Source organism: Hoplias malabaricus, chromosome 17, assembly GCF_029633855.1.
Source record: "Hoplias malabaricus isolate fHopMal1 chromosome 17, fHopMal1.hap1, whole genome shotgun sequence".
Lineage (NCBI taxonomy): Eukaryota > Metazoa > Chordata > Actinopteri > Characiformes > Erythrinidae > Hoplias > Hoplias malabaricus.
In genome coordinates this window covers 2,605,152-2,749,330 of record NC_089816.1, presented here as the reverse complement: position 1 = coordinate 2,749,330, position 144,179 = coordinate 2,605,152, and the positions used below count along the sequence as shown (strand labels likewise).

The following is a 144,179-nucleotide window of genomic DNA, read 5'->3' as shown; positions in this document are numbered from 1 at the left end:
GAGAGAACATAAGAAGCAAGAGAAATAGGAACACCAGATAAGAGAGTGGAGGAATAGATGACAAGAATGAAAGACAAAGAGTGTAAGAGAGAAGCAGAGAGACGGTGAGAAATGGAAGAAAGAAGTGAGAGATAGAGAAATGTAAAGAAAAATATAGTGAGGGAGAGAAAGAAACAGAAAGAGCAAATAGAGTGGAGTATAATCTGTAAAAGTCTGTATTATCTGTACCAGTGTTGTGAGAGAAATTCATGTATAAATTTACTGAAGAAGGAGATTTGTGAACTGAATTATTGCTAATAAGGTCTCAATAAATTGCTGTTTTTTTAAAATACAGTCATTACAGGCTGATAAACAAAATAAAAGCTGTAAAATATTTCTTTTAATAATGTACAGAGTAATGTGAGGCTCCCCATTAAAGAAATAAATGGGTTTTCCACTCAGGAACATTATTCATATCAAAAGAAAAATACTAAATCCTCGAGCATCCTACACCCAACCCAAACCCTAAAACAATCAAGTACACCCAAGTAGTTAATTCGTTCATTGTCTGTAACTGCTTATCCAGTTCAGGGTCGCGGTGGGTCCAGAGCCTACCTGGAATCATTGGACGCAAGGCAGGAACACACCCTGGAGGGGGCGCCAGTCCTTCACAGGGCGACACATAGATACACCCACACACACAGATTCACTCACACACTCATGCCTACGGACACTTTTGAGTCGCCTATCAACGTGTGTTTTTGAACTGTGGGAGGAAATTGGAGCACCCGGAGGAAACACACGCAGACACAGAGAGAACACACCACACTCCTCACAGACAGTCACCCGGAGGAAACCCACGCAGACACAGAGAGAACACACCACACTCCTCACAGACAGTCACCTGGAGGAAACCCACGCAGACACAGGGAGAACACACCACACTCCTCACAGACAGTCACCCGGAGGAAACCCACGCAGACACAGAGAGAACACACCACACTCCTCACAGACAGTCACCTGGAGGAAACCCACGCAGACACAGGGAGAACACACAACACTCCTCACAGACAGTCACCTGGAGGAAACCCACGCAGACACAGGGAGAACACACCACACTCCTCACAGACAGTCACCCAGGGGAAACCCATGCAGACACAGAAAGAACACACCAAACTCCAGGTGCAGGACTTGAACTCACAAATTCCAGGTTCCTGGAGCTGTTTGACTGCGACACTACTTGCTGTGCCACCATGACACCCACTGAAGTAGTTAATTTTGTAAAATAAAACAATCAAGTACAGTGTTAAAAAAAAAAAAAAGATAAACTAGGCAAGCCTTGTTTAGCCGGACTGCCATTAGTCATATAGCCATTGTCACAGAGGTGTTTCTGGCATTTCAAAAACAGGAAAGCCCAAAACACATGTCTAGATATTTATTACTGACTTACATTTCTATAAGAGTCCGACTGATAAAACGGTGCTGTAACTAATTCCCAGCCTCGTTTATTTTGAGTAACACCTCTCTCTGCCTTTAATGATCCGGAGATTCTACCCACTTTTGTTTAAAGGTAAAAAAAGCTGTGCAGATGTAATTCACTCGTCAGAAAGTCAGTAACGGCGAGGTGTGTCCGTGTATTTGTGTCGTTATAGGGACAGACAAGACTTTCTGTTTGTTAAATATAGAGTAGAAAACAAAAGGCTGTGTCACAGAAACATTCTCCAAACATAAAGAAGAGCCTATGATAAATATCACCTCAACAACGTTCAACATGTTTCTGTTGGAGGCTCCAGTAAAACACTGAGCTGCTCCGCGGTGGACGGTGGACCTACAGCGCTGAAGCGGCGCGGATGGGTCCCAATTCAGCTCTCGACTCTCTGACCCCTTGAAAAAAAAATGCACTGTGTTTTTGAACTGATACTCTATATTTTTGCAGTTTCATTTATACAAGAAAGAAAGAGGGAGAGAGTTAAAGAGTGAAGGACTGAAAAAGGGAGGGGGTGTGTGCTTTTTAATTAAAGTTCGAGTAATATTTGTTTATCTGGACAAAAAATCTGCTTTGTTTGTTTATTTAAAGGGACATTACGTAAGATTTGTATTTTCTGACTAATAAAAAAATATGCAATTGCACATACGAAATGTGTCTTCCGCATTTAACCCATCTGTGGCTGTGAACACACACACACACACACACACACACACTCAATAGTGCACTAGGGGCTTAAAACCTAGACCAGATTAGTAGTTGATTTACATTGTTGATTTTAAGCATCTAGGTTGAATGAAATAAGTTAAATTGTTGGTTACTGCAAAATAAAGTATCTTTTTCCTTTGAAGAGCTTGAGTAGAAATACAATAGTATCTCCTCAAAATGCTCTTTACGTCCTGAGTAAGCTGTACTGTGGGCAGTGGAAACATTTGAACAGCACATGAACTGTTTACCACTATTTTTCTCTTTGTGAAGAATTCTTCATCTATTATAAAGCATTAAACTCTAAAATATCAACAAAATAACCCATCACAAAGCAGCAAATCCCACCCATTACTGATCCACTAATGCTACCCAAACATCCATCCATCCATCCATTATCTGTAACCGCTTATCCAATTTAGGGTCGCGGGCTACCCAAACATATTAAAGAAAAGTAGGAATCACTAACTAAATATAATTTAAGAAGTAGATCTCTTTTTTCACTAATATACTTCAGCTGCAGTAAAGGCACCAATATAAAATGCCCAGGAAAGGACAAATCCCTTAAAATTTTATTTAAGTACACATACTCAAGTAAATGTAACTAGTCCTGACCCACCTTTGATGATGTAGATTGTCTCTCATCTCAAATGTAAAGCAGTAAAAAAAAGCAGAGGCAGTAACAGGAGAAACAGGCACAGGTCCAGACTGCAAGGAGGCCATAAACCAAGCGCTTAAGAGCTTTGTTTTCACAGGAAGCACTTGCCTAAGATGTTTTAAAATCTGCCACTGGCCCTGTCACCACATTACAGCCAGACCTTCACCTTAACAAGACAACCTCACAATCTACACCACAGTGCAAGTACACATTCTCCTGACTCGGCCAAGAGAGATCAGACGACAAAGCAGCAACAAATAGAGAATCTAATAACTCAATAGAAACACCACTGCTTTATTTTAAGAATGGGATTTTTAAATCTATTGTCAAAAATCAGTGTTAGGTGTTGGTTTACTCGGCTTATGTACCGAGACAGAAATGCATTAATAGCTAGTTTTTCTTGCTGTTTCTACTCTTCTGGGGGATTACACTATGTGTTTGAACATTGCTATAAGGACTTAATGTAATTCAACCATGAAATCAAGTGAGATCAGGTACTGCTGTTGGATGATTAGTTCTAGATCCCAGCACATCCCAAAGGTATTGGAGTTTCCTCCCTCCAGAGAACACATACAGTGCAGGAGGGCTTTATATCCCCACTTGTGTTCAGTTGCTCTAGAGCGTCCCACTCGTGCCTTTTTATGGAAATAATTAAAGTGTGTGTGATTTCAGCGTCTCTGCTGACAATGAGTGCACTTCAAAGTAGCTGAATTTTCTAATTATAAAGAGTGTCAGTAAGCCTTTGGACACACGGTGTGTGTTTGCTGGTTGAGTGTCTGTGTGTAGATTATTGTCTTTGCATGCAGGGGGTTACGTTTTTTTGGGGGTTTTTTTTTTACAGTGTTAGAAGGACAGCTGGGTTGAGGCGTGGCATGATGACATCGGCAGCCAGATCTAAAGTGCAGAGACCTCTGGGTAATGTCTTTGTCAGACCAGTTCATTCAGCACTTGCTCATAGTTTGTCAGTAGCAGGCGGACACATGTGGCCGGAGTATTCCAAACAAAGTTTTAAAAAGAGCACGGACACGGCACTCCGGAGCTGCTCAAGGTGACGAGCGCTAATGGAGAGAGAGAGAGAGAGAGTGTGTGTGTGTGTGTGTGTGTGTGTGTGTGTGCTTAAGTGACAGGTGAAGGGTGTGAACCACACTGAAAGCCTGTACCAGGGGCATCTGCTGGTAGAGACACAACTGTAAAGAAACACAACTGTAGAACAGATATGCCTCAATTATCGTGATAGAGCCATTAGGAGAACATGCATTAGTTGACTTATCAGCCCTGACTAGTCACCCCTTTAAAAAAGCCATTAATATCATTCTGGGCTTTAAGACGTCAGTATTAGACCTGTTTGCAGAAGTTATAATGAAGGTAACTAAAAGTTTTCTGAGTGACATAAAAGGAAAAATGAACAACTTTACACCTGTTTTAAACTACAGACAAATAAAGATGTCAAGAAGGGTTTATTGGTGCAACCGTATAAGCAGCATATTAGAGCCATTTTGAAAAGTCGGCCTGCGTTTAACTTTGTGGTTTCTCCTTAGTGCCTTGTTAACTCATGTCCTAGATTGTACTAAAGAACACTAGGTAAGATTTGTTTGTTTTTTTCCTTCTGGGGCTCCCCCTAGTGTAAGTCATATTATGCACTGAAATCATTGGAGGGGTGTAGGTGGTTGCCTACCATCCAACAAAATCTACATAGTGCAGTTTCTGCATTGCTGAGCTCAAAAACAGATGCACTCTTCTCCCTATTTCTGCTCAGTGGAGCATCACAATAATATTATTACATTATTATTATATATTATTATATTACGTAGCGTTCCTTTAAATATGAAGGATAGATAAATGTATGGATGGAAACTATTTATAATAGAATGCACTAAGTGCTGTGAAGGTAGTGTCGCAGTCACACAGCTCCAGGGGCCTGGAGGTTGTGGGTTCGATTCCCGCTCCGGGTGACTGTCTGTGAGGAGTGTGGTGTGTTCTCCCTGTGTCCGCGTGGATTTCCTCCGGGTGACTGTCTGTGAGGAGTGTGGTGTGTTCTCCCTGTGTCTGCGTGGGTTTCCTCCGGGTGACTGTCTGTGAGGAGTGTGGTGTGTTCTCCCTGTGTCTGCGTGGGTTTCCTCCGGGTGACTGTCTGTGAGGAGTGTGGTGTGTTCTCCCTGTGTCTGCGTGGGTTTCCTCCGGGTGACTGTCTGTGAGGAGTGTGGTGTGGTGTGTTCTCCCTGTGTCTGCGTGGGTTTCCTCCCACAGTCCAAAAACACACGTTGGTAGGTGGATTGGCGACTCAAAAGTGTCCGTAGGTGTGAGTGTGTGAGTGAATGTGTATGTGTGTCTGTGTTGCCCTGTGAAGGACTGGCGCCCCCTCCAGGGTGTATTCCCGCCTTGTGCCAAATGATTCCAGGTAGGCTCTGGACCCACAGTGACCCTGAACTGGATAAGGGTTACTGATGATGAATGAATGAATGAATAAGTGCTGTGATATAATGTTTATAATGTCTGGCATTGACTTCTAACAATAAAGAGCCACTACATTTCCACACCTTTTTACCAAGAGCCATATAACGCTATAGATATATAACAATAACTCATAGGATCACCTTATCCTGCAGTTGTAGAAAAAATATATATAATTTACTCTCGCACTATATTATTTTTTTTTTTTCTACATTTTTATACAAACCAACATTGCAGACGATCGGCTACAAGTGCTATCATCTCACCGACTCCACGCTGGTTAGAGGCCTGCGATGGTGTGTCCAGAATGGCTTTACACATTGTTACTGTACAACTAAATGCAGGTGGGCTTTGGGGAGAGACTTGTGAAAGCATATCAAATGAATTACTAAGCATTAATACATTATGAGTGCTCCTGTGACTGGCCGCAGCGTGTTGGGGCAAGAGAGCTAATGGCTGTAAATTATTTCCATGAGCGTCTCCTCCGTGTCGACTGGGAGCGATTTTGTAACCCACACTGTGTTACAGCCATAATGGAAGAGGCCTGGGCCCAAACCTGGGGGTCTACATTAACCTTTAAAGCTCTGTTTGGGGCGTGGAGAGAGGGAGGGGGCGTCCTGCTGAAAGACCGCCAGAGCCAGCTGCCCCTCGGCTATTTTTAAAGAAGCATTTGTCCCTCTGCTCTCCCCTGGTGACTGACTCGGCTGAATAACAGCTCTGTAACTCTGCCGGAGCATCTTCCCTCAAGCTGGAGGTAGCTCCACTGACTCTAAACTCTGTTAGTCACAGGTTCACCCAGTGAACCCCAATATTTTTTACAACCTCCAGCCTCCTCATTCCTCACACTTTCACAGAAACAGGGCCTAAAATGTACTTTTCAAGATGTACTGGAGTGATACCTTCAGTGGTTCTTCTGCAGTACATTTCGTTTCGTTATAGAGCAAAACAGTGCCATTACGCCATTTTGTATCTCTGTTTTTTTGCCATTTTTAGCTTTAAAATTGCTCCAAAATTGATGGAACTCTAATCATTAATTATCATAACAGCATTATAGAATGTTCTTAATTCTGTTCATTTTTACAGTTTTTTTTCTGTAAATTGCTGATTTGAATTTGGGGGGTTTTTCTTTTGCAAAAAAGAGGTTCAAACATTCACCTTTCCTCTAATGTACAGTTACCACTCCTTTAAGACAGATCAATACTCAGTGTGCCACAAGAGAACAGTGCTCACTGAAATCAAACTTTGAGCAGAGCACAAACCTGGAGCAATGAGGAATTCATTTTACCACCTCTTTCTGTTTGTCCAGTTGGTAAAAGAACCATCAGGTATATACACAACTCCAGTAACTGCATTATGGTCAGAGTGTTGCATTGTTCTGACGACTGGCTCGCAAGATATACATTATATTTGTATCATATGTCACTTTTGTATTAACACGTATTGGTTTGATTATAAAGTTGTCAGTGTGAATGTTAAGCAAAAAAGGACTAAAATGTAACAATGTGTAATTTTATTTTGGGTCCGGACCAAGGAAACTGAACGGCAAGTTTAAACACGCCCTAAGATCATACAGAAACAAAACCACTTACTTTGCTTTGTCAGGATGGATGCAGTATTTAGAGAAGACATTGCTTTGTGTTGCATCAGATTTTCCTTACACATATATCACAAAATCAGCATTGCCTAATGGCAGTTTTGAATTATGCATCTTTGTGAATTAGTGGTGAATTTCACAGCAGCGTTGTCCTACATTGTCTTTGGTCTGTATTCCGGCAGTGTATAGAATCAGCATTTAATATCAGGAAGTGGAAGGGAAAAGCACTGCTTATTTTTGCTTTTAGTTATTTATCGGCGTGTGCGTACATGTGTTTGTGTGACTTTAGGCTCTGTAGTTCTTATAAAACACAGTACTTAAAATGCTGCTGCCATCATTGTTGCCATCAGTGCATCACACCATTTTTACCACAATGATTTGGCAATGTTGTGTATAAGCATAAATGGGCCACAGGGGTACAGCTTATGCTTTGTTAGAGCAAATTACCAAGGTTTTTCTCAGAATATTGTGAACTATTCCAAAGCGAGAGGCCTACGTTGACCATACAACACGGGCTGAAGCAAGCAGATCATCCAGAACTCAAAACTCAAACACAGCTCTCGAAGTAAACATGAGTTACAGCTCAAATATCAGCTCGGGATCTGTAAACAACGGCGCCTATAACCTCATTAAAAAATTATTTATTTTCCTCACTGCAGCAGGGCGAGCGGGCACTTAAAATCTGTCAGCGTTCTGAAATGCCAGCGATTGTGCCACGGCATGATTGCGCCATTTCTCAACAAAAATATGGCCTGTTTGTGCATAAATAAATACCAGGGCCCTGGTATGGAATTATAAAAATGTCACCACAGACCAACAAGTGCCGCCATTGCATATTAACACGCTGCAGCACAAGAAGAATGGGGAAGAAAAATGTGACGCTTAAGAGTCATTAAAATTGTATGATGTTGTGCTGCATGCAAGTCAAATATGACTTCTCCTCTGTTCATAGTGGAGGGTGTGTGTGTGTGTGAAGGGGGGGGATAAACAATGCAAACTGGTCCATAAATGTCTCCAGAATAATGTTTACATTCGAACTGATCTGTCATCAAGCAAGAACCACAGCTTTTCCTGCTCCTAGCACAGAGAGAGAGAGAGAGAGAGAGAGAGAGAGAGAGAGAGAGAGAGAGAGAGAGAGAGAGAGAGAGAGATGAGAAAGAAAATAAGAGGGAGAATGCAAGAGAGAGAGAAACACAAGGGGAAAAAAAACATTCCATTCCAGTCCTTCCTGGAATCAAATGACTTGTTTTTATGTCAGTTAAGAGCTAGAAGTCTAGATTTATGTCTGCACTAGAATAATATTTGATTTTGATATTGTTTCTCTCCTTTTCTATTTGTTGATGATTCCATAGTTATTTTTCCTTAACCCTAAATGATTTCATATTTTGTCTTCACACGGCTTGATTAAAAACCATTTAAACAGTTGAAATAATGAAATGAAGTTTGTTTGATGTGTGTGTAACAAACAACCGAAGGAAAATCAGCCAAGACAAATTGTCCATTGTTAGTTTTGGAAAATGCTGTGTTGCTAACAAACAGTGGAAGTCAGCAGTTACCCAAATGGCTCAAATTGTCTCTAAAAACACTTCACCAAATCTCCTTTTCAAAACGCGTCCATGTCTTTGCAACCTTTAGTGGTTTCAGAGGCTAGTTGATGTGTTTAAGGACAGAGTCGTACGTACTACAAACTTTAAAAGTCAATAAAAAATTATATGACTGTATGCTTTGTTCAAACCACCTCAGGAGTCAAATACTGTAGGCCACCTCTTACACAACACATTCAATGTATCACTTCTGGAGCAGGAGTGCTGATAAAATAATAATAATAATAATAATAATAATAATAATAATAATAATAATATTTTTAATCGATTTTTGATGTGAGATCAGTTCCCTAGTACACAACAGCTTTGTGAATAACAGCACTGATTTAGTTCGAAATCTATAGCTGTGGAGTTAAAACTTCAATTGTACAGTTCACAGTGAAATATACTGTGCACTAAAACACATCCACTACTCTGTAGACCTTTAATAGGATCTGGAAAAGTTTTTCCAAATTAAAAAAGAAATGTTTTGGTGTGTCAGGGTTTGTTAGCAACAGTCTCCCAACTTCAGTTGTAAATTAACAGTAAAATCTTCACTCCAAATATGTCTTATTTTTTTTCAGAACGAATACAGAATTTGTTTTTTGTCGTATCTTTGATGTGTTTATTGGTTACAAAGTAAAAAATGCTGGTGAACATCCTCTAAGTGTGGTGATTCCATATTTTTTGCCAGGGGTAATATAACAAGGAACTGGAGACCAGCCACTGTAATTGAATCCAGCCCAACACGAGGAGAGAAATTCTCTATCAGATCCACAGAGAGTGAACTCTGTGAGTCTCATATCAGTGGCTCTATGCTGCCCTCTTTTGGCTAGTAGAGATCACATCAACTCGGGTCGGAGGTCACTGGGAGAACAAGTGGGAGGAATCCAGGGTGGTGAGGGACAAAGGTAGACGGGGCTCTATATGGAAAGGGTCAGTCTACTATCCTTTTCACATTTGCATAAGATACTGGGTTTATATTTGTGAAGACTCTGAGCCCACCACATTTGGCTGCAGGCTCTCTGAAATGATGGAGCGCCGTCCAATACCTTGTGTCCCAGAGCTAATAATCTAGCATCAGTACCTGGTTTCATTAATGTTAATGTGACTGAATGCAGTTAAATCCAACATCTGTTTAAAAACAGCTGATTCACAAACATTTTTAAAAGCTGGGTTTTCTGATTTCTGATCATCTGATTGGCTGTATATAAAATCACATTAACACAGTTTCTTTTCCAAATGCAATGTTTCCCTTTGCTCTAAACTAAGTCAATCCTAAACCAAGACATGTTTAGTGTCTGTACTTTTGCTCAAAAGTTACAAGGTGATTTTGTGACACCCAAGATTTTCCACTCATCCACAATAGCCTCACAGCTTCAGTGCCAAACTATAGGAGATTTTTCTATGAACCATTCTTTTAATCTGATTGCTCTAGCCGGCCATTCAAAGTACCATTCTTACAAACCCGTTGCCCTCCGTGGTCCTGGGTATCTTTGCCATTTCTATTGAGCTTTTTAGAGTGTCAGTGTCCCCTCATCGACAAGGCTAATCTGGGCTGCCCTGTAGCACAGTGGGAAAGCATATGCTCTGGAGGCTCTGGAGCCTAGCCCAGTCACCTCCTTGTTTGAGCGCTGAGATCGACCCCTCATCCACCCCACCAGCTGCCGTGAAAGACGCCTGCCACCGGGGACGACTCTCTCTGGGAGGCCTCCTGAGCGGGCGAGAGAACAGAGAAGGAGAGGGAGAGAGTGGGAGAGAGTTGCTGATCCTGTTTTGCACTTGTATGCTTATCAGCGGCCTTTCTCTTCCTCGCTAATGCGTCCAGACAAAAGTGGTATTAGCAGAGCTGCTGCTGGGCTGGGAGCGAGCGGTAGAAAAGCCGTTCCTGGATCAGGATCTCACTGTGTGTCCTGCCGAGGAGCGTCCGGCCTCCTGTGCCATCAGCAGAACAATTGCTGCCGTCCTGCGAGCATATGGGTGCAACGGGTGAATTATGTAAATGTGTGGAGAGCAGCTTGTGGGGCAGCCCTTACAGACGCCTGTGTGCGGCAGGTCACCACCCTCTTCCTCACACGCTCAAAGCCCTCTGTCAGCCACACAACAAAAGCCTGACACATTTTACACCGTGCATTTACAGCTCTCTGACATCTATATCCACCACCAGTCACAGGGACGAAGAAGGAGAATTTTTGTGATGGTACAGTGGGTCCTCAATTCTCTGTTTGTGCATATTACTCAAGAAAATGAAAAACTAGCTTTAAACTAGCATTACATTGAGAGGTACTTTATAATTAAAATATGGTAGTGGACAATCTACTAAAGGATCTTTAGGGAACGAAAAGTAGGTGTTTTTAGGTGCGTTTACGGTTTACTAGTTTATCTTAGAGAAAGCAAACTAAATGTGAAAAAGTAATTAAATATCGGAACACTGGGAAAGGTTATAAGAACAAGACATATGAAAAGTTTTAACCAAACATTTTGAAACGTAAATGTTTCACCCAAAAATTATATAAACGTCACAAATTTTAAATCTAAACACACATCTAAGTATTAAATGTATATGACGTGGTGGTGGTGTGTTAGTGTGTGATGTGCTGATATGAGTGGATCAGACACAGCAGTGCCTCTAGAGTTTTTAAACACTGTCCACTCGCTGTCCACGCTACCAGACACTCCCTTCCTCATTGGTCCACTTTGCAGATGACAGTAGCTCTTCTGTTGCTGCAGTTTGTGATGGTTGTCCTCTAGTCCTTTTTTGACTGGATTATTTCTGGTTGGTGGACTACATTCAGTCCAACAGTGACACTGGGGGCTTTAAAACCTCCAGCAGCACTGCTGTGTCTGATCCACTTGTACCAGCACAACATGCAATAACACACCACCAATACACCAGTGTCACTGCAGCACTGAGAATGATCTACCACCCAAATCATACCTGCTCTGGGTCGTGTTTGTTGAAGAGCAGGGTGAAATGGGGATACGTATACAGAGAAACAGAGGGGCTACAGTCTGTAATTGTGACCTATATATTGTCAGTGGAATTGATAAAATGAGTGTAGACACAAGGTAGGTTTTCCTAATCTAATGATTGTTCAGTGTGTGTGTGTGTGTGTGTGTGTGTGTGTGTGTACACACATATACAGTCTGTTTTGTAAGTCTCAGGAGCTACACAAGTTTGACTTGTTTCTCATTTGTCCCCACTTCAATCCTGAAAATAGAAGATTTGTGTTTGTTTCCCTCCAGCCTTTGGGGCTTTCTGTAATAATTACAATAGGGAGGAAACTACAGTCACGTCATTAAATATTCACGTTCAGCGGTCACCCAAGCATGGCGTGTCTCTCTAAGGTCGTTTTGCATGCTAAGTGTTAATAAACTCCCAGAAGAAAGCTGACTTGATTGAATTTCTCATGGACGGCCCTGGTTGGGGCCTGTCGAGGCGCCACTCGTCTAAATTGTTCCTGATGCATTTCGTACTAATTACCACCACCGCCAGAAATCTCCGTAGATTACGGCAAGCTGTCACAGACAACGTGAGAGGGGCTCAGCGCCACCAAGGGACCAAGGTTTTGTCACATTTTATTGTTGCTCTGCTAGCTCTGACAGTGACGAGCCAGTGAATGCAGGGTTAATTTGCCCCTCCTGCCCCTTGTGCACTGTGTTATCTCCCCACAGATCCCACCACTGTGAAGCTGTTAGAAGTGGAGCTTTAAATGTATTTTCCTTAGTGCATGGCTTCATCTCCATTTTCACACGGTGTGATCCATGGCAGATTGTCCTTGACGTTCTTTCTGAGAAGTTGAAGCTAGAGTTGCTTTAAAGGTGATGTTCACAATTTTAATCATAACATTCAGAGGGTGTTTCTCACCATTTGCTCGTGTTTTGGTCCAGTACGCTAGGCTTTTTCTTTCTGCTCAAAGCAGAAAACTCTAAACATTGAAAAGCATGAACCAAGCTGAGGATATTGTTCTGTACCTACTCCGTAATTGGGTAATATTGATGTATTTGACTCTAAAATGTGAGCGAGTGATAACTGCTTGTGAGTAAACACAGAATGAAAGTGTTACAAAACTAAGCAACTCGAGGAGCAAATGAGATTCTGTGGCATTTCAAACAGTGATTAAATATTTACAGACAAGTTAAACTTAAAAAAGTCACATAAAAACAACAGCCTTTTCCCCCCTCCTTAAAAGACACATGGCTTCTGAATATAAACAAACCTGAGAACAGCATTTCCCCACAGTCATACATGTTCCCTTTACGGAGCTCTAGAACTTGAAGATAAAAATGTTTCTTTGGACCATTCTCAAAGTATTTAAAATTTACCAACTAATGAGAAAATAACAAAAAGGTCCAAAATACACTCTCCCTCTTCGGGGGAGGCATGTCCGTTACGAGAGAGTCGCAGACACCAGTCGAGTGAAGTTCAAAGCAAATCAAAGTATTTATTTACCAAAATACTGGATCCAGGAGAATTTACACATTGAGAACAGTCTAATACCCCTCCCAAGTGAAAATTCTGACCTCCCATCATCTGACTCAAAAAGTTATACCCATGATGACGTATAGCCTGGTGGTGAGGCGTTTCTGGCTGATTAGCGTATATTAATATGCATAATTTCACGTGTTAGTACTCAGCTCTTCACGTGCAATATTCAGGTGCCTGTTGTGACCCTGAAGACATTCATTATCTGGTCAGGCTGACAATGGGCCTCTCTTCTCAGCACCTTTTTTTCCCTAGAGACTAAAATTTAGGGAGTTAGAAATACACTTCAAGGCCACAAGAAGAAGCTACAGATCAGCGCCTATGATGTCAGTGTGTTACAATTCTGGAGTGCACATCCGTTCAAGGTTAGACGTTAAGAATTAAAACTGTGTGTAAATATCAAGTTATCATGCCATATAGTGAAGTTAGCTTATAATATGTTTTGAGGAGTAATTATCATATGAGTTAGTAGTGCAGAATCAAGCAAAAATGCTTAACTACATGTGTAAGTAATTAATAATGTAAATACTGGTTAGTCATTCATATACATGCATATAGGGTACAGGATTTCACACCATGAGTATGCTAATTTAACTAATCATCATTTAAGGATATTTGTCAACAAACACAAAGTAATAAAATTATTTTTCACAACAATTCCCCCTTTTGACCTGTCCAACTGACAGGTCAATACATTTAGATAAATGGTAAACAATTAATGTTAGATTGGTCTGCCTAGGTCACCCCCGGCTTGGCGAGTGACTTAGGTAGAGCGTGATGGCAGATTGTGGTGGTAGCGGGCAATTACACCACTCCTGTTGGGAGTGGACACCTCTGTCCTACCACTCACTCTCTGGACTAAGAGATTACAATGAGCCCTATATGTGTATGTGTTAAAGTGTGTTCTTCATCCGTTGGTAGGGATCTGCGCTGGGGGCAAGGATAGACTTTCCTTGTCGTGCCCCTGCCTCAGGGGATTATTCTGCCCCTATGTTGGTTGAGGCTGCTTGATCAGCCTCTTCTGAGGTGTTGTTTTTCCTTCAGTGAATGTTTGATGTTAGGTGTCGGTGCGGCTCTGCACTGTGTGAGGTGGTACCACTATAAGCCTTTACCCTTCAGCCGGACTGCACAACTGGTTCTCTCTGTCACCTGGTAGGGTCCTGTCCAGCGAGGTTCGTACCACTTCCGCTTGATAACCTTCAGGAGGACCCAGGGTGAGACTGTCACTTCTGGATCCTTCTCCTCCGTTTCTTCTCTTTCTCTCCTTTCCTGCACCTGTATAGAGAAATCTTAACAAACAGCTTTTAGTTCTTCATATAGCTGTCGGTACTCTGCTTGAGGTAGTTTCTGGGGGGACGCAAGTGCGCTGGAGGGGCCTTGAAAAGGTATGCCCCTCCCTAATTCAAAAGGAGTGAACCCTGTATTTCTGTTCACTTAACTACGGACACTAATTAAAACAATTGGAAGGGCATCAAGCCAATTCATGCCCGTGGCCAGTTTGATCTTTGCTAATTTGGATTTCAAATTTTGATTCATCCTCTCCACCTGACCTTGTGAGGCAGGATGATACACACAACCATAGCTATGGCGCAGCCCCAATGACTGCTCCACCCACTGCAGTGTTTTGCTCGTGAAATGACTCCCGTTATCTGAAAAAAAAAATAAATAAAATTTTCTAGGAAACCCATGGTTAGAAATCCAACAATTAATCAGAAACTTACAGACTGATTTTACATCTTCCCTCAGAGTGGGGAATGCCTCCACCCACCCCGAGAATCTATCTACAACGACCAGGAGATATCTATATCTCCTAATGGGGTCAATCATATCTGTGTAATCCATTTGAATCTCATGTCCATGATAATCTGGCAATGGAAACCTTCCTGGAGCTAATTTAAATGCTTTTGCTATGTTCTGAGTGTTACAAATCTGACATTTAGTGATGTAATCAGCCACTAATGCTGACATGTATGGGTGCCACCATTGTTTTAGATTTTCCAGTGTCTGTTGTTTTCCTATATGTGCCACTTCTAATGCTGAAATTACTGCTAGCAGTTCTGCGTTCCCCCTTTTTCTGAAACAGTACACCATTAATCACAGTGTCTGTTTCAGAAACATCCATGTAAAAACGTAGTGAATAGTCATGTCTGGCTAAGTCAACTGCAACTGATAAGGTTTGTTTAACATCTATAAACGCCTGTTCAGACTCCACCGTCCAATTCAGCTTACCAGACAAATTTCTCATCCCTATAGATTTCACCATGTCCCTAAAAGGTTATGTTCGTCCGACAAAGTCAGTAATGTATTTTCTGCTGTAACCAGTCAGTTCTAAAAATGCTAACATGTCTTACACAGTCTCTGGTTTTGTGGTTATATTGGGGAATCTAAATTGGTTGTGTAATATTCATACAAAAAGATACAGGTGACTGATTAGTGTATCCTACATCATCTGGTCCTGTGGACCACAATGTGTCAGGTAGTGATACTAATAATACCTCCATCTGTAGATAATCACAGTCCTCACAACCATGGTGTCTAGGCAGCAATTGATGGTGCAATGTGACTAAGATTGGTGAGTTATCAGTGATGTGATATGTCTATGTTGACTTTGAAAACATGACACCAGGCAGCTGGGTCCAGACCCAATCCGTGGCCTCATTTGCTCTTTTTACCATAGGGCCCAACTGCTTGGCCTCTTGTCTCTGATGGAGAGCTAGTGAAATGTGTGGTGCCGCCTTGTCAGACAGTTTTTACCAATAATGTTGTTGTGGTGTTAGTGAAACAGGAGATGCCACCCCTTCAAGACCCACATAAATCCCTGTGGTGTCAACCGACCACACTGTACCCTCTAATTCTGTTTGAAAAGCTTCATAGTAAGTTAAATCTCCCCCTACATCATAAAACAGGGTGACATGGAATGGGTCGGCGGAGGAACATAAAGTGCCATGGCTGTAATCCAAGGCGACCACTGTTGTAACAAGTCAATTAGTGGTGGTGACTAGACCGTCTGTCCAGTCACTAAACCCCAGTAAATGTCTACCGACTCATCCTGCTGAGGTCTCATCAGGTGTGCGGGTAATACTGTGTTGATGGCTGACCATGTGGCTCCCGTGTCTGCCAGAAAAGTGATTTTGGAGGCCCCCACAGTTAATGACAGCATGGGTTCTGCCCTGGCCCTGCTGTCCTGGTGCTCCTCTGGGCCCCGTCAATGTCCACCCCACGGCTCCATGCTGTATTGGCCAGCAGGAAGATGTGATGGCTCCGGTTTTGGTGCCGCCTGTGGGTGTAGTGCCTGGTGTGGATAGCTGGTGTCAGTAAAGAGTGGTGCCTTCCATTGTGCTGCCCAGTGATCCAAAGCTCCACATCTTAGGCACGCCCTGGTCTGGTGGTGGACCCTGCCCCTCCACCTACCATTACCCCGCCACCTGCCCCATGAGTAGGGCTGATATGGGAAATATGAAATTAGTCCATAATTATACGGTGGGTTTTGTGGTGGCCCTGTTTGGGTTGGCATATATGTTTGTGTGTTCATGTATGTTTGTGGTGGTTGATTGAATGTTTAGTTGTGGTACTGCAGTCATAGGCATCATGGTGTCAGACTTTGTTTGCTTTTTATTGTCATTAATAAATTTCCTGGCTTCTGCTAGTTGAGCAGTTAGTAGGTCCCTTTGTAACTTAACTGTCTCCTTGTCTTTATTATCTAATTTTTAATGGTACATATTAATATGTTCCTGTACTAGTGGCCACTAATGGAAGCATAGTGCCGACCTTAATGTCAGTCCTATACCTGTCAGGCGAGTGTCTGTGTCTAGTGCTTCTTCTCAAAATGTCTGTTTTGTCAGAGGTGTGCATGTGCGTTCTAAAGTCTGTTGTTTTAATTCCAATTGTCTCTTTTCTTCTAATATGAGGTTTTCCATGATACGCAATGTATTGTTCAAATCAGTAATCCGTCTATCACCACATCGTCCGTTTGCACTGTCCTCATCATCTGCTATATGTCTGTCATCATGGTCAGAGTCATCATCAGTTGTGACATGGCCCTCTAAACCTGCTTTAATCCTAATGTTTTGTTTAGTTTTTTGTGGCATCTGGTTCTTAAATGGTGTTTTCAGTGTTTGTTTATGGTGAAGGCGCGGTTTATCCTTTTCTATATAATTTCCCGTGGTATCTATAATGTCAGAACAGTCGGTGTTAATATTTGTGTGTGCAATTAAAATTGACTCTCGTGGCCTCCGCAATTCAAAAAGATTTTCTGTGTATGCGTTTGTGTGTGCTGCCTGCTCACAAGCACAGCCCCTCCCTTCTGTGTGTGCGTTTGTGTATGTGTCCCTGTGTGCTGCCTGCTGAGAAGCAAAGCCCCTCCCTTCTGTGTCCATCTGTAAACTCACTGTGCCCGAATCCACACTGAAGACAGGCAGGATGTTGCCAGCTGGTGGGACGTGGCCTAAGTTGTATGGCGGAGGCGGGGCAGTAGCCCCCTCCCCCTTGTGTTTTGTATACGGACCTGGTGTTTTCAATGTAACAATCTGTGTTGTTAGCGCTTTCCGGCTCAGTTTACATAAAAAAGAAAAGAAAAGTTTTAAAGTCAAGTTTTCAAGCTCAGCCAAGAAAAGCAGGACCACCTCAGCCCTGTGAAGAATTTCACAGGCTGATAAGAAACGTAGTGCGTGTCTTCAAACACAGTATTGATTTAGAAGCAAGCTAAGCCTAATGTACATTAAGTATCAAACCGGCCCACGAACCGAAAAAGCTCTTTAGTCAGACGCAAATAACACCAATGTATGAAATAGAATTTGTAATAAACAGAAAAAACCAAAGACTATAGTTTAGATAACCGAACACACTTATCAGTCAACAAGCCACCATCGTGCCTATTATGTAGAGTATCAATTTCCAACCGAACAAAACAAACATCAGCACACCATCAATAAGCAGTCAAATTACAAGATATATTATAAAAAGTTAAAACAAAATTTTGAGAACTACAGAAATAGCAAGTGACAAAATATCTTATGATGAACAAAAAGTTCAAACCGAGGCAGAAAATAAATTTTTAGACAAACTACCATAGGATAAACATTTGTTTACAATAGGCAGTAAACAAAATACCAAATATATTTTATCTACCACAAATCTAAATTAACAATATCAAAGAAACCAGATTCAAAATTAGAGCAAGTGTTCAATTAACAATTTTCCCTTTAATTCCCATATTTAAACCTTACAGTTTCCCCAATTTATCATATTAATTACTCAGCTTTACACCTTGCTCTTCTATTCACCTATTCTCAACCTCTAAAAACGTCTTTCTGGAGCTCATTGTCTATATTTTCTTAATGTATAGTCTCCAAGAAAGCTCATTTATTTTTACTTTATATATTTTACTTTAAAAACGTCTTCCGTTCAGGCTCATTGTCATAAATAAACAAACCCCTCATTTTATTGAGGTTCATATTCTTTAAATAACTGTCCTTGAACGAAGCTCATAATTTATACCATTACAAATATCTTTCCCTATTAATTTCTAAATCACTCATTCTTTATCACCTTTCCCCACTTTCTTTAAACACACCCACAAAAAAAATTCATGGCTTTTTACAGCCCATGGAGAAACTAGTTCTCCCCACACACAAGCAACCACAGAAGAAAGGGGGTTGATCAGTCCCCCACTTTCTCCCTTTTTTTCCAAAAAAAATTCTTTCAGCTAACACACACACATAGTTACAGAAGATGGGAAAAGGGAGGGGGAGAAAGACACACACTCAGCTGACACATACACATACACACAGACAGCAAAACACTCCTCTATCTAGCAGAGACGTACACAACAATCATGCTAACAGCCTCTAATAATGGCACAGCCTCTTAAAACAGATAAAACACAAAATACACAATCAAATATCTTTAAAATACATAACCAACCCCTGGTGGGAACAGCATCCACCAAATTGCGGGAACAGCATCCGCTACCGATATACCATAAATTTTATTTAAATCCACAATGACCCCTGGTGGGAACAGCATCCACCAAATTGCGGGAACAGCATCCGCTTGCGGGAACAACATCCGCTTCGAATATACTTCTGAGGAGACGAACTCTCACGGCCTACCCTTAGACCAGGCAATTAACACGAAACCTCGTCAGGTTCCGAGCTGAGGACGCCACCACTCTGTCTCAGATGGGCACAACATCCATCTATACCATTTTTTTTTTTTTTTTTTTTTTTATTATTATCATTTTTTTATTTTGTATTTTTTAACAAACAACCCCAAATTTTTAAACAAATTGATTCGCTCTATACCTCACTCCGGACCACCCTCGGGGCTCCACACCACTCCAATTTAAAAAATCCAATATGCAGAATTTGAATAAAACAGGGTCTGCACACCCACCTTAGTATGTTGCGGCCGCGAGTGGAAAGCAGTCCCAAGATGTCCAGTCTGGACCTCCCGCACGTCGGGGTCACCAATTTGAAGATAAAAATGTTTCTTTGGACCATTCTCAAAGTATTTAAAATTTACCAACTAATGAGAAAATAACAAAAAGGTCCAAAATACACTCTCCCTCTTCGGGGGAGGCATGTCCGTTACGAGAGAGTCGCAGACACCAGTCGAGTGAAGTTCAAAGCAAATCAAAGTATTTATTTACCAAAATACTGGATCCAGGAGAATTTACACATTGAGAACAGTCTAATACCCCTCCCAAGTGAAAATTCTGACCTCCCATCATCTGACTCAAAAAGTTATACCCATGATGACGTATAGCCTGGTGGTGAGGCGTTTCTGGCTGATTAGCGTATATTAATATGCATAATTTCACGTGTTAGTACTCAGCTCTTCACGTGCAATATTCAGGTGCCTGTTGTGACCCTGAAGACATTCATTATCTGGTCAGGCTGACAATGGGCCTCTCTTCTCAGCACCTTTTTTTCCCTAGAGACTAAAATTTAGGGAGTTAGAAATACACTTCAAGGCCACAAGAAGAAGCTACAGATCAGCGCCTCCATGCCCAACACTATGATGTCAGTGTGTTACAATTCTGGAGTGCACATCCGTTCAAGGTTAGACGTTAAGAATTAAAACTGTGTGTAAATATCAAGTTATCATGCCATATAGTGAAGTTAGCTTATAATATGTTTTGAGGAGTAATTATCATATGAGTTAGTAGTGCAGAATCAAGCAAAAATGCTTAACTACATGTGTAAGTAATTAATAATGTAAATACTGGTTAGTCATTCATATACATGCATATAGGGTACAGGATTTCACACCATGAGTATGCTAATTTAACTAATTAATCATCATTTAAGGATATTTGTCAACAAACACAAAGTAATAAAATTATTTTTCACAACAAACTCCAAATATAACCTCTGTTTGAAAAGTATACAAACTAAACCATGAAGTTAAAATGAAAACATTCTCTACACTATTTACCAAGTCTAGCTAGCTTGATTGAGCCAAGCTTTTTTTCAGCAGTGATGAGCTTTGAAGCATCTACACACACACTATGTCCAGTGATCCAGTGTAAAATAACCCATTAAGACATTGTTTCTGAGAAGCTCATGGAACTGCACCTGTAACTTCTGCTTGAGGAGAGAAAAAAAATATATAAAAAGCGAATTGCTCTAATCACGAAGGTCAGAGTCTCAGCGCTGCTTTTGATCTGAAGCAGGGTCCTAGTATGAATTGTAATACAGAGGATGCAGCACGTACTGGAATCTATCATTTTGGCCTAAACGATAAAATCAGTGGTCCATAAACACACATCCCCAGCATCCCTGTCTTTGATAGTAATTGGAGTGCTGCTGTCTTACTATCAAAAGATGGGAGACAGAGAGAGAGAGAGAGTAGGGAGAGAATGAAGAAAACAAACAAACAAGGTGAGGGACAGAAGCTGTGGGTGTATGTTCTGTAAGCTCATCTTCAAACAGACGAGAAAGCGAACGAGAGGGTGCGTTAGACCTGACAGATACCTCGTTGACTCGTTCTCTAATGGGAAGTGAACACAAGTCAGCTTGTCCAAAGCTTTGCAGAGTCTTGAAACATCAAATGCAAGAAAAAAACTGTTATTCTTATTTAAAATTTACGCCTTCATAAAACAGAGGCAAAGATGAAAGGCTGTTTACAGTGTTTAATTTCATTCAAGCAGCGACAGGCTACAATAAGTGTGGTTTGCAGAGTTCTTGCATTGATCAACCATATGTTTATGAGATATCTGATCAACCATAGTAGGATATAGGATATGTATAGAATAGAGCCAATGGCAGTTTTCATTTATTCAGCTCATTTGTCGGACAATCTTATGAGAGAAATCATTAATGTTATGTTCTTCTCAAAAAGGACATAGTGACATTGTGGCAAAGCACTGAGAAGCTCCCCTTCTGAAGCATATCCTAAATGAGATAAATGTTTGTATGTGAGTGAACAGCTTACAAACAAGTTCCATGAGGTGCTTCAAGTCTAAAAATCCAGCTAGGACAAGCTAATATGCTGCATGTCTTGCTTATAAGTTCTTCTTCATATGCATGTGTACAACCACTATTCAAAATGGTCCTGGATGCAGCGCTGCCTTCAAGGCAGAAGTAACATAAATGGTTATTAGCCAACAGACAGGGATGAATGTAATTGGTTAAAAAACATTGGGGAGATTTTCAAATATAGTGCCATTAACCAGTAAAGCTTTGCCTAGACACTCCTGTTTGCCGGCTCTGTCTGACATTCTGGAAGAATAAATGTGCAACATAGCTTTCTTTTATGTTACATTAAGTCCTGTTTCATAATCTGAATCCGAAGTGCTGCAAAAATCTCAGTATTTGGTTTTAATTGAATGGAGAATAATGTAACTGCCGCAGAGCAAGTTGCAGAATGCTTTAAGGCTCCGCTGCCTCTAAGGCACTGGCTAAGACAAAGTGGAGTAGGACATGTTTGCTGTCTCTGAGGAAGCAGAGCGTTATTGTACATCAAGTGTCGCAAAATGTACTTCTTTAGGCAGCTGGATTTTATTGTATAACGTTCTTCAGCTTCCTCTGAGGCAGCAGATATAACACTAATGTACAGGAAAGTACTTCTTCAGAATCTGCCTCAAAGGCAGCAGAGCATTATTACATTCTGGCTTCCTCTGAGGCAGTTTCATTATCCCTGATTCAAACAAAACAAAATACTGACATTCTTTTCATCGCTTCTAACAAATTATGAAACGGATCTAAGTCTACAGTGTATTTCACATTTTTTTCTTCCAAAATCATTTCTGGCACTCACAGCAGGCAGAGCAAAGGAGTCTAGGCAGAACTGCACTGGTTTATGGTGTGGTATTTGAAAATCTCTGCCTATTATATGCTAATCTTTCACATCCATCCCTGCCTGTTGACTGGTGATCATTTACATTTCTGCCTCAGCGCTGCCTTCAGAAACAGGTATACAGGTAATCCAGCAAACTCCAAACAAAAATTCCTATGTTATGCTTAATTTCATTTATTTTATAATGAAGTGTCAATGCAAATGTATATATATATAAACAGTACTGTGCAAAAGTTTTAAGCACCAGAGATTTATTTGAGATTTATTTGAGCAGTAAGTGTTTATTTGCTACAAAAACAAAGAGACAAACAACAGATAATGCCCAACATTAGAATAAAACTAAATAACACTATTCCAATGAGTGTGATATTGTGTGTGTGAATGTGTTGGTTTAACGTTTTCCAAATCTCTCCTCATGGCAGTCCATATTATTCGAAGTTATCATCCAATACTAAATAATGTTCGCCTACTGCCATAACCGCTCCACAGATGGTGCCATCTCACACGTGCTTCACTCTACTCTGTCTTACCTGGACACTGGGAGGAATAATTATGTCACAATGCTGTACGTTGACTATAAGTCAGCATTTAACAAGATTACTCCCTCACTACTCACCACCAAGCTGGAAGATCTGGGACTTCATCCATCCCTCCGTAACTGGATCTCCAGCTTCCTGACAGACAGACCACAAGTAGTGTGAGTGGGCAATCATCTCTAATCATCTCTCACCCTCAGCATTGGTGCTCCTCAAGGGTGTGTTTTAAGTCCTCTACTGTACTCATTATACACTTACGACTGTGTGGCCGCTTCCAGCTCCACATCCATCATCAGGTTTGCTGATGATACTGTTGTAGTAGGCCCGATCTCCAACAACGATGAGAGGGCCTAACTGGTGGAGATAACATGTCTGAAGATCTGGTGCCAGGATAATAATCTCCTACTCAACGTCAGCAAGACTAAGGAGCTGATAGTGGACTACAGCAGGAAACAGTCGAGGAGCTGTGAGGATTAACGGTGCTGCCATGGAAAGTGTGGACAGCTTCAGGTACCTTGGAGTTCACATCTCTCAGGACCTGTCATGGCCCTGCCACATCAACAACCCCGCAAAGAAGGCCCGACAGCGTCTCTTCCCCCTCCGACGCCTAAGGGACTTCAGACATCCCTCTAAGATGCTTCAGAACCTCTACTCGTGCACCATCAGACTCCGCTGAGGGTAGTGCTCTCGGCTGAGTCGTGATTCCCTACCTCCAGAACCATCTATCAGAAGCAGTGTTGGTCCAAAGCCAAGAAGATTGTGAAGGACCTCAGTCATCCGAACAACACACTCTGTTGAAATCAGGAAAGCAGGAAGAGGAAGAGCTTCTTTCCAATAGCTTTTCTGACTCTGAATCAAGTCTAAACCCAGACTTCACACTTCCAGCTCACACTTTACACCACATACAGACTGTTAATTGCTCTTACTGCACAGATTTTTCAATTGTAACTTCATCTTTTGCACTGCATTAATTTGCACATTCAGATGCACATTATGCATTTTAATCCACGTCTCTATGCCATACGCACAGCTCACTTTTTAAACTTTTTATAATTTCTAATTTGGTTTATATCATTTATTGATGTGTTTTTTTGTATTTAATGTGATTTTATATAACTTTATAACTAATTATCTTAGATGCATAAGACTTCTGCACATTACTGTATATATACTAATATTTTTTATACTATTATTATGATTATTATACAGATATAGAAGCCTATTTGCCAATGTAGGATCAGTTCATTCCAATAACAATTAAAAGTCTCTCATCTAAAGAGCTGGTGAGTTTTTTATTGTGTCTTTACTGATAGTGTTTACAGTGTCACTGATTGCCATCCACAGAAGAGCAGGTTTGGACTGGTACTGACGTCTACCTGAATAAACCTGCTGCTTCATTGCCCAAAAATTGTCAGTAGGGTTTAAGTGAGGAACCAGGCCAATCCATAGAGATGAAGCATTATCTTACATGAACAGTTTCTTTTAATATCCAGAGAGCCCACCACAGTGCCAGAGCTCTGGGAAAGAAGCTAGATTTCTGTGTGTTGCCAGCTCAGATTCTACATCTGAACTTGTGTCCCCTGACGTAACATTTTGTCTCCAGTTTCTACAGGATGCCATTCATTTTTACTAAAGAGGCAAAGTGCTGTGATTAAAATAAGAGCATTTAACATCCCCCGTGTCCCTGGTGACTCTGTGGCTCTTCACTCCTGACCTTGGCTTTGACTGGTGACTGACTCATGGCTACGTTGTGGCTGCAAGAATGCAATCAGAGCACTGAGACAATTCAGAAATCCTTCTTCCCCTGTGTAGCCTACCCTCTTCACAGAGAAGCCCTGTTTACCACCTCTCCAATAGGCCCTTAATTCCTCTTTTGTGAAGGGAAATGGGAAATGGGAAAGATCCCCCTTGTGAGAGCAGCAGCGATGGATGAAAACTAATGGAATCCATTCAGAGACTGGTGTCTCCTGTGAAACACATGCAAACGCGCTCAGCCTTCAGCTCGTCTCTCTCTCTCAGAAACAAAAAGCAATTATGAGCCCAAGCCTCCAGATGATGGCTCTCCCTAAGCTTCTGTCCCACAGGCCACCAAGGCATGAAGAGTACTTCATTTCCCAGATCTCCCTGCTTTCTCAGATTACAAGTAATGAAGAGCTCATTTTGGCTGTGTGGAATTAACAGGTAAACTAAGTGTATTGTGTTTGCATGGAACAAATTCCCATGGATATTTTTTTTTTTTCCTCAAAGTTTTGAGCTCATTTTTTATGGAATTTTGACACAGCCTGAAAGGCAGCTGGAGATTTTGAGTTATGTAAAAATAAATTAATTATCGTTCATTCATTCATTGTCTGTAACTGCTTACCCAGTTCAGGGTTGCAGTGGGTTCAGAGCCTTGGAGGACACCCTGGAGGGCTCACACATTCACTCACACACTCACACCTAAGTCACCAATCCACCTGTGAACGTGTGTTTTTGGATCGTTGGAGGAAACCAGAGCACCTGGACTCCTCACAGACAGTCACAAAACTACAACCCCTGGAGCTGTGTGACACAGACACTGCCTGCAGCGTCACCATGCTGCCCCATGAAAAAAAAAAACAATACATACATATATATATATATATAGACAGCAACAATAGGCTAACTTATGAAAGCCTATTTTCTGTTATTAAGACATTTAAATGTCAAAAAAAAGAAAGAATTCAAGCACAATATTCAATAGAATTGGAAACATTAGTGTAAATGCTAAATGTATTCCCATATTACACACACAACATGATACATAGCTGAAGTTCAGGGTCCTGAACCTACCCAGAATCACTGGGTACAAGGCAAGAACACACACTAGACAGGGTGCCAGTCCATAACAGTGCATTGCACACTCACATTTATGGATGATTTAACATGGCCAGTCAACCTAAATCCTAAATTCTAATTATAAAAAGAAGTATTTTTCTTTGCAAAAGACTGTATGCATCTTTACTGTACGTATGTGTGTACGTGATGTTGTCCTTGAGTGTGTCATGCATCAGTGTGCTTCTGTAAGCCAGGGGACAGTGAAGGTCAGTGTTGATGAGTGTGAGAGTGTGTGAAAGTGTCTGTCACTACGAATGTGTACGCTTTACTCCATCACAACTCCCATGTGACTTTACAGAACAACTTCAGAGCATCCAACACCTGCTCATATCTCGCTACTTACTCTTTTTCTGTAGAGGAGAGGACAGAGTCAGGGTCAATACCAGGGCCTTAGACCAGGAGAGGTGTGTGTATGAGACAGAGAGAGAGAGAGAGAAAGAGAGAGAGAGAGAGAGAGACTACTTTGCTATAGGACATTGTTCATGACAATTCCATAAATATCTATCAAGGCTTAGTCCAACAAATGTAAATTGTCATAAAGTCTGCTTTAGTCAGATTCACCATAGAAAGTACTAGGATGAAACGATTGAACTTCAGAGTATGTACACCCCACTGCAGAGGGTGCTTAATACCCCTAGAAGCGCTTCACATTAGGCATGTTGACCTTAGCTACTTTTTTTCAGCACCAGAGCATCCCGTTCCTTAGCAACACTTTAGCTGGAGAATATACAAGCTTTGACTTCCAGTATCAGCAATGGGTTCAGGTTAAAGTTACATCTATCACCGTAAGAAGAGAGCTCTACAAAATTATGGATTTAAAGCGTATGCATTACATGTGCAATTCTATGTGAGTGTGTATATGCACAGATAAAAAGTTTAAATAGGACAGAAAGTGACATGTTTTACGAGTAATATCAATGTTATGACTAATTACAATGTGCGTAGCATTTACTCATAATATCTGAGACTTTTCTTGAACAACAAATATTGTTAGCGAATATGTGGAAACGTATGTAGGTATGGGTGTATGTATGTGAAGTAAGTGTGTGTGTGTGTGTGTTTGTGTGGGTGTACAGCTGCCACTCCTCCATGCTCCTCGGCTCTATTAAGAGGGGCAATTAAACAGAGAATATCTTTCTGTGAGCAGTTAATGAGGTTTGGTCCCAGGAGGAGACGACTGATTGGCTGAGAGTACAGACTGGGGGAAGTCAAGGGCACAGGGTGAAGCAGTGCATTGTGGGAGATGATGGCATTGTGCACCAGGAGACTAGCAGATTTCTACAAGCACAGCCTCAAGGCCTGTTTGTCTCTCAAGAAACAAGTGTCTTGTAATAGGAAACAGCAGTGTGTATTTACGACAAGCTGGTTGATGGAGCACGTCTTCCTGTTCTGTGGTGCATTTATGTAACCACTAGAAAAATAAATTTATTATACTTTAAAATTGCTCGGGCTTTGCTTGCACTTACTATAGTTATATGTACTGTTCCCCAGAATCTCATTTGCAAATCAAGCTTCTATATTTTAGCTACAGTCTCGCAAAATTAGACTTCATTCCCCATAAAAAAATGTAACTTGCTGCATCTGTGAAACAACAAATGTGAGTCAGTGTTACACACATATGGAGCAGGAATAGAGCAACCTCCTCATCACTTTTAATGTCTTCCAACATTCAGAGGACTGTCCACCATCCAGATGCTATTTAATAGTTGTCTCCAAGTGACAGAGGTAGAGAGCAAAAGAGGGAGGGCACTGGAGCCAGACCCACTGTTACAGACTGGTTCGAGTAGTGTGTTGGAGTCCATTCCGAGTTACATTCTTGGTTTCCCATTAACTGAGCTGAGGTTGTGAACAAACACTGAAGTTTTTTTTTTTTCCAATGCGAAACAGACTTCGGAGCTAGAGAATGGTCAGGAAATGTTGTCTGTATTTTACAAAACGAGAATTGGACTGAAATTGTATAAAGCACAATTAAAACTGCACTATAGAACATTCGGGATTTGTTTTTTGTTTTGTTTTTTCTGGTGGAAATGTGTAATTGCACACAAAATGCAGAATAAGGTTTTGTAATGTGGGTTGTGGTTTCACCCTTTCCTCAATTGGGTGAGTCTTATGATTGTGTATGAATCTTAATGCAGACTAGACTCTGAAGACTGTGGATGAATCTGAAAATTTTAGATTAACCTGATGATCGTGAGTGCATTGGAAGAGTTTCCCAGAGTGCAGTAAGTTAAGACTTCTGAGGATGAAAGGGAATGATCGACTATTTTCTTCAAATCTTTATCAGTATAATGTAGATTTTGTGCTTGAGAGTTTTTCAGCTCCTCTAACATTCAGCCAACTGACTTGGAATGTATTTTAAAGCTGTGTGTGTGTGTGTGTGTGATATTAATATGTAGGTCATGCCCACATATGCAATTTTAGTGTGTATTTTTTTCCTTCATGGCCCAATAATCCATTTCTATTCATCCTGAATAGGAATGCAGCTTCAGTAAATGAATAAATGATATGTAGTACACCAAATTTGTTCTTACATTGGTGGGATTTGTCTTTCATAGGAGGTTGGGATTAGGGTCACTATCTATCAAAATACATTTCTTCAAAACATGGAGACATCTGCTATTGTGTCCCTGATGGCAAACCGTAGGAAATGCACTAGTAATATGTGCAGGACATGAAGAATATGGAATTGGCAGTATAAGTCAAATTTAATATTATAGATATTTAGTGTATCCACTGAACTAGTGCATTAGGAATGACACAATTCTCTGCGGAGGCATAACATGGGTCATTTTCCAGTGTGATTTAACACTAAAACACAGCCCAATTAAAATCACAAAGCCACTTTGTTTAGGGCCCAGTTAAAATGTGAATGATTTTGCATAATATTATGCCTATGAAATATTAACAAATCCTGGGGGAATAAATCTGTTCTTTTAAACATATGCAAATTATTAGATTTTTGGTGTTTGGTTCCTGGTGAGACTCTGAGCTGTGTTTGTATAATTAAATGAATATGTGTGGACTTGGCAATACCAACCGAAAACATCATAGATGTCCATCATGAGCGCTTAGAAATTTTGCTTAGTGCAAATCATTGTGAATTAGTTTCTTCATCGTGCTCCAAATCTGTGTTCCAATCCTTTACATACAGCTTAGCAGCATTAGAGCTAATATATCATTCTTCAGTTTCATTTAAAGGAAAACATGTTCGAACATTGCTGTGTGGATTTGATGGCATTCGGCCATAAGGAAATTATTGAGATCTGGGGCTGATTTGGGAATTTTGGATCACTTACCATACTCCAACTCATACCAAAGGTACTGAAAAGAGCGCCATCATTCTAGAAAGCACAGTTCCACTGTTCTACTGTTCTACTCTATAACCCAGTGCTGGGGTTCTTTATAGCCCTCTCACACAGCTTAGGCTGATTTGCAGCTACTGGAGAGCATCCCATTTACATTTTTTGTATTTTTCTTATTGTGGAGGGTATTTTGTCCCCACAAATACTTAAATACACCACCACTTTCTTTGATTTAATATGACAGATGCACCTAACCCCCTTTCCATTTCTATTTTTTTCCCCACACAGGATGCATGCAGGGTTTTGGGGTCTCCTCCAATTTGATATCCCCGCATTTGAGTTTAATTGCCCCTGAAATTGGCCTGTTCTTTGGCTGAGGCTGCAGAGGATCTGGAATTTTGGCAGTCTGGCGGCTGGAGTTTGAATCAGTGCCGTCTTAACGCCTCCAAAACTGGACCACAGTGTGAAGAATGCTGCTTTATCTGTGGAATACAGTGACAAGGACATGTACAGTAGGACTGGTTTATACATGTGACTTCTGAAGTGGTCCATAAGCAGTTTAACTGCTCTGAATCCAACCAAATGTCTCAAAACTCTCTTGGAGATGCTTGCAGCAGAAAGACTCAAACATATTTCCACAGCAACTGCAAAGTTTTTCAGGGCCAGAAAATGAGCAATGAACAGAATGAGCAAATAAATCACCAAATTTTAAACATACTGAGCATTTATTAAAGAGCATGAACAGTAATTTGCAACGTAATATATGCACAACTTTTTCACCCAGAGCAATTAGCCAAACATTTCTACAGCCATAATTTTGTTAATTCTGTTAATTGTGAAAAAACTGTCAATCTAAGTATTTACCAACAATGACCACACCTAGTCTGAGCGGAAATTGATGACAATATGATTTTTCTTGAAACCCCTTATAATAATTTATAGTGTGTTTGCCTGAAGTGGGGCAAACTGCACAGAAATGTTGTATATGCGCTGTGTATTCACCCATGTAGATGAAAATATCTTCAAACTTAAGCTGACATTCTTCTCTTTAACCTCACAGTCAGTGTTTCATTTAATGCACGTGTGCTCCTAGTGATGAAGTACAGAGCCAAAAGAAACAAATACACTGAAAGTGTCTAATTCCTTATGGACTGCACTATATGTAATTTCCAGAACCAACTCACAAAATTTGTCTTCATTTTCTAATACTATGGCATTGCCCAACACACAAATTCAATGATTTGCTTGCTACTATCATCTCATTCCAACATAAAGGGCTAAACAAATTTGCCCAAGCTGAGAAACGACTACCACGGCTTTGCTGCTCAATTCCCACTTTTTCAATCCACTTGGAATTCCCAAATCTCATGCTTCCCTAATTACCATATCAGCCCCCACCTTTTCATCCCAGCTACTTCTCTTTCCTGCTTTCTGTCAGTAAAGCTGCCCCATTAGCCCCAGTGCAGGAGTGTTAAGAGTAATGGCCCTGCCAGTGTGAGAGCCAACACAGGGGAAATAACGCTTCCCTCGCTTGGCCTGGAAACCTCAGTGCAGGGTAATGAATCCTTATGAGAGCCAGGCAGGGGGATATTTTTCCCTCGTTTTGGGGGTGGGGGTGCATTGGGAGGAGTAGGGTATTGAGGGTGAACAAGCGAAGGCGAATGAAGGAAATTCACGAGCCAACATTGTTTTTGCAAGTCATTAAGTCCACGTTAATCATCTTAGAGCATTTTCATACGTTTGCAGGGGAAATGAAGAAGGATGAAGGGATGTTGTGAGGGAAAGAAGAGAGCAGAGAAGTCAGAGGGAGAGGAAGAAGGAAAGGTAGGTCGTGCTTGAAGCTGATTTGGGTTTAGCATCAGGATATTTGTTGTAACAACTCTTCTCTGACGATAAGCCCAAATTGTTCATAATGGAGGTCAGCTCTGAGAATTTTATGTATCCACAATGTCTTTGCTGAGGTCTGGAACATTACCAAGCAAAGCACTCCAACACCTACACGGAGAACTCTGTAAAACTCAGTGCCAACTTGTAAGATTGATGGCCTGCGGTTTAATGATTTGGAGACTTGCTGGACCTTTGGCTCAATTCTCGAATCTCAAAAAAATGTATAATATACAAAATAAAAACAATAAATAAATAAAAAAAGAAGCACTGCCTCAAAATTAGTGTGTGCTGATTGATTATTTACTCTTCATTCTTCTTAACTCTAGCCTGGCTATGTTTAAAAGATAATCCAGTAATAATCCAACCTCTAGTTTAGTCGGGATCGACTATGTCCATATATTTACACTTTAACGTAGGCTATTGCAAATGGGGCAATTCTTAACCTTATTTCTATTAGATTGAACAAATATAGTAAATCTGTAAATTATGTCATTTACTTTCTCTTAATCTGGGTGAGGTTGTGAGGTCATCAGCAGTGGGGCAGACATCCAGCTGAAATATCACGTGTCTTGCGGTCATCTCTTCTTTAATCAGCATATGTGAGGTTTTTTTTCGACAAGTACCAACTGAAAGCTCAACTCACTGGACACGTGAAGCTTGTTGCCTTTACATTACAATGTGCAGTGAATCTCATAATGGATAGTATAGAGACAACACTTCAAAATCGCAACTATTCTGTGCATGTGAAGGACTTATTTATGTTAGTGTAAAGAATCTGTGTATGCTAGCTATCTGAGGGAGAAGGCTAGTAGTATCAGCAGAGAATCAACAAACAGGACACTACCTCTGTCCTGTTGCTGTCTGGCAAATGATACAAAGCTATCCAAGCACTTACAAAGAGACTAAGAAGCAGTTTCTTCCCAAAAGCTGTGTCCTCCACTACACCTCATTGGCCAACAGGAACTCACATTATTCAGAGGGTCATGCCGCACTGTCAGCTTTATAACTTGTTTAATGTACATTATCACTTTTATTTAGTTCTTTATTGCACATTGTGGGTGGCACGGTGGCGCAGCAGGTAGGTGTCGCAGTCTCACAGCTCCAGGGACCTGGAGGTTGTGGGTTCGAGTCCCACTTCGGGTGACTGTCTGTGAGGCGTGTGGTGTGTTCTCTCTGTGTCTGTGTGGGTTTCCTCCGGGTGACTGTCTGTGAGGAGTGTGGTGTGTTCTCCCCGTGTTTGTGTGGGTTTCCTCCGGGTGACTGTCTGTGAGGAATGTGGTGTGTTCTCCCTGTGTCTGTGTGGGTTTCCTTCGGGTGACTGTCTGTGAGGAGTGTGGTGTGTTCTCCCTGTGTCTGTGTGGGTTTCCTCCAGGTGCTCCGGTGTCCTCCCACAGTCCAAAAACACACGTTGGTAGGTTGATTGGCGACTCAAAAAGTGTCCGTAGGTGTGAATGTGTGAGTGTGTGTGTGTTGCCCTGTGAAGGACTGGCGCCCCTTCCAGGGTGTATTCCCGCCTTGCGCCCAATGATTCCAGGTAGGCTCTGGACCCACCGTGACCCTGAACTGGATAAGGGTTACAGATAATGAATGAATGAATTGCACATTGTCACTTTATAGCTTGTATGATGCACATGTTTCACATGATATTTTTACACTGTGAAACTCTGTAATTTGGCTACTACCAGGCTAATTTTTATATTTAACTCACTTACTAGACATATTTATCGTTTGTAATTTTGTTAAATGTGAGCATAATGACATTAAAAGGCTTTATCTTCTCTTATCTTGCTTAAGGAGTCTCAGTGGTATACCGTGGTGTTCCTGCCCAAGCTTGGAATCAAACCTTAGTTTGCAGTGTGGAAGACAATGTTGTTACCAGCAATGTCTTATCAACTATTGTGTTTCAGCAGCAACCATATGGAACCCATTTTTGCATGTTATGGGCATGTACCACTGTCCTATAATAACAGTGCCATTTTCCTTATAATCACTATGTGGCGTTCTTTGCAGAGAGCCATATGATGAAGCTGAGATCATGAAGAATATGTACAAGGCCAATGAGTTCAGCCCTCTGCTTGTTCAGGTGTCATCTGTTTATTCAGGCACAACACGTCACACGCAAAACAATGTTACACATTGTTTTCAGTTGGGAGGTCAGTTTGTATGAAATCGCTCACAAAAAGCAGAATTCTTCTTCAGGCATCATTTTTTATGTTCTCACTAACTTCATGGTAACAATTTGTGCTCCAAATTTATAGTGCCAATAATGACACAAGTACATTTGTTATTAACATTTAATGCAGTCTTCCAACAAAACATTTTATATGCGAATTCATACTACATAAACCTAATGTATTAATGAATAAAGCCCCCCACGTACCTCATATTTGCTTTAAAAATATTTTCCATGTAGAGAACATTTCTAATTGCAGCCTGGCACAGGAGCTCCTATAAACCTCACTCCGTGAACCCTGCTTCCCCAACTGTGGGAGCTGACCATCTTTATTTTTCTGGCTCAATAAATCTTAGTTATTTATATAAAACCTCCGCTATTCAAATGACATCATTCACAGTTTGGCTGAGGGCTTTACAAACACACAGTTTACCAACACACAGCTTGTAAAATCTCTATCGAGTTTATCAATAGACCTGGATGCTCTGGAGCAGCCATACGTGACCTTAAGGTCATAATGCCCAATGCCAAGCATGGGATAGAGGTATAAACCTCCCCTGGACAGTTGAGCAGTGGAAAGTTTATGTAGAGAAATGGAGCTCCAATAAGTTTAGAATTTAATAAGAGTAAAAACAAGTTGGCCTTTCACAAACCCAAGGATGCTTGATTATTTAGATTATTTGTGATTCAGAAATTATTATTCTACATCATTGCCTGGTCTCACTAATATGCTTGTGGCTCAAATCCTCGTGCTCCTGTCATAGACTATAACCTTCAAAGTATATGTTGCTGCTTTAATCTGCAAGAAACATTGGACAGAAGAGTTGATCATATGGTGTATTTCCATCTAATGATTCCAATCAAGCTTTTGGTACTTTTTTTTGTATTTACTTTAAGAGTTTAATTGAGAGTGTAGGAAAACTTTACAATAGGCTGAATGCACTATGATTTTTTGCTATATTTGTATAGCCATTACACCCCCTTGTGGCCTAGCTAATTATAAACCTCTCTCTCTCTCTCTCTCTCTCTCTCTCTCACAGTGTCACCACAGCTGGATCACATTTACTTGTCTTACTTCCTCATTTTTTTTGTTTCAAGGAATAATTTTCTCCTCAAGTCAGCGATATTTTAGTTCTGTTGTATTTTGTTTCACTCACAGAGAGTGTGTGGGGGTGTGAGAAGACAGAAGATAGAAGAGTAATCATTCATTTTGGGTTGTTTTAACAAGCAGTGCTATTGTACAACAACAGTGTATATAGAACATTTCAGCATTTTATGACACTGCAGGTGTTTTACTGTTTGTGAAAACTGCTACAGCTGAAATTACTTTAGACTTGGATTACAGCATTTTTCAAATGGACAGCTTTGTGTTTCTTGTTTATGCACGTCATAGCCAAATGTATATGGACAACTGTTCCTTCAACATTTCTTCTCAACAGGTTATATGTCACATATCTGGGAAGGTTTTACCTCAGAGAATCTGATGGTATTTAATCGCATGCATATATTGAGGTCAGTTACTGATTTTAGTTGATTCATTTTGGATCACAAACATCAATTCACCTCCCATCACACAGGTTGGAGCTTCATCACTAGTGGCGTATAAAATAGTGAGGAGGGGCGGTGTTTCAAACAGGCCTCACATTATGTATGGCAAAAGCACATAATGCAGCTTCTACAAAACCTAAATATTGGTGATTTTCCACTGCATGGTACTTATTCTACTCAAGCTCTTCTTGTTTTTTTTTTGCTTTTCCAATAGGCAAATTTGGTACCTGGTACATGGAACAGGGTATTTTTTTAATACCCGCTTGCTTGTGACTCCAAGCAAGCTGAATATGTACTAAACTGTCATATGTAAACATTGCAAGAGCACTGATTGGTCAGAGATACTTGTCAATCACTAAAAACAGTAGCATTTGTTTTTATCCAACTCACAGTAAAATTACACTGAATTCATGCACTGAACCAAGTTCAGTCCCAAAACGCAAAAACAACATGCAAGTATATGATAAGTATACAACATTTACCACTGCCGTTGTAGTGGTTTCCAAAACCTGTGTTACCCTTTAGAGACAGTGCGATGCCATAGGCTACATGTCACGTAGGAGCTGTGCTAGTGGAAAACCAACCAGGTACCAAGGACCAAAAAGCAAGAGTCGAGTAGAGAAGGTGTCATGCAGTGGAAAGTGCCATATGAGAGTCTGTCAGAGCAATATGGGCAGTTTTTAACAATACTAAAATCACCCAAAAAGAGGTAGTACAGTACAGAACTAAACTTGATGCTGAATGGACAATGATATATAGAGGCTAGTTAAATCTTCTAGAGGAGGCACAACTAAGGTAATACTGTGGTAGAATGTGATTGAAAAACGTCTTCCCTTTTGGAGGTGCCTTAATAAAAACTGCCCATGTTCATCACGCAAGAAAACACACCCTTCTAGCCCTGTCATTAGGCACGGTGAGCTAAAGCTCATGTACAGCTGCTTCGGAGCATCTAACTGTTATTTAGCGCAACTCTATATAGATTATGTGTGTTCAGATGAAAGGTGTCTGCAAACATTTGGACATATACTGTGTGTTTAGTGTTGGTCTGGGGAACATATTAAGCATGTACAGCGCACTCTCGGAGTCTATGTCCTTGAAAAATCACACACTGGCATATTTTCTCATCTTCTCCTTTCCCTCAATTTATCACATTAACAAGTAACGACTCCAGATGTTTTCTCCTCTTTTTTATTCCACTAAATTGCTAATTGAATCTAGCCATAAAAGAGCAGATGCTTTCAGGCCTCCAACACACAGTTTCAAGGCAGCAATATGACAGGAAGATGCTGCAAACTACCTTAGATTTAACCCTGTGTTTGCTAAGTTGGTCTGGTATCTTACTGTGATGGGGTTTATTTGTCATTTATTAGGACTACTCAATCACTCAACTTGTTTATACGTGTTCATTAAAAAATGACAGGTGCATTGTTCAGATTTATACTGAAAATAAACACAGATCTATGGTACCCTTAACGTATTTATCTTTGATTTTCTTTCAGATATCTATAGACAAGTGCTGAATATTCCCATCAGTCTGGTGTTTAACCCAAACTAATCTCATATTTGATAGAGAATGTAAAAAGGACACAAAAAAAGAATGAATCTTAATGTATTTTAAATTAAACAAATCATACACATCTGAGTCGTCATGTGTGCACCTGATGCAGACATACAATAAACATTTTTCAGGCAGAGTTTAGACACGTGTATCACAGCCTCACCCTAAGAGACCAGAGCATTCTGGATTGAATTAAAGGGGATTAGAGGACAATGAGTGCTTGTCAGTTTCCATAACTGTTAAAAAAATAAAGAGGAAAAAAGGCGCCATTTAAACTGAATTTCCCATGACAAATGTGGTCAGAGCAGGGAATGTTCTTCTTTTTCTCTTCTTTCACAACAAAAAATGCATGCTTTTTTTTTTGGCCTCTGTGCATTTGTTTCCAATTTGCAGAAACACAGCATGACTAGGGATTTTTTTTCCTTTTGTTTTACAATGCCATTACAGAACAATGTTCTTTGTTTGTGGCATTTGTTGTAATGTTACAGTGCTGATGCCTAGTGCTGCCCACTGCTTACTTCTCAGCTTCACCATCATTGCGCTGGCGGTGGAATAGGGGGCTCTTTCCGTGCTGTTTTATTTAAGGATGTTATTGCTGGCCTCCACACAGCCCACAGCCAGCCCCCGGGTCTTTTTCCCAAGCGAGAGAACCACCCACATGTCATCCATCATATGACCCCTGTCTGCATGACAGGTCACTTCTGCTTTTCCACCAGGATGCTCTCCCTCTCTCTCTCTCTCTCTCTCTCTCTCTCTCTCTCTCTCTCTCTCTCTCTCTCTCTCTCTCTCTCTTCTCTCTCCTTGTGATCTGGAGTAAAAAGTAGACAAATTTGTACTTTCCTGATTATTTTCATTTTTTAATATATCTATGCTAATGAGTTAAGCTACTTTTACTCAGTTACATATTTTTTCTTTCATATTTAGTCATTAATACTTTGTTTTGTGCTCAAAATTATTCTTATATATTTATATATTCTTAAATACTACATAAAGTATTGGTCATCCCTTAAGCCAAGAAACAGTGCTTTTACTTGAGTCTGGATTTACGCTACTCTGCCCGGATATAAGCCTATGGGGATCCATTACTTGTATAAGCATCTCTCCTCAGATACTACACATTCTTTGTGGCTTATACTATGCCACATAACTACATCTATCCCAAACACTCATTTACATTAATTATGCATCACACACACTGTTAAAAAATTTAGAACACTGAATTAGAAGATTATCAACCGTGCAACTCCACCCCTTCAAATAAAGCCCCTGATGTTCACAAGAAATAGCTGTAAATACATGTGAATGTCAAAAGCTTGAGTACCAAAAAATAAAAAATAAAATACTTCTGAATTGCAGTAGCACAATCATTTCTGATGTGATGTGACACTGCCCCCTGCTGAACTACTGTATTTCAACCACATCTCCATATGTTCAGTCTTTCAAGAATTTTATACACAACTCTGTTTTTGTACTTTAACTATTTATAATAACAAAATAACAAAAAAAGAATCCTACGTTCACTATTTTACGCATCGACTAAGAGCTTTTATGAATCCAAAGCTTTTTTTTTCACTCTCTTTAATCTGAATGTTGATTCAGGCACATTCCTTCAAGATCAAATAACAAAGTGAGGAAAGCTGCTTTGTAGTGGCGGACATTTTACACAGTGAGGCCTTGGAAGTAGCTGAAAGATCTCCAATGCACATCCTACAGGAATTTGCACACATTTATAAGCAATTTATGTTTCGAAGCTTTATTGTTTTCCCTGTTGTCAGCTTATCTCCTCATATCTTCTCATATATGAAGTAGAAACATGGCATGTCTGTCCAAATAAATCTGTCATCAGTCACACCTGCACTACATTGTGTAATATGGTACATAGTATTTAAGGTGTATTGCAAGTTTCTAAAGAAACTGTCCTTTTGTAATCAGGAGCGCATATAGCCTTTAAATTCCTTATTACAAATGTGGTTATAACAAATACTACCAGTGTACATGTATATTCGTGTCTGCGTGGGTTTCCTCCGGGTGACTGTCTGTGAGGAGTGTGGTGTGTTCTCCCTGTGTCTGCGTGGGTTTCCTCCGGGTGACTGTCTGTGAGGAGTGTGGTGTGTTCTCTCTGTGTCTGTTTGGGTTTCCTCCGGGTGACTGTCTATGAGGAGTGTGGTGTGTTCTCTCTGTGTCTGCGTGGGTTTCCTCCGGGTGCTCCAGTTTCCTCCCACAGTCCAAAAAACACACGTTGGTAGGTGGATTGGCGACTCAAAAGTGTCCATAGGTGTGAGTGTGTGAGTGAATGTGTGTGTGTGTGTGTCTGTGTCGCCCTGTGAAGGACTGGCGCCCCCTCCAGGGTGTATTCCCGCCTTGCGCCCAATGATTCCAGGTAGGCTCTGGACCCACCGTGACCCTGAACTGGATGAGAGTTACAGATAAAGAATGAATGAATGTTGTATATTCCCCAGTCCTTGTAATAAGTAAGTTCAACTTAATTCTAAAAATATGAGCAAGATTAAATTAATGTAAATAAATTTAGTCTGAGAAAGACAAAAGACTATCTTTCATGGACAAAAATGTTGGCGCACCACAGCACTTCTTTCAGAAAATACATCACTTCTTCCATAAAACTGTTGCAGTTACATATGCTTCAGCATAATTACATATTTTTATAATTTATTTTGTTTACATTGGAACAACACAACAAACCTGAAGATAAAAAGTCTTGATCTCATTCCACACTGAATGCCAGCAATTGACTGGACAAAATAATTGGGACATTCATATTTATGGAATAATTGCCAGCACAGAGTTTGGAAACAATAACTGAAATTTCTGAATCTGGGCCCTACATTGCTCTCCATAAATTCTTTGGTAGTCTTCAGATTTCATAATACCATACACCCAGGGCCAGACCCAGGAACGCAACCTCAAAACATCAGTGATTCTCCATCGTGTTTGACCATAAGGCCCATGCTATTTTCTTTGATGACCTCATTATAATGAAGTGTTTTATCAGTAATCTCTAGTTTTGTCCCATCTGTCCACACGATGTTTTCCTACCAGGTCTGTGGGCTCCTTGGGCAGTTCTGGCATTCTGGCTTTTTAGGTCTCTTTGTCAGCAGGGGTTCCCATATCATACAGATGGCAATGGATAGTTTTGTTGTACACTGTGTCTGCAAATCTGCTTAAATTTGGAAGTGGATTGATATTTTTTTCCATCATTCAAACTAATATTCACCACAACCTTTCATCTATTTTTCTTGTGCATCTATGTCCAGGGAGGTTGGCTGCAGTGCCATAGGCTGGCACTTCATAATAATGTTGAGCGCAATGCACACAGGATCATTAAGATCTCTGGAGATGCACTTGAATCCTTGGTAGTGTCAATGCTTTTCCACAAGTTCGGCTCTCACAGCCTTGGGCATTTCTGTGCTCTTCTGCCGTTCCTGCCTGCCTGGTGTGGTATAAACATAATCAAAGTCTGAGCTGACTGGTTTTTATTTTGCCTGCATCTGTTACTTGCTGCACGTAAGTCTGAATACAAATTAAAGGAGCATCACATAATTAAATTCCAATTATATTTTACAGTTTTGAAATAGTGCCAATAATTGTGTTCAGTTCTTTTCTGGACTTCTGTGTGGAATGATCTTGTTTTTTTTTCCTCAGCATTTTTGTGTTTTTCCAATTCAAACAATCTGAATTATTCAAATTAATCTGATTAACAATGCATTTGTAATTGTACAGTTTTCTTGGAGAAGTGGAGTCTTTCAGAAAATGCATGCAGGAGTAGCAATATTTTTGGCCATGGCCATTTATGTGTGTAAACATTCTATTCAGCCGTAACATTAAAATGATCCCCTTGTTTCTACACTTGATCAAATAGGTCCATTTTGTAGTTCTGCATTTACTGTCATCAGTCTGTTTGTTGCTTTGCATACTTTGTCACTTTATTTGCAATTCAGAGTATGAGCCATCTCCTAAATATTACCCTCTCTATGGTGGCTCTGACCTGTTGTGATCAGGGTTGAAATGGGATTTTAAAAAAGGATGCAGAGCAACATAGGGACTACAGTTACAATGTGCACCTATATGGAAGTGGAACAGACAAAATGGGTAATGAGTTTAGAAACAACAAGATGGCCTTAATTTTATGGCTGATCAATGTATGTTTATTGGATACCACATGTACTCATACACACATACATATCTACCTTTGCTGGAAAAACAGAAATTAGTGTTTTTCCAAAACTTGATACGTTTGAAGAACACAGAGAGAATAAGGAATCTGAGAATATACCTCAGTTTAGATCCTCCAGAATTCTTCTTTTTATCTTTTAGACTCTCCTTCATATTTTCAGTGAGTTTAAGTCAAAGAACTGGGAAGATTATGTCAAGTGCTCCACTCTGTAGTCACTGAACAATGTATGTGTGAATCTGGATGTATATTTTGGATCAACATTCTACTGTAAGGTCCAACCTCATGAATCATGTTTCTGTTTGGTTTGAGTGATTGAGGTTTAGTCATTGCACCACTGGTGGTAATAACAGTATTGTTATACGCATATCTAAACATACTGCATTTTATACTAAAAATAGACTGCTGCAACAAACCGATTAGAAATGCCATGGTCAAATGCCCTGTGCTCACCAAGAATGCAACTGGACAGAAAAAAACTGTCCCATGCTTGAATGGTTTGGGTAGTATTTTTTGGACCTGCACACATTGGAAAGACATATTTTACTCCCCCATGGCCTCACAATTATAAGAGCTTTATTGAGAATTCGCAGCAGTTGATGGAGATGGCACCGTCAATCAATGACACACCCCAGTGTCTACAATGAAAATTGTTTCTGAAAGATTCTGTCACTTGGATGCATTTTTTCTGTCTCAGGCTCTATCTCTGAAGTCACTCTGTCCCTGGTTTTCTTCATTGGATGTGCTACAGTAATTGAGGCAGTTCCCTTGGGTGTAGAGCATTTGGGAACGTTAAGTGCTGTCTCTTGTCACATGGTATTTTTTGTAAAATGGGGCTTTTTTTTTGTTAGTTGTGCATGCTTTTTTCTTCATTGTTCTTTTTTCGACCTTTATTTATTTATTTATCTTGTTAATGTGTGCAAGAAGCCCCTAATGGTTGTTTTCCATAAGAGCTTCTCCTCTGTCCCAGGGGCATACGGGCCTGGAAGGGCCTCCATTTTCACTTGTCTTTCCACCAGAACACACAGAGCTGTGGTGGTTCAGCTCCTGAGAAATGGACTGTCTATTGAAGTTGACACAAAGAAACCACAGCTATTCTTTGTCCCACTGCTGATGTCTTCAAATTGTCCTAAAGCAAGTGATTGATAAACCATTGCACAGACACATGGTGCCTAAAGCTTGGGCCAATGTGTATGTGGAGAGACTATATTGATGATATAAGGTAGATTGCAGCCAGTGTTCAAATGGAAAAAAGCACATGAAATAAACACTACCTACACTATATGTCTGCAGGTTTGTAGACACCACTAATGACAGTTTTTGTTCCTAAAGGTGTATCAATTGCTGGCATAAAACTGCTCACAGGTTGGAACTGTTTTATAGAATTTTAAAGCAGCCCCACTGGTCACAATGCCCAATGCCAAGGGTGGGTACACATCAGCTTAAATTCAGTCTCAAATGTGATCTATCTCCATCAAATAAGTACCTTACATAATTAGCAAACCAATCTTAACAACAACGTTACAATATCAGTTGTAATTTCCTGAAGAGTAAGAGGCTGTTACCTCCAAGGTTATTACACGTTTTTAAAAGTGAAAGTAGTACAAATTCAGACTACTGCCGTGACGTCAAACAAGCAGACAACAATAAACTTGCTCTGCCACCTTACGCAATGTACGTAAGTGACGTTTACTGGCTGATATCCGTAGTAACCTGTCTGCCCGGCCCTCAGCGAGAAAGGGAGATTCCACCGTAAACTGGAGGACTTTTTCACAGAGTTAGCTGCTTCGTGGAGTTTTTTTTTTTTACTGGTTTTACTTTGGTGACAGTTCGGCTCGACTCGGTTCGACTCGGTTTAGTTCGGCTCGTCTCGTCTTAACTGCTGGAGTTAAAGTGCTCTGGAGGACGGAAAGCCTCGGCACTAGCGACAAAGATGTTGAACATGTGGAAAGTTCGAGAGTTGGTTGATAAAGCGTAAGTAAAAAAGCTGTGTTTTTGTCATAGTTTCGGTGATTTTTTTTTCACTTGTTCTAAACCTGTTCCTGTTCGAAGAGAGAGACACGTCCTCACTTTCTCCGACGTCATCGCCTCACTCTTTTCACGTTAGCTGAAGCTAGCTAATCTCTACAAGTTTACTGGCTAATCTAGCCACTCAGTCCACAGACTCGATAGAAATTTGTCAGTTTACCACGGGTTTAAAAAGTGACTTGGGTTATTTTATGGCTTCGTGTACCATTTATTTGCGTGTTTTACAAAATCAGTCACTGTTTATTAAATAAAAAGTGGTTCACGCAACATTGTTCACTTGACATTAGCTAAACAGCTAGCAGATAGTTTGCTAGCAAGTAACCTGTCGTTGCTGTCTGGATTCATTGATATATAACTTCTGAAAAGTTACCTCAAGAGCTTTGAGGATACTTTTGAGCTAACTTTATAGACCGAAACTAGTGTCCATACAGCGAAACGTCAAGTTTGGTAGATGTATAATGCTTTTAAAAGGGATTTTATGACGAAATGGCAATTTTTTATATGGATGTGCCCTGAACTGTTATAAAGTTAGTGAAACCACCTGCAATTTCGACTTGAGGCTCACACTTTCATCTTATTCATACATTTGTCGATCAGATTTTCCATTCCACCTCATATGTCAATGTTAAGCCGTTGGCATTCAGTTCTGGCGCCTGCCACCTTTAAACGTGTCGATTGCTACCATCACACACTGCTAATGTTTCTCAAACGGGGGGTAATTCATTACTTGTGTCTCATCGTGAATGTTAAGAAGTCAGATCTAAGTTAAATGTTGTGTAGGCCGTATTTACGAAGTCATTATTAAGTTTTTAAACAAAAACCACCTGTTCAACGTCATGGGGAGTTATACCCATTAAGCTACTAATGTTATCTATTCATTATATTAGTTTTATTCATAAAACTAATTTCAGAGTGGTGTTTTTGTCACTTAATCACTAATGTCACAAGTTGTGCCTCTAATTTGGTGACACCTAAAGTGTCCTTTCAGAGCATAACAAAACTTGAAGAGGCCTGTGGACATGGCCATTTATTTATTCAGTCTACACTCTCACCTACAACTACAGTAAAGCAAATCTTATTTTGATCTAAATTAAGTGGAAAAAAGGAAGAATAACAAAAGAAAAACACTTTTTACTTTTAATTCTAGGTAAATTTAGACTCTGGATTGAAACTCTAGGCCTGTTTCTGAGAAGCTGTTTTTTTTTCTCTGGAATTTCCAGTCCTTGTTAAAGTACTTGATTTCACTTGGACATTGTTTTATTCACCAGTTGTTCATCAGATTAATTACATAAATATTTGCCTGAAAACACTAAAACATTTGTGACTGTAGTTGTCCATTGAAGGTAAAATTCTAGAAAAGCTTGTAAAATGCTTATGAAAAGTATGTTACATTTTTGACAGATGCTTAATTAAAATGTATACCCTTAAATTGATATAAAAAATCTTTAATTGGGAAGTTTATGCCAGAGACCACAGATTTGTAATTTATAGCTGTTGTAACACTTGTTTTATTTGCTTATCAAAATCATAGGAATCTATTTACCACTAATTACTAGTTTTACACGCCCTGTAGACATGGATTTTAATTCACATTTACAGACCATTGCAACATCTGATACAAATGCCTAAATTATGCAGGTCACAAACATGAGGATATTGCAAAATGCTGAGGCCAGCTAAGCAGGTTACACGGAAGTCACCTGTGGCTTTACTGGGTTAGAGTAATACTTCTTGGTAATGACAATAACATGTAGTGAAACCTAATATATGTATGTATTTATGTGTGTGTATAATATAATCCCTGATGATCACTTGCTTTGTTCACCTTCTACGCACAGCTTATGTTTGACTGTGTCAGCAGTGTCAGTTTAAAAAGGTGAAGGAATTTAATTTTGTTTTCCATCCTCTCCTGACCTATTCCCTGGTGTTTGACCTTTTATAACTCAGTAGTCTCTGCTTGCCAAGAAAGACTTTGTGTGTCTGGTCGTCTTGTTGGAAAAATGCCTTGTGCTAAATATATTAAAAGTAAATGAAAATGACTGATACAGAAAGGCTTTTAAATGTTATACAATGCTTGTTGGAACAAAGGTTTGTATCTTGTTTTTCATTTTTGTCATAATTTAAATAAATAAAACAAGTGATGTCCTTTTCGATTGTGTCAACAGTTCATGACAAAAGGATCAAAGTAGATAGTTCAAAATGACCTTTGTATGTTAATTCAATACAATTATTGAAAGTTAAAGTTTTTAACTTCTCCTGTAAAGTTACTTTTAAGTGATACAAGTTTTTTTTCCAAAAGCAGTGGATAAGAGTATACATGTGTATATGTTTTGTAAAAGTATATAGCAGTTAGCTTATCTGATGAGTCATGACTTTTGAAGACCTTCAAAGTTTTGAGAGAAAACCTGTAGCAGAGCGCAGGAAGTGCAGAAAGTACAACATATATCTGTAACTCATCTATTGTTTGCTTGAGAAATCAAGCAAAAATTTACAAAATATTTGGTGGGTGCATTTGGAAAGATATAATAGTGACAAGGTATATTTGTAAATAAATGAAATATATTTTTTTTACCATTTTTTTACCTTTTAAAATACATAGTTTCTTAGTAAAGTTTCTGTTTGTGTTTGTCGATGTGATTATTCATTTGCGGATTCTGTTATTTATTTGTGGTTGATTTGAAAAGAGAGTTTTTTTTTTTTTTTTACTGTATGGTGTAGCAGATATCACAGGATTTGTAGTAATGAGCAGTTTGATATTACAGAAAAAATTCTGAAGGGGAATTATTTGGTTATTTATGTAACATAATCTATGGTACAATCTGGAGAATTCTGTGTGCAAGGGACAAGTCTGAAAGCCTATATTGCTGGATTGCTGTGATATTGTAGCCTTCATGTGGTGTTAAAAAGATTTACTAGTGGAAATCACCGTTGGAGGATGGGGATAACTTCCAAAAACTTTTGCCTGTTAACAGTTTGTCGTTGCATACAGAATTGCCGGTAACAACTCTTCAATTCACAGAAATAATGTATATACAACATTACAGAAACAAACCCCCCCTTTTTTTTTGAGCCTGGGCTATGCCTGGACAATAATCCAGTGTGTATGTATATATATACACACACACAGGGTGGGCCATTTATATGGATACACCTTAATAAAATGGGAATGGTGTGTGGTTTTAACGTAACTTTATTCTTTTATGAGTTATTTTCAAGTTTCTGACCACTTATAAAATGTGTTCAAAGTGCTGCCCATTGTGTTGGATTGTCAATGCAACCCTCTTCTCCCACTCTTCACACACTGATAGCAACACCGCAGGAGAAATGCTAGCACAGGCTTCCAGTATCTGTAGTTTCAGGTGCTGCACGTCTTGATGGTATGGTATATGGGGTACAAAGATAGTGGGGCCATAGATCGGGAGACCCGTGGGCCAAGGTCTCCCAATCTGGACCCCTTAGACTTTTATCTTTGGGGTTATCTGAAGGCCATTGTCTATGCTGTGAAGATACGAGATGTGCAGCACCTGAAACTACGGATACTGGAAGACTGTGCTAGCATTTCTCCTGCGGTGTTGCTATCAGTGTGTGAAGATTGGGAGAGGAGGGTTGCATTGACAATCAACACAATGGGCAGCACTTTGGATCCAAAATGGTCGCCATGGTCGCCACCCATCTTGAAAAGTTTCCCCCTCCCATATACTAATGTGCCACAAACAGGAAGTTAATGTCACCAACCATTCCCATTTTTTAAGGTGTATCCATGTGTGTGTGTGTGTGTGTTGTTTCAATAACCATGATATAATTTCTAAACTAATTTTAAATATTTTAATATACATTATACATGTAATGTTTTAGATACGTAATCTGTCACTGACTGATGCTCATCACAGGGTACCAGCATCAATTAAATATTTAATTAAAATTTTTTTTTTCAAATAACTTTCAAATTAATATTGATAAAGCCAAGAGTGTTATGTTGGACAGTGCTGTCATGATTCTTGTTTTTTCTTGGGAGTTATTCTGTGGCTTTTATTTTGTTCATATCAATAATCAAATATCAATAATGATATCATTTTTGACCATATCATATAACCAAAGCCTGACTTTTTTAAGATGTGTTGCGTTGAAGTTTTAAAATGTCCTGTTGTCCAAAGAATCAAAATGTGAAATTATATTATTTTTGTAAATCATGGGCACAGTGGCGCAACCGGTAGGATTTCATGAAACGCCTCTTTGATCCTTCCTTCACACTGAGAATGTCGGTTCAGAATATTTGTGCGCCCCACCCAGTTATTGAGCAGTTCTCCCCCCCCCCTTTGCTCAACAAGTCTAAATTGGGTGTGTTTTTTTTCCTGTAGTAATAAACAGGTTTTACATCTCAAACTTAACAAGCCTTTTATAATCTGCTTTCTGTGTTATTTGATTTAAGGCTTGACTGTACTGATAATGTTATTACTTTGAATATCACCCTGCCATAAGCTGAAGTAAGGCCTGTCTCAATTATTCTGGCATTTTCAGCCTTACAGCAGTCATTTTCTGCTATTAGATTTTCATATCATATGTTTAAATCTTAAAATGATGTGAACTACTTTTTTAATTGTTGTGTTGAGGCAAGAGAAATAAAAACTAATATAATTGCAGAGTAACATCATTAACATTTGAAAACAATAAAGGAATATTGTAAGGACTGAGGGATGCTTGTTTACCTGATGTTTGCTAATAACCCCTTAAGCAGGGCTGGGCTGGACGGCACAGGCAGCATAGGGTATATACCATGGTTTTTCTTTCTTTCATAGTTGTGCTTCTTAAAGTCTTAATTTCAGTGTAATTCCTTTTTTGAGGTGGCAAAGCAGATAATGTTGCAGCTGTGTAAGTCATTGTGCTCTTATCTGTATTACTAGGACATATTTCATGAAGACCAGAGCATTTTTATGAACACATATTCAAAACTACAAAAAGAAATTCAAGAAAATCTTGAGGAAAAACACATTTTTGACGAAAACAATTAATTCAAGATGCACAAATAATGTCAGAATAAATTGTAATTTCAAGTACAGCAGGACAGGAGGTTTCTTAATCCCAGCTGTGTCAGGCAGTGAAACTCTCAATGGCATATAAGTTAACAATAAGTGACTTCTTTAGTTACAGTGTATCACAAATTGTCTTCTTTTACAGGAATTGTATATTGCACCCTTATATCATCAGAATGTAATCAAATTGAAAATTAGATTCAAGTATAGCAGGACAGGATTCTCTCTCTCTCTCTCTCTCTCTCTCTCTCTCTCACTCATATCCCCCCCCCCCTTCAACCAGCATGATGCAACTTTCTAACAAAATCACAAAATAATGCTCTTTTGTTGCAGTATTGTTGGAATAGGCCTGAATAGTGCCTGCAAAAACATTCTGCTTGCAGCAATACAGTGTAATACTTTACCTGGACCTGTTGCCTTTACTCAAAATACAACAATACAAACGTGATTTATAGCCTTAAAGCCATTTTCTAATGGTTAGAGCTTATAGACTGTAAGGTCTTCTGTTTAATCCCCACAACCATAGAAAAAAGTGGAGGCTGAAGTAAAGGAACAGTGCTGTCTTTCCCCTCAACATCCATGTCTGAGATGCCCTTGAGCACAAAGGCATCATGACTCCAAACTTCTCCCAGGGCACAGGGATGGCTACCTGCTGCTCTGGGGATGTGTAGGTGTGTCGCTACCCCTAATATATGTGTGTATGTGCAGGCGTGTCTTCACTGCAATGGATTTGTTAAATGTGGAAGATATGTTGGTACAATGACAAATAAGGCAAAGTTATGTTTACTGTAAACGTTCTGATCAGTGTTAGTGTTGGATCACCATTGCTTTGGAGAATATCAAAAGTGGCGTTTGATTTTAAGAGACAGCATTTTTTTTTTCTTCACTGCTGCTCTAAAGTTCACTTGATGTTTGTGTAGTACACTTTAATTTACTTGACTCATATGCCAGAACTTATACTTACAAATAGTGCACACCATTTTGTATAGTTGTACAAAGCCACTGGACATTTGACCATGGTTTACTGCTCGCAAGAGCTTGTTTGCACTCAGAAGTCTATTCATAAATATATGAAAGGCTTCAGTAATGTGTGTTACTGCAATGAAGGATGATAAGGTGGCACTGTTACAAAGCCACTTGTTTTTGATTTTATTATATGGCTTGAAGTTTATGGACGTTTAATTAGACAACAGTTCTTTTGAAATGAACGATATCGATAGGGAGCTTTGTTTCACTTTAGCTACAATAGCATCATTATCTATTCTTTGAAGGTTTAACATTCAGTGAGGATCTGATGGCAGTCATGTATACATTGCTGAAGTCAGGTACTGCTGTTGGATGATTTGTTTTGGATCAAAAACATTGAGAAAAATATCAGGCTTTATACATCATTAACAAACACTTGTTATTGGACATGGTGCAGAGTGTCCCATTTCATGTTGTTCTTATATGGAGACTGCCATATAAGAGCTGTATGTGCATAAACGTGAGCTTATGTCCACAGTGGGTGCACCTTTTACGAAGCTGAATTCACTCATACTAGGGGGTGTCAACATACTCACCTAATGTTGTTTTATCCTCTTTTACAGAACCAATGTTGTCATGAACTACTCAGAAATGGAATCTAAGGTTAGAGAAGCCACAAATGATGATCCATGGGGACCCTCAGGACAATTAATGGGAGAGATTGCTAAGTAAGTTGGTGGGATATTTGTGATGTCAAATTTCCTAAATCAGACATTTTCTCAGCTTCTCACCAGATAAATGTATAACCAGCATCATGCTTGACCAAATCAAAAATGGTGATTTTGTTCCTGTTTTGCGGGTAGTTCTTTAGTCTTCAGTTCCCCAGCCAACTGAGAAATCTTTTGTTTTATATTGTACAGAAAGCGTTTTCTACAATATTTCTTTTGTTTGTTTTACTGCATAGAGCTACTTTCATGTATGAGCAGTTTCCAGAAGTAATGAACATGCTGTGGTTCAGAATGCTGAAGGACAATAAAAAAAACTGGAGGAGAGTTTACAAGGTAAATATTGTGATTTTTTTTTCAGCAAAGTAATTGATATTTGGAATTGCTGTAGTAACTAAATAAATTACATATGTACACTTCCCCTTTTCCCCTATTTTGGATGTATGTCTTTTTTAATGTAGTTTGCCTTTCTACAGTAATGTTGCAATTTCCTGTTAGTCTAAATAATATCAATATCTGCCTGCAGATCTCTGTTTAAGAAATACTGACTTCCTGAAAACTATTGTACTACCACAGGGGGAAAATGTATATCAAAAAATATTTTGTTTTGTTTAATAGCTCAATGTTCTGGCTTCATGAAGCATACCTTGAAAATTGAATTAAATTAAAATGAATAGCATTATGAATAGCAAATTATGAAAGTGCATAATATGGAGTGGTTCTCAAACTTTTTACACCACGTACCACCCATTAGCAACCCAAAACCTCTGAGTCATACCACAGACACGTGTGCTCTGGCTCCTTCCTGTGTTCCGGGAGCATAAGGCAAAACCTTGCTTGAATTTTTGCATGTATGTGTTGGGTGTATTTTGTTTTTTTCTCTCCATGCTTTACACAAAATTAACTGAAATAATGAATATTAAAGAGGGAATTCAAATAACTAGGCCTACACTGAATGATTTAAATCACAATTATACATTTATAATAACATAAAATATACAGGAAATAAGTGTTAATGAAGAAATAAAAACAAGAAGAAATCTGTAATATCAGTTATGTGCTTTAATTGCCTATATATGTGATAACAGTGCAGTGCTTGGAGCAAGTGCATGATTCTTTTTTTCTCGTTTCCACTTTGTCTTTTTTGTAATAAAGTCTGAAAACTGAAACTGGGCTTTCTTTACGTGGATTTCTCAAATAAAAATGGGGGATCGCATTCCCTTCCTCGTCCCTTACAGACGTAGTCAACTACGGAACTACTGTGTATGTGTATAGCATGTTGTATTTTTTATTTCTTTAACACACACAACAATTTTATTGGGGCATAATTATGAAAACTGTGAAACATTATTAAAAATTTTTAGATTTTCAGTTTAGAAATTCCTTAAATAAGCAGTCATTTTTCGAGGTCATTTGCCATACCACTTTTTGCTGTCTTGTGTACCACAGTTTAAGAACCACTGGTCTACTGAGAAAATAAACAAGATTATAAAGCTCCTCAGAAATCCTACATACATGTGTTACTGGATGTTGATTGTCCCCAGTCAGGCCAGCCCAAAAATTGGTGCAAGTCTAAATCAAATTAATACATTGAAGTTTTAAATATAGAAAATATGTAGGTTTAAAATGTCAAATAAAAAAACAAAACAACAAAAATGGTAATTGCCACCGCGACCTTGAAATGGAAAAGCGGAAAAGATGATGGTCACGATGATGAAATAGAAATTGCACAATAAAAGAAAATAGCTGAATGACATGGGACATTTCATTTTTTTACATGAAAGAAAAGCCTAAAGAAGTTACAGTGGACTAAAGGAACAAAAAATAGAGGCTTGTGAATGATTGAATGAGTGTGATGTTCTGTGATGAATCATAAATCCTCACCTTCTATTGTTTAGTTCTGTTCTAATGAAACACATAATGTTTAATAAATGATTTACTGATGATTTAATTTTCTAAACAAATTTCCCCTTAATTTTAGAATGTGATTCCATGTCAAATAAAAGACCAGGGGAAATTACAGTCATTACACCAGTAGTTCAGTGCAAAGGTGTATGTTTGAACCTTTTGTACACTTTCTCATAACTTTAGAAAATGGGTTTGGTGATGATGTCATTTTTCTGGATAATATTTAATCTTGTCACAAAGCAGAGTGTTAAATCTTCAGGAAAATTTGGTCCACAACAAGGCACCATCCTGCAAAGCTGATCTGTCAATTGCTATTTGAAAAAGTTGGAGACCGTTTGATGTAGAATATTGTTTTGTAGTGGTGAAGTCCATGGGTGAATGAATTCATATCTGTGGAACAACACTTTTTTAATAAAAGCCTCCATATGTTCATTACTATTGAGTGTTCACATATTTTTCCTCTGTTTGATCTGAAACAATGTACCATTTATTCAAATATTTTAATTTAATGTAAATAGTTTGAAGTATGCTTCATAGCCTTCAACTTTTAAACAAAAATGTTTTGTCATTTCTGATTTATTTGCTACAAAGTTATTATCACCTGTGGCAGTAGATGCTGTGCTAAAAGAAAACACAGTCGCTGTGACTTTCTTTTTGGCTTAAATGTATTTTTTTTTCCTCTTTCTTTATGTTTTTAGTCTTTGCTGCTGCTGGCTTACCTGGTCAGAAATGGATCAGAGCGAGTGGTCACGAGTGCGAGAGAACATCTGTATGACCTACGCTCCATTGAGAGCTATCACTGCATAGGTAATTTGAAGTAGTGAAGTAGTACATAGTTCACTATACTTAATACTGTAATAAGCATTACCAAATGGTTGGGTAATATCAAAAATAATCATTATGTACTGAAAAGAAACAAGAACTAGCATTGACTTGCATTCTTTTAGGATTTTATAAAATGTTCTTGTTTCTATCGTTACATAAATATTGTGACATTACTTAATTGTTTAGTAATGCGTATTACTGTCCTATTACTAAATACTGTCTTTAGTACCGTTAATTAATGCACACTTACCACTTAATTTATTCAGGCTGTAGATAATTGGGATTCCCTTCTGTGCATTTTCTTGAAGCATACAGTACACATTACCTTTAGGCTTTGTAGTCCCAGCTCTTAGTCGTAATAAATCATCAGACGTATTAGTTTTCCTGTGGTGCGGTGATGTATCAAGTCTATTTAGAACTAGTTACATTAGTCTCTGTGATGTAGTACTGATAAAGAGTTGAAGGCCTACTCATGAGCCCAAAGCTGTTATTCAGCTGGATATCTCTGATGAAGCGAATAACAGTAAACTTATATGTTGGTGTTATACAGTGATTAACACTAGGGCTGCACCATCTATATTGGTTTTTTTTTTTTTTGTATTGTCATCGCAATGTCACATGGAGCATACTGTGGATGAAACTGGTGCTGCATATCTCTGTCAATTTTTGTCTTACTGAGAAATGGGAAGGACAGACTCAGACTTGAGTGGGGGAAATGCAGAGGAAAGCACAGAGAGAGAGATGCACACAGTGTGTGTGACGGAGAGAGAGAGAGAGAGAGAGAGAAATGCACATAGTGCATCTGACTTTGTAAACAGTTTGGAAGCTGCACTGTTAAGACCAAACTTGCTTTTCAGTTTAAATAGTTGTACTAAGCTTCATTTACAACTTTTTTTAGCTGCTTGACACCAAAGGAAAAGTCAAACTATTCTCATTTTCCACAATGGAGCAGATTTATCTCTGCTCAGTGTCATGTTTTTTTTTGTTTGTTTTTTTAACTCCAGTTTTGGATACACAGAGTTGGTTGCTGACACAGCTGTGCAGTGTGTAGCTGCCTTTGTATAGATTTGATTTAAAGAGGTTAAAACAAATAGAGGTTTCAATTGTGAAAGGTTTTAAATGACCCATTTTGATATTCATGCCACGTAATGTGATATGGAAACTTTCTTACATTAATGCTCTGTTTTAACCATGAGTAGAGAGATGTCCTGTAATCTCCTGTATCCCTTCTAGACACCCCTTCATAAATAATGTGCTGTGTCATTGACTTCTGAAAGCTAATATATATTAGCGCAGAACAAACAAATACTCCAATGTGTTTTTTTTTTATTACTCCCCCCGTCCCCATTATCGTGCAGCCCTAGTTGGTACCTACCAAATGTGGTCCAAAAACTGGTTAATCTGTGAGAGGGTCATGGGTGCCCAAGGCCCATACATAAGCAAGGATGAGGGTTAATGCTTTTGGTTTGGTCCAACAGAAGAACCATTGAAGCACACATTGTTGAAAAAAGTCAATTCTGGCTATGATAAGAGGTTAAGATGCACACTATTTACCTGTTGTTCCTTGGACCACCATTTGTAGATACTAACCACTGCATACTGTGAACACCCTACAAGAGGTCCTGTTCTTGAGATGCTGTGAAAACAAAGTCCACTTTAAGATCTGACTGTTTATTTGCTGCCTAATATATCCCATCACTCGACAGATGCCTTATACACAAGAATAAAAGTACTAACATGCGAATTGAATGTTATTTTGTTTCTGTGCCTAGCTGTTTGTCTTACACTACAACGTCTATGAGGAGTAATGTTGCTTTGTGTTGCTACTTGACAGATGAGAATGGGAAAGACCAAGGTGTCAATGTGCGGCAGAAGGTGAAGGAGATGGTGGAGTTTGTACAGGATGACGATAGGTTGAGAGAGGAGAGGAAGAAGGCCAAGAAAAACAGGGACAAATACATTGGAGTGTCCTCTGATAGCATGGGGGGCTTCAGATATGGTGAGAAATGCCATTGCCTCCTTCCCTCGTGCTTGCATTCTCCCTAGCTCCTATCCTAATGCTCAGCAGTCACTGTCATCCCATCTATAGCTGCACGAAGTTAGATGTGCTGAGATTGGGAGTTGTTTATCATCTCTGTTTTCATGGGGTTTCTTCTACTCCTTTCTTCTTCTATTCCAATTTCCTTCCCTGGAGGTTTGCATTGCCAGATAAAGGATCTTTCAGGTTTATTTAGATATCCAGTAGGACTGTTTTTTTTCTCACCACATGACAGCATATATTAGCTATTTGATATTTTTGATTGAAACAAAAATCACCTTCTTACTTTGGTCATGTTTTGAGAAGCTTAAGTATCAAGGGTTTGTGATTCATCATCCTTCACTGATTTGATCTTTGAAAGAAATGTTGTACTTTAATTTATTTCTATGATATCTTAGTACAACTATCAAACATCTTCTTTTTAGTTTTATTGCATCAGTCATTCCAATAAATCATTAAAATATCTTATTGTGAAAAAACTGAATTTTTTAGCTCTAAAATGAATGTCCCAGTAATTCAAGTTCAAACTTATAAAACAATTGTCTGCTTGTGCAAATTTTTGCAAATGCGTATGATGTTTGCCAGTAGAACTAGCTGATTGCATAAATCTTTTTCTTTCTGCTCCACCAGGAGACAAATATGAATCACGTTCCAAGTGGGACGATGACTGGGAAGGCAATAAAGGGGCCTTCCCCTTCAGTGAGAAACTGGGAGAGATCAGTGACAAGATCAGCAGTACCATCGACGACACCGTGAACAAGTTCCGCAAGAAAGACAGAGATGACTCTCCAGACAGATTCAGGTCAGGGCCCTAGGCTCTTTCACCCCCCTCCCTTCTCTCCACTCAGGTCAAAGAGTCCTGAACTAAACAAACTATTTCTTCACCTTCTGTTAAATATAAAGCAGAATACAATGAGACAGCTAATGTGGGCCATTGAGGGATGAATTTCAGCTTCTGTTCTGCAATTTTCTGTCTTCTGTATGCCTGAATGTATAAGGTGGGGTTCACAAACTAGAGCTGGAGTGCCTAGTCAGGTGCTAGATTTATAGTCATAGTCAGGTATTTTATAAATATAAATCTTTTTTCTTGATTTGTTGAATAACTTCATATTTAACTTTGAAATAACTTGTATGTTATTAACTGAGGGTATTTGGTGTGTTCATCATGATATTTTAACACAAGGCCAAGGGTAACAGGAGTTTCAAGAAAAAGTAAAAATATAAAAATAAAATAAAAGTGTAAACTTCATAGAACATTTACTTTTATTTGGGGTCATTTGCCCAAAAAGTTTTGGAACCTCTGGCATAAGCTATTTGACCTTCTTGTGAGTTTAATCTGATGTGAACAACCATATAAAGCCTGAAATTTTGTAGATCAGGGGGGCCATAGTGACCATTTTCATGAAAGATTGTCCGGCTGACCTGCTAATTGTTGTCTCGATATTAAATAAATTAGGTTTACAGGAAACGTAGGTTTCTAGAGAAACACTCACCCTCACACGTTTTTCTTTTTAGTGAGGCCGAGGAGGAGAGACATCAACGAGGCAGGAACGGTCAACCTAACAGATCTGAGTTCAAAGACGATGAGGAGACGGTGACGACCAAAAGTGTTCAAATCGTTCAGGCTACAGAGACCACTGCCACTCGAAAAAGAGGAGGCACCCCCTCAAAAACCATAGACCTGGGGGCAGCCGCACATTATACAGGAGATAAGGCTTCCGAAAATGTGAATACCAACAAGGTAATGAAGCCAGAGCCGTTAGAATGTCTTTCTGATGCATTAGAACATTTGGTAAAATGCTATTTAAAAACAAGTATGTGATTCATTGGTTTATTTTTAAAAAATTGTACAAAGAAAGGATTTCCAGTGTTTTTACCGACCAAATTGCTTGTGTTTTGTAAATTTAAACCAGTTTTTAATGTGAGGCCTGCAACACACTCCAGAAAGTTGGGATGGGTAACGTAGTAGTCAAGAGTTTTATAGAATATTTAAGTTGTGCCGATGATATGCGTTTTTGCTGATGAGTTATCCCAAGCTCATCTTGGATGGTCTGAAATACAGTGTAAACGTGTGCTGTGGTCAGATCTGTGTCTGCGTACCTTTGTGCCACTGGCTTTTTGTTTTAAAATGGGAAAGCAATTTATCTGAACTTTGGTTCAAGATAAGAAAATGGGAAAACAAGAAAGTAACTTTTATCCAATTTCTACATATTCATTCATTCATTCATTCATTCATTCATTGTCTGGTTGATGATTTTCCGCTGCTCTCAGTACTCCAGTTCTGAAACCATACCCTACATTTTTTTTTAGACATGTGGAAAAGACTCCAGCAGTGTCTGCCACTGTGGAAAGATTATGGGGAGGAAGGTTTTTCCTGTAGGAGATTTTTGGTTTAAAATGGGCTGATTCATCTGTCTATTTCTGTCTTTAAAACCTCTTTCTTCCTGCCATGTTTAGAGCAGGCTTCTGAACCCTGCTGACCAGCATCTCTATACACAGTGAGAGCTGATGAAATTATGTCAAAGTAAATGTATATAATGACGCAGTGTTGACACAAAGGATTGATTATTTGGCATCAAAGCATCTGCCATTCAGCATTGTCTCTTGGCTGATGATTCTTAGAGGCGAACTCCCAGAGTCAACTCTGCCTCCCTTTAAAACTTTAGACTTGAACAGAACTTATCATAATACAACATGTAAATAATGGAAAGTTTTGCTGATTTAATGTATGTTCCTTTTTAAAAATGAAATTTGCATGGACTAGTGAGCTGCTTTTATTATTTTATGATAAAGTTCCCTGTGCCAAAGATGAAACAGATCCATTCAGACTGTTAATCATTGACAGTTACAAAGACAACATTTAGTCTTAGTTGGGTGTGCATCAGTGCCGCTACATGGATGATTTGCCTATATGAGAATGTACCATTCATGTGAAGGTGTATATTGGGACTTTAGAGTGACATATGGTGCCATTTAGGCAACATATTTTCCTGAGAAGTCCATGTTTATTTCAGCAAGACCATGCCAGACATCATTCTGTGTGGCTTCATAGACACAGTATGTGTGCTTGACAGGCCTACCTGCAGCCCAGATCTGTCTCCCAACAGCACATCATGAAGAGGGGAATCAGATAATGGTGACCGCAGACTGCTAAGAAGCTGAAATCAAACTAAAATGGGGGGAAAAAAATATCCCCTTGCAAAACTTTAGCCATTTGTTATCCTCAGATTCCAAACAATTAATTGGTGTAAATATAAAAAGAAAATTGATGTAATACATTATTAAATGTGCCTCATTTGCAGTTAAAATGGTGTAAGAAAGAATGCATCACAGTTCTTTGTTTATTTGTGTTTTTAAAAAAAAGTATTAAAAAAAAGCACTTAAAATTCCAGAACATTTGTTAAATATTGAACTTGAAACACTGAGCGAGAAAGAAGCGTTTATTTATGGGCTGGGCATGCTCATATTTTGGCAATTATTATTTTAACAAACGTAGAGTAACGTGTGGAATTTATGTAAAATATGTAAAAGGAAGTTGAGTCGTGTAATTTTGCTGTGAAAATATGAATGTTTTACTGCCATCTTGTGGTCTCTAAAGTAAATGCATTTCATTTTGCACTCTTACCCTTTGCCACAGACAATTGATTCAGGGTCAAGCCAGTCGAGTGGTGGCCTGGTAGACTTGTTTATGGCCGATCCTTTACCCACACAGCCAGCTTCCACAGGTGATTACAGCCACATTTAATCTTTTTTCAGTGTAGTTCTGTTAGCAGTGGTACATATTCTTAAGTAAGTAATCAAATAGGTTATCTTGCAGGTGGATAATTTAAGCCAGAATAAATGTCAAGTTCCATATTCAGTACAATTCCATGTGACTCAAATAAATGTGTTTTATGGTCCTTCTCCACATACTTGTGTTTCCTCATTTAGAAATTCTGTGTTGGTGATCTGGTTAAGTCAAAGTTTTGTTTAGTAGAAAGAAAAGGGATGGGAGGGCTGATGGAGAGCGAGAAGATAAATGAAGGTGGCAGAAAGGTTTAGGAGCCCCTTGCCATTAGCATTGCCTTGTGGTTTTTTTGGGGGGCCTTGTGTGAGGAGGGGCTTAGCATGCTGTGGTAAAGTGCAGCAGATGGGCTCTCCTGGATCTCCTGTCTGCTGCTGGAGCATTTAGTTGCTGGGGCCAGATGTTAAAGTGGTCCCTAGTGGCGGCAGAGTGCTGAGCAGATGTGTGGCTCCATCTCTCTCTCTGTGTTTTTGTCTCCCTCCCTTGACTCTTTTCTTCACCTTCACCAGTCAGACATCAGCTTCTGCCCCCAACTATTGGTCTATTTTGCCCCAAGCCAGTGGTACTCAGCATGACCAAAGTGTGTTTCTAGAGTTGCTACAGACTAAAATGTGTTTGAGGGCTGTCTGCCTTTGTACCTAAACATAATAATCAGTTTTGTTTTTTCTTGTATGCAGGTTTAAGCTCAAACTTAACTGGAGGCTTTGCTGATTTCTCATCAGTTGCAGCTACAGCCAGCCTTCCTTCGGCAGCTAGTGTGTGTATGTATTCACAGTGTCAAAACACATTCATGTCAATAGATGGGTATGTCGTGTTGTAAAGACATGATGTAAAAGTGTACTAGAAAAAAAAAAAGGATAAAAATCAATTTTATCAATGAGTTAAATATGGAGATTTTTTTCTTTTACATACCTTTTAAAATCTATCCCTTTTACTTCACTTCCCACTTTTGCTGTAGACAAAGTACACAAAAGAAAATCAGCAGACTGGAGTTTTCTGTCCTTTTTTCCACTGCCCTTATTTCTGATGCCGGCTATTTTGAGCGAGTGACGTGAATGTAACAGAAGGCTGTTAGCATTTGCAGCGGAGCCCAGAGTCTGTTGTCCTCATCTGCCTGTTTATGAAAACCAGAGAGCATAAAGCTCTTAAATATTGAAAAGGAAAGTGAGGGCAAGCCATATGGTTGAGCTCTGTGCTAAAGCTAATGAGGACAGACATATTTCATCTTGCGTTGGGCATAACACATCTCCCTCTGTCTGTTTGGGAGAAAGGGAAGTGAAATGGACTTAGAGGGTGCTTATCCTCCATTTGGTAGTTCCAGATTTTTCTTACCATCTCTGTTGTTTTTCTGAGGCTCAGTTTGCACTTGGCATTAATCCGATCTCCATGATCTGATCATCTAATCAACACACAATGCATTTACGCTAACTGATCTGATCATGGTTTTCTTGCACCAATGAAAAATTAATCTGGTGCTCAATGGCCTGCCGTGTCCTCAATGAAAGGGACAGAAACCATAAAAAGATGAGCACAGAGATACACGTCCTTAGACTGAACGTGGACAAGCATCATTGTGTATACATACATGCACATATCCAATCAGAATGGTTTTGTATACGCGTGCAGATCTAATCAAAATGTGTGCTCAACTACCAGGAGGGTCAGGAGCAATATCCCAGCACAATCCTATCACAGACATGGTTACACAATCAAATTAGATGTTAGATGTCATGTTAATTAACAGTTTGATGCCTTATTAGAAGCTTAAAGCAGGATTAGCTTTAGTGGTCTGTCTGCAACCTTATATTCATCTTTTTTTTGTTTGTTTTAAATGTGCTTAATCTCAGCACCCAGTGGTAACGGGGACTTTGGAGACTGGAGCGCTTTCTCAGGATCTCAGCCAGCGGCACCTGCCCCTCAGCCTACAAACACAAACCTGTTTGCAGGCCTGCAGACTGCCCCTGTTGCTGCTTCCACTGCACCATCTGCTGACCTCTTTGACCTCATGGGTCCCTCTGTCACCACAAACATCAGCGCTTCCCAAAGCATGAACTACTCCTTGAGCAGCACACAGAGCATGGGATTGCCTATGTCCAAATCTCAGGTGAGGTTCGTTATTGCCCGTTGTCCTGATCTTATAGAAAGGGGGCTCAGTCTTGTGTTTTTGTTTTTTAAATGCAACCTTTACCTACAGCTGACTTCTTAAATCTTAAAGCCACTGTGGAAAATGTAAGTATATATAAATATACGTTAAAATACGCCATGGGGGTGGGCACTGTTGAATGACATGTAGTTAGGATGCGTGTTTCGGTAGCTCTTGCACACTATTAATAGTTAATGCTATCGTAATGTGACATAACTATTCTTAAATATAGCAAACCTTGCAGTAAGCCATTTGGTCATGAACTGAGCTTCATGAATTTGAAGCTTCAAATGCCTGCAAAGAGAAGGAATGCAAAGACAGGGACATCTGAGTCAACTGGCCTTTCTTCAGCCAGCAACTAGCATGAAAATATTGGATCACTACAGGAGGCTGAAGGTATGAGAATGAATGGAGATTTGCAGCAAGATTGAGGACAAGGTCTCCGAGGCAATGTCTGTACTACGTTCTGAACCTAAAGCTCTAAATGCTGACAAAAGGGCGAGAAAAATTATGTCTCCAATTGAACTTCAAGTTGATGGAAGGGACTATGGTTGGTGTAAAGGAGGCATCTTCTTGAGCCTCAGACTCTTTTACAGAGCTGTAGCTCAAGTAGGTGTTCTCATGGAGAAATGTACAGGTTTAGAAGGTCAATTTAAAAGGCAGAATCTATGGATTGTGGGACTAAAAGAATGTACCAAACATGGGACGAAAACAATAGACAAAAGCTAGAAGAGATGCCGCTTGTAGATCATGTTCATAGAGCTTTTCGCTCAGGCCCTGAACCGGAGGCATATTATTGCAAGGCTACACTACTGTCATGTTGTAGTTAAACCTCCAAGACAAGAGAGCTGCTGTTTCATGGTCAGAAAACTAGAATCTTCAGAGATCTTCTGAATGCGGTGGTGTAGAAGAGAGCTGCATTCAGCCCTGCGGAGTCTACTCCGTGATATGCCCACATTTTGTAAACATACACAGGATAAGATGTAAAATATCCTATGCCAATCCATGAGAGCTTCACATATGGCCCGTCTTATTCTCTTCCAACCTACAACCACTACATTGCCGTAATCATCTACCTATGGCCATTTTAAATCCTATCCCAAAGCAATAGGGATGCTGTGGCCGTTTGATCCGATCAGCAACCAACTACACCAAACGTTGAAGCCTAATCATTGGGCCCAGCCCGTGTGTACCCATGGCGCCTCCAGAAGGTTTAACAGTGAAATCTGGCATCCCAGACCCACTCCCCTACAAGCTAGCTTAACCACCAACAACCATAAATCCACCCTGGCCTCCCTGGTGGCACTATTAAAGCATGCTGAGTGCCACCAGTTCTATGTGGACTTCACATTCTATCAACTACCTGCACTGTTGCAAACAGTAAATCCACACTGGCCTCCCTGGTGACCAAGCTCAACTTGGCAAAGTTAATGCATGCTCAGTTTCACCAGTTCCTTATGAACTTTACATAATACATTAACGGCAGCCGTTGATAACACAATAACACAACTTTAAAGCTGATCATCTAAGATGTAATTTTTTGCTAAATGTAACAAAATTTTATGCTAATTACAGTAAAGACCAGACTAGTCATGGCATGATCAAATTGTTATACAAATTATTTGAAATTCTTTTAAGAATTTGTTTAAGATGTAAAAATATACATCAAACACATCTAACTTTTTATTTAGGTGATTTAATAAGAAAAATTGATCTATACAGCAGAGGTTAATCAGCTCAAGTAACTTTTATGATAAGCGGCACATCGTGTGGGCTGACGTGCTCCAAGGCTACTTGTTGACCAACACAGTATTCCACTGTAGATGTGCAGCAACTACACACTGCTTTGTAACACTTTTGACAGGTGTCTGGTGAAAGATACATCTTTTCTGTGATCAGCCCTTGCTGCTGTTTGAATTCATGGAACACTGGTTGCATAGCCTTACCTTTCAGTTTAAGATATAAGCAATAGGTTTGTAGCAGACGCATCATTAGACACCATTAGAAGACACAGTTTGCATGCATGTGCCTGCAAATTTTTCCATAAAGCCTCTTTACGGAATTGTTTGCTTTAAATAAATATTGACATCAGACGTTAGATTTGACACCTGTATTTTAAACTAATATCTGAATATACTGTTGATATCTTTTGTTGTTTGTTTATTTCACTGCAATTATTAACCTATAGATATAAGGATTGTTTGAAGCCCAGTCTGTGAGTGAAAGTAGTACATGGAAATCGCTGAGATTTCGAGCTAGTGGTTTAGAGAGCAGGAGAACATGAAAGTGAGACAAGCGAGGGTTAAAATGTAGCATTGCCACAAATTCACTCACCCCCCTCCACATTACCCATCAACCCTGTCCCCGTGGGACACCCATCACAGAGGATGGCAGAATGAGGGGGAACAAGTTTGAGTCAGAAAACCATTAAATTAAAACAAAAGCCTTGTGCACAGATAATATTTTCATGCTAAAAAAGCTGACCTACTTTTAAAATGGCAAGATTTGTTTGGGCTGAAGGAAGGAAGTTCTGTTCAGACTTAATTAAAGTGTATAAAGTTTAATTTTAAGATGCAATAATAAGGTTTAGGGAGGACAAACACTGAGATTTGGAATTCGGTTTAGTGAAACGTCCATTTTTATCATTCTTCACTTGGAGAAATCATTTTTTTTGCAGATGTTTATGGCATCAACATATAAAACCTGCAGTGTTATCTGTGAATTCCCCTTAATATCTAATTTATCGGTATCAAGTCAAACCTCATTTTCAAAAGCAATTCTGTTCTGGGAAAAATATATATATATTTCTGACACCTAATCAGCTGTAAAAAGAGCCTTTTTTTATTATTTTTAAACGGTATCTGACAACTCTCAACTATGACCATTTTTATCACATTTATGATGCACATACACCATCATTAATAAGGGGTGCCTGTGTCTGTGTTCATTGCTGGATTTTCTTTGCTTTACCTTTCTTTGCTTTTTTCAGCCTTTGCAGAGTATGGGGGTGCCATTGATGCCCCAGCAGCCTGACATCCAGAAGCAAGAAGCCAAGCCCTCTATTCCCTCCACCTGGTCGGATTCCAGCGTCAATATTAGTCTGGACTACCTGGGTCCTGGCATGCAGCCTCCCAAACCGCAGCAGCCCACACTCAATATGATGCAGCAGCAAGGTGTGCAGAGAACACACAGTTTTAATGAAAGCTTATATGTTGCACTACTGACCTGGTATAGTCACAGCAGATATATACTGGTTTTTATCAGATTATTTCTGTCAGTGTATCACAACTACTAATTTTTACTCATCGCTTACATTCCTCTCAGTAGCTTGTCCAACATTTCTTCTGAAATAAAGGGTACTAATGGCAATTTGGGCCCTTTTTCTTCGGGTTGGGCGTCTACTCTTGAATATTGGAACATGTTCTATGAGGATTTGTTAGTTATTAGCCACAAGAATTATAATATTAAGATATATTGATAGGTTCATGTCTGAATGCTTCTGAGCATCCCATTTGTGTCATTATTTTCTATAGAGATTATACAAATTGTGCTCAATTGTCTTGTCCACAAAGGTAGACATTTTAAGCAGCTGAATTCACTAGTTCAAGGTTGTAGACCATCATTCTTTTTTTTGTGTTCTACACTTTGGGCGTTAGTTCATTTCCTTTCTTGTGTTTTAGGTGTTCCAGTCAATATGATGATGCAGGGTTTTGCTGGCATGAACCTCGGCATGCAGCCCACTTCACCCATTCGACCCCCAGCCAGCAACGTGATGGGAAACATGGGCATGCAGCCTGGCGTCACAGGGGGATCCATGGGAATGGGAGGCATGCATTTCGGTCAGGGCATGATGGGAATGAACATGGGCATGGGAATGCAGGGCAACATGGGGATGGGGAACATGGGAATGTCAGTGCCAGTCATGGGCATGAGTTCCACCGTGGCGTCGCCCAAGCAAGATGCCTTTGCTGATTTTGCCAACTTTGGGAAGTGAACAGAGGTCTGGAGGTTGCGCGAGAGTACAATCGTTTTCCGTAAGGTGTGACCATGAAGGATTTCTAATGAGCTACAAACAAAGAGTACTTGAAAGATGTCAATAACAGCCACCCACACTTCCTTCTTCCTCAAACGATAGACATTTAAATGTGTGACATGTAGAAACGTGAATGTGCGTACATTCTTATCAGTCTGGCTAAGGAGCCACAGCGAACGTGGCAGGTGTGTGTGAAGTTTGCAAGAGAGAATAATTAGTGATTGCACAAGTTTCTTCCACTTGCTTTAAATGTCAAAATGACATGAAAGAATGTGATGACAATGAATAGCCTCAGTCAACTGTACACGTAGCTGATTTCCTGTGTTTAACGTAAGCCCAGTCTGTTATATTTAGGTTTATGAGGTTTGTGTGAATCTTATCCATCTTCTCTAGACTTGTACCTTGTAAATATTGTCGTGGACAGACAAGAAGTTATTTAATTGTGAGATTATTAATGAATTCTATTAATATTAATAATGAGGCCTTTTGATTAGTCTGAATCAGTGCCGACCGGTGACGTTTCATCTTTATGATTGTCAAAATATCCACAACGATGTGCATTGGTATGTAGAAGTATGTCAGTCAAATGCAGAAAGCTGCGGTCATTGTCTTTACACAAGGTGCCTATCGACTTGCCCATAATCTTTCTCTTATAAACATTTCTTACTTAAGACGATATGAGAATACAGTATTTATTACAGGTACTGTAGAGAATCCAGTGGTGTATGTGTGCACACTTTTTTTATTTAATGTAAATGTTCGTATCCCCATCTTCAGTGCATGGCTAATCTATAAGGTGGTGATTATACATTCTTCATAGATTCTCTTGTTTTGTTATTTTCTTTTGTAAACCAGGTCATGGTGAGTGAGCTGTATGAGGTTTGCCATGCCACACATATCTGCTCCGAGAGTGGAATGACATATCATTAGGACCATCACTGTATTGTCAGAGCATCTGTTTCTTCTCCAGTTTGCACTGACTTTAGTAAATAAAGCCTTCCATGAATTGTAGAAGCAATACACATACATGTGCGCACAGACAAATGACCAAATTCTGCCTCTTCTGCTCTTTATATGGTAAGGGATTTGTTTTCTGTTTGTTTCTGTCTAGTCAGTGTGTGTGTGTATGTGCACATATACACATGCATACATATGGGGATATGCATTGTTACTGAGAAACACTATATTTTTATGCAAATCTAAAGCAACCAACAAAAAGTCTGTCTTTTCTAAGTGTATGTCTCAGACTCGTACACTGGCTTGATTGTACCCATCATGATCTTTTTATGTAATGTATTAAAAAAGATGATTTTCATACGGGCATTGGAGCTTGTTTTCTGTAGTCTTGTTTAATTAATTCATTCATTCATTCATTATCTGTAACCCTTATCCATTTCAGGGTCACGGTGGGTCCAGAGCCTACCTGGAATCACTGGGCGCAAGGCGGGAATACACCCTGGAGGGGGCACCAGTCCTTCACAGGGCAACACACACACACACACACATTCACTCACACCTACGGTCACTTTTGAGTCGCCAATCCACCTTTCTGTTTAATTGTAACTAATAAAGTTTTAGCTGAAAAGAAACCTAGGAAAAGCTTCAGACGTTATTTCAGAATAGTTCTAAGTTCTCAGCTTCAATCTAATTTTTTTCAAAAATAATACACAGAAAAACCTTCTTTTTTTTTTCAGATGACATTTAGAGTCTCTCTCACGAAAACCACTCGTATTAAACAATAATTGATTTGAAATACTGCCTTGCGCCCAATGATTCCAGGTAGGCTCTGGACCCACCGTGACCCTGAACTGGTTAAGGGTTACAGACAACGAATGAATGTTTTGAAATTCTGTTTCCCTTTTAGGATCATTACCTTTGTGTGTAGAACTGATGACCTTTGCCCCTGACTTTATTTAAAATATCACTGCGCGAAGAAAAATGCATCTCCATTTTTGTTGCTTTTTTTTATAACTACATCATTGAACACAGCAGCTGTCCCTCACATTTTAATTCAAATGTCATGATGAATGGACCAATAGAAATGCTCCAAAATGACTGGGGAATTAAATCTTTAAACACTGACTCCTATTGAAAGCTCATTCACAATACATTAAATACTTAATAATTTATCTACATTGTTTATTGTATGAGAACACAGGCCTTGGTCGTTATTGACCTGTGTCAGTGGTTTGTGCTGAGAATGCTATGCACGACTTGTTTGCACTGGGCTGCAGTGGAAGGAGAGTCAGTGCCAGTTCAGGAGAGTCTCCATCTGGACACATGTGCTTTGCCTTAGCCAGGGCCAGCTGGTCAGCTCATGAATATTCAGAGCACAGAGACGCTCTTGAATAAAGAGCAGTTGTAAAGAGGCAGAGCACTGCGCTGAGCTTAGGACGACTGCAGATTGAATGGTGTCAAGGTTTATTTCATAAAATCCTTCAACGTTTTATATCTAACTGGTGCTGAGACATTTCTAAAACACTGATAAATGATGTATTAATGGTACATCCACAACTTTCATTAATGGGGGTAAAATGGGGAGCAAAAGCTTTCAAGCCAAGTTAAGAAAGGAAATAGTTTCTAATGGAAACTAGGCCTTTTGAGTGTGGCTACAGATGAGTAAAGTCTGTAACCGACACTAATACTGCAGCCCCAAACAGGATTCAAAATATGGAATGTTATAGTGGTCAAAATATTTAAATCATAATAACAAACCGATAACATCCATAATTTCTTTCTTTATATTTATATATAGATATATTTCTTTAATTTATTGTGTAAATTGGAAACTGGGAGAAAAGGGCATTGCAAAAATTCCATGAGCCGTAGAGTATCATGTGTATGGCTAATGTACGCATTAAAGAATAATCACACACTTCAGGACAATAACAGTCTCTGAGCGCAATGTGCAATTTCCAACTCCAAAAGCTCAATTATTCATGCTGTGTTTTATGAAATCCACTGAGACTTAATTGTCATCGTTAAGAAAAAAAAGGCAGAACCCTAACGGAGCACAAATATTTCCTCTCCTTTCAATCTGAGAAGTCTGAAATGAAAATAGGAAAAGAAAAGCAACTATGTACATCACTGTCAGAAGAAAAGAATAAAACTGACGTTAATGTTCAAAAAGTGTAAGAATTAAAACTCAATACCAGAGGACTGGACTTCTTTCTTAATCATGAGCTTAAAAGGAAAAGTCTGTTTTAAGGCAGTCAATAGTTATTTGAGTCGATACGGAACAAGCAAAGACAGAAGAGAAAGCCTCAGTGACGTTTCAGTACCATATCGCCACCTAGTGGACACTCTTGGAAGTTGCTTTAAATCCAAACGCTTGAGGAGACTTGTCTGTAAATCTAATTAATTCTAATTAAGGCTCCAAGGTGCACGCACTGCAGACACACGGGGGTGGTTTCCCAGACAGGGATTAAGCCTAGTCCTGAGGGTGTAGTCTAGGGCTAGGCTTAATCCCTGTCTGGGAAACCACTCCCAACTCTATCATTCCTGCCATCAACCATGAAAAGAACGAAATCCAAAAAGAAAGCTCTGGAACATCTGCACATAAACTTAAAATAACCATGCCCAAAAACCGAACCAAGAAGGACAGACAAGGCTTTAACAGAGGGTCTGAAAATGTAGGCCATACATTTCAACTTTAAAATGACAGTTTGAACATATCATTCATAATATTTTGTGTTTATGATCGTCACATTTCATTAGTTATGTAAGACAATGCAAAAATGTCTCAGAAATATTCAATCCAACAGTTCTTCTTAATCAACCCAAGGCAATGCAAACATTTCTCATTTATTCATTCATTCATTATCTGTAACCCTTATCCAGTTCAGGGTCACGGTGGGTCCAGAGCGTACCTGGAATCATTGGGCGCAAGGCGGGGAATACACCCTGGAGGGGGCGCCAGTCCTTCACAGGGCAACACACACACACGCACACATTCACACCTACAGACACTTTTGAGTCACCAATTCACCTACCAACGTGTGTTTTTGGACTGTGGGAGGAAACCGGAGCACCCGGAGGAAACCCACGCAGACACAGGGAGAACACACCACACTCCTCACAGACAGTCACCCGGAGGAAACCTACGCAGACACAGGGAGAACACACCACACTCCTCACACACAGTCACCCAGAGTAAACCTATGCAGACACACTCCTCACAGACAGTCACCCGGAGGAAACCCACGCAGACACGGGGAGAACACACCACACTCCTCACACACAGTCACCTGGAGGAAACCCACGCAGACACAGGGAGAACAGACCACACTCCTCACAGACAGTCACCCGGAGGGGGACATGAACCCACAACCCCTGGAGCTCTGAAGGAGAGTGACAAAGAAAATTTCTATATATAGTTGTAAAGTAAGAGTGGTGTGAAGTTGCTGACACATTGCACTGGGCCCATTCCACAGAATAATGTGATTAAGGGTGTTTTCACACCTGTAGTTTGCTGTGGTCTAAAACATTTAAGAAGTTCAATAATCGCTTGGTCCAATTCACAAGTGACCACATGATAAATAAAACAACCGACCACATGATAAAAACTCACGTGGGATGCTCTGTAAACTATCGCTGTGTGATTGTTCTCAAACGCTTACATCCCACATCCACTGGCCTTGTCTATCCAGAGCGGCAAAAATGAAAGACTTCACAGAATGCAACAAAGGGTGGAAAGCTCCTAATTAATAACATTCATTTAAGAAAATATATATATATATATATATATATATATATAATGAGCAAGTAATATTTAGAATTTTTTTATAGCACAACAATGCAGAGCAGAAAATAAATGATTGATCACAAAGTGCTCCAAGTTTGATTCATCTTTAATTTTTCCAGCTCTAAAAACAGTATTTAGAGTTCATACATATCAATATGATACAACAGGGCACACGAACATGTTTCCTTCCAGCCCTTAAACATGGTGTTCGATTCAGAAACCGTGATCATTCCATAAAAGGCACAATCTGTCGTGTGAATGTCCAAAACACAGCAAATAATCTCTAAAAACTGATTATTGCATGAGAAAGTGTATGTGAAATAGAGCGAGTTCTCCACAAGGGAGGGGCCTGGTTTAAATCAGGTTTAGCAAAGAATCTCTTGTACATCCAGGCCACTAGGTGTCAAAACAATGGCTATTACAAAGTGGGACAACAAACCATTAGAGAGAATTATCAACAGTTATTTATTTTTTTAATAAAAGAACTGGATTGCTATTCTTTCTGAACATTCACAAGAAGGACATTTTCTCCTCGGATAAAGAGCTGATTGACATGACGTGTCCGAACTTTTCCATACTGAACCTTTGTTTTGGGAAGTTTAGTCCTCTGTTCTGAGCTGCTGTTCGGTGCCTGCTCAGCTGCAGGGCTCTTCCCAGTCTGTGTCCGTTTAGGCCCCGTGCTGGTTCCTTTTCCGCATTGATGCTCCTGGGTCCGGTTGGCTGATGGTGAAGTGTCTTCTGCAGATTTCCCAGAGTCTTTTAGATCAAAACTCAGCTTTTGGAACAGCTGTGGGTAAAACAATATTCACAGATAATGTGCGTTCATATTTCAGCATGTACTTAAATCCACAAACATTCATTCATTCATTATCTGTAACTGCTTTATCCAAGTCAGGGTGGCAGTGGGTCCAGAGCCTACCTGGAATCATTGGGCACAAGGCAGGAATACACCCTGGAGGGGGCGCCAGTCCTTCACAGGGCAACACAGACACACACACACTCACACCTACGGACACTTTTGAGTCGCCAATCCACCTACCAACGTGTGTTTTTAGACTGTGGGAGGAAACCGGAGCACCCAGAGGAAACCCACGCAGACACAGGGAGAACACACCACACTCCTCACAGACAGTCACCCGGAGGAAACCCACGCAGACACAGAGAGAACACACCACACTCATCACAGACAGTCACCCGGAGGAAACCCACGCAGACACAGGGAGAACACACCACACCCCTCACAGACAGTCACCCGGAGGAAACCCACGCAGACACAGAGAGAACACACCACACTCCTCACAGACAGTCACCCAGAGGAAACCCACGCAGACACAGAGAGAACACACCACACTCCTCACAGACAGTCACCCAGAGGAAACCCACGCAGACACAATCGGGAATCGAACCCACAACCCACAACCGGTGAATAGCCCCTTTTCATTCGGATATTCGAAACTTAAGAGAAAATACGTTGTGAAATCTGTTATAACTTGCCGTTTTATATATAGCTGTAAAGTGAGTGGTGTGAAGTGGCCTTATATATTTGTCCCCCCCATTGTTGAAGCTTGTGATCCAGAGCTAATCATCCAACATCAGAACCTCACTTCAATAATGATCTGGGTTGAGGTTCTGATGTTGAATGATTAGCTCTGAATCACAAAGACCACACCAGCTCATTTACAAAGCTATCTGAGTGGAGCTTCAACACTGAACAGAATCACAATCTTTGGGAGATTAATGTCCCCCAGTTCATGCTTGGCACTGGGTATGGTGACTCTGATCTGCATGTGCTCTGGGATCTAATCTCATCTCATGTTTTATGACAATTACACAAGTTGTTTACGTGCCTGTGGTCTGGTGCTTTTTGATTTGGGTGGATTTACTCATTAGAAGAGAGGACTACAAATGATGGACATACTGTGCGTTGTATTTTCAGTGATACGGAATGTGCAGAGAAGCATCTGAAAGCTTAATACAAAGATCTTTATTAAAATCAATGAAATACTGATCATTTCATTGATGTCTAGTCTTACAAAAGATTCTCTATACGCAGCTGTTGAATTGTAGACTTAGTTTTATAAACTAAGCACCTAGTAATTCATTAAGTGGCTTGTTTGTATGTTCATCAAAGTGTTTCATATTAATACGTGTTGCAGAGGGGAGAATTTTACAGTTCTAAAGAAACATACCCTTGTAACAGTCAATGCTTTCTCATGATAGAAAGCTTCTCCAAGTAAAGGCTCCCTGTATGTTTCGTCAACATCCACCATTGCCTAGAAACAAGGGAAAAGGACAGCAAACGAAGACATAATTAGGGGATGTATTGCTACACAAAGATAAGAAGGACATGTTTTTCAACATTGCAGGGCAAAGCTAATTTTTTTTTATTGGATTTTGATTTTGTGCATATTTTGCAAGGTAAACGTATCATTTCCACTGCATACCCATGCTGATTATCATAACAACAATGCAGGTACCCGGGCATGAAGGCAAGCAGCATTCCCCAAATGTTTAAAAAAAAAGAAACACGAAATCTGACCCAAGTCACATGTTCAGATAACAGATATGAATGCACCAAATAAAGTAACTTAAATGTAAGTGGTTATAGTCAGATTTCATTGGCATTTAACCATTCAAACAGCAGAACATCTGTTCTGTTCAATTTGGATTTGAGCTGCCTCTGAATACCTATACCATCAAATAGCTCCCCTTGTGGAGAAATTTGGTAAACATGAGTGTTTAAGTAAGAGATGAGTGATTTGAATTACAAACCAGGTTCATGAGGTACGTTCATATCTGAGACAATGTAATAGTTTGACATGTAATATGTAACACTACTGCTCTTCACTTGACAGACTAGTGTTTAATGCACAGGCTGAGCAGGATAAACCACACTACACCAAAAGGAACACTCGAACAAGCAGCATGCGACATTTGATATTGTAAGTCGCTCTGGGTAAGTGCATCGGCAAAATCTGGCATAAATGAGACGTTTACCAGGTTCCAGAACTTGTCAAATGCCACAACGAAGCCAGTGCATACTCCACGAAGACCCTTGAAAGATCGAATGTGAACTTTGACTCTGATCCTCTCCTGGACACAGCGGTTCAGCTCTCCCAGAGGACTGCCTTCATGCACTACAACACACACAAACACACACAGACAGTATGTATCTGTAGCCTTGAGTACAGACAGACTTACACAAAAGTAAAGCATGGTGTACCACAGAGTTCTGTTTTAGGACCTCTACAATATACGCTTTCATTAGGAGAATATCATCTGAAAACTTGGCTTTAACTTTCACTGCGATGTTGATAAAACAGCTGTAATTAAAGTTGGAGAACTGTGTTAAAGATATTAAAGATAGGACATCAAGTAATTCATCTTCATCTTAGACATATTGCTAAGAAATGTGCAGATGGAGAGGTTTGTGGATAGAGAGTTGTAGTAAGTAAAGAGAGACTGATATCACATGGGTCCTTCACATCTACTTTTCTGACTGTCTTTATAGTCATGCTGTTCTAATGGTGCCTGCCTGGGAAACGGACAAGTTTCAGTGCACTCAGACAATCTCATAATGCACTGCAAAAATAGTCTACAATCCATGGGCACTAGCAAATAGCAGAGTACCCATAATACACTGCGTTATTTGGCAAAACCTGCATGAGCGATTGCCTATAATAGTACATGTAGTGAATAATAAAGGGAATAGTGCCATTTCAGACACAGGTTATATATCTCTGCTGAGCTGAACAACTGCCCATTCTAACTGGCCTGATGCTGGAGAAAGGTATCCACGTTTACCTGATCTCTGACCAGCTTTATTGTTCAGACAGCTGCTGTGTGACACCAGGTGCCAAAAGCATTCTACAAACACATTTTAACTGAATGATTTCAAGTCTCAGTTTAGAAACCCCCATAAGGAACCCCCTTACAGCAGATACTAGAGCTGAAATACTCGGGGGAATATTTAGACTAAGTGCAATCTGTTTGTCATATATTCCCACTGCCATTTTAATTCTGTACCATTATTTTAAAGAAGTAAATACCCTCTCATATTGTTTGCCTAATTAATGTGTTTGTGTTTGTGTTGTAACGTCTGCGGCAATTTCTTCGGGATCAATAAAGTCTTTTCTTACATGGCATCCTTGTAAGAACATTTTTCCGAGCTTTTTGTTTTCTTCGACTTCTACCCTTCTCTCCCTCTTCTTCCACTGGGTTCTTTACCATGAGTCTTTTCAGTCTCTCTATCCTCTCGGGGTCTGCTACACCTCTCTGCGACTTGCGAAGCCTTTTCTGAACATTTTCGGGTTTTGCTCGGCCTCGTCCTCCTTTAATAAAACTCTCGTATTCCGCGATGTTGTTGAAGCACTTGATATTGGGGAATGGCAGAGGAACCTTGGGCGAATACAGCGCCAAAAGCGGGTCAAACTGCTCCGAACTAATGTCGAGTTTTTTATCGATGTCCTCGTCGCTGTTCTCGCCGGTTCCTCGCGGCTCAGACGGAGTTAAAACTGCGGAGTCCTCGCAGAGACCAGAACTGCTTACTCCTTTCGACTCAGACTCTCTCTCCCTCTCCCTCTCCCTCTCCTCCATGTTTGAAAGAACCGCAGACAGCGAGTGTGACGTCAGCACACTTCAGCCCTGCGCTTCAAATTAAAAGCACAGGTGTCAATTAATTAAAGGCAAGTTATAACAGAGTTCGTAACGTATTCTCCCTTAAGTTTCGAATATCCGAATGAAAAGGGGCTATTCACCAGGCCCGGGATGGGTCTTATTTTACTGCACACAACTGTGCACCTAATTCATAACCGCGTTACAGGGACACGTTACAAGGAAACAGTTGAAATTACTAATTTTATATATATATATATATTATAATAATTAGTAATTTGGGTTAATTATCAGACCCAGAATGTCCTTAAAATAGTTCATATTAAGGAATTTGTTTTGTTTTTGTATCCCTCTTCCCTGTTTTACGCATTTAAAAAAATACGCTTGAAGAAAATCAAGCAGAGATTATATTCTATCAAACACAGAGCCTGCGGACTCAGATGAGCCCTGTCCGTGCGTGCAATATGCTGTTTAAATTAGGTTAATTATTGCATATGTGTAATATACGTTTGTACTCTCTTGTTTAATCGTTAGGACCACAACAGAGCATGTCAGTGTATGTCACTTTCAATGTTTTTATATTCTACTACTGACGTGCAGACTGACCAATTAAATGTTTACAGAGAAGGTTATCGACCAATAACGGTAGCTCTACAGTCAGACCGTCCAATCAGAAGATTCTAGGCTACTTCACCACGCCCCCTTCTCACTCAAGAGAACCAATCGGAGTAGGGGAGGGCGGGACTAGTTTGTGAACGAAACTTCTCGAAGTTCTATGTAAGCGCTAGAAAAACAAAATCCCAGACGTTTGTGAAATTCCGCCCGGACATTTTCTTAAGTCTAAAAAAGAGGACATGTCCGGGTAAAAGAGGACGTCTTGTCATCCTAAAATAACAAAAGAAAAGTTTATACATGTAACAGTTGATGGGGTGTGGGTGTAAGTACAAATAAGCACATTGAGTCTTGAGGTTGTTTTTCTGCCAGTGAGGCCTCACAAGGGCTAATTGATTTTGTGTCTCTTTACAGAGTAAGACAAATGAAAAGAAGTTTATTTAAAGGCCATTATGGACCATTGATTTTGGGAGCTGGTCTTAACTGTGATAAATATGATGCCTATCTCTTGAGCTATGAAGATTATGATAAAGATTTGTGTGATCATGATAAAGATAGTTGTCCTGACCGCTAAATAACATCAGAACAACAGAGCTGAGAGAACGAACAGTGTGTGTAGAAAAGGAGGTTGTCATAATATTCTGGGTACACCACTTGCACCATTCCTTCCCATGATTCTCACCTTGTAGAGATGAGGAGCGTCATTCACTGCAATGACCTCAAGCTAATTTGGTGTTCTTGTTGATTGAAAGGTGTGGCGTTCTGTTTCAGGATCAAAGGGGCGAGCCCAGAAGCCCATGCATCTCTGACTCATGCAACTTCTTCTAGCTCCTCCTGGAGGATCCACAGGTCTTCACAGGCCAGCTGGGGGATATATTGCCTCCAACTGCTCCTCGGTCTAGCCCCAGGCCTCCTTCCAGTCGCCCTGGCCCGGTATATCTGAGGGCATCCATCCATCCATTATCTGTAACCCTTATCCAATTTAGCGTCGCGGTGGGTCCAGAGCCTACCTGGAATCATTGGGCGCAAGGCGGGAATACACCCTGGAGGGGGCGCCAGTCCTTCACAGGGCAACAGAGACACACACATTCACTCACACCTACGGACACTTTTGAGTCGCCAATCCACCTGCAACGTGTGTTTTTGGAGGAAACCCACGCGGACACGGGGAGAACACACCAACTCCTCACAGACAGTCACCCGGAGCGGGAATCGAACCCACAATCTCCAGGTTCCTGGAGCTGTGTGACTGCGACACCTACCTGCTGCACCACCGTGCCGCCCATATCTGACGCAGGAGATGTCAAATGGGCATCAGATGCTAAAACCAACTCATTTCAACTATCTCCTCCTTCATTGTTGAGTTCCTCACCCAATCACAGAGAATATACCCTGCAATTCACCAATCTCATTGTTTGAGTCCTTACCCAAAGCTCATGACCATTGAGGGTGGGCATGTTGAAAGAGCGGTAAACTGAGAGTTTTGCTTTATGGCTCAGCTTCCTGTTTACCACCATAGTCCAGTACAGTGACCGCATTACTGCAGATGCTGCTCCTCATATACAATCAATCTCACAATCCCTTTTCCCATCACTCATGAACATGTCCCTGACATACTTGAACTTCTTCTCTTCAAGTCGGTCAACATGACATGGACAGAAAAAAATCACAGCAATCTTTTCATTAATAACTAAACATCTATTGTGGAAGACTCAAGAAAGGCACCCAGCCAGGTCGCAGGTATTAGAGCATTTTTATTTAGATAGCCCAAATCAAATGAGATGTATATGTTCCACCAATCAGTTTCAAATGACTTTTCAGAAAATATGAAAATTTCCCAAGTTTGCATCACAGGCAAATATGTTCTTTTTATTGGTCCATGATGACTGGGTATTTGTCCATAATTATTTTTTGATCATAGTTGACATAAGATGGAGAGACACGCCAGTATATTAACGTTAAAAAATCAAACCGTGTGTATAAGCTTCAATGGAAACATGAGTTTGAAAGTTATTGTAGGAATATAAACTGGACACTAGATGGCAGCATGGTGCTAGGTGTCATATGCTTTCAAACAGTAAACCATTTTCCGTTAGTTGGTTTAACTGTATTAATGCTTCATATTAAAAACGTCATAATGGCCATCGCTATCCATATATAATCCACTATACTGTTATGACTGGACGATATATATATATATATATATGTAATGGAAAACAACACTAGGAACGTTATAATGTACGATTTTTTTGTTGCTACACGGTCGTTTACGGCAACGTACCAGTTTGGTGGGGTGGGGGGTCTTTCCTTTGCGGCGTTGTGTGGTTGTATCTCAAATGGCTCCCTACATCCTCCCGAGTGCCGTACGTAGGTATGAAAAATAATGAATATTTGTAGTAAAAACTATTTTGTTGGCCCCCTATAGTATGTGGCAACGTCGTACAATTCCACCATTAGTGTATACAGTAATATTTGGCGGTTTAAGCACAATGTTTATAACTCAGGAAGTGCACTACGTATGGAGCTCGGAGATAATTGAAACAAAGCCGGGGAATACGAAACCACAAACAGTGGCTGCGTGCTTTGAGCTTTTTATAGAAAGGGCACTCCGTTTTACAGCTTTTATATTAAATTAAAGCTTTGCGGGCTTGTTTTTATTGCAGTTGTTGTACTTACAGAGGGCGAAATGAGTAAAAGTATTTTGTAATTTAGCTTCTGGATCCTTTTCAGTGAACTGGTACGGCCTTTGTGTGTTTTTAATTAGTTTGTTGTTGCTTGTCAACATGTTGTGTGTGTTATTGGACGTTCTGCGGCTTAATTGTGTATTTTATTTACAACCACTCGACCACCTTCCGGTTTTTTATTTTGATAAGAAACTCTAGATTGATTCCGTAACAAATTGTATTTGACTGTTTAACAGTGAGATTCTCACTTGCAATGATGTTATTCCTTTTCCTTTCGGGGAATAAGGAAGTTTTGTGCTGTAATCAGCCATGGAGAGGTGATTATAAATACATGTTTAGAAAATACTGATCGATTTGTAGGGCTTAGAGAAAATTAATGCCAAACCTACTTTGTTAGATATGTACACATCTGTGTAATAATATTCACTGGCATTGCAAATATTAAAGATTCACAGAGGAAAGAGCACACATTTTAGAGACCCAAACACAAAGCTGGTGTGTTTTTAACCTGGATGTGCTCTTCAGGATAACGATAATAGTTATATTTTTTAGTTAAAGTAGTTTACCACAGCATATATCAACATACACTGTATATCTAGAGGTGTGTAGTCACCCTTTATGATTACAGAATGCATGAACTTTAAGGCATATATTCTAGTTACATTGCTGTTCAGTTTGTATTATTTCTAGGAATGTCCCGATCAAGCTTTTTTTGTCCCTGATCCGAGTCTTTTAATATTGAGCCGATTCTGAGTCCCGATCCGACTTAGATTTTCCTAAACAATACTGTTACACAGTGTACACTTAAAGTACAGTATAGTTATTAAAATCAGCCCTGTGTATCTGCATGACACTAAATATCTCGCATTAAGAAATTGTCTGCATCCCAGCTGCTGTGGTGTTGTCACAAATATATTTATATTTTTTTAATAGTACATTAAATCATCTAATGTTATAAATAAATACTTTGATTCTAAAAGTCATTCAACTTTGTCATCACAGATGTACTGAAATGTAGTGTCTTCAAGACACCGTGCTAAAATAAGCTAGCTCTCGCTATATTTTTTCAGAAGTTACTCGTTTCTCTCAGCATCTGCAAAACAAACCCGTGGGCGGGACTGTGACTCCATTGGCTGCAGCATTAAATGATGGCCCGTTAACTCTGGCTGGTGATTGGCTGAATAAAAGTGAAGACCAATAGGAAGCGTTGAGGGAGCAGAGTGTCTCAAACAAATCATGGTCTTAACGGTCGCTTCAAAATACGTCCTGTATGTGTCCACAACACAACACGGCATTTGCTCCAGCTCTAAATGCGACTAGCGGGAATGTGGATTTGTGCGGGAACAGTTAGAAAGAAGTGTCTGCTACGGTGGCCAGTGTCTGATCAGAACATTTACAAATCGTGCTACATCGTGATCTAATAATGCTGTGATCGCCCCGATACCGATTATTGGAATAGGATCGGGACATACCTAATTATTTCTATATAAAACTTGAAATATAAATGGAAATGCACTGGAGCTACTGCACATGAGCCTCAGGTCACAGCACTCAATTTTAAGTGTAGACTAAAAGGTCATAAAGCATGTGTGTCCTTTTAACTGATGGTCCTCCTTCCAGTATAATTTGGGACAAATTTGTTGTCTGTGGTCCGGAGCTAATTATCATAGTTTACACTTTCTGATGTTTATACGGCTAAATGTAATTCAAATCTCAAAACAAAGTACTAACATATTTTAAAATGCCTTCACAGAAGAGTAGAAAAAAACATAACGCCTACATAAGGTTTTGTCACTGTTTTTCCTGTACCCTAATATTTTACCCTGTGCCTTAAGGTAACCAAAAGTGATGGAGTTCCCCGGACACAGTCAGCAACTCCTGGCAAGTCTCCGCTCCCAGCGACTGCAGGGATTTCTGTGTGACTGCACCGTAAAGGTCGGCCCCAACCGCTTTCTGGCTCACCGCGCTGTTCTGGCTTCTTGTTCCCCGTTTTTCCACATGTTTTACTCAGAACACCCAGTGGGCAACACATCTACAATTAACGGAGGTCCAGACCAGGACACCGTCACCATTAATGGAGACATAGTGACGCCTTCGGCATTTGGGCTGCTCCTTGATTTTATGTATGAAGGAGTTTTACGATTGGCTGCACATCCACCTCCAGAGGATGTCCTAGCCGCAGCGAGTTTCCTGCACATGAACGATGTGGTACGAGTTTGTAAGAAAAGACTGCAGGGCCGTGGATTGGCGGAGGCAGACAGCACCAGGGCAGAAGAAGTTGGGAGCGAAGCCTCTGGAAATAGGCAGGTTTTTGGGGTATCGTCTCAAGAAGGAAGGTCAAATGAAGCAGGAGCAAGAAATGCAGAAAGTGGACAGGTTGCAGAAAGTGAAAAGAGAACTCTTTCAATATCAGATCCTTCCTTATTACCCTCAAAAACACAGACAAGCCAGCAAACATCATCTCATATTGACCCTAAATCTGAAACAAGGCTAGTATCTCACAAGATGCAAAGCTGTATCTCACACAGTGCTAATTTGGGTAGTCCAGACATGGCAGACACTACTCAACCAGGTATGGATTCTCTTCCAGCAGCAAGTGACTCTGCACCGGGCTTGTACATCTCTTCTCCTGGCCCTATTAGACCTGGAACCTCAACAACATCTGGAAGTCTTGAATCTGCTCTTTCCAGCCCTTGCAGCACAACAGAATCACTACAGACGGGTACAGAAACTCAGGCTACTGTTATGGCTCTGACATACGTGGACAACAGAGCTGGCGACTCTTCTCAAAATATGTCCATATCAAAAGAAACATCTGTTTTTGCAGAGGGCAACACTTCACATGGTGAAACTTTAAAGCCTAAGCAAATTCAGCGCAGAAAACAGAGTCATCTACCGTCACAGACTATTCACATTCAGTCTGAAGCCAGACAGGTTTTAAGAAGCTTGGATGAAAATACACATTCTCCCATTACCTTGTCTTTAGAAGATAACTGTGCTGAACAAGCAAAGGATGAAAAAGGGGTTAAAGTAAAAGTGGAAGCCATTGTCATCTCTGATGAAGAACCGGAAGAGACGGAGGAAACAATTGTAAGGGTCAGAGCACCAAGGAGAGACGCAGATTTACAGGAAAGAGACGGTTATGACAACAGCCGTGACATAGAGGAAATCACTAATGCTCACTTCATGCCTCATCATACATTAATACAACTTCCTCACGATCACCAAGAGCCTCTTTCTTTCCCGCTTTCCCCACACGGACCTAGTACTTCATCTTCGGATGCCACTAGCTTTCCATCTGCCATTTTCCCAGCAGCCTCCCAGCAGTCAGAGCAGCAGCCCATCTACTTTGAGGAATTTCAGGATTCTCTCGGGAACTATGTAGAAGATGTACCCACATGCAACACTTGTGGAAAGACATTTTCTTGCGCATACACGCTGAGGAGACACGCCATAGTACACACTAGGGAGCGTCCCTATGAGTGCAGTTACTGTTACCGTAGTTACACACAGTCTGGGGACTTGTACAGACACATAAGAAAAGCACACGATCACGATCTCCCAGTCAAACGCAGCAGAACGGACACAGACCTTCCACCTTCTCCACCTGTTCCACAGCCTCCACAGACATAATCAGGTACATCAGTCCTGTCCAGGCACCATCCCTCAGACTGCTGGAAGAGTTAAGGCTTTTACACACTTTTGAACACTATTTGAGGAATCATTTTGGATAATTCTTTATCTGACCACTTGTGGTATCTCGTACACAACATAGGATTTTGCAGATGGCAAAAAAAAAATGACATTTTATTCACCCATTTAGGTTAGCTTTTTTTGCAAACGTTAACTGGAACAACCAGGCAGTACCCAATATATTTTGACAAAACCATGCAGAAACACTGAACAAAACCTTGGTGTGTGACTGAATAAACGCCTATATTATGTATGGGTTTGAGGCAGGGTTGCCATTTTTAGGGCTCCAAAGTTATGTTCTGTGACATTCATTAACTAGCCTTGCTTCTGAGTTGGTCAAACTCAAGCTACAAAACTAAAAAAACAAAATGGTGGCATTTTTAAAAAAAAAAAAAAGAGATGCCGTATTGTTAGGCTTTTTAATGTCATTTGTACAAGGATTTTAATGTTGAAGTGTCTGAATACAGGTGGAGTGTGGATTTCCATATGTAAAACAGAGGGCTGTGTTTTTAGCTGTTAGTGCTGGAGAAGATATTGTTTCTTCTTACTGTGTTTGACTCTGTTTTCAGCAAATTAACTATTCGTCTCAGTTTCTCTTGGGAACCATGAACATTACAAAATTTTGCAGTTCACATTTATCCATAGCCCATATGTTAAATGAACGAATGAGTCAATCTGAATCTCAAAATAGAAAACTACCCCACAGCTGAATATCTAAATACACGAATATACACATTTGAAATTTTGCTTGAAAACTCAAGCTTCAGCTCTTTACGAGATGATGAAACTGTGTCATACATCGGTGCAGAGACTGGAGGGAATTGATGATAGATTTAATGAACATGTTTCCAAGTGTGAAGAAAAGGGCAAACAATCACATCAGAGGCCAAGACAGGCTCAAAAATCCAATAACGGGTCAAAAACCACAAACTACTTAATTAATCGGGTTTAATATTCAAAGAGCAGAGGTAATGTGCTTGTGTCTTGTCCCCCACCAACAGTCTTTTTACTTGATTTTGAAGGACAACAATGCAAAGAATATTTTGTTAAATATATCTAATATTTCTCCTTGTGATATGGTCGTAGGAATATTATAAGAATTTACAGGTTTTATTAAAACATGGCGTATTCTTTTACTAAGATTTTCAATTTTCAAACCAGTTGAGCGGTTTGTTCCTGAAAGCTCTCGTCATGCTTGTTTCCACCCTGTTTAAGTAACGTGGCTCAGAACAGCTGGTTTGGATGCGTTTCTATTAATGAAAAGGTGCCACTGCTCCCCCCACTCCTGACTGCAGTGAGAAACATACACAACGATTAATTTTTGTTGCGCTAATATGGGCCCATTTTTTATTTCTGCCCTAGAAATCAGTTTTTAAGAAGTTATAAAAAGGCAGTGTTACATTCAAGTGACTGGCAGCTTTGAGATCCAAAGTATCAGGTCTGGAGATGTCCCAGAGTGGTCCTTTTACATAGGCAGGGCACAACAGGATGTTATGTGTTCTGACAGCAGGAAATGTGCTGCATGCTTGAGGTGTGGAGCAGCGGTTGTGCAACAAAAGCAGGAGCCTTTGCAGCAGAGTTGTATTGCTAAGCTTTTACCAAAAAAAAAAAAAAAAAAAAGTGTTCCCGGTTGTTTGGACCAACTTTGTAAATTACTTTTATTATTGATATACTGCCACACAACATTCAGTATGTTATTACCCATAACGTATATCATATACACATGAAGATGACATCTGTTCGCCTCAACAAATGCCTTTTTGTATCGTCTCAAAATGTGAAACAAATGTATAGACTGAATGGTGTAGCTGTCCCAATAAATTTCAGTTGGTTAAACATCCAGTGACTGCAAATACTGAGTGCTTACCGTAAACACGGAGCTGTACTCGACATGATCTTACAGCCTGACCTTGCAGGAATTATGAAGTATGAATTTCACAAATTATTTAAATTGTTACCTATGTACTATGTATCTAACGTATAGGGAATATGATGTTAATATAAATGCTAAACCAAATTTGAGTAAAAAAAAATAATATGTCACTGATCTTCTATTAAGTGCCTCTGACAACCTGAAAAAAGTGAAGTGAAATATGACCCATCTTTCACACAGTGTTTATGTTTACAGGATTCCCTGCTTTGTATTTTCTGATCAGCTTTCACTACTTCCTTGCTTTACAACACTTATTACAGTTAATGAACATCATCTTTATTAATCAATCAAGTGATCTCTTTATTTTTCATGTGTCCACCAAGTCCTCCATATCAGAGTAAGCTAAGCTTTCAATAAGGTTTCCAAATATTTGAAGACACCCCTTATATCTAGCCATCTTTTGTACCCAGACCACCATTTTAAAAATGATGTTTACTCAAAGCTATCAAAAATAAGGCTGATGTTTCAGTTCATTTAAAAGTCTTTCAATAAGAATTTCTTTTTTTATTATTAAAACTATAGTAGCCTAGCTCTGAAAATAACGTAAAAATGTTTAGGAAGAATCCTGTCTTTAATTTAATCAGCAGGATCTGATCTTTACACAACTGAAACATACATCACAGTACTTGGATTAAGCTTGTATTACTCGCCATACAGAGAATTCCATGGTGTGCAGAAATGTAACAGCAAAATATCCTTCGTGAAATGTAATAGACTTTCAGTCATCCACTGGTGCATGTATCTGAAGAAAGAGAGAATGAAATTCAGTGGAAGGAAGACATTAGTCACTCCTTAGTGTAAATTAACTGTAACACATTTTGGTGTAACTTTACTGTAGGCTACTGATGATAAAGCTACACGAAACCTACACAAGCCTTTCATATCTAACAAATATCTTGAAGTCTTATTGCAACAATCGTCAGTAATAGGTTCTAGGATGTAACTGACTAAAGTAGCTCTTATTTTTTGTAGGACACACAGGTGTAGGTTTGTTACTTGTTGTGAAGAGTACTTATGAACGTCATGCAGACCTATAAACAAAGATCTACAATAGCTTTTAGTAGTCTCATCGATCCAAGCTCACCATTTCCGCCAATTTAGGCCACGCCATTGCCATGACAACTCCATCATCAGGTGTGGGAGAGGTCTCCAAGTTCCAATATACAAAGTTATGAAAAACCGAGGAAACTTTCACAGTTCTGTCCTGTAAAATAATAAAAAATGAAAACAAATAATTTAAAATATATTCAGTACATCTTTGATAACACCAAGTGCATGGGTAGGTGAATTGACTTCTGTAATAACTGTCCTGGTTTGTGAGTTAATGAGTGTGTATGTGTGAGTGAATGTGTGTGTGCCCAGATATGGATTGGCGCTCTGTCCTGGGTGAAATCCTAGTGCCCGATGCAGTCCTCCAGGTGGACGGTCGTTTCTGGTCGAGAGTACGCTGTGCGCGTTTGGCTGCCGCTTCTCGCCAGTGTGTGTGTGTGAATTGAGCGTTCTGAGCAGTGTAGATTGTAAAGCGTCCTTGGGTATCTAGAAAGGCGCTATATAAGTGTAAGGATAAAATGTGTACAGTGTACATCTGCAAACCACACACAGTTCTATTTATTTAATTTTTACGAAGTGATACCTCGCACCAAGATAGCATTAGCTGCAGATTCCTTAGGTGCTATAAGTTGCAAGGTGGGGCTTCCATGGATTATAGTTGTTTTTCCATCAAATCCCACAGATACTTATTCAGACTGATATCTGTGTATTTTGGAGGCCACATTGACACCTTGAACTCTTGGTCATGTTCTCAAACAATTTTTGCTATGTGGGAGGGCACATGATCATGCTCAAAGACACCACTGCCAGCAGGGAATACAGGTTCCATGTAGGGGTGTACTTGGTGTGCAGTCGTGGACAAGGGTCAGCATGGGGACTCAATTGCCTGCAGGTACCGCTGGACTTAACTGTTCTGAAGACCAGCATTTAACATGTAGATTATTGTTCAGCAATTTACGCTACACTAGCGTGTTGGTAGGATCAGATCAAACAGGCTAGCCATTGCTCCCCATGTGCATCGATGAGCTTTGGGCACCCATGTCCATTGCCTGTGCACTGGTTGTCCTTGTTAGGACCTCTTTTGGCAGATACTACCATAGGAGGAAACCTATGTGGACAAGGGGAGAACACGCCAAATTTCCCGATCCAATGTTAAAGATTTTTAATAAAGTTTTCGGAGCAGATCTATGTGGAGTTTACTGTGTTATTTTTTGTAAAAATACAAATTAAATATTAAATCAGCATCTTGAATGTAAGCAATTTTTTAAAGCACTGCAGAGATATTCAGTTGTCGAGCTGTTTTTAATAAATATAAATGTACTTCAAGTATGCACTTGCAAAAGTACTATCTAGGAAAATAAAAGTATCAGATCTGCACTCAATATTTAAATACCTGGAGGTGGGGGGGGGGGGTGTATTAATTAACCTTAAGTGTTAAACCTCTAGACTTTTATTGTTCTACTTTAAAAAAAGGCCTACTTCTTGATCAGAGGATGGTTTTTGAACTTCCTTCAGTACGAGTCCAGTGTATCCCTGTGGACAGTTCACCTTCGCACCCTTCAGCCCTCTGCCTCGAAACGACACGCTCCGCTCTACAGCAGCAAACAGAGACAGCACAAGAAGAGTTAGGGGTCTTTGCTGTCTTTTTGCAATTTAACTTCTATAAACTGGAACAAAATTTGGTTCTTCATGCCGAACAAACAACAGGAATTCATTACACACACACACACACACACACACACACACATTACACAGAATCTACATAAGACACTAGATATAACATCATCAATCAAGTTCAACATCACAATAAATACATTACACTCACAGAACAATAACACAAGTCAGACAATGTACATGACAAAAGGTGAAGGACTTCACATAACACTACCTCCAGGGTTTATTCCCCAATTTTAAATAAATCAACAGCCCTGATTAATATCCATAATAAATGTCCATATGCAACTATAAATGGACCATTGATGGAAGGTAATTACATAAGCTTCCAACCACATGAGGTTAACTAAGAAAATGTTACTGCTGTGATGGCTAGTTTACAAAATACCAAAGCAACATTTTTAGAATGTTTTTGGGGTAGTGATGGTTAAGGCATGTGTAGTCAGTTAAGATGTTGGTAAGGATTTTAATCTAGTCCAGGTAGAATCTGCGGATGCAAAATGTAAAATCTGAGAATTTCGAGTAGAATCTTTTTGTTGTTGTTGTGGTAGTGAATTGGATGATGCTCCGAACCCTAACACCATTACAACACACAATTAAAATGCACTGCTGGAAACATACCACATTTCTCTTCTTTCACGGTGGAGGTGAAGAATTTGGAGACCTCCGCCGGTCCGTCATGTTCAATCTCGCAGGGTAAAAGATGGAGTTGTGGTTTTTCTGCCTGCTGCAGTGAGCTGAGCTGGACTGTGGTTACACAGCTGTTCACAGACATCTACCAGGGAAACACAATAAATATGAATCAGATTTACAATCATACTCAGCTCCATAGGTGTGAATTTCTACAAACAGTAACACATATGGACTCATTTAAAGTGTTCTACAGAGATAAAAAGTGACACAAACAAAATAAAAAGCCTGAAAAAGAATGAACATGAGACATGTGCGTCTCTTAAAGATATAGGCAAGTTGGTTGACACTTTCAGTAGCTATTCAAGTTCAAATTTGATAAATGTCTTTCTAAAATAAAGCTCAAATAGAGCTAACTGCAGATCGATTAAACGAAAACATATGAATCTCTGACTAGCTACAAGTCATTTTACCCGTGTTCCCACTGTAAGGGTCAGTCTCTGTAGAACAGTTTATTTTAACGTGGTCCTGGTTAAGTCAGGGCCACATAAATACAAAATTTAGTTTTTAGTTAACAAATGCAATATGGCGGTTATAATAACCATTTACAACTGATAAAAATGAACAGATAACACTGTTACCGTTGTGTTGTCTGGATCAGTGTTGTTTTGGGGAAAGCCTCGCCCTGATTGGACACTTTTCTCTTCGCCGCAGCGTTTCGATTTTTGGCGGGAAAACTTCACACACACTGCCACGTACAGACCGGGGGCGGTACTACACCAACTCAGCCTCTGTGGGGTTACCGACCTTATTCTACAGCTGTGGACAGGAGTCGTTCGCGGGCGCCCTCTAGTGTTAGCGTCTTCTGTCTCTTTCTTATACGTAAAAACAAGATGTGACCATTATTCTCCGCTGCGTTTGTTTGTTTGTTAGAGCTGATTTTTTAATTCTTATTGTTAATATAAATAATAGAACTTCCTGTACGCGTGCCTTGAATTTGCGTACATTTATGTTAATGATTTGATTAATCTGTAGATCATACACTATCAAAACAAAATCAACAATTCATTAAGGTCATTAAGGTCATAGAACGGAATAAATCTATTGATGTTCAGATAAATTCTACAAGACTAACGTTTAGAGCACCGTTAATGTGAAAACACTAGTATGTGCAGTGTACTATGTAGGGGACACTAAATGATTTGGGACACATCCGATAGCGAGCAACACTAAAATGTGTCCGGCTAACAACAAAGCACACAAATAGGTCACTCTGATTGACTACAAAAATGGACAGAATTCCTGCTTTAAAGGTGCCTCAACGCCACGCACAGCTTTACAAGTGAGTGACATTAGATAAATAACTGTGGTAAACAACAGAAAACATGTTTCATTAATAATAATATCAACCTTGAAATCTCGAAAACCTGTACACTGGAAAATCTTATACGGTGTTTAATGAGGGAGATTCCTGTTGGATAGTCATCAGCTTTGGGTTTATGTTGTAAAATGAAACCAAACATGACATACTGGTAATACCACAATTCAATTTTGTGTTTCAGAAAACATCTGTTGGCACTGGCTGTTTTAGACAAACAGTACTGTGTACAGAAACATTCAGATGGGACAGTGACTCTCCCCATCCTTCCAACTTCTGTAAAACATCTGAATCTGCTCTCACTTCAGAGTTCTGTTGATCCCAATGGTTCCTGTGAGATAATTAATATACAGGTATTTATAACACATACGTTCTGTACAGCTGTCTGTCTAAATATTTATCCTTGAATCATTTTGCCTGTTTTTTTATCTATAGACTCCTCAGTTTTCAAGAAAAGGAAAAGTGAAATCCTGCCGGGAGAGAATTATAGACGCTGTGCAGCCACTAGTGGTTTCCAGAGGAGAAAAATGGAAACAAGAACTAGAGGACGATATTCCCAGAGGATGGCAAAGGCATGAGGATCTGGTCCTGTTTGGAGAAGGATATTTTTCACAGAAAATCTGGACAGAGCTGGGTGAGTCCCACTTAGCCTCATGAGTATCATTCTTTCATTGTCTGTAACCGCTTATCCAGTTCCGGGTTGCGGTGGGTCCGGAGCCTACATGGAATCACTGGGCGCAAGGCTAAATGGTTCACAAAGAGATGGGTTTTCAGTCTGCGTTTAAAGATAGTAAGACAGTTCGCTGTTTGGACAGACAGTGGAGTGACGTGGGTGAACTTTAGAAGTTTGAAGACAGGCCGTGCCGCTGCATTCTGGATCACCTGAAGGAGCCTGATGGCCCGCAGAGGAAGACTAGCCAGGAGTGAGTTGTGGTAGTCAAGCCTTGAAATAACTAAAGACTATAGACAAGCACCTGGGCAACCTCCTGAGAAAGAAAGGATCGGATCCAGAGAATGTTGTACAGTAGGACACTGCATGACCAAGTCAGGTTCGTGATATGGGTTGCGAATGATAGCTGGCGATCCAGAATCACACCAAGGCTCAAGGAGCATCTCCAGATGGAACAACCGAGGAGTTCTCAAATGAGATAGCAAGATCTTGATGAGGGCTGGCCGTTCCAGGGATGAAAAGCAGCCCAGTGTTGCTAGGATTGAGCTTCAAGTGGTGAGACGTAATGTTAGTCAGACATGACGAGATTCGTCTGGAAACCTGAGTGTCGGATGGTGGGAAGGAAAGCATTAGTCGAGTGTTATCAGTGTAATAGTGGTAAGAGAAACCATTAGGGGTAAATATATCACAAAGTGAACGGGTATACAATGAAAAGAAAAGAGGACCCAGCACAGAGCTTTGAGGGACACCAGTGGATAGCCTGCATGGAGCAGAAGTAGATTAGTTCCATGTTACCTGGTGTCCTCCAGATAAAGACTCAAACCATTTGCTTAAGGGATAATTGATTGTAGACTGCATGTTCAAGAATTTTAGAGAGCAGAGGAAGGAGTGGATCTGGTCTGTAGTTACTGGAGTCTGAGGAGTCCTAAAGGACAAAGGAGCTTGACCAGAAGACAAGGACCTGTTTATGATGAATGTGATGAAGTGCAGTAGGTCCACTGAGATTGACTGTAGCAGTGTTGATGGGATGGGGTCCAGTAGGCAGGTGAATGGCTTGCTGGACTTGAGTAGCTGTAGTACGTCATCTCTGGAAAGGGAGGAAAAGCATGTTAAAGGTTTACGATATGACGACTACTAGTGCTTGGATCAGATGCTGATGCTTCCAGTCTCCCTTGTAGAAAGACAACTTCACAGTAGCTACTTCATTAGAGAACCTAGATAGGAGAGATTGGTAGGAATGAAGATTCAAGTCAAGCTGGGATTTCCTCCACCTTCTCTCTGCCTTACTTTATTTCTCTCCGGTTGCTGCGGAGAATATCTGTCCACCAGGGGGCACGTGGTGAGGATCTTGGAGGCCTGGAGGATATGTGAGATAGAATTCTAGAAGAAAAGAGAATCTGAGGAAATGCAGTAAAATAAAATGCACATGCAGCAAGTTGAAATGTAAACAATAGCTTGACTGTGCGCATCTAACACTGACACACACACCTTTTTAAAGAAAGTGTTGAACATTTCTGGAACATTAAGGTTTATTTGATTCTGATCATTCTGTAGGATGTGAGCTGTGGTTGGCTGTGTCTCATGCACTGGGAGTGAAGCGTATAGCCCAAATAACACGTGTCTCCCAGGACGGCTATCGAACACCTGTAGTTACGATGCTGTTAGGGGATAGCAGCTGTGTCGCACACATCGATAACCACATCAGGTAAAAACTCATTTCAAAAAATTATTAAGCATAAATAATGTATAAACCCATGTCTATTAGTAGATTATTTATGAGTTATCTCTATTGCTGTCATATCCATCTGTAACTGGGAGTACAAGAAAGCCTCAATTTTTTTTGTGCCATTGCGTAGGCAGGACAATTCTCCCTTGCCAACAGAAGCATCTATTAGCTGACATTATATATTTATGTATATACTATGCTGAAAAGATGCAGAGAAAGCAAGTAATCCCTCCCAGCTTAGTAACATCGTGTGAATGAAGGAGATCTACTTAATGTGTGGATTTGGGAAGGATTAAGAATGAAATGCCTGTTATATCAGTCCTCTAAAAACTCTTGAACTTACAGGTATGAGTTTGATGTCACAAAGTGCATGTTCTCCTTTGGAAACATCACTGAGAAACTGAGGATCGCCTCGTTTAACTGCAGCGGTGAGACAGTGGTTGATCTGTATGCAGGTATGTTATCATTAGTGAACATCATTAGTGATCACTGTGCCTTGATTTTGTATCTGGAAATGTCTACCACCTGGGGAACTGTGACTAAAATATTTGTGCTCATTGCTTTCTTTGTTGTAGCACATTATGTTAATTTTGGGAGAATGTACATGGCTTAAATAATACGCTGAAGATTATAAAATGTGTGAAGAATCTACAAGCCATAAGTGATCAATATAAAACATTATCCTCTAAGAAAAATAATCCTTTGTAATGTTTAATATTATATACAGTATAAATAAACCAGTTACAGTAACAGTACACTCTTCAGCTAACACAGAGCAAGTCCTAAGCCTAAATACACCAAGGCCTAAAATGAGTTGTCTCTCTTTTGATTGTCGGTTTCAATCCAAGCCCTTCTCCTCTATCAGGTATTGGATACTTCACGCTTCCTTACCTGGTTCATGCGCGTGCGCGTCACGTTCATGCATGTGAATGGAACCCAGACGCAGCAGCGGCTCTGCAGAGAAACCTGCAGCTGAATAAAGTCAGAGAACGCTGTACAGTGCATCAGGGAGACAACAGACTTGTAAGGACCACTTAAGATCAAATATATTTGCATCAGTTCAAAATAATTGGGTATTTTTTTGTAATAATTATTTTCACTTGAAGAGGCCTGTCTCTGGTGTAACATGGTGGTGTTTGAAAGGTTGTAAACCCTTTAGAAGATTCTACCTTTCTGCAGAAACATGACAATAAAAGTCCTAAAAGTGAATCAAGAGAACCCCTTAGCTCATGAGGAAGAAACCTTGAGAGGAACCAAGACTGGGAACCCATCAGAAAAATAAAAAACAAATAACAATAAACAGCAGTAAACTGATAGAAATAATGAGTTATAAGTAAAATGAAGGTAAAATATAAGTTATGAAGGCACACGAGGGAGCGAGACATGTCGTCAGTGATCCTGTGGGAGAGTAAAAACGGGTAAATCCATTTGGGCTAAGAGAGTTCCTTGCATGCCCTGTAGGAGAGACAATAAAAAAATCAATATCACGATTAATTGTACATTTTACCTTGATTATGATTAATGAACGATTATTTTGTTCTTGTATTTCTGACCCTCATATTTCAGTGACGAGGCCTGTGCTGTGAATATGCTCAAGCATTAAACATTTCTAATGTTGCTAGGGGCTTGTTCTTCTCTTGATTTTTTGAGCACTGTTCATATTTGCTGTGTGATTGTGCTTTGGCCGCTGAAATTGTTTTTTTTTTCTCAGCGTTTACATTTGACTTTTTGTTCAGTGTTGTATTAATTACAGTCAAAACCAGACCTTAATGACTTTGAACTGCTGGGCAATAGGCCAAATTCTTTCTCCTTAGCCCAGGTACGATGCATTGACTGTGTCTCTGCTTCAGGTGTAGTTTGGTATTAGGAGCAGTTGTTGAAGCCTCTTTCCTGGACACTTGATGCACTGACACCAGCCTCAGTCCACTCCTTTGTCAGGAAAAGTAGATTCAAAAACCTGACAGAGATTCACAATCATGGGTGTGGTTTTCTTACTTATCAGACCTGTCCACTTTCCATTAATATTCTCGATTCAGCCATGATCAGCAATGATCTTCTGTGGCCTACCCTTGTGGTTGCTGATGACCATTTTCTGTGGTGGTGTGTGTGCTGAACCAGACAGAGAGGTGTTTATACCTTTTGAATAGTAATTTACTCGAACTGGAAATAAAATGCTCTATTAATTAGAGACACTGACATATATACCACACCAATTGAAATAAAATAAAGTAATACAGATAAAGGTTAATAATATGGCACCTAATGTGTGTTGAATACAAAGTATTTACATTTTTAAATTATTCATTCATTCATTATCTGTAAATTTTATCCAGTTCAGGGTCGCGGTGGTTCCAGAACCTACCTGGAATCATTGGGCGCAAGGCAGGAATACACCCTGGAGGGGGCGCCAGTCCTTCACAGGGCAACACACACTCACACATTCACTCACACCTACAGACACTTTTTTGATCTGTGGGAGGAAACCGGAGCACCTGGAGGAAACCCACGCAGACACAGGGAGAACACACCACACTCCTCAGAGACAGTCACCCGGAGGAAACCCATGCAGACACAGGGAGAACACACCACACTCCTCAGAGACAGTCACCCGGAGGGAACCCACGCAGACACAGGGAGAACACACCACACTCCTCAGAGACAGTCACCCGGAGGAAACCCACACAGACACAGGGAGAAAACACCACACTCCTCACAGACAGTCACCCGGAGGAAACCCACGCAGACACAGGGAGAACACACCACACTCCTCACAGACAGTCACCCGGAGGAAACCCATGCAGACACAGGGAGAACACACCACACTCCTCAGAGACAGTCACCCGGAGGAAACCCACGCAGACACAGGGAGAACACACCACACTCTTCACAGACAGTCACCCGGAGGAAACCCACGCAGACACAGGGAGAACACACCACACTCCTCACAGACAGTCACCCGGAGGAAACCCATGCAGACACAGGGAGAACACACCACACTCCTCAGAGACAGTCACCCGGAGGAAACCCACGCAGACACAGGGAGAACACACCACACTCCTCACAGACAGTCACCCGGAGGAAACCCATGCAGACACAGGGAGAACACACCACACTCCTCAGAGACAGTCACCCGGAGGAAACCCACGCAGACACAGGGAGAACACACCACACTCTTCACAGACAGTCACCCGGAGGAAACCCACACAGACACAGGGAGAACACACCACACTCCTCACAGACAGTCACCCGGAGGAAACCCACGCAGACACAGGGAGAACACACCACACTCCTCACAGACAGTCACCCGGAGGAAACCCACGCAGACACAGGGAGAACACACCACACTCCTCACAGACAGTCACCCGGAGGAAACCCACGCAGACACAGGGAGAACACACCACACTCCTCACAGACAGTCACCCGGAGGAAACCCACGCAGACACAGGGAGAACACACCACACTCCTCACAGACAGTCACCCGGAGGAAACCCACGCAGACACAGGGAGAACACACCACACTCCTCACAGACAGTCACCCGGAGGAAACCCACGCAGACACAGGGAGAACACACCACACTCCTCACAGACAGTCACCCGGAGGAAACCCACGCAGACACAGGGAGAACACACCACACTCCTCACAGACAGTCACCCGGAGGATCTGTCCTGAATGGCTCCCCTGTATTGTGTATTCAGAAATAGAGCTAAAAATAGGAATGTATATGTAAATTATATGGACGTGTGGAGGCTATGGGTTGGACAATGGAAGGAAAATCTTGTGTTGCAAATGAATGTCAGGGAGATTTAATTACACTCCATTATAGACCCTTTTTATGGGTTCAGTCATTGTGTTTATTTGATACAATGTAAAGGACAGCTGATTTTTCAATTTATGCACTTTTCTGTGTTCTTTTCAGCTCTCCCTGAGTGATATAGCTGACAGAGTGAATCTGGGCCTGATTCCCAGCTCTGAAGAAGGATGGCCTGTGGCATGTCGCCTCCTTAAGAGAGAAACTGGAGGAATATTGCACATCCATCAAAATATCACCACACCAGTCCCCCATCAGGAGCTGCACAAGTTTTCAGACTCACAGAGCACAGACGTAGTGGATAGCAAGGAGGCTGAGAAGGCATCGCTGAAGAACCCGAGAGACAGAGTAGTGTGGTACTGCTGGGCGAAAAACACAGCCAAAAGTATAGAATCGCTTTTACAAGAAATAACCAAGAAAACCTGGGCAACCAACATTAAACACATAGAACACGTGAAATCCTACGCACCACATATCAACCACATAGTATTGGACTTAGAGTGTAAACCAATTAAATACATTTGTAGACAAGAAATTGACTTTGCTTTGCCTGGCACATTGAACATGTTTTCTGACATTCACAAATAACAGTAAACAAATGTTGCAGCAGGGAACCACCCCAAAGCGCTCATTTGAATTTTATAGGGAGTAACAAAATAACAGGCTGCCTGTGTGTGTGTGTGAGCATATTGTATGTGTGTTTTCATTGCAGCATGTTGCTCTCTGAAAAACACCTCGTAACTACAAAGCAGTGAAGTTATAGGAGAAGGAAAAACATTCTTAACTTTCAGTAGAAATTAATGCAGCAAATAATTTAAAAATTACAATGGCAATATCTGTTGGTCCGTTCATCATGAATTTTTTTCCTCAATGTAAAAATATGCAAATAAAGCAAGACATTTCTGTTTAATTACACTGTATAATGGTTTGTGAAGTGAAATTAGAAGTGGATTTTTTCCTTTCTTACTTGGAACAAGACTTAGTCAGATTCTTCTTTTAATGAAATTTTCCAATTTCATCTCCTGGACTCTCCCTGTGTCTGCGTGGGTTTCCTCCGGGTGACTGTCTGTGAGGAGTGTGATGTGTTCCCCCTGTGTCTGCGTGGGTTTCCTCCGGGTGCTTCGGTTTCCTCAACCACAATCAAAAAACACATGTTGGTAGGTGGATTGGCGACTCAAAAGTGTCCGTAGGTGTGAGTGTGTGAGTGAATGTGTGTGTCTGTGTTGCCCTGTGAAGGACTGGCGCCCCCTCCAGGGTGTATTCCCGCCTTGCGCCCAATGATTCCAGGTAGACTCTGGACCCACCGCGACCCTGAACTGGATAAGGGTTACAGATAATGAATGGATGAATGAATCTCCTGGACTTATACAATGTTCTTTTATTTAACACAGATATTACCTCTCCTTCTGGACAAGAGAATGAAATACAACTTTAGGGAAAACAACTGCACTTTAAAACCACTATTGTGCCTTTTAAATGTACACTGTCTGTACCTTTAGTGGCTAATAATGTACCTCTAATATTCTCTTTTCTAAGACTAGAGGAGACAGATCTGGGCTGCAGGCAGGCCACTCCAGTCTGTTAAGCCATGCAGAATGAGGCCAGACATTGTCTTGCAGAAATAACCATGAACTTCCAAGGAAAGTCATCTCCATCATAGTGGGACATAAGCTTTTTCAAAATCCCACTATATGCCTCAACATCAACGATACATTCAGACATAGGCAAGTCACCTCAATACCTTTACAGACGTTGTCTTTTGAGCCTGTTGCTGATAGGTTTCAGTGGTCCTTTTTTATCTTTGGGGGAAAAAAAGCAAGAAACTAAAACATGACTTACTTAACCACAACAATTTTTTGGTCTTTTTGGCCAAAAAATGTGAGCTTGGGCAAAGAGAACTCAACAGCAAGATTATGCCGTTTGCTCCTTTAACTTATAACAGTCTGGATGGATGGAGACAAGGACCAATCTCAAGTCTGCCCTTTTGGTATGAGGTTTAGGAGGCGGCAGATAGACAATCAAATACTGACAGTGAGGCCAATTTATGGGCGGAGTGTCTGAGAGTGGCACTGGACACAAGCCATCTCAATTTACAAAGAGAACATTTGATGCGTGCTACTTTAATACATTTTTGTTCTCCTGATTATTGAGAAATTCATTCATTCATTCATTGTCTGTAACCCTTATCCAGTTCAGGGTCGCAGTGGGTCCAGAGCCTACCTGGAATCATTGGGCGCAAGGTGGGAATACACCCTGGAGGTTGCGCCAGTTCTTCACAGGGCAACACACACACACACACATTCACTCACACCTACGGACACTTACGAGTCACCAATCCACCTACCAACGTGTGTTTTTGGACTGTGGGAGGAAACCGGAGCACCCGGAGGAAACCCACACAGACACAGAGAGAACACACCAAACTCCTCACAGACAGTCACCCGGAGCGGGAATGGAACCCACAACCTCCATGCCCCTGGAGCTGTGTGACTGTGACACCTACCTGCTGCGCCACCATCTTGTTTTGCCCATTGTACAATGTTTTAAAATGTTGCAGCTCTCACATTCTACTCTTTTATTTAAACAATAAATAAAGGTTCAAAATGATTTGTAACTCACATGAAGGTTGTCCTGTTTGCACTCTGGGGAAGACTAATCATTTTCAGTACTTATTTATAGCCAAAAGTTCAGAACCTCCTACTCATCCAACATATCTTTTTATGGTTTTACAATGAATACTGTTTCATTGCTGTGAGGATTTGATTGCATTCAGACATTACTGAGGTAAGACACTGATGTTTGCTGGCTAGTTCTAGATCACAAACATGCCTCCAATTCATCCCAGAACCCAGAGGGACTGAGCCCCGTTATTCCAGAGGACACATAGCCCAATGCCAGGGGCTTAATGCTTCTGTAGTCCACACTTGGAACAGGGCATGAAGACTTACTCATTGGCAGCTGCTCCAGAGCGTCATATTTCGTATCAAGATTTTTGTAGAAATTTAACAAACTGTGCAAGTAGTGGGAACTTAAATTATCTGTGATCTTTTGACTTACTGTAACTAAAAAAAAAACCTCGACCGCGCTAATCAGTTTATCTCTCTCTCTTTCTCTCTCTCTCTGTGTCTCTCTCTCTGTCTCTGTGTGTGTGTGTGTGTGTGTGTGTGTCTGTCTCTCTCTCTCTGCGTCGGTCCCTCTCTATGTCTCTCACTCTCTCTCTCTTTCTGTGTATGTCTCTTTCTCTCTCTCTATCTACCTATCTCTCTCTCTCTATCTGTGTGTGTTTAGGTGGGAGTTCCCTTCGAGAGGAAACTGACGTGTTCAGTTCAGCTGTCGCTGAATACCCAGGCTGCACATTTAAGACCTGATTAACACGAGCTGTGCTATTTCTTCCTTCAAATGTTGCCAGTAAAATAGATTTTTTTCTTTTTCTTTTTACTCATTCCTGGATCAAACTGACGGTTTACAGGAACAAACTCGAAAGGACGGAAGACGGGAATGAAAAACGGGAAAACGCGAAGACTAGCCTCGGTGAGTTACGGAGATATACGAAGATTGGGATGGCGTGGGATTCATTAGTTTAGAGAAAGTTAAAGTCAGGTTTGTTTCCTTTATGAACGGCCTGGTGTGGACGTGTGTTACTCGCAGGTGTAAATCAGGCATCACATGTAACAGGAGCTCTGTGACCACTCTATAGATTATAATGCTGCATTACACAATCTTCAAATCAAAAGGTATAAAACCTACATTTATTTATTTACCTCAGTAAGAATTGAACTCCTAAATATTTACACCATAGCTGTAATAAAGTGAAAATACTTTTTCTTAATTATTGTCCTAATTTCTTCACAATAAATTTAATTTTAAAAAGTATAATACCCACTGACACTACATTTTCCAACATTTGCAGTCACCTCTTACAATTATTGAATTTAGCAGCTTTAATTGGTGCTAGGTGTTTAGTTTTGTATACACAGGAGCTGGTCATAAATGAGAATATCATGAAAAAGTTGATTTATTTCAGTAATTTCATTCAGAAAGAGAAACTTGTGTATTACACTCATTCATTACACACAGACTGATATTTTTCAAGTGTTTATTTCTTTTAATTTGATGATTATAACTGACACCTAATGAAAACCCCAAAGTCAGTGTCTCAGAAAATTAGAATATTGTGAAAAGGTTCAATATTGAAGACACCTGGTGCCAAACTATAATCAGCTCATAATTAACTCAAAACACCTGCAAAGGCCTTTAAATGGTCTCTCAGTCTAGTTCTGTAGGCTCCACAATCATGGGGAAGACTGCTGACTGACAGTTGTCCAAAAGACGACCATTGACACCTTACACAAGCAGAGCAAGACACAAAAGGTCATTGTAAAGAGGCTGTTCACAGAGCTGTGTCCAAACTCATTAATAGAGAAAGGAAGGGAAAAATGTGGTAGAAAAGTGTACAAGCGATAACCGCACCCTGGAGAGGATTGTGAAACTAAACCCATTCAAAAATGTGGGGGAGAGTCACAAAGACTGGACTGCAGCTGGAGCCAGGGCTTCAAGAACCACCACCACACAGACGTATGTAAGACATGGGTTTCAGTGTCGCATTCCTTGTGTGGAGCCACTCCTGAACAAGAGACAGTGTCAGAAGCGTCTCGCCCCTGGGCTAAAGACTAAAAGGACTGGACTGCTGCTGAGTGGTCCACAGTTATGTCTCTGATGAAAGTAAATTTTACATTTCCTTTGGAAATCAAGGTCCCAGAGTCTGGAGGAAGAGAGGAGAGGCACAGAATCCACGTTGGTTAAGGTCCAGTGTAAAGTCAGTGATGGTTTAGGGTGCCATCTCATTTGCTGGTGTTGGTCCACTGGTCTCCCTGTTCTTAACTGGCCAGAAAACTCACCTGACCTTAACCCCATAGACATTCTATGGGGTATTGTGAAGAGGTAGATGCAATACACCAGACCCAACACTGCAGAAGAGCTGAAGGCCACTGTGCCACAGACCGATCCACTCCATGCCACACCGCATTTTTGCAGTAATTCAGGCAAAAGGAGCCCAACTAAGTACTGAGTGCTGTACATGCTCATATTTTTCAGTCGGACAGCGTTTTTAAAAATCATTAGTGATCATTAATTTTCGTTAGGTGTCAGTTATAATCATAAAAGTAAAAGAAATAAACACTTGAAATATATCAGTCTGTGTGTGATGAATGAGCGTAATACACAAGTTTCACTTTTTGAATGGAATTACTGAAATAAATCAACTTTCATGATATTCTAATTTTATGACCAGCTCCTGTACAGTGGGAACAATCTCTGTAGAAAAGCCTGGAATAAAATGACATGAGCGTAAAATCATAATTTTCCATGCTGATAATGGGTTTGAAGTGTTTTAAAGTCTCCCACCATTGGGCTGCAGGTTCTCTTGGGTGCGTGATATAGACCCTAAACTTTGGGAGGAGTTGGAGTTTTGTTTGGGATCCAGAATGAATCCCCAACATCTTGACATCTCAAATGATCAAGGACATCCTCAAAAAACTGTTTCATGTAGTGTAACACTGGTTACTGCAGAAATGGAAGTAACAAACTACCCTAAGTTCTTTTCAAATAATTTTTTTAAATATTAATTATTATTATTTTTAAAAAGTAGATGCTTGAAATCCACGATTTTAAGGGGAAACTCTACTTCAGGAGTCAAATGACCTTATAATATTTTACTTCTGTAAAAATTTTGTTTATTTTGGTGGTAGTTACATTTTTATTTGCCGTTAAATAATTTGAATGAAGTAAATTATTTGAATTATTTCCAAGTATGACTGGGCGTACCTGCATATATCAATCAACCTTATCTGAGACCTCAGGCAGCAGTTTGGTCTCACTTGGCCTTCTGAATTCATTCAGTGTTTAAAGAATGAGGAAAAAGCCTCCAACTCAAGGCTAATGTTTATGTTATCGGATATGCTCTTTCCCTAAACCAGCATAATTGAAACGTTTTAATGCCCAGAGACTTGTTTTCTTCACTCTCTCACACTTGTTAACCCAGCCTCTGACGGTATGGTTCTCTAAAACTGGTGATTATTAACAGCCCAGAGCAGCATCATTAAATAAATGTTAACTAAAGAGCCCCACCCATTTCTTTGTGGCCTTAGAGGGTGGGAAGGCTGTGTTATGCTCCTTCGTGTTTTGTTTTGTTTTTTTTTTTTCTTTTTTCTGTTTCCTTTTCTGCCAGGCCCTTTTCCCATGGCTCCTATGAACCTTTGGGAAACTCTATACTGAAACAGCACAAATCTTAAATATTTAAAGCAGGACTGAGCTACAAATCAAGGTGACAGTTCTCATGCTCCTAAAACTTGTGGTGAATGAGGTGGATGTTCAGTCCTATTTGTTTGGGCTAGGAAACATACAAAATGTAAATGGCAAACAAATTTAGTTTCGCAGATGGTAAAAGGGGCCCAAAAGTGGTGCAAATGCAAAACACTTGGGGTAATGTTTTAAAAAATTGTTGTAATCTAGATATGAAACAGTGTATTAAAATATAAACTTTTTTTTTAAAACACAGAATTAACACAAAAATATCGAAAAATATGTGAAAGGTCCTAACCTCAGTCTTGAATGTTGTGGCATTTTTTTATATTCTTGTGTGAAATATCCATATTTTATTGAATTAAATTTGAAACTGTTTTGCATCATTACACCTATAAGTATAACATGAAAATTGGTTTGGATGGTAACCACATAAAGAGATGAATTCAATTCCAAATATCCCAAAAATAAATAAATATATATATATATATAGGCTGAAACATATATCAAAATGGCTCAATCATTTCTGCATCTCTGATCTGCATGTTGTGTTACTAAATTACATAGCTCCTACACTAAGCTACTGCTTGGCTGGAAGCACCCAAAAAAATAATAATAATAATTAATAAATAATAATTAAAAAAAGGAACACAATACACTGTATTTTCTATTTGTCACTAAAGATTAGTATAAAAGTCTCCGCCCATTTTCTTAACACTTCACCACTGTTTGCACAACAACTAGTTCACAAATACACTCTCGAGAGCTAAAGCTAAAAAGCACAAGGGCTGTGTTGACTTGTGTTGACTTAAGATATCATTGCAACTCTGACAGCTCAAAATTGCAACTCATCCCTGAAAGTAAACCCTAAACCTTGCTCTAATTTTTTTATTTACATCCTTCTAGGACACTGCAAAAAACTTTCTTAACAAGGTCATCTTAAGTCTAATTGATATATCTAATATATCTTCTGGCTGTAAAAATAAAATTAAAATTTTTTAGACAATTTCTATGATATATATATATATTTTGCCCAAGTCTTTCTATGCAGTAAAGGTCTCTTATTCCAGATTATCTTTACTATGTCTTGATGTTAAAATTATTTTACTTGTTTTTTATAATGTTCTTAATCATAATTTGGTAATGAGAAAAATGAGATTTTGAATAGATTTCAGATCTTTATGCCTAAATTTTTTTTTGCAGTGAAGGTGCATTTGAACTTTGATTACAACTGCACTAATGTTAAAGTCCTCAGAGTAACACACAGGCACAATTCTAATGGGTTTTATTTTTTTCTGAATATTATTTATATTAATTGTATACTGTATTTAATTTGTGCAGTACTGTAGGTCTGATGTGCTCTGTTATTAAAATTAATCCACAGAAATTGTGAGACCAATCAAGAAATTTTTCATCTGACCAATCAGAGCATGGAGACAATTAACATGTCCTTCCTGAGTGACTCAGAGAGAGAGCTGATCTTAAAAGTATTGCAGAGAGATGAGGAGCTGCGACGGCAGGAGGAACAGAGGGTCAAGTGAGTGCAAATTATATCAATATTCATTCATTCATTATCTGTAAGCTCTTATCCGGTTCAGGGTCACGGTGGGTACAGAGCCTTGGAATCATTGGGCACAAGGCGGGAATACACCCTGGAGGGGGCACCAGTCCCACAGACAGTCACCCGGAGGAAACCCACACGGACACAGGGAGAACACACCACATTCCACACAGACAGTCACCCAGAGGAAACCCATGCAGACACAGGGAGAACACTCCACACAGACAGTCACCCGGAGGAAACCCACGCGGACACAGAGAGAACACACCACACTCCTCACAGACAGTCACCCGGAGCGGGACCCAAATCCACAACCTCCATTTAGCTCGCAAAAAAAATCTTATTTATCATTAAACCAACATAATACATAACTGGAGTTATTTTTACTGTTACTTTTTTGCCATTTGATGCTGCATGGTATTAGCATTTTAAAATGTAAACGGAAAACAAATGTAGCTTCAAGGTGGCCAAATTAATCCCAAACACACACAGTATATTTAGAAATATATGAATTAGTATAGCCCGGTGAAGGACTGGCGCCCCCTCCAGGGTGTATTCCTGCCTTGCGCCCAGTGATTCCAGGTAGGCTCTGGACCCACCGCGACCCTGAACTAGATAAGCACTTTCAGACAATAAATAAATAAATGAATGAATGAATTAGTATATTTTCATAGTTAGTGTATCATTACAAATTAATATTTCAATATGTACGGTCCACTTCCAAGATCACAAAATGACACTTTTTGAATTCTGTAATGATAATATAAATACTAGCACATTTGCACTTCTGTAGCCTATAGGCCTAAAAGTTTGTAGGCACAAGTTAATTAAAATTTTGGATAAAACTAAGGTGTATTAAATAGTTTGGCTTCTTTGCAGCAGTACCCCCCTCTAATCTTCTCGGTAGGATCATACTTTTGTTAGTATTTTATTCAAATTCAGGCACATAAACACCAGTGAGTTAAAGTACTGATCTTAGGTGGTTAGTTCAGGGTCATAAACACTATCCCAGCTCATCCCAAATATATTGGATGGAATTTCATCACTCGCGGGAACACAGTTCAACTGCTCCACACAGCTGTGACCATATAGTTTTCTGCTCTTGATGCTCACAGGAGATTGAAGGTAGAGTTGTTGGACATCAAGAGAAAGGGAGCAAAACGCAGCAGTGGGAATTACAGTGAAAACAGCTGCGGACGCTGCCAGGAGCCACTTGGACGTCTGGGCTCCAGAACCAACCAGTGTCGAGCTTGTAAACACAAGGTGTGCCGAAAATGTCAGACTGTCCGGCCGAATGGCTTGTGGATGTGCAGTGTGTGCACCAAGGAGGCGTAAGTATTCTCAAACGCTTCGCAATATGGCTGTGTCCAATAATTTTCCTACTGTTTTGGTCCTCCTCTTCCCACTATTCCACTCCTGCTGCTCTTTGTGAGGTGAAATCTCACCAAAGAAGCTTTCAACATGAGATAAATCTCCAGTTTAGATTGACATTAATGTGTACTTCCTTGGGGAGTACTTACAACATGAGGAATCCAACTCTATCTGTAAATTCTTTGTTTTGATTTATTTATTTAATCATATTTCATGTGTTTTAAAGAGGACAAAGCCAAGGAAATGAGAAAATAAGACCACCATTTTAAATAAATCACATCTCCTGCAGCCATTCAGTTGCTGCACAGGACCTGCTTATATTGTGCATTAACTTCTGCTGCAAGTTAGCATTTCATTTTAAATAAAGTGCAAAATACTTAGCATATTGTGTAACTAATAGCATTAGTTATCATTACTACGTAAGTGCCGTCTCTTGTCTCCTTAAGTATATGGACACCGTGTCACCAAAGATGTTTCCCAGTCACAGAATAAAGCTGTTGGAGAATTTCTAGTTCTCACCATTCAGGGTCACGGTGCATTGGAAAATGAGGTAAATGATTAACTTAAGGAAGAACTGTTTTGATGTTTCTTTCTTCTAGAGACTTAAAGAAGAACACGGGCGACTGGTTCTATGACCAGAGGGTTAATCGCTTTTCCAAAACCCCTGGACATGACATCGTTCGAAACTCTCTCAGGAAGAGGCCACAGAGTGAGTTCAGGAAACAGATGCCAGCCAGTGTGATAGAGACATCCGACTTTCACTTTAAGGGATTGAAATGTGTTTTATGTTAAAATATTATTGTGTTGTGCAGGGTTCGCCATTCCATTCCGGGCAAATCCACAACAGACACATATCTAGTTCTGACACAGTATTTTTGTGCTTTTTCACATCTAACGCACCCAGTTTCATTCATTTACTCCTTGTGATCTATGTAAAGTCTGTAAAGTTTGGAAACCAAATAATATTCAGAGCATGAGATCACCAGGATTGGGGTTTGGAACTCCTGTTTTAATCTGAAACATGAAGCAGCCAATTAGTATTCACTCATTATTATTATTAATCATTAAATATGGTGTGACTTCATGAACTTCCTCTTTCTGAAATTTGCATGGCTCTCTGTTCCAGCAAGGAAACGTGAAACTGCAGGAGAAATGCTGCTGAACAGTTCAGAGTTAAACTCCAGCCAGACTTTACCTGTACCTCGACCCAGACTTAAGGACCTTGCTCAAGCCAACAACTTGACGTAAGTTGCTGACAGATGTAAGCAATATATACCACTATGAATGTAACATTTAAAGTTTGATTACTTTATGCATAAACCCTGTTGTTGTTTGCAATAGAAACGTGTTTTGTTTTTTTGTTTTTTTTTCCTTTTTTTGAAACCTAGCTTTTTTTAGCTGAAAAATGTCATAGGCAACGTTTTCATTGTCCGAGTGGATTGTATTTGTTAAATATGAAAAAAAACTGGAACAAAAAAAAAACGTGGACAATTAAAATAAGACTGAAAAGTACGTAGAATATTCAAGTTAAACTCTTTTGAAACAAACTGTTTATAAATATCAACAAAAATCCAGCAAAGATAAGTTGTTGCTCATAGATTTCATAAGACAACTGTCAGACAGTTAAAACAGAATATTTCTCATTGTAAGGTTGCAAATAATTTGGGTACTTCAGAATTTGCGGTAAATATTATTGTGAAAATCCAGAAAAATCTCAGTCCGTCTAGGATAAGCTGAAACCACTGCTGAACTTGTGCTTGGACTTTGAGCCCTCAGATGGCATTTTATGCACAACTATCCCAACACTCTAGTAAATACATTGGGATAACTGCTAAGGTGACTTGTTCACTGGACAAATTAAAAGCTAGCGATCTAGACAATTTGCACATTGCACTGTACAAATTAATCAGGAATATAACTTGACAGTGTCATCTAATGTTGAGTTTTATTTCTGTGGTCAACTCGTGTAGAAATTCCACCAGTAACCACAGGATTCATAAAGCTTTCTCTTTATCTACACACTGTAGAGTATTTGTGGGTGAGTTACTCATATTTTGTCTCATATTTTGGAGAGAGACCAGCTTTATCACGACTCATATAAAATTCTCTATATTTTTCACTCTTCAGATACTTTATTTTAGGTCCAGTGAAGTTTATAGAAGTCATACTGACCAGATCACTAGCTGCTCTCTCTACACATCTCTGGCTGCTCTGAGTATCCGTACAGGGTTGTGCCCAAAATTAATCAGTGCCCTATTCACTATATACTTCACTACATGGTGAGCAATGTAGGGAATAGAGTAGGGGACCATTTGGAACAGGCCTCACCTTCTATATGACGAAGGTATGTTGGGGCGAGCCCTCCTGGAACCCACTGAGAATCTACTCAAGACTCCGGAGCTCAAAAGATAAACAGCCTTAATATGACAGTTTAAGAGGAGCCTGGTGCAATTTTCCACCATCTTGAAATTGCCCAAAAAAGAAGTGGGATTGTACGAAACAAAACCTATCGCTGATTGGGCTGTGACACAGTGAAGGGACAAAACATCTGGCAGCTTGGTTAATAGAGTCATGGGTTTTTACTGTAGTAGAAATCAAAGGGGGGAGGGATGTCCTCCCTTTTGGTGGGGCATCGCCACATCTCACTAATGAACAAACCTCTCCTGCTGGAGTCCATGGTGTCATGAGGTCCTTGCCACACACATACACTATCATCTAGGGATGTCCTGCTCTGATCTCAAAGGACGTGTTTTATCCCATTATTTTAAGGCGAGAATTGAGACAATCTGATCTCCCTCAGCCGGAGGTCCATGGCTCCTAAATGGAGAGCTCGCTTCTCATTAGTTATCAGGTTTATTAAGCCAATCAGCAGCCAGAGTTAGCTATCCATTTAGTGCTGCTGCCAATGGAGTCACAGTCCCACCTTCAGGGGTTTGTTTAGCCGCTGTGCTGAGAGAATCAGGTCAGTGCTGAATAAATATAGTAATAATAGTAACAGTACTATTTAGTTAAATCTAAGTATTGGATTGGGACTTTGGAGTTACTTTATATTAAAAGACTCTGATCTGGATCAAGGGCAAAAAACTTCCCTGCTGTCATCGGCCCAAATTTATTGGTACCGTGATTCATTAATTCATTGGACCACGCTGCATGTTGCCATTTATCTAGGGTCTTTTAGGCAGCCTCACAAGTCCAGTTGCATTAAGAAAGGCAACCTGAAATTCCAAGGGTAAAGCCATGCATCAGTTCTATTAAGAAACACTGCTGAGTTCTCTGGGCTCAAGCTAATCTCTTATGATTTTAAAGACAGTGGAACTATGCTGTGGTCTGATGAATCCCATGTAGGGTTTTTTTTTATTTCTCTTTTTTCCTCAGTGTCAAAGGACCCTTGCCTTTTGTCATCGAAAAACATAGCAATATCTAGGCCCACACCTATCTTACTGACCTATTTCACCATCACATTCCTTCCAAAACCTTTGCTCCTCTGATGCCAAACTCGTGTCTATACTTCCTAAGACTAATCACTGGACCTGGGAGGACAGGGCCTTATCTGTAGCTGCTCCCTCCCTTTGAAACTCTTTCCTCAAACATGGGCGAGACTGCACTGACCTGGCTGTGTTTAAACCACTTTTCAAAACTCATTTCTTCAGATCTGCTTTTAATACAGGAGCTAATGTTGTTCATTTCCAAAGCTTAGCTTTTGAGTTTTGTTATTTATGTGTTGTATTTTATTTGAATTGCATTTTATATCCTTTAATGTTCTTATGCATTTTTGTTTCTGATTGTTTTTATGTAAAATTTTAAACTACAAACTATTATTATTGATATATTCTTAACATAAAAATGTTTACTGCACTAAATCCAGATGAACAGTGCTAATTCTGCACTAAATCAGGGTGAGGGGTAAATCTGCTTTAACTGCAGTAGTGGCTAATTTTGCTCCCTTTACTTTAATATTCACAATATTTTTTCATTACAATAAACATTTATCACAATGTTCATCATATTGTCCACTTTAGTGTATTTTATATAATTAATCTTGAATGGACGTTTGAGTTTGCATGTAATCAGTTAATATATTCATGTGTATGTACTCTGCATTGTTGTGTCCCTCAGCTCGTCCTATGATACAGACTCAGAGAGAGCCAGTCTCAGCAGCAGCCGCGCAGATACTGACTCTTTACAAAGCACTCCATCACTGCAGAGGTGAGGTCTCCTCTTTCAGTTATAGAGCAAAGAAAAACATCCAGTTGTAATTCTCATATTTTGGCCTGGTTTGCTAATTTTATTGTACAAGTTAGCAGGGATAGATTTCTAAGTAAGTTTTGTTTTGGTGTTTTGCATGGTGGTGCAGCAGGTAGGTGTCGCAGTCACACAGCTCCAGGGGAACTGGAGGTTGTTGGTTTGATTCACGCTCCGGGTGACTGACTGTGAGGAGTGTGGTGTGTTCTCTCTGTGTCTGTGTGGGTTTCCTCCGGGTGACTGACTGTGAGGAGTGTGGTGTGTTCTCTCTGTGTCTGTGTGGGTTTCCTCCGGGTGACTGACTGTGAGGAGTGTGGTGTGTTCTCCCTGTGTCTGCGTGGGTTTCTTCCGGGTGACTGACTGTGAGGAGTGTGGTGTGTTCTCCCTGTGTCTGTGTGGGTTTCCTCTGGGTGACTGTCTGTGAGGATTGTGGTGTGTTCTCTCTGTGTCTGCGTGGGTTTCCTCCGGGTGACTGACTGTGAGGAGTGTGGTGTGTTCTCTCTGTGTCTGCGTGGGTTTCCTCCGGGTGACTGACTGTGAGGATTGTGGTGTGTTCTCTCTGTGTCTGCGTGGGTTTCCTCCGGGTGGCTGTCTGTGAGGAGTGTGGTGTGTTCTCCCTGTGTCTGTGTGGGTTTCTTCCGGGTGTTCCGGTTTCCTCCCACAGTCCAAAAACACATGCTGGTATGTGGATTGGTGACTCAAGTGTCCGAGGGAGGGAGGGAGGGAGGGAGTGAGTGAGTTAGTTAGTTGCCCTGTGAAGGATTGGCGCCCCCTCCAGGGTGTATTCCAGCCTTGTGCCCAGCGATTCTGTGTAGGCTTCGCACCCACCGTGACCCTAAGAGTATAAGAGATTACAGATCAGGAATGAATGAAGTTTTGTTTTGAAGAGAAAATGAATAATCTTGTCTCTCAGGAAAGGAGAGGTTTTGGCAAAATCTAGTCCAGAAGGCTCCACAGTCAGTGTGAGGGCTCCTCCACCTGCTTCTGCACCTTCACCTTCACCCACACCCACTCCCACAAAAACCTCAAGTCCATCAGGATCCACCTCTGGCACTGAGACTGTGAGTGTACAGCCATTTGTCAGTAAATCCATCCATCAAAGTCTCTTCTACATATACTGCCTAGCTATGGAGGTTCTAGACTTGTTAATGAGTGAAATAATCCTGTAATATAGAAATATTGTTAAGGACAGCCATGCAACATTCCCATGTCATTGCTGTAATCTCTGATCATAGTTGTGTATTACAGTAGGAGAAATGTTTCAGACACTGAATTTGTCTCTTTCTCTCTCTCTCTCAATATTAAAGTCTTCTTTAATTCATCACATTAACCCCTGCTCAGAGAACTTCAACGATGTCGATGGACTTTTCAAAAAGAGTGTTCGAAGAGTGCACAAAATATCAGGTAGCTTACATTTGACTGATAAACGATGGAAACCAGCCATAACTATGAAGACAAATGTGTTAAAGTTATTGTATTTTTATGTTTAATGTATTTTTTATTTTGGCCCTGTTTTACATCCCTTTCCTAATAATAAAATTTCCTCTACTCAGTCAAAGTTAATCAAAACGTCCAAAAGTTTGTAGACACAACGAATGAATCAAAATGTACTCACTGTGGGCAGAGATTTAAAGCAAGAAATCTTTTTATTTATTTTGTAAATTCTTACGGTATGAGTTGTGTTGGGTGGGGTTTGTGATCCATAATTAATCTTTCAACATCAGTACCTGACCTTACTGGGTTTTTTTTTATGTGGCTGAATGCCAACAAATATTCAGAAATATCCCAAAATTTTGTACACTCTGTTTAGAACAGTAAAATTTGCTGCAAAGGTTACTACTGTTTATAATCAAAATTACAATCACAAACCCCTGCCTTTCAGAAGAACTAGTAGATGAGCAGTGTGTCTGCAAAGTTTTGGCCATAAAACATAGCTGTAATATTTGCAGAAGTTGACACAGTGTACACGGTGGCATTAATTTACTTTCAATGGCGGTTTCGAAACACTCCTCTTGGATAAACACAAGCACCTCTCCTCCTACGTACAGTAATTTTGCTTGGCTTTAGAAACCTGAATTCACTACAAATAAAACCAGTTCATGGGGTTTTTTTCTACTGCTACATACCACTCCAGAAGGGTATTCAGAGTGCAAAGTTGTTACATGAAATATCAATGAATACACTGCTGAAGTGTGAGAACATTTTATTATAATTTCCAAGTCAGATTTTAGCCTAAAACCATTAAAAACCCTGTTCATTGTGGAAGTTTTTTTGTTGGTTTCCCACTATCAATAACTTTTCAAATAAAACTTTACTCTGGTGTTTTTAGCTGATGATTCTGTAAACTTAATAAAATACTGTGTTGGAGAGATGTCAGTGCAAAGTTATTCGAACTGCTCTGAATAACTCTTAAAAACAATAATGCCTTTTATAAAATGTAAGATGTAGGATATAGGAATTAAGGGTCAGCTGATATTTAATTGTATGCTTAATGTTTTTTTAACTACTGTTTGTTGATTTAGCTTTTAAGCCGACCTCCGTGACAGACTTGCGCAAAGGTGGAGCTGAGGATTCTCCAGCTTCAATGGGAGACAGGAGCAAGTCAGTCCCAGGCCTCAATGTAGTGAGTCTCCTCTGTTTCACTTATAAATGATTAGGTTATACATCCTTGAATACATTCGAAAACTCTATTAGAAATGGTGCAGATACCAATGCTGTATATAAAGGGGACGGGATATTTCTCCTTTGTCCAACACAGTTAATGAAACATCAGTGACCTGTTTTGGTCAAAATATGAGAATCACACCACTATTTTCCCAGTGTCTGAGCGGCCCATTTCAGTGCCTGGGGTTTTTTTTTTTGAAGGTGATGTGAGATCCCGAGGGTGAGGAGCAGAATCTCTAGTTCTCTCCATTATTTAAATTTTTTTTAATGTGACTTTTAATCAGTGCACTTATTTCTCCACACGCATTATTGGTTTTGTTCTGTCTAACCTCGTATACTGCCATGCTCAGACAATGAGGCAGGACCACCGTAATGACTAAAACCAGAATGACTGATTTTATCCATTTTTTTACTTCACTTTTTGTGAGTTAGTGCCACTTCACGCCCTCAAATGAATGTGCCATTGCACAGAAAGTGTTTTTATTATTATTATTTTTTTAAAGCTGTCTATGAGCATCAGTTGATATTAATCTGTAGCCTGTTTTAAGTTAGATTCCTGTTTTCTCCAGGATGAAGAGGAGGACGAAGAGGAGGATATTGATAATTTGGTCAACATGCACAAAAAGACTGTAGGGGCTAGTACAGCTAGTCTCCAGAGCTCAAGGGTACGACATTGAGTTATATGTTTTATTTCTGTAAATTTGACTCCTGCTGTAAACATGATTCTGACTGAAAATGTCCGCTTCGCTGCAGAGCACACTGGGTAGCATGATGAGTGTGTACAGTGAGGCCGGGGACTATGACACTGTGGATGTAATAACCGGAGAGATCGTGTTCTTTCTCCACTATGATGAAGTGGCTCAGAATTTGTCTGTTCTGGTGAAAGAGTGTCGAGGACTGTCTTATGCTGATGCTGCAAAAAAGAAGTGCAACCCGTGAGTGTTTGAGATGCATCAGTTCTTTTTTTTCTTCAAATATCTCGACAATAATCTAATATTTGCCATTATGAGTAAGAAAGTGTTAACATTATTATATATATAATATAGTATTGTTTCTTTTTCTGCTACTTCTTTGTATTGCTTTGTGCCTATGCTGCTGTAACACTGTAAATGTCTTAGTTAGTTAGTGATGGGAGGCACGGTGGTGCAGCAGGTAGGTGTCGCAGTCACACAGCTCCAGGGGCCTGGAGGTTGTGGGTTCGATTCCCGCTCCGGGTGACTGTCTGTGAGGAGTGTGGGGTGTTCTCCCTGTGTCTGCGTGGGTTTCCTCCAGGTGACTGTCTGTGAGGAGTGTGGTGTGTTCTCCCTGTGTCTGCGTGGGTTTCCTCCGGATGACTGTCTGTGAGGAGTGTGGTGTGTTCTCCCTGTGTCTGTGTGGGTTTCCTCCGGGTGACTGTCTGTGAGGAGTGTGGTGTGTTCTCCCTGTGTCTGCGTGGGTTTCCTCCAGGGTGACTGTCTGTGAGGAGTGTGATGTGTTCTCCCTGTGTCTGCGTGGGTTTCCTCCGGGTGACTGTCTGTGAGGAGTGTGATGTGTTCTCCCCGTGTCTGCGTGGGTTTCCTCCGGGTGCTCCGGTTTCCTCCCACAGTCCAAAAACACACGTTGGTAGGTGGATTGGCGACTCAAAATTGTCCGTAGGTGTGAGTGAATGTGTGTCTGTGTTGCCCTGTGAAGGACTGGCGCCCCCTCCAGGGTGTGTTCCCGCCTTGCGCCCAATGATTCCAGGTAGGCTCTGGACCCACCGCGACCCTGAACTGGATAAGGGTTACAGATAATGAATGAATGAATTAATGAGTTAGTGATGTGCTACCAAAGCATTCTACTTCTTTCAAACAATGTATTTCCCCACTGTTGTCATGTGTTATGCATCTCATCATGAATACGGCAAATAGGAAAACTAAACTCTCAGCCAAGCGCTGTTACTCAATCAGCCAGCTGTGTAACCTACTTTACGAAGCTTTGTTTCCAGAGGGAAAACCATTGATTTTGTGGCTGGAGGTCTGAGCCCTGTTTTTATCCCATAGATATGTGAAGAGCTACCTCCTGCCTGACAAGTCTCGCCAAAGCAAGAAGAAGACTGCCATCAAAAGCAAGACCATCAACCCTAGCTACAATGAGACTTTGAAGGTACTGCCACAATTGTATACTGCCCTTTTTGCTGGACAACCTAACGAGCCAGTCTAGACAAGGACTTCTGTGTATATTTAACAATCTACATACACAAAATACAAAAATAAACTACATTTAAGACAGTACCTCCTGACTCAATGGTTAACAGGTGTTTCCTAATTTTCAAGCCATGTTATAAATATTATAACACCATGGAGAACAAGGCCAAGATAATGGGACACACACACACACCCTTGGTAACTAGGTGTGATCTGTAATATGCACAGTGCAAGGTGACCTCTGGCAACTAGTAATGTTATTAACACCAACGATAAGTGCGCTGTTATATTTGCACATGACTGAGATACAAATATTGATTCTTGTGACTGCTTACTCATTAATTTCCTTAAGTAAACATTGCATGTTACGTCCATAAGGCATTTGATGTAAACGTGGAAAATCAAGCCACAGTCATTACACTGTAGAAAGATTCACTTGAGAAGTGAAATATAATTTATCCAAGTGGTGAAAGGTGGGTGTTTCATATAATGGACAAATATTGTTAGAAATGTTAATGCCAAGAAACTTCTCTCTTTTGTGCTAGTACTCCATTACTCGTTCCCAGCTGATGACCCGAACCCTGCAGCTGTCAGTTTGGCACTATGACCGTTTCGGACGTAATGCTTTCCTTGGTGAGGTGGAGATTCCTCTGGACTGCCATGACATTGACTCGGCCCACGAACAGTGTGTGGCACTAAGGGGAAAGGTACAGGAATGCAACATTGTTGCCCAAGGATTTCTGATACGAAACCTGATTGGGTTTTTTTTAATCTGGAACACAATTTTAGAATCCGTAATCTTTTTCTTTTAACAATCATCATTGGCTAGCAGTGAGTACATATTATCACAAAGAAGCACACAACACAGCTCACCCACACACACACACACACACTCCCTGCTGCCATTCCATGAAGTCCATCCTCATTAAGGGAAAAGCACATGTTTTTATAAAGTAGGGAAGACACATTGCTGAAACATTAGGCATTGCAAACTCTGTATATTGCACTTGATTTCATTACCAATGCTAATCTGGACATATCTATACTAAACGTACATTTTAGAGAGTCCTGACCTTTTAATAGTGTCTGTGAGTTCAAGATGCAGAGTTTAGTCTCCAGTCATTGTGTATCTTAAATGTGTGTATAGTGCAAAGTAGCAAAACGTGATTATCTTAATTATTAAGAATTTACATTTTTACAAAGGTTAAAACTTTCTCAAACAGGTGTCTGATGTACAGAGGATGGTGAAACTGACATAAGATTCAACTGAATTTTTCAGTCTATACATTATCAAAATGTTAAGATGTGTCCAGAAACCCAGAAATAATTAAAAAATGTATATATAAAGTCCCCAATTTTGTACAGCATTTAAAACACAGAATTAGTCGATAAAACGACAGAATAAAATACATGACTGACCTAGATTCCTGTATTTATTTATACGTCAATCACTGCATTTAAGAATAAACTTGCAGAAGTAAATCCAGTTCTTTAGCGAAGTAAGCAGCTGACAGTTTGATATTTCTGTCATTATTATTCATTTTGACTAAAATTATCATGTAACAAATTGGGCTCTTTTTCCACCCTATTTCTGACGAGGAAAATCCTTCCCACGCTCAGTCTTTTGGTACTTTACAGATGTGGTTTTAATTAAACTTTCTCTCTTAACATTTTATGTATGATATAAGTCTTCATTTCTCTCAGCAGGTGGGCACCTCTCTAGCGACGTCTTCGTTTTCTCAGTATAAAGGCGAACTGGTGATTTCCCTGAAGTACATCTCAGAGAAAAAGACAGTGGCGGAAAAAACACGAGGTGAATGACCTAAAACCTTAAGTAGCCGACCTCATGGTCTAATCTTCACAGAAATTGATAAATAATCTTTGTTCTTCTGTCTCTTCAGGCAAGAAGTCTAAAGCAGAGGATGGTGGAGAGCTGCATGTGTTTATTAAAGAGGCCAAGAATCTTTCTGCAGTGAAAGCAGGAGGAACTTCTGATTCCTTCGTCAAAGGGTGGATATAAGTTTCTTCTCTAATGTCTATATACGCGTGTCTGTCTGTCTATAGATAGAGCTCCATTATTATTGGCACCCCTGGTTAAGAAGTGTTCTTTGGCTTCTAATAAATTCTTTTTTTATGCAAAAAAAGAGAAAAATCTAAGCTTTAATTCAAGAGCCTTTATTTGGTGGGAAAAGAAATATCACATTAAGAAATTAATCTTTTGAATTAAATTATGTGAGTCACAATTATTGGCGCCCCTGGTGTTAGCACTTTGCACACCCTCCTTTTGCCAACAAGACGGCACTTAATCTTCTCCTATAACTCTTCAAGAGATTGGAGAATACAGAAAGAGGCATCTTCGACCATTCCTCTTTACACAACCTCTCTAAATCGTCCAGAGTCCTGGGTCGTCTCCTACGCTCTCTCCTCTTCAGCGCACCACAGGGTTTCTATTGGGTTGAGGTCTGGGGACTGAGGAGGCCATGAGAGGAGTTTGATTTTGTGCCTTGTGAGCCGTTTTTGAGTAGATTTGGCCACATGTTTAGGGTCATTATCTTGCTGAAAGACCCAGTGACGACCCCATCTTCAGCTTTCGGGCAGAGGCCACAAGATTCTGATTAAAAAATGTCCTGATATTTCAAAGAGTTCATGATCCCATGTGTCCTTACAAGGTTCCTAGGTCCTTTGGAGGAGAAACACAGCATCACCGATCCTCCCCCAAACTTAACAGTGGGCATGAGGCGTCCCCAAGATGCTACCACTTCATTCAATTCTCATACAGTGAGCTTTGGAGAGATTTTTCCTTCTCTGACCATCCTTCTCACTGTGTGTGGTGGCGAGATACACTTGTGCCCTCTTCCAGGCTTTGTCATAGTTCCAGATGTTTGTCATAGTTCCAAATGTTTAGAACTTTTTGGTGATTTCTCTGACTGTAGAGGAGGGCATCTACAGGTGAGTGGCTATTTTCTTGTAGCCATTGCCTGATTTATGAAGGCCGACACACATCTGCTTTACTTGAATAGTGTGTTCTCTTGTCTTTCCCATGTTTAAGAGTGAGTAAGAGAAATAGCACTCTGTGTAACACCATATTTATACCCCAGGGAAACAGGAAGTGACGAGTTACTAATTACAGGTTCCTGGATGCTTTGATCCACTTTATACACTGCAGTAGAAACTACATGAATGGTTCAAATAAATTTATTTCCAAGAAATCAAGGGTGCCAATAATTATGGAACAGGTCGTTTTATGGGAAATAATTATTTTATCTTTATGATTTTTTTTTTTTTTTTTACTTGAGTTGACAGTTGCTTTTTTTCATTTTTTTTTTCAGAGTGAGGTTATGCTTCTGAAAAAAAAATATTTTAAGGCTTTTAACATATATATAAAAAAAATGTGTGTTAGTGATTTCTGCAATGATCTCTGTGGTGTTTCTGTAAATAGATTTGATTCTTCACCTTATTAGAATCATATGTATAAAAATATTATAATATGAAATAAACTATAAATGTAAATAATTAAAATGCTATATATTTAGGCATCATTTTAAAAATGACTGGTGCTTCTTTATAGACCATAATCATGGCCTAATGTTTTCTTCTTATTTTGTTTTATTGTATTATCCTCCAGATATCTGTTGCCATCTAAGGGAAAGTCAAACAAGAAGAAGACTCAGGTGGTGAAGAAAACAGTTAATCCACAATATGAACACACGTTTATTTACAAAGGGCTGAGTCTGGAGGAGCTGAAAGGAATGTGTCTGGAGCTTACTGTCTGGGACCGAGAGGCCTTGTCCAGCAACGATTTTTTAGGAGGAGTCCGTCTGAGCTCGGGGGCAGGTGAATTTACAGCATGTAACAAAGTTAACTACACCCCATTAAATGTCATACCAGTTTTAATTAAAATATTATTGCTAACGTTTTATACTATATCACATATGAAAATAGTATTTTTAAAGCACTGACCGATTTTGAACATGTAAAATTAACTACAAAACCTAACAGTGAAGGCTAATTATTTACGTTAAGCTAAAATACAAGGCTGCTAAATTGGCTACTTGTTTGCGAGACACTGACTAAGGTATTGGGGGGTGGGGGGGACCTGGAGATTGATCCCCCCCCCCCCTCTTTGTAATCCATTATGGATTAATAATCTTTGACAATCTTTACAAAGATGTACACACACTGGGGTTATTTTTGTTGTAATTAATATATAATATTTATCTCAATTATCATTTTAATGGTTGTACATCTTTAGTTGTCTGCAGAGGTTGGTAGCAATTGTCTAAATCCTTATCCAGGATTTAAAAAGTATGTTCCAGTAGTGAGCCACTTCTAAGGTGCAGTGAAACATCTTACAGGCACTTCAGTAAATTGCTGTTGTTGTTTTTTTTTTTTTTTAAGAAATTACCTCAAAAAATGGTGTCTCTTTCCCATAGAAGAAAGAGACAAAGAGATTTTATTCAAAGTAGTTTTGGATCATTATATTATGCCATATATTGTGGCTTATCGGCTTACCTGGTAAAAAATACAATGATATTTAAGCTGATCTCTGCTCACAGTTCAACTGAAGGAAGGAAAGGAGGAGCGGGTGGCTGACTCTTCAAGTGAGGAAGTGTCTCTGTGGCAGAAAATGATGCAGTTCCCCGACTCTTGGGCAGAGGGCACTCTTAATTTGCGGTCTTCTATGGGCTGGAGCAAGTAAGAAGACTCCACGTACCAGCAGGACACATTATATGCTAGTCAAAGGATAACAGGAGTATAAATCACTAAACAGAAAACCTTTGACACAAATTACGCATATCATATTTGTATATTCATAAAGCATATATTTGTATTAGTATTTTTAAGGACTCACAAACTGGGTGGAATTTTTACAGTATTTTTATTGTTGTCTAATATATTTTTATGTAAATACTTATACATTTTATTTACTCCATGATGATGGCCCAGACATCTTCATTTTTAATTTTTTTTATTGATAATCTTCCCTAATGCCTGCTCTACGGCTGCATAAAAACATCCTGTATGTGTAAATGCTATTTATCACGTAATGGCACAATCCATGGAACTGGAAGAAATTTTTATGTTAACTGCTATGTACAAAGCACTTAATAAATATAACATTTCTACTGTCCCTGTTGTCTGTTAGTTCAAAAATACTGGGGGTTATGAGTTGCCTTAAATGACTATGAAGGCAATAGGAGTAATGTAGTTTGTCTACAAAGCACAGCTTTGCTTTTCACCAACTCTCTCCTTTGTTGGTCGATAAAGGATCAATTGAGACTCATTCACAGAGATCTCGGTTTATCTCCAGTCTTTCTCTTTCCTCCTCTGTGAGAAGATATTCCTCGATGTACGAGTAAAGTTCTTCTGAAGTAGTTGGGTTAATGAATCGCTCTCGATCTACACCTAGTTCATCCAGCAAAACCATGTTGAAGTAGGTCCGAGAGATCTGCAGGGCTTGTCTGTCACACACACACACACACACACACACACACATCAAATTCACTTTCAGGATTATATACTTTACAAAGATATTAGTCACTTTCTGTTTTGTTGTTTTCATGACGGTCACTGAGTGTGTTTACATACACACAGTCTTGTAAGCTAACCCTAATCCTAATGCCTACAAACCCTAAGGGTTCGGGAGGAGTTCACCAGTCAAATCCTGTGTAGAATCCAAGTGTAATATTTAAGAGTTCAGTTATCTGTTAATGAGAAAACCTAGAGTACGTGAGTCACCCAGTAATCAGATTTCTATGTACAGAATGCACTTTGATCATTTTCAAAATAATGGTAAATGTATACGATGAAAAATTCAGATTATTCTGTGCACCAGTTTTAGAGTACCCACTCTGGTAAAAAGTTACTTACTGCAAAAAATGTGAGTGTTTCAGTATTGACCTAAGCATTTAGTCTACGTCTACATAACTTTTATAATAACAGCCAGCGTTTGCTAACTGTCATATTGCTCTCTGCCTTGTGCTGCACTAGATGTTTGGTCGCTCACCTGAGACCCTCTATGACCTCTCCATCTAAATGCTGCTCTTTAATGCGTCCCACTTCTCGAGGTGGAGTTCCTAACAACTCAATCACAGTCACACGTCGAAGGTCCAGACCGCACCCGGCTTTCTGAGGAATTTCATGTAGAGAGCATTTCCAAAGACTGAAACTAATATAAATGTTTTATAACACGTGTGTTGCGTTTAGTGAAGATCTTATGGTCTTGTTAGTGACACACCTGAAGCATGATGTTCTGGAGTTTGTAGAACTGGTCCGATATATTTGGGGCGGATACAATAAGAAGCCGTCTCTTCTCATAGAACTGGTCAAGGAGGGCTCCAGCTGATCTGACATCAGTTTTAATCTGCATCACTAGAAAGAGGCACAGTTTAGAGATCTATTAGAGGTAATATTCCAGATCTGATCTGACAAACTCCTTCCACTGAAAACACATTCCAGTGAATTTAAAACATTGCAACCTCCTACCTAAAGTGTTGTTTATGTCTGTGGCACACACAAAACTGATGTCCTTATAAATGGACAGACATGGGGTTGTTCAGCATTACACTTTCTGTCTATTACATCCAAAGGTAAAGGTAAATGTTCTCAAGCTATGTGGCTTCGTGAGCAGATCATTACTTTTCATCTAGTATGGTCTTACCATTGGCATGGCAAGGACTGTTAAGTCTTGCACCAAATTTCACACCCGGCATCTCTTCATACAGCCCTGCTTTCCTTATCTTTTCCCCATTTGTACTATAAACTGCACAAATATGGAAGGAGGTAGTGTCGCAGTCACACAGCTCCAGGGGCCAGGAGGTTGTGAGTTCGATTACCGCTCCGGGTGACTGTCTGTGAGGAGTGTGGTGTGTTCTCCCTGTGTCTGCGTGGGTTTCCTCCGGGTGACTGTCTGTGAGGAGTGTGGTGTGTTCTCTCTGTGTCTGCGTGGGTTTGCTCCAGGTGACTGTCTGTGAGGAGTGTGGTGTGTTCTCTCTGTGTCTGCGTGGGTTTCCTCCGGGTGACTGTCTGTGAGGAGTGTGGTGTGTTCTCTCTCTGTCCGCGTGGGTTTCCTCCAGGTGCTCCGGAGGAAACACTCCAAAAACACACGTTGGTATGTGGATTGGCAACTCAAAAATGTCCGTAGGTGTGAGTGAATGTGTGTGTCTGTGTTGCCCTGTGAAGGACTGGCGCCCCCTCCAGGGTGTATTCCCACCTTGTGCCCAATGATTCCAGGTAGGCTCTGGACCCACCGCGACCCTGAACTGGATAAGGGTTACAGATAATGAATGAATATGGAAGGAGTATGCAGACCCTACTCACTACTAATCTAGTTCAGCTGTTGCTTCTTGTTATGCATAGGAATGCATGGGAATGATCGTGTTTATACCCATTTTTCAGAGCATGACTCTGACATCCTGATAGTTAGCTAAATCAATTGCATAGTTGTAGTCAATTAAGCATTTATACATATCCTTTTGATGTATTTCAATTCTGAGGCATTTTCAAGAATCAATCTCTTATTGTCCCTTGTCCCTCACTCTTTCCTGAACCTTGGTTTCCTTTCAGGTGGTTCTTACTCCTTATACAGTCACAGTCTCCACTGAAATATCTTGAGAAATATTTTACTGGCGTGTGAAATCTGGCTGATTTTGCAATAATTCCCACAGTTCAACTGGACATGAGATGACAGAGATGGGTATAGTTAAGGAGAAAATGGGGAGGGATTGTCAACTGGTGTATATTTGCACCTTTATCAGATATCTGTAGCTATTTTACCTGCTATTTCATCTCTTGTAAGGTGGGCAAGGCAGTAGCCTGATTTTACCTTCAGTAAACATTATTTGTGTTGAAATTTTGCCATATATTTTTGTAATATTTTATATTTTATGGCAGAGGCAGACATTGATTTAAAATATCCTGGGATTTCATGATGTCCTTCATCCCATATTCCCATGGCTTTTGGAGGAAAACCCCCACATCACCACAGACCCTTGACACTTTGTTCTTACTCTCTAATCTATCACAGAACCCACTGTCCTTTTACTGACAAATATAACCACAACACTGTGCTCTTTTTGACTAATGTAATCCAGGAATTGTTAATACATCAAAAGGTGTTATTCACTTCTGTCCGTGGTCTTGATGTTTTAGTTCATCTGTGGACCCCCTGTATTTAAAAACAAAGTGCGTTTGCAGCATAAAAACATGTAACAAACAACACTCCAGATCCTAAAGCACAACCAATGATATTCTTCATTATAATCAAATAAAACATCAGAAGATATTAAGCTGTATTTCATGGTTCGAGGCTGGTACTCACGGACACATTCAGATGCTTCATCTGACCAGCTGCGATTGAGCAGACAGACCCGAGTAGCAGAGCCCATTCGCTCATATCCAGCATCACAATGATACTCGCACACTGCTCCATAATTATTCCCATCAGAGGAGCAGCTCAGATATCCATGCAACGGTTCCTTCAGAACTGGACATTTCCTCACTTTAAAATAAAACAATACACTGTGAAAATAGCTACTTAGGACATTTAAACGGGCTGTCAACATGCTAAAATTAGATGAGGTCTCTTTTTTATTGTCTTTTAATTAGAAAAATACACGTTCGGTCACTGTGATTAACGTATTCTTGCACCCAGTGGCATTTGTGGAGTTTGGCTCTGTGTTCTCTGGAGTGAAAGAGATCTATCAGATACCTCTGGGACAAGTCTAAGTGTCATTTGTGGTCCAGAACGTCACATTAAAAATCAGTACATGATCCTACTATTGTTAATGTAGTGAATGTCAAAAAAATCTTTACAGAAATGTTCCAATTTCTATTGAAATATATAGGGACTGGTACGGCAGCGGAAGGGTTAAACGCCAGAATTTCTAAAATATCTTTTATATCAGAATAAACGTAGGGCCAGCATGGGTCTACAAGCAATTGGAACTGGAAGTGCTGCTTGAAAATGTGTGAATCCTTTAGAATTTTCTGTATCACTGCTAAAGGTCCATCAGATTTTCAGAGGTCCTAAAAGTAGAGAACCAAATCAAACAAATTAGACCAATATATTACACTTGTTTACTACCTTTGTTTGCTGAGGAACATGATCCAATATTACATGTCTGAGTGGCAAATATCTGTGAAAGTTTGAATGTGGAATTAGTCAGATGTTTTAAATGATTGGGATGACAGTCATGTGAGTGCCCTGTTTTCTTCAAAGAACAAGAATCTGTCTAAAAGTCTGATCTTAAAAACGTGGTTGTGGAAGTGTAACATGGCACGAACAAAAGAGATTTCTGACGACCTCAGAAGAAGAGTTGTTTTTGCTCCCCAGGCTGGAAAAGGTTGCACATCCATCACTAGAATTTGGGCTCCACCAATCCACATTCTGATTGTGTACAGATGGAGAAGATTCAAAACTATTAATAATAACAATAATAATAATAATGTGCAATCATTTGTCATTGTACAGCGACATGTGTCTTCCACATTTAGCCCATCTGTGGCAGTGAAAACACACACACACACACACACACACACTAGTGCACTAGGGGCTGTGAACACACACCCAGTGCGGCGGGCAGCCATCTCCGGCACCTCTAACCATTAGGCCAAGGCTGCCCCCTGCTCCCTAGAAGTGGTCGACCAACAAATATTGATCATTTGATTGTCCATGAGGTCACAATAGAACCCAAGATAACTTATAAGCCCCTAAAGTCTTTTTTCACATTGCCAATTTTAATGTTCTTGAGTCCACCATCAGAACAACAACAATGAAGAATGAAGAGCTCTGAGCATTGAACAACAATGGTGTGCATGGTAGTTACAAGAAAAAAAGCAGCTACTCTTCAGAAAAACATTGCTGCCTGTCAGCATGCACAAGGTAGATAGCTATTGGAACAATGTTTTGTGGATTGAGACCAATATAGATCTGTTTGGTTTAAACGAGAAACATTATGTTGGGAGAAATGAAAACACTACATTGCAGCATAAAAACCTTATCCCAGCTGTGAAACATGCTGCTGGTAGTATTATGGTTTGTTTGGGCATCTCCTGCAGACTCTGGGCCAGGACAGCCCACCATCATTGATGGAACAATGAATTCTGATTTATACCAGTGAATTCTAAAAGAAAATATCAGTCCGTCTGTCCATGAGCTGAATCACAAGAAAATGTGGGTCATGCAGCAAGACAACAACCCTAAGTAAACAAGTCATGTTTTGGAAATGACAAGTCAAAGCTGAAGCTAAAACCTTCCCAAGGCAATGTGCAGGACAAATAAAAGTTACCGGAAGTCTTTTGTCATTGCCGCACAAGGGGGTCATACCAGATACTCATAGGGACACATACTTTTGCCACTCACAGATAAGTAATAGTGGATCAGTCTCCTCAATAAATAATTGGCCAAGTCTAATATATTTGATCTGATTTGCCTTAAGGTGGTGCGGTAGGTAGTGTCGCAGTCACACAGCTCCGGGTGACTGTCTGTGAGGAGTTTGGTTTCCTCCCACAGTCCATGTGTGAGTGAATGTGTGAGTGTGTGTTGCCCTGTGAAGGACTGGCGCCCCCTCCAGGGTGTATTCCTGCCTTGAGCCCAGTGATTCCAGGTAGGCTCTGGACCCACCGTGACCCTGAACTGGATAAGGGTTACAGATAATGAATGAATGAATGATTTGCCTCATCTACTTTAAGGACTTGTGTGAAAATCTGATGAAATTTTCGGTAAAATCTATGCAGAAATATAAAAAAGTTCTAAAAGTTTCAAAAACTTTCAAGTGCTGTTGTATATTGTATGTTTCTCAAAGACTGAAAAGTGATGTACCTTCTACACGCACATAAAACTTGCAGGTTGCCATGTTGTGAGCCTGGTCGTAGACCTTGTAGCGAATCATATGTTCCCCTTCACTAAATTCTGAACCAGATTCTGGTCCATTTCTTAATATCCTACAAATTAAGAAAATCTCATCAGTTTATGACTCTCCAATTTACATGAAGATGCTAAATATCTCATATTGAAGCATACATACCGCAGTGATCTGTCAGCAGTATCCGTGGCAACCGGCCGGTCCCAGGACACACTGACAGTCAGTTTCCCTGGTTCCGCAACCTTTACTTTGGACAGAGGACATTTGAGTTTCGGAGGGTCATGATCTGAAACAGTAGAAGTTGGACTGAAAGTTAACAAAAGCTTCACTTTCTTTCTTGTCGACTTTTTCAGTCACTTTTACTAATAAAAAATAAACAGATGATATTTATAAAAGTGATTATTGATTATTTATTTTTTCCATTATGTAAAACTTCAAACAAACAGTTTTCTTTGTGGTCCTGGAATGAATCAGTTAATGATCTACAGCAGTGGCTTTCTGCAGTGCTCCCCTTTTTAAAAAAAGGAATATTGTCAAGCACCCCTCCGTCAAAAGGGGTGCAACCAGAAAATGCTCAGAGTAGCGGAAATGTGCAGAGAACGCCTTGGAAGGACACAGTCTCACACTTAGTGCTAGCAGTGCACAAACATGCCTCATTCATCCACTTGGGAACCACTGATAGAGCAGTTCCCCATGTTTAAAATATTATTATAAAATATGTATCACAAACATGGTCAAATTGTTCTAAAATAAAATCAAAACACTTTTTGTACTTCATTAGAATTCTTCCGCAATAACAATGTTACTATGAACAAAATGTTTAACTAATAAAATTAACATAAATTAACGCAAACTCTTTACATAAAACATCATCTACCTATTCATTTGACCTTTTGGAAAATCAATGTAGCTGAACTCTTACCTGTACAGGTGGGCTCTCCTCCACTCCATGTCCCTCCCTCCTGACAAACCCTATAGCGGTCCCCTTCAATCTGGAAGCCCTGGAAACAGGTGTAGTCGCACCTGGAGTCCACAACAAAGCCATTGGTGCAGGTGTAGGTCCCCTGTGGTACCAAAGGGAGCACACGGCAGCGAACCCCTGCACCAGACAAAACAAAAACAAGTGGAGCTTAGGAGAGAAGCTTTACTAAAGGTGTCATTACATATTATCCAGTAATCTCTAAACTGCTGAGTATTTTCTCTGATTTATGTATGGAATGCAAATTATACATTCTGTTGAATTTTTTAAATAATATTCTGCCGTAAATTATGTTTAATTGTTTTTAAATATGTTCGTCAAAATGTGTGGCATGTGCTATAGTTTTAAAACCCCATAATCCAGGGTTAATAACACCCCCTTTGGGAGATATCATTATCACTGCTTGACAATGGGCGGCACGGTGGCGCAGCAGGTTAGTGTCGCAGTCACACAGCTCCAGGGACCTGGAGGTTGTGGGTTCGATTCCTGCTCCGGGTGACTGTCTGTGAGAAGTTGGTGTGTTCTCCCCGTGTGCTCCGGTTTCTTCCCACAGTCCAAAAACACACGTTGGTAGGTGGATTGGCAACTCAAAAGTGTCTGTAGGTGTGAGTGTGAGTGTGTGTGTGTCTGTGTTGCCCTGTGAAGGACTGGCGCCCCCTCCAGGGTGTATTCCCGCCTTGCGCCCAATGATTCCAGGTAGGCTCTGGACCCACCGCGACCCTGAACTGGATAAGGGTTACAGATAATGAATGAATGCTTGACAATGCCAGAGGATTTGCTTTAAATTTTTTAGTAATTCAAACACTCACACTTCCTTGCATGATTAACTCTGGATCACAAATACCATTCCAACTTATCCCAAATGTTGTTTGGTCAGTCAGCCTTTCTGTCTATCCTTTTTCTCTATAAATATTCTTTCCCACCCCTAGCTTCTTGGCATACTTTCCACTTACTTCTGCAGTAACCAGTTCCTGACCAGCGGCGGCTAGCCATGCATTGTACAGATGACTGTCCTAAAAGTTTGTAGCCTCGATCACATGAGAGAGAGCAGCGTGTGCCCAGGGAGCTCCGACGGTTTCCACCTCTAGGAGAAGTACATCTTATCTGGCTGTTGGAGAGTCTAAGTGTGTGGCACCAGTGAGGGTCTACAAGAAAAATAAATAAATAAATAAATAAATAGTCCGTACCAAGACAGAAACAGCAAAAACACTGATCCAAAATCATGAGACACTTTGTGAATAACTTACAAGTAAAACTCCTTAGAAACAGTTTGAATATTCTTAATAATATTCCTCTTTTATTACGTTCTCATAATGAGAAATGTATTGTCTTGATTTAAGAGGTTTGATTTTAAAGAGGTGATTTTCTTTGTAGTGCTTACAGTGATTACACCTTGACCTTTTTATTGCATTAAAGAACTGGCATTTTCAGATTATTCAAAAAACAAACAAAAAAAGAGATATGAAAGAAATGGAAATGTCATACAACAAAGTACAAAACTCCAATAAAATCAAGTTAATATAAAATCAAAATTATTGTTTCATACGTGTGTAGTCCAACTCTGGGGTATGGTATACCTCCTGCTTCTGCTGCTCAACCTCATTATAGCTGTCATGATACATGGTTCCAGAGCCTGTGAGATTATTACAGATATGAAGATTAATATACATGTTTTACTTCACGTTTCTTGCTCTGTGACGGCTGAAAATTGAACTAATGAAAGGACATTCCTATTTAAAGTAAAAAAAAAATGTCTTGTCATGTTCACAAATTATTTTTCTTTAAGGAGCGATATGTAATATCTGTACTGTACTAAATCATAAAATGACCAGGATGTGTTATCAGAGATTAAGGACCAAGACAGCGACGTTACAGCCAGTGTGTTCTTCTTTGAGAAGTGTTCCTTCTGGAGGTTGGATTTGGTGGCCTATGATCCTGCTCACTTCCCAATCCCCAGTACTGTTTCCACACCCAGGGTTGCCAGGTATGATGCACAATAGCAGACAGAGCATGCTGCAGCCATGGAAGCAAGCAAGCAGCCAGAGATAACAAAAGATTCTATCAACTTTAATGTCACTGTCATCCTTCTAAAATGCTACATGATAGCTTACAGCTCAGAAAGACAACAAGATGAATACCACACTGGATAATTTGTTCCTGCACATGTATGTATGGGCGGCACGGTGGCCCAGCAGGTAGTGTCACACAGCCCCAGGGGCCTGGAGGTTGTGGGTTCGATTCCCACTCCGGGTGATTGTCTGTGAGGAGGAGTGTGGTGTGTTCTCCCTGTGTCTGTGTGGGTTTCCTCCGGGTTACTGTCTGTGAGGAGTGTGGTGTGTTCTGTCTGTGTGGGTTTCCTCCGGGTGACTGTCTGTGAGGAGTGTGGTGTGTTCTCTCTGTGTCTGCGTGGGTTTCCTCCGGGTGACTGTCTGTGAGGAGTGTGGTGTGTTCTCCCCGTGTCTAGGTACATTTATGGATTGCTGTGCATATGTGAAAGGGACACTAGTGGTCCAGATGTATGAGACTCTGTACTAAACATACTTTAAACATTACTGGAGAGGAAAGTATGGTCCACTATGTACTGGACCTTGCACTGTACACAATGAATTTATTAATTCAGGAACCAAAAAAAAAGTTCATAAATAAATAACTTCACAAATCCTGTTTGCACGTTACTGGTTGTAAAATGTTTACAAAGTTTACAGCTGACTTTATTTTCTTCTGTGCTCAGAAATGATATTTTACAGGTTCTGAGGATCACTGTTCAGGGCTTTGGTCCCAAGTCTCCATTTTCTGCTGTATCATTAGCAAACTATGATTCTAAAAAGATTCCCCCTTCAGTCTCCACAGACCACAATCACCACCGTCATTCTTTCCTCTCACACAGCGATGATCCTGTTTCATGTGCAGTAAGACTCCCCAGAACTCCCCCAGAAGTCATGTTGTTTTGGCATCAAGAGGAAGGATGGAAGGTATCCAAGAGAAACAATTCACTTTGGGCTCAATACGCAAAACCTATTCTCTTGGCATATTAGTAATGTATCTACTGTAAATACAATTCAAACACACAGAATCCTCTAGTGTACATTCTTTTAGTGCTGCGCTCTCAAACAGAGCCATTTTTATTCTGGGCAAAGTTCCCAGACAGATTTGTAATAGCTTAGTATATTCATAAAAGTGTGACTCTGGATTTTTAACATCAAATATTTAAGAGACTAAAAGCACAGTATGACTTAGAATGGCCAGGCCAAAACATAATAAACAGTACTGGCTTTTCCATTTAAAAAGAAAATTATTGCACATTTGTAAACATTTCATGATGACATTCCAGAGGTTTGACTAACAGCTGCTCTCCCATCTGCAATAAATTAAAAAACTGAATCCCTGAGTGCTTGGTTTTGAAAAGCTTTCCAGGAGGAGAATCTTCTCTTCTATTAATGTTTAAGAGTCATTTAAGGCCATTAAGCTACTGGTTTACTACAGTGAGGGTAACATTTACAGAAATGGAGTCTGAAAAAAAGGGTTTCCTTCCTGATTCCACTCATACAAAGAAAAGGAGAAAACCTAATGAAAAATGAATAATAAGAGGAACAAATGCAAACATTATAAAGAATAAAATGTGGACAAACATCGGATGATCTGTAAGCCATCATTTTATCAGTTGATTTTTGTGTTGATTCAGTCGTGACTGAATGTTCCTCAGAATGAAAATGTGTTTCTAACCACAAAGAATGCTGTCCAAGTATTTCTCAAGGGCCAAAAATAAGAATTCCAGCTCTGATGTATTCAAACACCAAACAAATATCCTGCCCCTCAGGCAAAACTGAGGAGTTATGATGCTCTTCAGCTGCTCCTAAATGATTGAAACTTGTCAGAACAGAGATCAAGAAAGATTTCTGAGTTCAAACACTACGTAAATGTGCATTTCCGCCCTTATTCAAACCAATACCGATGTCCTGAACGGCCTGCAGATGTAGTCTCCTCTAAAAAGCCAACAGTAAAACAGAAAATTAAAGATCAGACTCTCAGCTCAAGCACTCAGTGCCAGTTTTCCATGTTCTCAAACGGACTGGAAACACACTGCTGTCTGATGACTGAGAGGTTGTAAAATACCAAGACTCTGACACAGCCGGCATTGGTGATGATGCTCTGGATACCTGAAAACACAGCTGAAAGACGTTCTGTGCCTTGACTGAAGTAACGGCAGCCATTACATGTGAAATATGAGTACTTTCATTGAGCTGTGATAGAGCCACAGATCTGAAGAGAGGTTAGTTATTCACAATCAACCCGAACATTAGACATTTACATGAGGCCAGGCATCGTAACATTCATTCATTCATTCATTATCTGTAACCCTTATCCAGTTCAGGGTCGCGGTGGGTCCAGAGCCTACCTGGAATCATTGGGCGCAAGGTGGGAATACACCCTGGAGGGGGCGCCAGTCCTTCACAGGGCAACACACACACACACACATTCACTCACACCTATGGACACTTTTGAGTTGCCAATTCACCTACCAACGTGTGTTTTTGGACTGTGGGAGGAAACCGAAGCACCCGGAGGAAACCTACGCAGACACAGGGAGAACACACCACACTCCTCACAAACAGTCACCCAGAGGAAACCCACGCAGACACAGGGAGAACACACCAAATCCTCACAGACGGTCACCCAGAGGAAACCCACGCAGACACAGAGAGAACACACCACACTCCTCACAGACAGTCACCCGGAGGAAAAACACACAGACACAGGGAGAACACACCACACTCCTCACAAACAGTCACCCGGAGGAAACCCACGCAGACACAGGGAGAACACACCACACTCCTCACAGACAGTCACCCGGAGGAAACCCACGCAGACACAGGGAGAACACACCACACTCCTCACAGACAGTCACCCGGAGGAAACCCACGCAGACACAGGTTATGGAAAATTAAGAGAACAATGGGTCTATTATAATAAACACTGAGAATAGTGGGTTCTGAGATATAGGCAATACAATAAAATAAGTGTGCTGAGATACTGTTCACAGCTAGAAAACATATGATGTTTTGATATAGTAGACCTTATGTGATTAGTGTTTTTGACAGTTTGTTCAAGAAACTTGTGACTGATCTAGTACACTGTAGGAAGAAGACAAGCTGGTGAAGGGAGTGTGATGAGAAAATCAGGGACAATTTGATGAGTATTACCAGTCTAAACAGCGTATTAGGCAGGGGGTCTCATCCAATGATTTTCCTTTCATTCACAAGGCCTCTATACTTCACTGCTTTAAATTAACCTGGTGTACTTACCACATTCACATGGCCCACCTGAGGTTTGTGCACATCTGGTTGTGCCAACACTCAGTAATTTGGACAAATAGGAGCCACTCAGCTAATTACTAAGGATCAAGCTTTGATAATACGGTATGTTGTTTAAAAGGCCTTTAAAGAATCAGTGGTTATAGCAGGGGGTCCCAAAAGGATGTCAGGAAGGTTCAGGGTTTTTAAATACACACTATTCTATAATACACTCTATTTTAATACACTCAAATAAAAATGCCAAGGTGTTTTTTTGTTGTTGTTGTGATTTTTAAGTCAAGCACTGGATATCCACCATAGACACGATGTGATGTTTCCTTCTCAAGAAGTTAGTCAAAGTCTATTGCTCACCCACTGAATGGCTTTCTATGTGTGAGTAGAACAGACAAAATATATAACAAACTAGTTTATAATTAAATTAAGATATTTCACTAATGGAACTCACTAATAAAACACTAATAAAACCTGTTTAATGTGAGGTAAATTGCAAAATAGGGTTTAACAGAAATGTATAGATAAATGTATATAATTTTGGCCTTGAACACTTAATTACATTTGAAATATGAGAGCTGATATACCAGGTCGTGGATGCGGAGAGTAAATAAAATGTCTATTTGCTGTAAACATGTAAAAGTTTTCACTCTTTCGGACTGTACAAAGCACAGATGGTTTTCATGAGTCTAACTCTAAAGAAAAGCTATTTCCTGAAGTCGTGGAGGAGTGCACTGCTAAAGGAAACCGAACAGCATTAGCTGTGTTTATCAGTTTTAGCTTCGTTTAAGTCTTTCTAGGAGTACAGTAGGTGCCTCAAGCAATCATTTTCTGCGGAACTTTCACACCCTGGCCATAGTCTTAAAAACGTCTTACCTTCAATATTCAGTCCCAAAATCTGAATAAACGTAGTCCATTCAAAAAGCAGAAGGACGTGAAGTTTTGTCATAGTCTTCAGGGGGAAAAAAAGATTCTCAGAGAAGGAGAAGAAGAAAGCGGAGAGGAAAAGCGAGGGATGGAACTTCAACGCGCAAAAGAGTGAAGCGTTGCCCGAGTCACGGAATAACCGTTCTTTTGAATCGACTCTCTGAATTTGGTGAATCGATTCAAATGTCAAGCTGAATCGAATCTTTCTGTAGCGTTATCGTGAATCTTTTCTAGTAAAATTCTGAGGAAAAGCTAATTTGTGCCAATTACAAAAAAAAAAAAAAAAAAGTAGTAAAAATAGGCCACACGATACTGGTAAGGTTTTTAAAATCATCTTTTGTTAATTAAAGAATATCCACGTGTATTCAGGGTGGTAGGTAGAACAGCAAGTACATTTATTGAACTGAATTCTAGTCACTGTCTTATAACATGTTCAGTACATAAACTGGCGACTGGCTTTCAGTGGTTCCAAAACTTTTTTCCTTAGGGTCCTTGAGTGTAATAAGTAATCAATCCACACCCACACAAGCCTGTCAAACTCCCTTTAACGGATTAACTGAAACAGGGTGAGTGTGTTCCACATCCACATGCGGGAACTGACTCACTGACTCTGACACTTATACTAACAGTATAATAAAAATTGTACAGAACATTTATATATTGTGGCACGGTGGTGCAGCAGGTAGTGTTGCAGTCACACAGCTCCAGTGACCGGGAGGTTGTGGGTTCTAGTCCCGCTCCGGGTGACTGTCTGTGAGGAGTGTGGTGTGTTCTCTCTGTGTCTGCGTGGGTTTCCTCCGGGTGACTGTCTGTGAGGAGTGTGGTGTGTTCTCCCCGTGTCTGCGTGGGTTTCCTCCGGGTGACTGTCTGTGAGAAGTGTGGTGTGTTCTCCCCGTGTCTGCGTGGGTTTCCTCCGGGTGACTGTCTGTGAGAAGTGTGGTGTGTTCTCCCCGTGTCTGCGTGGGTTTCCTCCGGGTGACTGTCTGTGAGGAGTGTGGTGTGTTCTCCCCGTGTCTGCGTGGGTTTCCTCCGGGTGACTGTCTGTGAGGAGTGTGGTGTGTTCTCCCCTTGTCTGCGTGGGTTTCCTCCGGGTGACTGTCTGTGAGGAGTGTGGTGTGTTCTCCCCGTGTCTGCGTGGGTTTCCTCCGGGTGACTGTCTGTGAGGAGTGTGGTGTGTTCTCCCCTTGTCTGCGTGGGTTTCCTCCGGGTGACTGTCTGTGAGGAGTGTGGTGTGTTCTCCCCGTGTCTGCGTGGGTTTCCTCCGGGTGACTGTCTGTGAGGAGTGTGGTGTGTTCTCCCCGTGTCTGCGTGGGTTTCCTCCGGGTGACTGTCTGTGAGGAGTGTGGTGTGTTCTCCCCGTGTCTGCGTGGGTTTCCTCCGGGTGACTGTCTGTGAGGAGTGTGGTGTGTTCTCCCCGTGTCTGCGTGGGTTTCCTCCGGGTGACTGTCTGTGAGGAGTGTGGTGTGTTCTCCCCGTGTCTGCGTGGGTTTCCTCCGGGTGACTGTCTGTGAGGAGTGTGGTGTGTTCTCCCCGTGTCTGCGTGGGTTTCCTCCGGGTGACTGTCTGTGAGGAGTGTGGTGTGTTCTCCCCTTGTCTGCGTGGGTTTCCTCCGGGTGACTGTCTGTGAGGAGTGTGGTGTGTTCTCTCTGTGTCTGCGTGGGTTTCCTCCGGGTGACTGTCTGTGAGGAGTGTGGTGTGTTCTCTCTGTGTCTGCGTGGGTTTCCTCCGGGTGACTGTCTGTGAGGAGTGTGGTGTGTTCTCCCTGTGTCTGCGTGGGTTTCCTCCGGGTGACTGTCTGTGAGGAGTGTGGTGTGTTCTCCCTGTGTCCGCGTGGGTTTCCTCCGGGTGACTGTCTGTGAGGAGTGTGGTGTGTTCTCTCTGTGTCTGCGTGGGTTTCCTCCGGGTGACTGTCTGTGAGGAGTGTGGTGTGTTCTCCCTGTGTCCGCGTGGGTTTCCTCCGGGTGACTGTCTGTGAGGAGTGTGGTGTGTTCTCTCTGTGTCTGCGTGGGTTTCCTCCGGGTGACTGTCTGTGAGGAGTGTGGTGTGTTCTCCCCGTGTCTGCGTGGGTTTCCTCCGGGTGACTGTCTGTGAGAAGTGTGGTGTGTTCTCCCCGTGTCTGCGTGGGTTTCCTCCGGGTGACTGTCTGTGAGGAGTGTGGTGTGTTCTCCCCTTGTCTGCGTGGGTTTCCTCCGGGTGACTGTCTGTGAGGAGTGTGGTGTGTTCTCCCCGTGTCTGCGTGGGTTTCCTCCGGGTGACTGTCTGTGAGGAGTGTGGTGTGTTCTCTCTGTGTCTGCGTGGGTTTCCTCCAGGTGACTGTCTGTGAGGAGTGTGGTGTGTTCTCTCTGTGTCTGCGTGGGTTTCCTCCGGGTGACTGTCTGTGAGGAGTGTGGTGTGTTCTCCCTGTGTCTGCGTGGGTTTCCTCCAGGTGCTCAGGTTTCCTACCACAGTCCAAAAACACAGGTTGTTTGGTAGGTGGATTGGAGACTCAAAAGTGTCCGTAGGTGTGAGTGTGTGAGTGAGTGAGTGTGTGTGTGTTGCCCTGTGAAGGCCTTGCGCCTCCTCCAGGGTGTATTCCTGCCTTGCGCCCAATGATTCCAGGTAGGCTCTGGACTCAGCGCAACCCTGAACTGGATAAGCGCTTACAGGCAAAAAATTAATGAATGAATGCTCAGAAAGCAAAACAATGCTTTTGTTCAACACTTTTGTTGTCAGATGTGATGAAAACGTGTTGTCTCTACACATGAAATGGCTTTGTTTGATTAAGGAAAAAAGAAGCCTTCAGCCCCAAAAACACCACCCCTACAGTAAGAGTACGACACCACCGGCAGACATCATCGGGCAGTGTGCAGAAAAACTTGGCCTTGTTCAGCACTGGACCTTCCGAAAAGAAAACAAACCAAAACATACAGACAAAGGAGTCATGATAATGTTAACAGAAAACAATATCAGCATTTTTGAGTCGCCCAGACAGAGTCCAGACCTGAATCCTATAACGAGAGATACAAAAGTCCAAGACGAGATTTTAGAAACCTTTGATTACTACTTACTTTAAAAGAAATATAACTATACATGGAATCAATATTAATAATAATAATAATAACAATCATCATCATCATCATAATCATCAATCATAATAAATAATATATTAATCATTCACCCAATTCCTTATCATTATTCATCAAATTAATCATTAATATCTCTAAAATAATATCACTACCTTTTTGAAACAATTTTACTAAAAATGCCACGTTCAGAGTTATACATTTCATCAAATTAAATTAAATTAAGAAGGAATTCAGAAAAACCTACTGGTCAAATTATAATTCACTATAAATCTATATTTGTCATTTGTATGGATAGTTTGGGATTTTTTTTTTTCTTGGCCCCTCGGGGGTCTCCGTAACTACGACATTTCCTCCTCCCAGAAAAAAAGTTCACCAGGAAAAAAAAAATCCAGAAGTTTTCTTCTCTGAGAGAAATCAGCCTCCAACAAACAGCGGAACCATGTCTCCTCCGTCCAGAAGACTGCAGACTAAACCAGTTATAACATGTCTCAAGACTTTTCTCATATCGTACAGTCTCATATTTTGGGTGAGTTTCGTGGTTTTTGGTTAATTCAGAGGTGGAAAGTGCAGATTTGTGTGAATTCAACACTTCGCTAGCTGAGTTAGCGTTAGCTCAGATTAGCGAGCCCTGCGAGGAAAACAATGAGACGTGGAACAACAGCTGTTTGAGGGATTTTCTGTATTTAGTTTAAATACGTGAAGGAAATGTAGAGCAGTTTAAACTGTTTATTTACAGCTCGTACGCTCGATCATCATCGCAGCTTGTGAAGAAATAGATGCCCTTTTGCGGCTTTTGTGGTTGATGTTTAACTGGATAACAGCTGTACATTTTTCCAAGTTTAATTATTTTGTTCCCTCTTTGTTTTCGTCCTTTTATAGTCGCAGAATAGGTGTTTTGTCGACAAAAGTGTCTTCCAGATTTATAAAAATCGCCGTGTAGTTGTAAACCTTTGCAGTTTGTGACTTGTTTGCTTTACAAAGTGAGTGAAGTTGATGACAAAACACAACGGGTTTCTCTAAGTTACCGTTAACGCTATTCTACTTAAGTGGGTTTTTCCAGGTTTGTTTATAAATGTTTATTTGATTGGTTCTTTAAGCACAAATACACCGAACCACCACAATCTTAAAGAACATTAAATGAAAAATGAAAAAATGGCTCTTTTATTGATTGAAACCTGTTGAATAAAGTTCTTCTATAACTCTCTTTAAAAGGGTTTCCCGTTGCGAAGCAGTGGATTTGTACAGTACAGTGATGTATAGAGACAATTATTTAAAGAACATTTTAAAGTGATTATCTAAAAACCTGCACCATCAGAAAAACATTATAAATTCATATATGATCCTTCTCTATAATGGAAAGCCTTTCTTTTAAATAACCTTTTAAAAATAATGATTCTCCATGGCATCAAAATGGGTTCAAATACAAATCTTTTTTTTTAAACTGCTGTAAGAACTGATATCTGCAGTTTGTTAATTCACTTGAACCTTTTTTTAAATCATACAGCAGTATAAAGTCGTTTGCAATGTTTTCAATGGCAAACATAATTCTATTTGTTTAATATAAACATATTTAAAAATTGCTGCCTGCAACACACTCCAAAATATTTGGGACAGAGGCATGTTTATCAGTTGTCCGTGTACCTTTCATTATTAGTTTTTTCTTTTACTAATCCTGCAATAATAATATTGAGAACGAGTCATTTCAGAGGGTCATTTCCTATTTTTCTATTGGGCCACAGCTTTTCTTTTAATTGTACTTTTAAATTATTTGGAAATTGAAGATACAAATTGTCAATGTTTGTCAAATGGAATTTTTGTCCATTTTATCATTTATACAAGATTTCTGTTGCTCAGGGGTCATGATGTGCCTTACATTTTCAATAAGAGACAGACTTGGACTGCAGGTGGATAGTCAAGCACATACATACTGTGTCTATGAAGCCAAGTTTTGTAGCACATGCAAAATGAGACCTCGCAAAAAACAGCAGCATATGTTTCCAATTCGTCATTAATATGGAATGAAAAATGTCTATTTTTCATAATAAAAAAACAAACAAACATGGGCTTCTCTGTTGACAGCACATGAGCAAAGAGGACTCATTAGCCTTTTCATATAGAGTTGGTGAGCTATCCATCAGTGCCATCTGAGGGCTCAAAGGCCATACACATTCAAGTGTTGCTCTAAACTCAATTTATCTACAATACAAAGTCTTTTTACAGTGGATGGTGAAAGCCTTAATGTTACAGTCTTGTATTAAACATTTAACATGTAGTTTTTGAAAGGCACAAGTGGTGAGTTTAGTACTAACTCATAATAACCATGTCCCAACTTTTCTGGAAATGGAGATGGTAAAAGACAATTCCATTACTGCTTGTTTGAATAGCTATTTTTCCCAAGAGTGTAAGGTTTTTGTCAGTTAATGTCCTTTTTTATACTTGGAGGAACTGCAAAGATGTTCATACTAATAAAGTAACAGACAGTTAATAGGTTCAAAATCCATACAGTTCTCTTCTATTTATTGCTCTCTGCAGTGAGTCAGATTGATAAGGAGGGATAAAACAAGTCCTGCCATGTTGTTAGACTGAGTCATTCAGGCCAATGATTTGACACTTGCTACTTAAACTTTCCTTGTGAATTTTGTAAAAATATGAAAACCGAGTGTATCGCCGTAGTGGAGTAATTACAGCGTATGCAAGAATGACACGTACGCCTCAACCATTGACCTTGCCATGAACACACAAGAAAAAGATGTCTCTCTTGAATGTTTTTCGCTATTTCTCAGTTCACAGGTGTAATCCTATTGGCTGTTGGTGTTTGGGGAAAAGTTAGTCTGGAGTCCTATCTTTCTCTGGCATCAGACACCAGCACAAATGCACCATATGTCCTCATTGGCACTGGAGCTATCATCGTCATCTTTGGCCTGTTTGGTTGTTTTGCTACTTGCCGTGGCAGCCCGTGGATGCTGAAGCTGGTCAGTCCAAAATTTAATATGAGAATCTGAGATATTTAACTATGAGTTAAAACATGTTATTTCTTCAAAATTGTTACATATACCAGTGTTTATTTTGTGTGCACAAATTTATACCACGTTATACAAAGAATAGATAAAGTGCAAAGACTAATTTGAGATCAAATTAAAATGTTACTGGGTGGGGACCATAGTAAGAAGTAAATGAAAAAGACCAAAATGCAGATTTAAGTGATCAAATTGAAAGGAGTCAAAAGGAATGTGTAAAGAGTGAAATATTGTTTGCCGTACAGCATGCACAATGTGTCTGAAATATTTTCTGATGTAAACGTTTTGTCTCCTTTGATTGCTTCTGTTTTGCAGTATGCAATGTTCCTGACACTGGTGTTTTTGGCTGAACTCGTGGCAGGCATTTCAGGCTTTGTTTTCAGACATGAGGTAGTATATTTTTGTCTATTAATTTATATAAACCTTTGCTCTGTGAAATCTGGTTTTCTTTTAAGGAAACATATTATGAAAAAAAATAACATTTTCAGTGTGTTTGCTCATTAATTTTGGTATCTGTTGTACCAACCCACAAACTGAAAAAAGTCAGCGTGGTGTAAAATGATAGAAAACATGGGACAAAACCAGCTGTTCTTGCTTTGCTCTGCTTCTTACATCAAGTGCTGAAACTTGAATTTTCCTTGTCTCTTAAATCACACTGCTGGACCCATGTTTAGATGTGAGTGCACAGAAAGGGTTAAATGGGGTAAAATAGACATAAAGAGTGTTGAGAAAACCAGAATGCTGAGCACAAATGTTGAAAATGAGATTTTGGCAGAATATATGTGTTTGGTTGACTATTCTCAGTGGGGCAGTGAAACTGAGGGGTTTAAAAACCTCCAGCAGTAACTGTTGTGTCTGATCCACTATTGACTAACTCACCACCACCAAAATGTTAGTGTCACTGCATTGCAGAGAATGATGCAGCACCCAGATATTACCTGCTCTGTGGTGGTCCTGATCTTTGAGGAACCGCATGAAAAGTGCTAACAAATTTGCAGGGTAACAGGTGCTCCTTTATTTTCAGTGGAGCTGAGAAAATGGACAGTAAGTCTAGAAACGAGGTTATAATAGAATTACTGTGTGTGTGTATTAGCGGTTTTATTAGGATATATAGGATTAGTAGGTACACTCAGAAAAAAGGTCCGGGAGAGGTACATTATTGATCACTGAAGGTACAAACTGTGTAAATGTTAAAGGTACAGCAGTGTTTAAAGGTTTTGTTCCTTAAATGTACATTACATTCTCTTCTCTGGAAAAAAATAATAAAAGTCCTGGAGATGAAACGGGGCGTATGAAATCAACACAATTTTAAAATCTACAATTATAATAAATGAAGGTAGAATTGTGTTCCCTATTTAAAGGTACAAATATGTCCCCTGGAGAGTACCACCACAGAGACAGGTTTTCTGACAGTGTAGATAGCTGTAGATTGCATTGTCTTTATGCTAAAATATGGATTAAATCTCTTAACGTGCTCTCATTTTTTTCTTAAATTCTCTCTCTCCGTCTCTCTGTCTCTCTCTCTGTGTCTTTCTGTTTCTCTCTCTCTCTTTCTGCCTCTCTCTCTGTCTTCCTGTCTCTCTCTGTCTTCCTGTCTCTCTCTGTCTTTCTGTCTCTTTCTGACTTTCTGTATCTCTCTCTCTGTCGCTCTCTCTCTCTGTCTTTGTCTCTCTCTGTCTCTCTCTCTCTCTGTGTGTCTGTCTTTCTGTCTCTCTCTCTGTTTCTGTCTCTCTCTCTCTGTTTTTCTGTCTCTCGTGCAAGTACATGCACACACACCAAATATCTGCTGAAAGTTATATATGTGTGTGTGTGTGTGTGTATCTGCTTTAATAAATCTGTCCATGTTCTTTGCATCACAGATATTGGCCCTAAATCCACAGTTCAGTGATTAGTGTTAAGGGAATGAAGTGCTTTTTAAAATCAGTATTTGATCCTTTTTAACCTGAATAAAACATGACTAAACATAACCCTGTGTTTTTTATTTTTTTCTATTCTATATATTTTACCATGATTTGTAATAAATATTTTATTTAAAATTCACTGTTTGAGATGAGATGTAGTGTTTTGGTTGCTATTTAAGACATGGGGTGATTATTTTAGTTTATGTATACATTTTTACATCTGTGACACATCTCTAATTGTATCTTTTTTCCATTAGATCAAAGCTGAACTTAAAGATGCTTACCTGAACGCTGAAAAAAACTACAACTCTACTGACATCAGAAGCAGAGCAGTGGATACCATCCAGAGAAACGTAAACATGATTTAACATGATTTAGTGTAGATTTAAGTTTCTTTTGTATTTTACACAACCAAAACATCATTAGGAATCACAGTTGATTCACCCTGGTTTACAAAAGCACTATGTTCTGCTCAGCCTGTGAAAGTAATAGGTTTTTTTGCCCAGATCTACTCTCCTGGATAGGCTTTAGATTTAAATATGTAACGTAAGCATTCGTGAGGTCAGGTACGTTAAGTACTCTAAATGCAAAATGCAAGTAGGGGCACAAACTTCCTCTTATTAAATCCTAAGGATATATGAGAGACAATATTATTTAAATAGTGATTGTATTTGTCTTGTTTGACCGTTGGGTATCTAGGTATCCATGCTTACTTGTATTTGACAGCATCTGTTTTAGATCTATACAAGCTAATTAAGGATATATCCTTAAACAGTAAGTTGCACTTGTTAAGAGAGTGTCTGCTAAAGGCCTTAAATGTCCATGTATATTTCCTTTGGGGAACTTTCCTTTTATTAACACCAGTTTTATAGCATCTATGTTTACTTTATTATGTACTGTTATCTTATCCAGCCATGGGTGGCCAATATAGGACACGAGGGTGTTGCCTTGCCTGGTGGGAATTAAATATAAAATAATGTGTAATGTATTAATTTATACTGAGAAATGGCCGCCCACCTTTTCATTTACATAGTTTTTGGTCAGTGTTTCTATTGGTTGTGCTGCTGTACTGGGTGGCCTTTCTTGCCCAGCAGTGGCAGCAGCACAGCCAATTGCTAACTGTTGCTGAGACATAATACACAGATAGCAATAACAGTTTGGCCAATCAGCATCCTCAAATCTGACACCTAAACTGAGTCAAAGGTGCAGTTTCTGATGATTTTTCATAACTATTGGCCTGCTGATGAGTTTTTAATGTCAATTAAAATGTATTGATTTTCACTGAACTTTGGTGTCCTGCGGTTTGTGTTAAACTTTATTGAGACGGTTGTTGAGACAGACAATGAAGCACAAACGGCCCCATCTACAATAGTTTTCAGCAGCGATCATTTAACCGGTCTTTATTGGTGTACTTCTGTTTTATTTAGCTGAAGTGCTGTGGTGTGCATAACCTCTCAAGCTGGGAAGACACAGCTTACTTCAAACAGCATGGCATTCCTGAGAGCTGCTGTATTACTCTGAATAACTGCACCACTGAGTACCGCAGAAACATCACCTTGGCTAAAACTGTGGCTTTTAAACAGGTAATATTACAGCCTCCTCTCTGTGGTTCAAATTAATACTGTTACTTTTTCCATAATTTATTATTATACGTGCGGCACGGTGGTGCAGCAGGTAGTGTCGCAGTCACACAGCTCCAGGGACCTGGAGGTTGTGGGTTCGATTCCCGCTCCGGGTGACTGTCTGTGAGGAGTGTGGTTTGTTCTCCCTGTGTCTGCGTGGGTTTCCTCTGGGTGACTGTCTGTGAGGAATGTGGTGTGTTCTCCCTGTGTCTGTGTGGGTTTCCTCCGGGTGACTATCTGTGAGGAGTGTGGTGTGTTCTCCCTGTGTCTGCGTGGGTTTCCTCCGGGTGACTGTCTGTGAGGAGTGTGGTGTGTTCTCCCTGTGTCTGCGTGGGTTTCCTCAGGGTGACTGTCTGTGAGGAGTGTGGTGTGTTCTCTCTGTGTCTGTGTGGGTTTCCTCCGGGTGACTGTCTGTGAGGAGTGTGGTGTGTTCTCCCTGTGTCTGCGTGGGTTTCCTCCAGGTGCTCCGGTTTCCTCCCACGGTCTAAAAACACACGTTGGTAGGTGGATTGGTGACTCTAAAGTGTCCGTAGGTGTGAGTGTGTGAGTGAATGTGTGAGTGTGTGTGTGTGTGTTGCCCTGTGAAGGACTGGCGCCCCCTCCAGGGTGTATTCCTGCCTTGCGCCCAATGATTCCAGGTAGGCTCTGGACCCACCGCAACCCTGAATTGGATAAGGGTTACAGATAATGAATGAATGAATATTATTATTGTTTAAAATTATACCAAAGATTACAAATGTATACATTGTATGTTACAAGGTGTTGTATGTAATTATTTATTAACCACTCCATAGTGTGAAAAGGAAAATATGCTTCCACTATGTTAAAAGTGACTTTACTTCGTTTTTCAGGGATGTTTCTCCATGGTGACGACCGTGTTGGAGGGTAATCTGGAAATCATTGCTGGGATATCGTTCGGAATTGCATTCTTCCAGGTAATAATTTATTTTTGTTAAAACGGAATACTGCTGTCTAGAAAGGCTTTACATTAGGTACTGGAACATTGCTGTGAGGATTTGAACGCATTCAGCCACATAAACACTTGAGAGTTCAGGTACAAATATTGGATGATTAGTTCTGTGTTACAGACACCACTCTAACTCACACCAAGGGTATGGAATGGAGCAGCATAAATATATCCTTCAGCCCACACTGGGCCCTAGAGCATCCATTTTATACACACTTGTTCTCTATGAACACTTATTATGGTTGAGCCTCTGCTTTATTCATGTCGGCTATCTGTTGATTCTCTTCCCAGCTTATTGGAGTTTTCTTGGCATGCTGCTTGTCTCGCTATATCACCAACAACCAATATGAAATGGTGTAGGAGCCTCTGGTATGTATCTCTGTGTGTGTGTCTGTATGTGGTGTGTGTGTGTCTGTATGTGGTGTGTGTGTGTGTGTGTGTGTGTGTGTGTGTGTGTGTGTGTGTGTGTGTCTGTTTGTGGTCTGTGTATAACTAAAAGATGTGCTAATTCGAATTTTTGTCATTTTTAAAGCATCTAGAAAATGTTCTAATTGTGTAAACTTTAGTGGCAGTAGTTTCTTAATTGTTTCAAAAATTTCTCTCTTTTTTTGTAATGTTTGTTAATCTTTAATTGATTTGCTCTCAGTTTAAGTGATTTTTCTATTTAAACACAGATATGCACTCAATTTAAAGAAAGGAAGAATGTTATAATGTTAAAATTATGGGAACACATTGAGATAGTGAAATAATATAGACATGTCATTAAATGAGAGAATGTGGCCACAGTGTGAAATTAAAAAATAAAAGCATGCACACATTGAATATTGTCACATTTATTATATCTTTGTTGTCTTTAACTTGCTGTTTTCTTTCTTGTGTGTTTTCATAGGACGGCGATTTGAAGTCACCCCAGAAAACGTCTAAAACAAAGGGAAATCGTATACTTTTAGTATGTTGTGCGTGTACGTGATCATGTGTCACTTTAATGCATTCATTTCATTTTAGCTGCTTTTTTAAATTGAGAATAGCGTGAGTCGCTGGCAAGTAGAAGAGAGGAAGGGGGAGAAGTATTTTCATAGATAATGGATCGGACCTTTTTTTTTTTCCAATTGTTCATCATGATACCATTGTGTGTTTTGTGGCGTGTTAATGGACTTTAAGAAGTAGAATTTCAGAGGATTGTAGCATGTTCAAGTTTAACCATCTGTGTATATTTTCTGATCTAACTGATGGTGTATCTGACTTCATTTATAGGTATTAATAACTGCTAAATCTGTACTGTTTTCCTCAGTGTTCTCTATTACAGATCGACCTTTATGTTGAAATAATAATTCCAGCCAACTGTAATTGTTAATATGACGTGGCGTTTATGCCCCCAGCCTTATTTCAGATACTAATAATGCCATATTAAGTCTAAGCTGCTTTCAGTGCTCAGCATTTACTAAACACAGATCCACTTATTTTGTAAGAAAATGCTGTAAATAATGTCTTTGTGAATTGAAATGAGACTGGGTGTATAATAAATACATCCATGGCTTTTATTGTGTAGATTTACAACAGTATTACAGTAATGCACACTCACTGTACTTCATAACGAAGATGAACACGCCAGGGAAGACTTCATTTAGTTTTCTATTTTTTTGTGTAAACCAGGGCTAGAAAAAATAAATTCTAGTAAATTATACTCACTCACGGTGGCATTTGTCCTGTCATCTGCAAATCCCTCCCCGGAATTAGAGACTGAATCTATCACTATATTTCAAGATCATAAATGTCTGAAAGATGAGTTAAACTTTAAAGCATGCTTACTTTGTAGCGTACATGTTTTTCTTTGTTTCAGTGTTAATAGTTTTTGTTCAGTTGTGAAACTGCATTTAAAATACTTGAAAAAAAATAAACATATGTAACTTATTTTATTGAGTTGTGTGTAAATCTGTTTTAGAGAAAACTGGGACGTGGAAATATTATTAAGTTTTACATTACTTTCAAGAGCAAAAATCTTCAAAACTAAACCTGAGAGTGTACTTTTGTAATTGATGGACACTTCCAAAGTCTGATCATCCAGAGTGTCTTTTGAAATGAAGAGTATTAAAGTGTGTGTGTTTGTGTGTACGTGTATAAATTAAAGAACAATGGTATGTTCCCCTTTTGCTGAAATTAAAGCTCGCTCCCTCCTGAGAAGGATTTACAGTAGATTTTGGAACATTCCTATGAGGATTTTTGGCCTTAGTGGGTTCGTGTACTGGTGTTGGAACATTAACTGTGGCACACTCAGCCCAAATGTATTGAGTGGAGGTTCTGTAAACTGACTGCACAACTGAATGTCTGTAATGGGACCACCTTAAAATAGCTCAGTTCACTGACTACAAGTATTTAATACAAACGTTTGAATCACGTTTAAAGAGAATCATCCAGGCCCGTGTACTGTGTTTTTTATTAAATTTTTTTTTTTTTGGAAGCAACAAGTTGCTCAGACCTGTTTCCAGCAGGTGGCAGCATTGAACCATATGTAGTTCCGCAGTAGAAAACAGGCTTCCTCAAACGGCTCCCTGCTCCCTAAAGTCTGACTGGTTTATTCTAGGTTCTACAACTATATAGTGCACTGTTTCCGGCATGGACTGTTGAACCTCAACTGGTTATTTCAGGTCAGTTACTAGTTACGAGACATTTCTAGAGGTACGTCTAGTTGTATTCATATGTTGGAACTTAAATAAGCGCTTTGCCCCTAAATCACTCCATAGGAATAGCCACTGGGCCCTCAGTCACCTACACAAACCCATGCTGGATAAATACAACGGAAAGCTAAACTGTCTCGGGAATAGTTTTAAAGGAAGTTTTCAAATCTTAATGTGTACCTTGACTTCTACTCAATATTAAATGAATGAAAGACATGTCGTCTGGTTGCCAATTAAAGCCTTGAGCACATATTTAGTCACCCGGAGGAAACCCACGCAGACACAGGGAGAGAACACACCACACTCCTCACAGACAGTCACCCGGAGGAAACCCACACAGACACAGGGAGAACACACCACACTCCTCACAGACAGTCACCCGGAGGAAACCCACGCAGACACAGGGACAACACACCACACTCCCCACAGACAGTCACCCGGAGGAAACCCACGCAGACACAGAGAGAACACACCACACTCCTCACAGACAGTCACCCGGAGGAAACCCACGCAGACACAGAGAGAACACACCACACTCCTCACAGACAGTCACCCGGAGGAAACCCACGCAGACACAGGGAGAACACACCACACTCCCCACAGACAGTCACCCGGAGGAAACCCACGCAGACACAGAGAGAACACACCACACTCCTCACAGACAGTCACCCGGAGGAAACCCACGCAGACACAGGGAGAACACACCACACTCCTCACAGACAGTCACCCGGAGGAAACCCACGCAGACACAGGGAGAACACACCACACTCCTCACAGACAGTCACCCGGAGGAAACCCACGCAGACACAGGGAGAGAACACACCACACTCCTCACAGACAGTCACCCGGAAGAAACCCACGCAGACACAGAGAGAACACACCACACTCCTCACAGACAGTCACCCGGAGGAAACCCACGCAGACACAGAGAGAACACACCACACTCCTCACAGACAGTCACCCGGAGGAAACCCACGCAGACACAGAGAGAACACACCACACTCCTCACAGACAGTCACCCGGAGGAAACCCACGCAGACACAGGGAGAACACACCACACTCCCCACAGACAGTCACCCGGAGGAAACCCACGCAGACACAGAGAGAACACACCACACTCCTCACAGACAGTCACCCGGAGGAAACCCACGCAGACACAGAGAGAACACACCACACTCCTCACAGACAGTCACCCGGAGGAAACCCACGCAGACACAGGGAGAACACACCACACTCCCCACAGACAGTCACCCGGAGGAAACCCACGCAGACACAGAGAGAACACACCACACTCCTCACAGACAGTCACCCGGAGGAAACCCACGCAGACACAGAGAGAACACACCACACTCCTCACAGACAGTCACCCGGAGGAAACCCACGCAGACACAGGGAGAACACACCACACTCCTCACAGACAGTCACCCGGAGGAAACCCACGCAGACACAGAGAGAACACACCACACTCCTCACAGACAGTCACCCGGAGGAAACCCACGCAGACACAGGGAGAGAACACACCACACTCCTCACAGACAGTCACCCGGAGGAAACCCACGCAGACACA

General features: G+C 40.2%; 8 protein-coding genes across 12 annotated transcripts; 5 read left to right on the top strand and 3 right to left on the bottom strand.

Moving 5' to 3' along the window:
- Positions 1–41,984: 41,984 nt before the first annotated feature.
- On the top strand, positions 41,985–65,086 carry clint1a (clathrin interactor 1a). Its single transcript, XM_066649843.1, has 12 exons — positions 41,985–42,265; positions 48,939–49,043; positions 49,280–49,376; positions 51,647–51,755; positions 53,608–53,772; positions 54,442–54,613; positions 55,327–55,552; positions 57,449–57,536; positions 58,273–58,356; positions 59,443–59,699; positions 62,728–62,911; positions 63,419–65,086. Exons 1-12 carry the CDS (start codon positions 42,225–42,227, stop codon positions 63,730–63,732), a joined length of 1,842 nt encoding a protein of 613 aa, XP_066505940.1. The 5' UTR covers positions 41,985–42,224; the 3' UTR covers positions 63,733–65,086.
- Positions 65,087–68,610: 3,524 nt separating this feature from the next.
- On the bottom strand, positions 68,611–73,152 carry lsm11 (LSM11, U7 small nuclear RNA associated). The gene is made up of 4 exons (XM_066649706.1): positions 72,655–73,152; positions 71,513–71,652; positions 70,705–70,788; positions 68,611–69,302 (listed from the first exon to the last, which is right to left on the bottom strand). The coding sequence occupies exons 1-4, from the start codon at positions 73,109–73,111 to the stop codon at positions 69,009–69,011; spliced, it is 975 nt and encodes a 324-aa protein (XP_066505803.1). The 5' UTR covers positions 73,112–73,152; the 3' UTR covers positions 68,611–69,008.
- A 2,859-nt stretch (positions 73,153–76,011) lies between these two features.
- Positions 76,012–81,998, top strand: zbtb3 (zinc finger and BTB domain containing 3). 3 transcript variants are annotated; one of them, XM_066648947.1, is made up of 2 exons: positions 76,012–76,112; positions 78,261–81,997. In XM_066648947.1, exon 2 carries the CDS (start codon positions 78,274–78,276, stop codon positions 80,056–80,058), a length of 1,785 nt encoding a protein of 594 aa, XP_066505044.1. In that variant the 5' UTR covers positions 76,012–76,112; positions 78,261–78,273; the 3' UTR covers positions 80,059–81,997. The 3 variants fall into 3 exon arrangements, with proteins under 3 accessions (XP_066505044.1, XP_066505045.1, XP_066505046.1); XM_066648948.1 differs by lacking the exon at positions 76,012–76,112 and adding an exon at positions 76,335–76,478; XM_066648949.1 differs by lacking the exon at positions 76,012–76,112 and adding an exon at positions 77,891–77,966 and having other exon boundaries at positions 78,261–81,998.
- Positions 81,999–82,021: 23 nt separating this feature from the next.
- rnaseh2c (ribonuclease H2, subunit C) lies at positions 82,022–86,202 on the bottom strand. Of its 2 annotated transcripts, none has more exons than XM_066648951.1 (5): positions 86,047–86,202; positions 85,397–85,550; positions 84,581–84,693; positions 83,136–83,255; positions 82,022–82,793 (listed from the first exon to the last, which is right to left on the bottom strand). In XM_066648951.1, the coding sequence occupies exons 2-5, from the start codon at positions 85,548–85,550 to the stop codon at positions 82,770–82,772; spliced, it is 411 nt and encodes a 136-aa protein (XP_066505048.1). In that variant the 5' UTR covers positions 86,047–86,202; the 3' UTR covers positions 82,022–82,769. The 2 variants fall into 2 exon arrangements, with proteins under 2 accessions (XP_066505048.1, XP_066505049.1); XM_066648952.1 differs by lacking the exon at positions 86,047–86,202 and adding an exon at positions 85,879–86,029.
- A 397-nt stretch (positions 86,203–86,599) lies between these two features.
- Positions 86,600–93,880, top strand: trmt12 (tRNA methyltransferase 12 homolog). Its single transcript, XM_066648950.1, has 7 exons — positions 86,600–86,747; positions 86,968–87,136; positions 87,219–87,417; positions 89,008–89,158; positions 89,525–89,634; positions 90,045–90,202; positions 93,097–93,880. Exons 1-7 carry the CDS (start codon positions 86,695–86,697, stop codon positions 93,574–93,576), a joined length of 1,320 nt encoding a protein of 439 aa, XP_066505047.1. The 5' UTR covers positions 86,600–86,694; the 3' UTR covers positions 93,577–93,880.
- A 2,384-nt stretch (positions 93,881–96,264) lies between these two features.
- sytl4 (synaptotagmin-like 4) lies at positions 96,265–116,239 on the top strand. Of its 2 annotated transcripts, none has more exons than XM_066649945.1 (17): positions 96,265–96,519; positions 100,673–100,825; positions 101,965–102,180; positions 102,820–102,929; positions 103,347–103,464; positions 106,337–106,426; positions 107,376–107,523; positions 107,770–107,866; positions 108,985–109,085; positions 109,696–109,791; positions 109,880–110,061; positions 111,148–111,250; positions 111,837–111,998; positions 112,999–113,104; positions 113,193–113,301; positions 114,917–115,125; positions 115,848–116,239. In XM_066649945.1, exons 2-17 carry the CDS (start codon positions 100,719–100,721, stop codon positions 115,988–115,990), a joined length of 2,097 nt encoding a protein of 698 aa, XP_066506042.1. In that variant the 5' UTR covers positions 96,265–96,519; positions 100,673–100,718; the 3' UTR covers positions 115,991–116,239. The 2 variants fall into 2 exon arrangements, with proteins under 2 accessions (XP_066506042.1, XP_066506041.1); XM_066649944.1 differs by having other exon boundaries at positions 112,996–113,104.
- A 324-nt stretch (positions 116,240–116,563) lies between these two features.
- On the bottom strand, positions 116,564–129,478 carry srpx2 (sushi-repeat containing protein X-linked 2). The gene is made up of 10 exons (XM_066649946.1): positions 129,315–129,478; positions 124,682–124,768; positions 124,089–124,280; positions 123,079–123,255; positions 122,319–122,442; positions 122,114–122,235; positions 119,612–119,791; positions 117,530–117,663; positions 117,299–117,420; positions 116,564–116,753 (listed from the first exon to the last, which is right to left on the bottom strand). Exons 1-10 carry the CDS (start codon positions 129,385–129,387, stop codon positions 116,573–116,575), a joined length of 1,392 nt encoding a protein of 463 aa, XP_066506043.1. The 5' UTR covers positions 129,388–129,478; the 3' UTR covers positions 116,564–116,572.
- Positions 129,479–132,780: 3,302 nt separating this feature from the next.
- tspan6 (tetraspanin 6) lies at positions 132,781–141,841 on the top strand. The gene is made up of 8 exons (XM_066649248.1): positions 132,781–132,956; positions 135,214–135,402; positions 135,763–135,837; positions 137,606–137,701; positions 138,776–138,931; positions 139,822–139,905; positions 140,229–140,306; positions 140,827–141,841. Exons 1-7 carry the CDS (start codon positions 132,870–132,872, stop codon positions 140,295–140,297), a joined length of 756 nt encoding a protein of 251 aa, XP_066505345.1. The 5' UTR covers positions 132,781–132,869; the 3' UTR covers positions 140,298–140,306; positions 140,827–141,841.
- The last annotated feature ends 2,338 nt before the right edge of the window (positions 141,842–144,179 follow it).

Bases quoted from the DNA above. Each gene is read 5' to 3' on its own strand.
- clint1a (XM_066649843.1), top strand. From the start codon at position 42,225: ATGTTGAACATGTGGAAAGTTCGAGAGTTGGTTGATAAAGC. The intron at 51,756-53,607 runs GTAATTTGAAGT...GCTACTTGACAG, and splicing joins TGAGAGCTATCACTGCATAG to ATGAGAATGGGAAAGACCAA. The intron at 59,700-62,727 runs GTGAGGTTCGTT...TGCTTTTTTCAG, and splicing joins TGCCTATGTCCAAATCTCAG to CCTTTGCAGAGTATGGGGGT.
- lsm11 (XM_066649706.1), bottom strand. From the start codon at position 73,111: ATGGAGGAGAGGGAGAGGGAGAGGGAGAGAGAGTCTGAGTCGAAAGGA. The intron at 70,789-71,512 runs GTAAACGTCTCA...CCTTGTTTCTAG, and splicing joins TTGACAAGTTCTGGAACCTG to GCAATGGTGGATGTTGACGA. The intron at 69,303-70,704 runs GTATGTTTCTTT...TTTTACCCACAG, and splicing joins AAGCATTGACTGTTACAAGG to CTGTTCCAAAAGCTGAGTTT.
- zbtb3 (XM_066648949.1), top strand. From the start codon at position 78,274: ATGGAGTTCCCCGGACACAGTCAGCAACTCCTGGCAAGTCTCCGCTCC.
- rnaseh2c (XM_066648951.1), bottom strand. From the start codon at position 85,550: ATGTCTGTGAACAGCTGTGTAACCACAGTCCAGCTCAGCTCACTGCAG. The intron at 83,256-84,580 runs GTAGGCCTTTTT...ATTATTTTACAG, and splicing joins AACCATCCTCTGATCAAGAA to GACAGAACTGTGAAAGTTTC. The intron at 82,794-83,135 runs GTGAGCTTGGAT...CTCTTTCTTCAG, and splicing joins GGCCTAAATTGGCGGAAATG to ATACATGCACCAGTGGATGA.
- trmt12 (XM_066648950.1), top strand. From the start codon at position 86,695: ATGGACAGAATTCCTGCTTTAAAGGTGCCTCAACGCCACGCACAGCTT. The intron at 87,418-89,007 runs GTGAGTCCCACT...ATCATTCTGTAG, and splicing joins GAAAATCTGGACAGAGCTGG to GATGTGAGCTGTGGTTGGCT. The intron at 89,159-89,524 runs GTAAAAACTCAT...TTGAACTTACAG, and splicing joins CACATCGATAACCACATCAG to GTATGAGTTTGATGTCACAA.
- sytl4 (XM_066649944.1), top strand. From the start codon at position 100,719: ATGGAGACAATTAACATGTCCTTCCTGAGTGACTCAGAGAGAGAGCTG. The intron at 102,181-102,819 runs GTAAGTATTCTC...TCTTTCTTCTAG, and splicing joins AGTGTGTGCACCAAGGAGGC to AGACTTAAAGAAGAACACGG. The intron at 109,086-109,695 runs GTGAGTCTCCTC...TGTTTTCTCCAG, and splicing joins CAGTCCCAGGCCTCAATGTA to GATGAAGAGGAGGACGAAGA.
- srpx2 (XM_066649946.1), bottom strand. From the start codon at position 129,387: ATGACAAAACTTCACGTCCTTCTGCTTTTTGAATGGACTACGTTTATT. The intron at 122,443-123,078 runs GTAAGAGTTCAG...CTACTGTTTCAG, and splicing joins AGGAGAGCCCACCTGTACAG to ATCATGACCCTCCGAAACTC. The intron at 116,754-117,298 runs GTGAGCGACCAA...TGTGTGTGACAG, and splicing joins GAGGTCATAGAGGGTCTCAG to ACAAGCCCTGCAGATCTCTC.
- tspan6 (XM_066649248.1), top strand. From the start codon at position 132,870: ATGTCTCCTCCGTCCAGAAGACTGCAGACTAAACCAGTTATAACATGT. The intron at 135,403-135,762 runs GTCAGTCCAAAA...TCTGTTTTGCAG, and splicing joins GCCCGTGGATGCTGAAGCTG to TATGCAATGTTCCTGACACT. The intron at 138,932-139,821 runs GTAATATTACAG...TTCGTTTTTCAG, and splicing joins AAACTGTGGCTTTTAAACAG to GGATGTTTCTCCATGGTGAC.